This window comes from Micropterus salmoides, unplaced genomic scaffold (assembly GCF_014851395.1).
Source record: "Micropterus salmoides isolate LMB-PRFRI ecotype aquatic unplaced genomic scaffold, ASM1485139v1 Ms_hic_scaffold_16, whole genome shotgun sequence".
Lineage (NCBI taxonomy): Eukaryota > Metazoa > Chordata > Actinopteri > Centrarchiformes > Centrarchidae > Micropterus > Micropterus salmoides.
In genome coordinates this window covers 23,639,395-23,755,515 of record NW_024040707.1, presented here as the reverse complement: position 1 = coordinate 23,755,515, position 116,121 = coordinate 23,639,395, and the positions used below count along the sequence as shown (strand labels likewise).

The 116,121-nt window shown below is 41.3% G+C and overlaps 7 protein-coding genes across 11 annotated transcripts; 6 read left to right on the top strand and 1 right to left on the bottom strand.

Annotated features, from left to right (window-relative positions):
- Positions 1-4,368: 4,368 nt before the first annotated feature.
- On the top strand, positions 4,369-53,883 carry prkar2aa (protein kinase, cAMP-dependent, regulatory, type II, alpha A). 2 transcript variants are annotated; one of them, XM_038722998.1, is made up of 11 exons: positions 4,369-5,013; positions 5,908-6,187; positions 35,669-35,704; positions 44,426-44,562; positions 45,959-46,065; positions 49,572-49,713; positions 50,214-50,315; positions 50,464-50,538; positions 50,633-50,698; positions 51,170-51,308; positions 52,543-53,883. In XM_038722998.1, the coding sequence occupies exons 2-11, from the start codon at positions 5,941-5,943 to the stop codon at positions 52,665-52,667; spliced, it is 1,176 nt and encodes a 391-aa protein (XP_038578926.1). In that variant the 5' UTR covers positions 4,369-5,013; positions 5,908-5,940; the 3' UTR covers positions 52,668-53,883. The 2 variants fall into 2 exon arrangements, with proteins under 2 accessions (XP_038578926.1, XP_038578925.1); XM_038722997.1 differs by having other exon boundaries at positions 5,904-6,187.
- A 592-nt stretch (positions 53,884-54,475) lies between these two features.
- LOC119905718 (N-alpha-acetyltransferase 80) lies at positions 54,476-60,725 on the top strand. Its single transcript, XM_038723000.1, has 2 exons — positions 54,476-54,704; positions 58,675-60,725. Coding segments are annotated over exons 1-2 (978 nt in total). The 5' UTR covers positions 54,476-54,702; the 3' UTR covers positions 59,651-60,725.
- Positions 56,579-64,175, top strand: hyal3 (hyaluronidase 3). The gene is made up of 7 exons (XM_038722993.1): positions 56,579-56,771; positions 60,969-61,265; positions 61,519-61,954; positions 62,190-62,337; positions 63,267-63,393; positions 63,497-63,586; positions 63,675-64,175. Exons 2-7 carry the CDS (start codon positions 60,996-60,998, stop codon positions 63,984-63,986), a joined length of 1,383 nt encoding a protein of 460 aa, XP_038578921.1. The 5' UTR covers positions 56,579-56,771; positions 60,969-60,995; the 3' UTR covers positions 63,987-64,175.
- Positions 64,176-64,318: 143 nt separating this feature from the next.
- si:dkey-20d21.12 (uncharacterized protein LOC556245 homolog) lies at positions 64,319-68,258 on the bottom strand. Its single transcript, XM_038723001.1, has 4 exons — positions 67,889-68,258; positions 66,896-67,036; positions 65,864-66,082; positions 64,319-65,604 (listed from the first exon to the last, which is right to left on the bottom strand). Exons 1-4 carry the CDS (start codon positions 67,899-67,901, stop codon positions 65,468-65,470), a joined length of 510 nt encoding a protein of 169 aa, XP_038578929.1. The 5' UTR covers positions 67,902-68,258; the 3' UTR covers positions 64,319-65,467.
- Positions 68,259-70,428: 2,170 nt separating this feature from the next.
- Positions 70,429-80,021, top strand: amt (aminomethyltransferase). The gene is made up of 9 exons (XM_038722996.1): positions 70,429-70,696; positions 72,181-72,348; positions 72,560-72,640; positions 74,200-74,331; positions 74,422-74,500; positions 74,953-75,098; positions 76,420-76,600; positions 78,109-78,264; positions 78,452-80,021. The coding sequence occupies exons 1-9, from the start codon at positions 70,562-70,564 to the stop codon at positions 78,625-78,627; spliced, it is 1,254 nt and encodes a 417-aa protein (XP_038578924.1). The 5' UTR covers positions 70,429-70,561; the 3' UTR covers positions 78,628-80,021.
- A 517-nt stretch (positions 80,022-80,538) lies between these two features.
- Positions 80,539-94,638, top strand: ifrd2 (interferon-related developmental regulator 2). Of its 2 annotated transcripts, XM_038722994.1 has the most exons (13): positions 80,539-81,056; positions 82,087-82,143; positions 86,798-86,914; positions 87,148-87,232; positions 87,440-87,564; positions 87,853-88,010; positions 88,966-89,019; positions 89,334-89,512; positions 89,975-90,083; positions 91,150-91,284; positions 91,489-91,617; positions 92,657-92,749; positions 92,971-94,638. In XM_038722994.1, exons 1-13 carry the CDS (start codon positions 81,014-81,016, stop codon positions 93,049-93,051), a joined length of 1,365 nt encoding a protein of 454 aa, XP_038578922.1. In that variant the 5' UTR covers positions 80,539-81,013; the 3' UTR covers positions 93,052-94,638. The 2 variants fall into 2 exon arrangements, with proteins under 2 accessions (XP_038578922.1, XP_038578923.1); XM_038722995.1 differs by lacking the exon at positions 82,087-82,143 and having other exon boundaries at positions 80,540-81,056.
- Positions 94,639-95,332: 694 nt separating this feature from the next.
- Positions 95,333-109,138, top strand: zgc:136971 (S9 family peptidase). 3 transcript variants are annotated; one of them, XM_038722992.1, is made up of 22 exons: positions 95,341-95,483; positions 95,577-95,703; positions 96,776-96,911; positions 97,578-97,653; positions 97,753-97,828; positions 98,005-98,117; positions 98,237-98,371; positions 98,607-98,698; positions 99,020-99,057; positions 99,147-99,268; positions 99,356-99,416; positions 102,136-102,230; positions 102,647-102,698; positions 103,464-103,567; positions 103,689-103,821; positions 103,966-104,049; positions 104,179-104,259; positions 107,685-107,773; positions 107,933-108,126; positions 108,215-108,317; positions 108,588-108,694; positions 108,850-109,138. In XM_038722992.1, exons 2-22 carry the CDS (start codon positions 95,586-95,588, stop codon positions 108,947-108,949), a joined length of 2,109 nt encoding a protein of 702 aa, XP_038578920.1. In that variant the 5' UTR covers positions 95,341-95,483; positions 95,577-95,585; the 3' UTR covers positions 108,950-109,138. The 3 variants fall into 3 exon arrangements, with proteins under 3 accessions (XP_038578917.1, XP_038578920.1, XP_038578919.1); XM_038722991.1 differs by having other exon boundaries at positions 95,343-95,490; XM_038722989.1 differs by having other exon boundaries at positions 95,333-95,703.
- The last annotated feature ends 6,983 nt before the right edge of the window (positions 109,139-116,121 follow it).

Below are 116,121 nucleotides of genomic sequence, written 5' to 3'. Positions count from 1 at the left end.
TTATATTGTGGGAAAAATGTAAATCAAACCCTAACATGATCATGCACTGACATACAGTATGAAGTCAATTGGAGTTGGTGATTACAGGCAGCACATCGTTGACCAAATAACATTATGGTGAAACATCCCATAATTGGGTCTTCCTTGGAAAGTACATGGTTACAAGGTTGTTTACTTGTCATTTACAACACAAAGTTGTCTAACGAAAAGAAAGTTTGTTGTCCCTTCATGTTACACACAACCTAATAGATAATTAAATGTGTATTAAAAGATGGTAATAAATGAAATAAAACAATACACACAGTTATATATACACATATATAAATACATGTACACACAGAACATTCTGCAGTGCATTTTTTAAATTTGTGTCTGGGGTGAATGTAAACAGCAACAACAAGATGATAATATGGTTTAATCGTCACAAAAAAAAAGTCTGACATTTGGGAAACAGAGTCTATCTTGACTGTGTTTGAGCACCAAACATCATTGATGGAAACACAGAGCATGCCTTCTCTCATCTTGCCGGAGTCTTGCGCTGACAGCTCGGAACACGGTCCGCCCATAGAGGGCTTGATCCAGGACATTGATGGGACAGTCCTCTGTAAAGGTGTGTGCACAACAGTCTCTGATTTCCAAGGCTTGGCCAAATAAACAACCTTTAGTAGCGGCCTTAAGTCCAAACTGGGCCAACATGGCTCCCATCCCATCTCAATAGTGTTCAACAGTTGAATAAATACTGGGGTTATACTTAGTAACTAGCTAATGAAATGTATGGGGTTGATTGTTCTTATGTAGTTTGTATGCTGCTTTGGCAATATTGTTGTTACATTCATGCCAATAAAGCTAATTTGAATTGAATTGAATTGAACTAGCATGTGACAAAAAGGAGATGTTCAGCAACATGCCACTTTTGTTTTCTACATCTCCAAAGACAGTATAACCCCAGACCACTTTTAAGTGTTATGTGATGCATCATAGCCAAGTTGAGTATCAGCTTTAGACAATTTCATTAAAGTGTGACAAAATATTGTATATAGATGTATGGATGACAAATTAAAGGAAAACGCAACATAAAGCATCTTAATATGGAGTCAGGCCACCAAGAACCTCCAGAACAGCTTCAGTGCTCCAGGTCATGTCTGTGGGACTCTGTTGGGGGGGTTGAACAACATTCTACTACAATACACAACCTTTATTTAATCAGGTAATCTCTTTGAGATCAAGATCTCTTATGCAAGAGAGACCTGAGTACAGCAGATAGAAAGAAAACCAGACACAGCTAGACATAACAAAAACATATAGCATCAGAGACAGTCACACACATCACTGAATGTATTTGAAGATAAAAGTTTATATTACTTTATATTATTTGGTGTTATAGAGATGGTGGTGGAGAGCATTGTCTTATATGTCGGTCGAAAATCTTCCACAGGTGAGAAACTGAGATCTTGTCACTGTAAAGGCTGTAGCATTTGATTCGCGTCATTTTCAAACTCACCAAACCATCCTGTGATCCCTGGCGCACGGAAACATCTGCATTTAAAATGTGTTTCTCCACTTCTTCTGAAAGTCAAACTACTTGTTATTAGAATATCCATAATCTGCAGAGTAAACGACATGACTGTTTAACTGTACAGACTGACTGACTTTCACAGCTTAGAAACACAGTTGAAAAAAAGATATTAGCAACATCTGGTCTAATATTGTGTTTTTACCCAAATTCCAAGCAAATAATATACCAGCTACTGAATGATTTACCTTCCATTGCAAGGACAATGAAGTGTGAAAAGTTAATCTTTGTGCATAAATACAGTGAAGTTGGGTGTGACACAGGTCAGTATGCTTCTTGACTTGGTTTCTGTGGTGTTTTATGTGTGAAACTGAAGAATGATGAAGGATAATGCTACCCATGGTTCAAATTGTTCTAGCTGGTTGTTAGGGAGATTAAAAAGCAAAGATCAACCAGTAGGTGGAGATGCTGCATCACAAAATGCATTTAAGAATGAATGCAGTGTTAGAGCTGTGTTTCCAGATCAGTGCACTCCCACACAGGTCATGAATGAAGCAAGGATTTGGCTGAGGATTTAAAACACAGAGATTTCTATTTATTCTCACATGGTTTAATTTGGGTTTGGGACTCAAACTGTTTTCAATCTCAGAGCATGAATTTGCCCTGACTTTATCCAAACACTGAAGTCTAGTGTAATAAAATCTTCTTATACTCTCTTACAACCAGCCCGTTTTGAGCTATAGCAGTAGTTTCCAAAGCACTAAACCCACACTTAAAATCAAACACGTGCTCTAATGTGTTTATCGTTTGTGGTGTTTTCCTCCATCATCACTGATCATGTTAATCAGTCTGAACAATGCATTTTTATAACTTTCAGCTATAATCTTGAAGAATTAGACAGTAGTATTGTTTCTTGAATCATTACTGCTTTAATTTTATTTGGCTCCATACATTGGGTAGTGTGACTGCACAGATGAAACAGAGCAAGGATGAAATACAACAAGGTTTACAAGCCAGGCAACCCATATCACTGCAAGCATATGGTACACTACTCATCACCACTCTGTTTTCTCTCAGTCTCCTCCCCCTCGTCAATCCTCATGTCAACACCTGATAACAACTAAAGAGAATATTGGCTGTACGTCAGCAGCGCAAGACAGAGATGTTCGGAGGGCATATATACTAAAACTCACAAAGCATATGCACACAAACACGTACAGAACACGTTTTTCACTCTGTCTCTTTCCTTTGCTTTCGTTTTTCTCTGCCCCATTTTCACCCCCCCTCTGAAAATGTAGGCTAGCAGCTCTCCTTGAGACATTTTTGGAGTTTGCTGGAACCACATTAGCTGCAACTCCCAAAGGATGGCACTTCTAGGAAAGCGAATACCCAGCGTCACTTCCAGTCAAGGTTGTAACTGCCACTTGTTCATGTACTGTGGGACCAGTGGGAAATGCTTCCACACAAAAATGCACTCTCATTAGGGACACACAAACATGAATTTTATTGGGGATCAAGTCACATGCAGTACATAGCGTAGTGATTATTCATGACAGAACAATAAGGTTCACAGGCTGACTGATTTCAGCAGTGTAATCAACCTACATTATCTGTGAGACTGAGAAATGTCACACTGATGAGTGTTTTTTTTTAAAGAATGTTATTTCTGAAGTTTATTCTCCCAGCAGAGGGAGCCTGGAGGTCTGATTTCCCTCTGTGTTTGTTGGAAACAAAGACCAGAAGCCAATCAGAAACCAGTTCAAGGAATTAAATCCGGACTCCTTGTGGCCATGGCAACGGCTTTACCTCTGTGAGAGCTGAGGAATGGAAATGAAAGAGAGGAGATGCTACATGGACTGGGGACGGTGCTTAGCACACCTCTCAGAAAAGGTGCCTATAGATCCAACCTTAGTGACCCCGCTCCATTTTGACTGGCTCATTTCCGCAGGGGAAAACTCAAACAAAGAGCAAGGGAAGGGGGGACAAGAATCATCAGTAGTTATGCACTGGAGCTGTGTGTAAACAAAATAGAAAGAAAAACAGGCAAAGATGAATTTACTCAGATAAAATGCGATTTAGAGGATTCCATGAAGATTTGATATTCGTTCAGAGGACAAGAGCAGTGTGGTGTCTCATCTGAACAGACATATGAAAAGTCTGGAAGAAAGGAAGGAAAGAATGGCATAAGTGAGTGTGGGCAAGGAAGGGAACTCAAATAGATGAAGATATGTGAGGTTTGGAGTCTTTTTTTTTTTTTTTTTTACACTTAATACCAGAGACTTTTGTCTTTTCAAGAAAGAAAGTCTGTTGCACACTTGCAGCTGTACCAAGGTGTCTGATTGGTGTGTGATATGAGTAAGTCAAAACGCACTTATAAAAACAGAACACCACTTGTGCTGAAATGATGGGTTCCTCGGGTTAAAGTATATAACATTTAGCATTTTCCTTTTATAGGTCAGGTATATGTGATTTTATGTCTGTATGTTTTCCAAAGCACATCACAGGTAGGCTATATTTTTAAGGAGACATCCCACTGTTCCAACACAAACGCAAGTACTTTTAACATATTTTTGAAAATACACTTTCAGAAACAAAACCCAGAATAGTACACATCTTCTCACAGCCTACCATGCATGTTAGCTGGAATGTGTTCTCTCTCACCCAAATCGCCAAGGCCACTTCCGTTGGTCCAAATGTAGTTCTGCCTTTGATCCGGCCTCTACTTTTACATGACACATCCAATTGGCTATGGTATTCTGAACTTGTATTGTGATTGCCCGTGCTTTCTGTCAATCAATGTCAAACGCGTCCTGCTCACCGACTAACCACGCCTCCTCACGCTTTCTCTCTCGCCAGCGGTGCATCTGTGCGTGTAAACTGTGGAGTTCCTCGCCGGGAAGGAGGAAACGTGTTATCTGTTAATTTTTGCAGGTCTCTCATGTTGTTATTACGTTCGGAGTGACGTTTGAACGGGTTTCGTCGGTACTTCGGGTTGTTCGTAACGGCGGTGTGGCGCGACGCTGTAAACACTGGGTGTTTGTCACCTGGCTGCAGCAGCTGACTTTGAGTCCTGAGAAGAGTGGAGCCGCTAGACGCTTGTCAAAAGAAAACAGGCAGTTGCCAACAAGAAGTTAGCCAGTTAGCCTGCCTGCTAGCCACCTCTCCCTACAGCCCCTCAGCAAGCAAGTCCCACCCTCACCAAGTGCGTGGACGCCGTAAGAAGCTGCAGCGGTGAAGTCGAGTGCTTTTCCCTCTCACCGTAGCCAGCATCGCCGCAAGTTAGAGCGGGCTGGCAAGCTAAAATAGCCTTCTAAACGTTAGCTAGGTGACGCCAACGTAAAATTGTGGGCTTTAACGTTGGACAAGTCACTTCTGAGGTGGGATACGGTCGCTACACTGGCAAAGAGACCGGCAAAAAAGAAGAGGCGAAATAAGAGAGAACAAGGAAGACGCTGAGAAGGAGGGGACTGGCTAGTTTAGCCGGGGAGACAGAATCTCACGTAAGTGACACACAGTTGGTAACGAGAGGAGAAGTTAGCGTGCCAAACGGCTTACCGGTAACCTACTGTACAACTTGCTGTGCTTGCATGGCAACGTTTATCCAGGCAGCCACTTATCTGTGGCTTAGCTCCTACAGCCAGTGCGCCATACTAAGAACGTAACGTTAAGCTAACGGTTAAGGCTTCCTTGAAGGTGGCACACTAGCTAGCAAGATAGCTAAAGCCTGATCCAACCACTTAAATAGCAGCTCGACTAACGTTTGTTGAAGTCGTTCCCTGTTAGCTATGTTAGATATGTAAGTTTAGTAAGTAAGTGTACTTGGGGACCGAACAGCGCAGTAAACCAGTTGTCATGAGTATTAGCTAATTAGCTGCTTGGCTAGCTAGTTATACACGTCCACCCACCCAAGTTGACAGTTCAGTTTCTGACGATGCAAAGTAGTAATGTTAGTGAAACCCAACGAATGTGACTGGTTATCTGTTTGCCCCACAGGAAATGCTAGTCTAATATCTGTTTTGTGCAGCTGCGGGAACTGTGTGTTCCCTGGCTCAACCCTAGATAAAGTGGCCGTTCAGTGACTGTGTCACAGCAACACTTAATGTAGGCTATTGCATTGCAATTGCATTATGTTTCTTATAAATGACAATGTATTGTCTGTTCAGCTGTCAAAACGTTATGGTTATTTCTTCAGATACCCAGGCTGTCCCTGGACATCCCAGTTCATCAGCCACTTAACATTCTCAGGCCTCACACAGTGTACTGGCATAGTCAAAGTCAGCTGTTCAAATCAACAATTAGGCAATCCTTAAACACATCACAGCCCAGTAATCAAACACAATTATGACTCTGTACCAAAACAAACTCAGACTTATTTTCTCTGCTTCTGTAGATAGATAGCAAACGCCGCCACTGAGCCACGTACAGCCATGAGTATTGAGATACCAGTGGGGTTGACCGAACTGCTGCAGGGCTACACTGTGGAGGTGCTGAGACAAAGGCCGTCAGACCTGGTGGAGTTTGCAGTACAGTACTTCACCCGTTTGAGGGACAACAGAAATCAGGATGGGGCCAGTGCTGGTGGCAAGACGGGGAAAGGAGTGATGTTTGATGGGGAGCCGATGCAAACAGAGTCCAATGGCGAGGATGACGAAGATGATGATTCTGACTTTGAGCGTAAGTTAATATTTTGTTGTTATGATTGTCAGTTGTTGCGTTGAACAATGTATTTGTGAGGGAGATGGGGCAGAATGAAAGAGTGTGTGTTGCTGTGAGGTGGTTGGAAAGTGAAGATGAGGCATGCCATATTTGCACACATACACTTTCATCCTGAAAATCCCATTAAGCAGACAGTTCAGCTAGGCAGACCTCATCTGCCACTCATCTAATCTAGGACTTCTCCATTCTCATCATCTATCCAGCTGTCAGGATCTAAAAAAGTACTTTAAATGTTTTCAGTATATCAGTTTGAAGGCCTTAAAGGGTCTCATTTTGCATAGCTTTCCATTAAAATCATTTCAGAAACTGAACATTTTAAACTAATTTTAAAAGTAATTTTGACCTGACTACACAGACCTTTTATAAAAGCTTTCCACTTTAGTTACATTGAAATGATCTCGGACTACATTCTTGCAAGCAATAAAAGTAACAAAAGGCAACTTGCAGATACACTGTGAGCTATAGTCACAAGGGATTGGAAAAAAAAAAGTTGTGAAGAAACTTTTTCAGCTTTTGACTATCAGAAAAAAAAAAATGCCAGTCTTTACCACTTTAATGTAATAAGTTGATCCTTGTACCATTTTTGCCAGGATACGCTCTGAAAGTTAAATCCGTGATGTCAGAAAATTGAATAGGCCCACGCATACAACTTGACAATCAAAGTAGAGTTGGAATAAAGACAATATTTTCAGGATAAAATGCATGTCTTTTCTAAGCAACAGTGTACTTATGTACATTTAAGACTTCATGAACTATCTGACCATTGCTTTGAAGCTCTATCATGGTTTAGCAAAAGTTATGCAGTGCCTCTTTCGCATCACTCCCCTGTGTTTGACAGACTGGCAGAAGATGTAAGCTGCTCCATAGCTCAGCTCTCCTCTGTGCTGCTGAGAGCAGAGTGGCCTAGATCACATCAGTGTGCTGTGGAGCGCTGTCACCTTGTGAAGGGGGGTTTCCGCTGTGTCAATGAGTTTATCCATCATAATGATCCACTGCGGTGATCTGTGAATTTAACATAAGCGTAACTCCTGAAATTCACTGATGATCTGAAGACGTTTTTAAGCTAATGACAGAATTTCACAATGCTTTCTGTGTGTGGAAATACTAAATCAACTCAATCTAAATGTGTCTGAGGTATGATTATGGCTTGCGCAGTTTCTCTCCTGTTTGTATCATCGTCACATAGAAAAGTATTGGTGGAGTCTAGTTGTTGAGCACATTAGTTAAGTTCATTAAACTTTCTTCAACTTGGATAGTAGTTTTCGTTTTAACCTAAGTTTCAGCTTGACTCTGTTTCATTTATAGGTTAACCATATTTATCTTGCCCCAAATGCTAATGTTCATCTCTGCTGAAAGCAATGCTGGCCAGCCTCGTAGATTGGTACAAGCTGGCTCGGGGTAAAAGGGGGATTACAGTTTCTGTTTCTATGCTCGCACAAGTGGGGTTTGGCTGCTGTCAAACAGCTGCATCCTCAGCTGAGGGAGCGGTGTGTATTTGCGTGCCCAGGTGGTGTCTGTGCGTGCATGTGTATGTGGGTACTTGTGAAGGCAAGCAGATGTGTTATGACTTGATTTCACGCCCGTTCAAATTCCAGCCAGTGACGGCATGAAGCAAGTCTTCCTAGTACATTCTGATTAGCGATCAGTTGTTAAGCATCATCCAAGGTGGCAATAAAGGACAGGGATCTGATACTGTTGTACTCCTGGGAGAAGCTTTTGCCTGTATGCTGTGGGTAGATTATCCAGACCAGGCCAGTGTACACTGCTCCCAGGGGACATCGCTTCTGAGGGGAACAACACAGGCTTGTATAATGAAAGACATCATGTGCTCTTGCCTGACCACTGATTTAGCCTATAGGTATAAAGAGTGCTATAGTGGTACTAGTTCAACAGCACATGCTCCAAAACAGTTTGGTCTTGTGAAGAAAACCAAAATAACTTTTAAAACTCGGGATTACAAAGCATGGATAGATATTCTTAGTTATTTCCATAGGTGACGCATACCCAACCTGTTTAGTTTCAACCCTGATCTACAGAGAATAACACATTACAGTCATGACCACTAATGCTAGAATACAAACGGTGTACCTCTGTGCGTAACTTAAACTGAACAGTAATATAGTTTCATAGGGTGTTTCTGATGGCCTAGGATGTTTAGATGCTGACCATACAATCACAACCTCCCTGGATCGAGTCTGGTTTGGGCCCTGTGTTGGAAGTTACCACATTACTTTTTCTGCTGTCAGCTGTCTACTGTACACTATCCAGTACTTGTGGAACTTTGAGTACCCATAACTACTTAAAAATAGAACATTTTGTGTAAAATATAGTTTTACGTGTTGTGTCAGAGTTTAGTGCCAAGATGGAGCATCTTTTCTAAGGTCTGACTTTGACACACACTGTTAGAGGTTTGAAAAAGAATTCAGCTGAGAAGAAAGTAATTTTCTCACCTGTATAGCACATTAAAACATGCTTTTGTCAGGCTTTGACCCACTAGAAGTAGGCCAATCACTTATTTTGGGTTTTGATCTCTTGATTAAGAAAAATAGCTGTTTAGCTGAGCCGCACAGTGCAGCTGTCTGTATGGGAAAAGTAGTTTTATTGGACCTGAATATGTTTAAAAAGTCCAAAGTGGTGAAATGCTAGTTGTGTAACATGAACACGATATTTATCTGTTGTATTTTTCAAAAAAAAATTTTGACATCCTTTTTATTGTCTTTTATTAGGCTACTTACAGCTATGATGATTCACCAGTGTGCTCTTAACCTTTCATTCGCACAGCAGGAAATCGCTGGGTATGAGTGCTGAACAGCTAAAGGCCTAAAATGTAAATGAGTTCGATTGCTGGTTATGTATTCCCATGGATAGTACAGTATACCCATGAAACATGACGTACTATTTTACTTGCTTTGTTTTCCTAACTCTCGCTGCCTAAATCCACAGCAGGATCACGACACAGGCCTAAGCTGCTTAACAAAAGGAGTTATTGTTTTGAATACAAACTCTTGTACCTCCATCATATCTGGTGATGTTGGGCCAATGACATTTAAGTTACCCTTCCTGTGTTGAGTTTCAGTTAAGAAGTGGTATATTGATGGATTAAAGGTATTAATTCAGAGCTGCTATATTTCACTTAGAGACTAATGCATTGGCTCTGCTAGAAATGTAAGAATACATGAATAAATATCAGGATCCCCTTCTTTAAATAGACTTGCCAGGTTAATCCAGGTGAAATGTGTGATCTTTCCATTTTACTCAACAGTCACTCGAGTTACAAAGAACTGTGGTATATTAAGGAAAGTACAGGAATTATACAAAAAAAAATGCAATACAGACATGTTTTCGAATGCATGAATGTTTTTTTTTTCTTTGGAGTGTCAGTCTGGCAGTTTGAATAGGTTAAAGGCCTTACATGCTTTGAAATACAGTAAGGTCCTAAGTGAGACCCTCAGTAACTGAATTCAAGGTTTTACATTCAGTTTCTGTGGTGTGTCAGTTTTCACTCAGTTTTCTTCAGTGATTAAAAAAACAAGTACATAGAAAAAAGTTGTCGTTAAACTGTTAACCACATGCCCTCAGTCTAAACTCCCTCTGTGTGTGGGTTAATGTACCAAAGAGATCATACAGGAAACATCTGTCTCCATAACTTTACAATGAGATATTTAATACCACATTTATTTATAAAACAAATTCTGTCTCACTTCTTTCTGTCTCTCCCTCCACCCCCTGCTGTTGTGCCTTTCTCTGTTTCCCTCTTCCTTTACCTCTCCAATATAGTAATGATATGTGTTTAGTAGCTAAAGTAACTCATGACTGTTGGAACGTACATAGAAAGGGCAGAAAGAGCCCAGTGGTTTTCGTTAACGTGTACAGTTTTCTCCGTTCTCTTTGAATAATATTTTCTTCTAATTCAGGTCTTCACTCTGGACTATTTTCCTTAATCCAGTTTTACTCCGTGATGTTTTCCTTTCATTTGTGTGTGAGAAATGGACGTTATACTGAGCCCCTATAGGAGCTGGTAATTAGTGCAGCGAGCGGAGCTGAGATGTCTGTATTCATTATCCTGCAGGGACGGTGCGTGTGTGTGTTCACAGTTGTATGAGCGACTTAAAAGGGAGAGGGAGCACATGCGTGTCCCTGAGTGCCCATCACTGAGTGTGTACATTTGTATGCCTGTAAAGGTGTGCGTGTGTGGCTAGTCTCTTGTGCAACAGGTGACCTGATTAGCAGGCTGCAGTGTGCGTTCAGCCTTCAGGCAAATCTCCCGCAGCCTAGCATCCCTACAGAGAGCTGCCACAGCTAATTGGAAAAGCCCTCAGACGGCTCATGCTACTCAGTCTGGCTTTCTGACTGTTTTGTAATACCGTACCTGTGTGTGTGTGTGTGTGTGTGTGTGTGTGTGTGTGTGTGTGTGTTTTTAATTTATTTATTTTTACCACATTTGAATCTGAAATGTTTTAAACCCTCCTCTTGGCTCTCTGCCCAGGTGACTTTTACCTGCGTATGTGAACTGAACTCGCTCTCTGTCTTACGTGTGTTTCTTCTCCTTAATTTTTTCCTCTGTTTACCAAAGTACGTTTTTCGCCACCTGTTGATTGTCCTTTCCGTTCAGCAGTCGTTTTGTCTTTCTGTTTTTGCGTCATTCCTTTTGCTGGTGTGTCTACCTTCCTGCCCGCTGTCATCCACCTTTTCCTTTCTTATCTTTTTGAGACTCTTTACTTGACTTACTTACTTACAGAAATATGCTGACTTCCAGACTCTTTGGATCATTTGTTTTCTGTGCCTAGATCAATTTATAAAAATAAGAAGCATGTTGTTAAAAGTGAACAGTAACATCAAGAGAGACACTGTGTATTATTACTTAAGCCCCTTTTCCACTGCACGGTAGCAGCTCGACTCGCCATTGTGGAAATGTTGTACCTGCTTCTAGGTACTTTTTTTCGTATCACCTCCGTCAAGGTTCCAAGCGAGCTGAGGCAATACTAAATGTGACGTGAAAACACAGCAGACTGCTGTGATTGGTCAGAGAGAATTGTCACTATTAACTGCGTCATCATTGCGCACGCCAGACAGAGGCCAGTAACAGAAAGTTTTATATTTTACAGTTTTCGTATGGTATTTAATCACTAAATCCACTTCCAAGAAGTTTTGAGGTGAGAAATCAGTTGTGTAGATTTCGAATATTGACAGTTTTACGAGAAGTGATGGCAGAACAAAAATGTGTGAGTCCGGCCAGCCGTCCGCTCACAGAGCCCTCTGCTCCCGCCGTCACACAGACCGCTGCAGCAACAACGGCAGAGAAAAACACAGCTGGAAGGTTTTCATACCGCTTATCTGTCTTTACATTCTGAGGAATGTTGAAACGTTTGAACTTAAAAAAGAGAAAGCTGTGTGGATCGCCGATGTGTGTGTCACATTGAACATTACGTTGCGGAAGTTGTGTGTGGCGTTGCTATGACAACCAGCTACATCAAGGGGTACCATCTCTGGGTACTATCTGCAATGGAAAACGGAGCACGGCCAAGTCGAGTAGAGGCGAGGCGAGTTGAGCTGGTACTGGTAATGGAAAATCGCCATTAGATACTGGAGGTGAAACAACTTGAAACATTACAACACAGCATTTGAGGAAATGTAGTGGTCAACCCTGGGGTGGTGATGGTGCGAGAGGTGATGGTGTGAGAGAGCCGGGTTCAATTCCTCACTGCGACACAGCCAATGTGTCCCTGGGTAAGACACGTAATCCCTAGTTTCTCCAATGGGGGTTCGACCTCTGACATACTTAGCAATTGTAAGTCACTGTGGATAAAAGCATCAGCTAAATGAATAAATGTAATGTAATCTGGTGGAACCTTAGGCCATTGTTAGTCAAAGACACACTTTTAAATCATGTGCAAATGAGGCATTGAAAGTCTGTGTTATCCTGTAGTCGCCTTTATCTAGTCTCTGTGTAAGCTGACGTGTCTGTGCATCCTCTAGGACATATTTGTGGTTGACAAAAGGACAAAAAGCGGGCAGTGTATTTGTTGAGAGACAAAACAGGAAGTTCCGGAAAAATGAAAATACAACATCTGAAAGAACAAATAGAAGTGCACAAAGACTAACGAAAAGAAGAACGAAAAGAAGAACCCACCATGAGAAAGGAAAGAAGACAGCCGAAGCAGTGACACAGCCTGCTTTGCTTCTATTTGCTGATAGATATCATTTGATCTCTGGTACTTCCGTATTCTCTGCCCACCAGACATATTGCAGAAAAATGAGGAAATGGAGTGGTTTGGCCTTTAGCTAGTGGCTGTACATCCTCATCCACTGCCCCTGTTTGGAGTTCACACGCCAGTCCATTTAAAGCCTTCACTGACATAACCCGATGATGGACTGAATTTCAAAACCGTTATAGTAAATGAACATAACCCAGAACATTTATGTAAACGTGTTAACCTCGTACTCAGTCGTCTAGATTACAGCGGATGTGTTGCCCTTCCTTTCTCTGTTTATGTTGTTAGGGATTTACAGGCCACTACAAGTTACCACATGTCCCATTCATGGACACAAAATAATAAAATCAAAAATGTGAGGAATCAGAGAGCAAAATATTTTAGGATCCTGCTTTCAGTATTACAGTCAGATGGAGATCCGCAACTTGGTGTTAAAACAAGAGGCATCCAAGAGTTATGCATCAAAGCGGGTGATGTTTTAAAGAGGAACACTCAATGGCCGTGGACCCAAACTGACCCCTGTTCCCCTCTGCACAGAGCGAGGCAGTGGAAAAACAGGGACATTTATGGGTGGTGGGGTAAGTGGTAAGTATTGGCTGTTATCAAATTGAACTTGTGTTGTGGTCTTAGTATATATTCTGATACAAAACTAATAGAGTGCAAAGGTGGAAGATGAGAGAAGGGCGTGGGATAGGAACAAAGTTAGGGAAAGAAAGAAAGCGGTTCAGTTACAGAGGGTGTAGGAATCAGTCCTCCAGCGATCAATGTTGTGACTGGTTCCACAGTCGACTCAGTGGGCTGTAACAGGGACTTCTGGTGAGAGTTAAGGATCCTCAGTCATTCCTAAGAAGCAAACTGATGTCTTCCAGTTTTACAAATCTTTTTAATGCAGGTCATTTCAGTTGTGTTTTTATATCCACCAGCCATAACAATGTTCTAGTATTAACCCACTTAGAGCGATACTTCAGCCCAAGTTAGGAAATATTCAGTGTTGAAGAGCATTTTGTCACACATCTCGCAGTCTTAACTGTTTTACAATTCATGCCAAAGATGTTCCCTCTCAAAAACGCATCACTCTATATATCTGCCATTTTTGTCATTTACAAGCGGTCTTTGCCACTATTTATTCTCTACAAACATGCTTCCTGTGTGGCCAATTTCAAGTGCTGTGTCTTTACTTGAGGCAGTCATCTTTGAGCTCCTTCTCACAGTTGAATCTACTCATGGAGGTATGATTTATTCTATGACGCCGGAATAGGGTTTGTAGCTGAATACTGGAGGGAAAGTGAGATGTTGTAATGTGGAGATGGTGGTCTCATTCACCAGGCTATGCTATGTATCATGTAAACAGCTTACAAATAGGCCTATTTAGAAGAAGATCAATAGTTGGATCTTTGCAGACAATTCAAATATAGTCAGTGATTGGATTAACATTTATCAGGCCTATATCCTGCTTTATCAGGCCACCAGATCTTTTTAAATTAAACAATGGTTGGTTACTCAACATGCTCTCCGTAAGAGTAGATAAACTTACCACCCACAGTTCTTGTTTGTTGGCGTTTCCCAACCTAGCAATGTGAGATAAGAGTGAATTGGCCAGTGTTTTGGGACTTGTGGGTTACCTAGCATTCTTTTTATCATTTTCTACAAGAGCTTGTAAAAAGAGGTCACAGTACACATTCAGTTTGTCCTCCATTGTGGGGATGGTTGCATGAGTCTAAACCGAACGACAAAACACATCATAATTTCTTTTCTTTTTCTGTGTCACAGTCTCACACATTCCTGGTTGCTTTTTATTTGTTTTTTCAAATGGACACTTGAGACGGGTAGATCTCTGCTGTTCCATTGACAACCACATCTTTGTTTTCCATCTGTCAGTCGGCTGTCATTATTCAGCCATCACCCTCTCATCCTGTTTTCTCTAAACCTACTCGTTCAATAAAATTGAATTCTCTCAATCCCCCCCCCCCCTCGCTCTGCATGTGTTGGTCTCGATATACAGGCCCAATCTCATTAGACAAGATGGCTTAGAGAGAGGAGGGGTTTTAAGGGCGGTTTAGTAGAGCCGTCTTTGGCACGGTAAGAAAGAGAATTAACAAGGTGGGGAAGTGTATGGAAAGAAGGATGAATGAGAGAGAAACTAGTTGAGTTAGAGCCAAGATTAAATACCAAATGCAGCTGGGTTTGTCTACCCTTATAGCCACTTTGGCAAGCAAGTTCTAGATTAAGAGGTATTCTAAAAATATGTTTGTCTTCTAATCTGTGAAAAGTGGCTGTTGATTTTTGGAATCCTTTAACTGCATGGGTACCCACTCTTTTACTTCAAAGAGTGAAAGACAGACATGCAGAAAGACGGGAGAGACACAGGCCTCAGGTGGATAGAAACACAGAGAGACAGTCGGTCACTCCAGCCAGCTGGTGTTATCCACATCCCTCAATATCCCCTTCTACAAAGCAAAACATAGCCGACATTGTATTTCCATGTGAAGACAAATATGATTGCTCTATTCCAATTTAGCACCAAAGCGTTTTTTGCCAGCTGATAATGCCACCTGCTCTTCTGAAAACGCCTAGCTGGGAGCGCTGGGAGCGCTAGGGTGCGTTTTGGAGGCGCAGTGGGGGTTTTTTTCGAGACGCTGTAGTTGCTATGATACATAACTTCCGTGGAGGCGATGTGCTGCAAGTAGGGTAGCCTACTTAATTTTACTGAATGTAAAAATGTCACCACAAAGTACGTAGGCCTACTTGCTCTGGCCCTTGCTCTGCACGAAGAGAAGGCTGAAACATGAGAGCAGAGACTGTCCGTACACAGGTTCATGAGATTTTGCGGGCTAGGAAACACCTCGGCGAGTAGGCAAATTGTTTCGTGATCGGATGTGCTCGGTGCGGTGTTTGTCCCGCCCCTCCTGCACTGTGATTGGACGGCTGGGTAAAAAGTGACAGCGTTTTTTTCAACTCTCAGCGCCCAGCGCGGAAAAGACGCTCAGCACCTCGCTCCCATTGCAATGAATTGAAAAAAGACACTGGCGTCAGGAAAAAAACGCTTTGGTGGACACGGGGGCTTAGGTTTAGAGCTTTCTAGAAACCCAGTCTAGTGAAGCAGAATAAATCACAGAATGTAGAGATGGATTACATGAAGGTGACAAAAGTCTTGTTGTGGTGGGGAATGTTACGATAAACCCTTTAGAAAATGTGTTTACATATGTGTTGATGTTCGCAGGAGATCATTTTGAAAAATGGATTCCATTAAAATAACTTGTGTTGGATTTACTTGGTGTGTGTGCAGTATGTAAAAGTATGTGTTTACGTGTCTACTATCAGGGGAATGGTATTTGTTGCACTCATCCATTCAGAGTAACCTTAGACTGGGGCGATAAATGAACTTTGGTTTTCACCTGTGACTGTGTTGAGTGAACAAAAGAGTTTCCCTGCCTCCAGCTAGTGCTTTAGAAAAGGGATGATGCTTGGTTTCCTGCCAAATTGGCTGTTAGAGCAGACAGCTGAACAGACAAAGACCAGCACGTTGCTGGTGGTAGTATCGCACCCGGCCTCACATCGTTCTGACTTGTCAACTGAACAGTCCAGCTCACATGTGAAAATGGGGTTTATTTTATTAACTCTGCACTGTTGATGTAATTCCTTTGTTGCTTTTATATAACACTGCACCTAATACATATGGTTTAGGTCAGATGGTGGTTCATATTAAACCTAAATCTGTACAGGCATCCGGATCAGCCCAGAAAAACCTATTTCCTTGTTGTTTGGCCTACAGTATGGCCTTTTCCCCACTAAATGTTATCGAAATTTGTTACTAGCATTTTGACATATCTTGTTAATACACACAGACAAAAACAATAACCACCTACTCGGGGGCAAAGAGTGGTTCCTCTTCTTCTATTTTAATCTTGTATAATGTAGGTTGGGCTAGACATAGGAGAGAAAACAGTTCATTTTGAAACTGTTACAGATGGATCTCGAAACCCACTAGCCAGTGAGGAGCCTAAATAACTACTTAATAACCTACCTTTAAGAAGATTGATTTGGGGTGCATTTCATCGGCTTAACATAGTGCCCTAAACAGCCATGGCTGTTGTCACCATAGAAACCACTGACATTGAAAAAGCTCTCAGCCAATCGCTGCTGGAAGTGACTGTGATAGGCAGTGGCCTCGCTTAATCATGATTCAGATAAAGAAAGTCGGGAGTCAGTAGTTCACAGCCCTCCGTTCTTTAACAAGCATCTTTATCAGTATATTTGCGTAGCCTTGATATGACAGACTTTCACAACTCTGTCCTTGTATTGCAGTTATGATGGTGTGTGTGAGAGGGAGAGAGAGAGAGAGAGAAATAGACACAAACACATCGGAGTTTGTGTCTCTCAGCCTCACTGAGCCGCTAACTCAACACTGGTACCACACAGAAACTTTCTAGCTTCCAGGTTTACTTGTGGGCATATGCGTCCTGCTGAAAATGCACTGTACTGTTTCTCCTGCTGGCCTGCGAGTTCCCACTCCACACATAGACTTTATTTAAATCGGTTTTCTTGGCTCGAGGAAAGTTTTACAATTACAAAATCTCACTAAATAAAAGATTCATTATAGAAAGAGTCATAATTGATGATGTTTGCAGTTTGAAATGTCCTCTGTCCATTTTGAGGATGAGCGGCTGGAACAGGGGCCACTGGGGTGGTGATGGCGCAGGGGATAAGTTATGTGCCTTTGCTATGGGAGACTGGTTTGATTTCCACTGCGACACATCCACTAATGGGTCCCTGAGCCTGGTTGCTCCAGAGGCCTAAGACATATATAGCAATTGTAAGTTGCTTTGGAAAAAAGGTTCATCTAAATGAGTAAATGTAACAGTGACAAGATGTAAATCACTCGTAAAGTCATGATGGCCAAATAAACAACAGTGTGAGTACAGCATTTCTCCTCAGGCAGAGTGACAAACAAGGCAGAGCTCAGTCGGACTGGCCCTGAGGAGCACCGGGAGAAACACAGATGGGCCAGGTGCTCTGTGGGCCACTTGAATTTTGCGTGCGAGATGTGTTGTCAGTCCACTTTGACTATGCACCAGCCCACATCCCACAACTGTTTTGCAGCTGAAGCTGTAGGACAGAAGACCATAGAGATAGGTTTCATGTTTGGCTTGCTATTTAGCTGTATTTTAACTTTTGTTGAAACGTGTTCAACTTTTCATAAAGTCAGTGTTCTCCTCGTTGTCACTTTTGACTAGTCACAGACTGAATAAGGTGGGACATTTTAAAAAAAGTTGACATGGTACAGTAGACTTTTGAAATGTGGAACTCATTGTTGTCTGTGAATGATTATGATTATTGACAAGTTCAGTACTTGGCCTTTACAAATTAGAGCCTAACCACCCAGGTATAACAAAAACCCATTCCCCCGCTACTGAAAAATGTCCCAGAGGAAAACACTGACTTAACTCTAAACATAGTCTTTGAGAATTTGAAGGTTTGGAGTTCTTTTGTGACTGTAAATGGTCACGTAATGGAAGACCAGATTGGCCTTGTTTACATTACACCCCAGTGGTTTGAAGAGAGTATGTTGCGCTCTCCTACCCGCAGGCTGGCCGCAAATGCTATCCTACAGTTTGAAGTTTTACTGCCACACGGGACTTCTGGCTGCTATTATGCTTTACTTGTGTGTTAATGCCATTCATTGTGTATCTGTAAAGTTTTTCACCCTGGGAACCAAAATTAATAAGTTGAGTATCATGCTGGGGATATGGAAACACATTGCTGTACTCATTGTCATTATTAATGTCTTTCAGCTTTTCTTTGCCACATCCCGGGCTGCTGGATTTATACTGGTCCCTGTAATTTCTCCAGGGTCTCAGCTCTTAAACTGCGTGTCAGGACCCCAGAAATACACGCCCATTTCTTGTGGGTTCCCATTATGGCAAAAGAGACGATATGTTTTGGAATAAGCTTCTAGCCTATGTTCCTTAAAACCTGCAGCATCTAGATACTCTTAGTCAGTGCTAGATAAGGCCAGAGAAAAGATTCCTTTCACCCACATGTTGCAAAGTCACAGTGTACAGGTGACGGGGAACGGTCCTCAGGTTTTGCAGGTTTATAATCAGACAGGCTGATAACACGGTGGACTTTGTGAACAGAACCTGAGCACTACACATATTAGGCTCACACAGTAATGCGTTTACACATGTGGGTTATTTTCTGAAACTATAGCCTCATATTTAGAATGTGACTCGTCTTGTTCTTATGCTTCAGTAGTGGCACACATTCACATTACACTGTGCACCTGCTTTGATGTGAGCACAAAGCAGTAATCATTGATGACCAGTGCTAGTTCTCTTCACACACGTGTCGCTTCCAAATTACTTACTGCTCCCCACTGAGAAAAGAAGTCTGGTAAAAGCAACCCATAAACAGTCTGCGTAGTTCTTAGGTCATAGCTGCTACTGTTGCATCAGTTCTGAAGAAATGCCTTGCCCTTTTTCAGAAATGACAGTTTACAGGAATTTTATGAGAGCTGGTACACAGTTTTGTAGTTTTTCCTCCCCATTTGCACATAATTACACATGTTGGCTATTTAGGGCTGCAACTAATCTGTTAATTATTTATTCGATTATTCGATTAGTCGACTAGTCACGATTACTTTTGTCACCCCCTAACCCTAATTAACCCATTTAAATAATTAAATATCTTTCAAGTGAATTACTGATCTCCAACACACGGCCTAACTGGCTAACGTTACCATTAAGTCAACAAGGTTTACTATTCAGAATGAACACCAGTATCAACGCCAGGGGGAGACCAGGGAGGAAGACAAGACAGCGTAGGCTTCTCCTATAATTCACTGATTTATACAAACTGTTTAACAAAGAGTTTTGCTTTGGAACTATATAAAAGAAAAGCAAATTAAAAGCAAGTACTATAACCACAACTGTACACTAACAATTAGGGATGAAACGATTACCGGTTATTATTACCATACACATTTTAATTACCATGATAAACGGGTACGGTTAACCACGCTGTTATAATCTCACGGCAAACACTGTCCAGCATCTCCCAGAAGCAGGCCAGCATGCGCAGAATGCAATGTGGCTTTGTTTGGGTCGATGACAACACGGCGTAAGACAACGCTGAGGAGATCTTTCAGTCACTCTGAAGTCCGGTCGTATTTTAGTTTTTATGAGAGCACTGAGGGAAAGTGATTGAAGAAAACGGCCTTTTAGTGAAAGCAGGGTGAGTTAGCTTTGGTTTGTCTCTCTGACTTGCTATCAGCGTGTAAACTGAAGCTCTGTGTTGCTGCTCTTGTAAAAACGCTACACGTTGTACTGTTGCTGTGTGTGTCGTGTGTCGGCAGCGTCTGTTCGTCCACTGCACATGATAACACGTTACGCAGTTTAGTCAACCAACCAGCATATCTAGAAACGCTACAGACTCATCTGTATTTATGTCAGTTTTTGGGCTCATTGCAGTTACTATCACTCTCTTATGAAGACTTGTTGTTTTGATTTGTTTTCATATAATTGTCCACCGGGTCATTGTATTACCTATATAATATAAAGTCTAGATAATGCACGCTGATTTTCATAGGTATTTGCTTTTATTTTTTAGGCAAACAAAATGGCAATTGTATTTGTAGTTTTCAATATAAAACTTGTTGAAATGGTTTCAGTGTGTGTATCAGTACATTTTTAATATTTCTTGGCACATTTTTACAATACTGTGATAATACTGATAACCGTGCATTATTATTTTTATTATTATACACTTTAAGCCAGATTTGGAAGTTGCCAAGCCCGCTGAGTGCTGGGCTGTGATCAGCGGCAAATCAGCGATCAAAGTAATGTGTGAACTTATAAGCGTCGCCTCGCTGATGCCAGACAGATATCTAGCATGCTAAATATCTGTCGTCATCCACATCCAGCCAAGGAGAGCAGCCTTTTTTTCTCACCTCTCTCTCTGTAGTACAGACATTCCCTGCTGCCTGCGTGTGCTAATCTATTCTTTCACTCATATTCTTCATCTTTATAATATTTTTCTTTATTATAATAAACAACTCCTGTTTTACACATGATTTTATGTCATTTCTAGTGTGAACTAATGGGGTGAAATGCTTTCAACCTGACCATTCAGATAGGGCTTGGAGCATGAGAGGGCCACGTTTAAATCTGTAAATAACAAAGCTGTCTGTTTCAGTACTTTATATTCATGTATAAAAATGACAACTAGATGGTCTTCTGCGTGAGAAATAAAGAAAAAGAAATAAATTGGCGATAACAATCAACCGCTCATAGTGATCAATTTGAGGTAGACAGACATAATTACTATATGCGGTTTCCACTGTATTACTTTTATGTGGTATTTGACAATTGATCACGTGGCTAATTTCTAATGTTTATTGCCCTCTGCTTGTGACATATTGAAGCACTTACGGTGATAAACATGGGGAAGGTCAGGTCAAGTCAGACATAAAGGGGTTAATTGGCATCAGCAAACCTGGTGATGCTAGGAAGGGGTTAAATCCGATGCAGCTATAAGAAGGACATGGCTACTTCCTTTTAAGGGAAGTAGCCAAGAAGCTTAAGTCCTCTGGAGAATGTAATGTGGTGATACTGGGAAAGGCAGAGAGTCAGATATGGGGCAAAGAGAATAAGAGAGAGAACAAGGGACTGTTTTTGTGGGAGAGAAATGGACAGGGTTAGATAATGGGAGAGAGAGAGTGAGAAGGAAGATGCATGCACAATGTATCAAAAATAAAGAGTAAACAACTGAAGAGGAAAAAGAGAAGCAGCTACTGCATGAGCGACACGAAGAGAAGGAAATATGTGTAAAAGCAATATGTGGATAAAAAAGCATTGTTTGATGGGGAAAGACAGCATGATGGCAGTGAGGAACAGACAGGAGGAAAACATTAATAAAAACGTGCTCCATTAGCGTGACAAGCTATTATTATAACCTAATGGAGCCCTGCTGTACATCTGTCACAGAGGAAACCCCAAAGGTCTATCTGTGTGTATGTTTTGAGCATACCCTCTGTGTCTCTTTGTGAAGGTATATGTGAAGTGCAGATATTATTTATGTGTGTGTACACGTGTATATTTACTATGTATTATACCTCATATCTCGTTTGTTTACAACTTCTGTGTAATAAATTCAACATTCAAACAAGTTCTCACTGCCATAAATCACCGAGCTGAGAAACTCCTCATGTTCTCTCTCCATTTATCATGCTTGCCTCTGCTTACAAGTTCAGTCAAAAGTGTCTGTATGTGTGTGTCACGAGATCCCCACTCCTATTTATTTAAACGAGAGTACATGACAGGGAGTGTAAGGTATAACCTAATAACATGTTAATCTGTACCAGTTCATCTGTTGTCTTTGTCTAAAGGCCGATTAGATCACCAGAGGCCCACATTAAAACTTGACCAAGGTTTTATGTATAGTACACCACTACTTCTACCCAGTTAGTACTTCGTTGCTCCTGCTTTTCACGGCTGTTTTTTGTTATTTTACCAACACCACGATAACCCTAATAATCGTGATCATTTTGGTCACTATAATTGTGATGTGAAATTTTCATACCGTTTCATCTCTATTTTAAACCCGGAGTATTTATAAAATGAGTTTTTGTTAATGTGGGCTTTGAACATCTGATGCAAAGCTGATCAGCTCGAAAATATCTGATATGAACCAACCACTCAGTATAACCACAGTCCTTCACGGAGCTCCGCTGAACTTAGTCCCGTGCTCTAATCTGTCTCAAAGGTAGTTGCCATAATGTTCCCTGCTTGTTTAAGGTCAGAAACTTGCTTTGTAACCTCTTGTCTACTGCCACCCACATTACAATGTATTATTTCACAGTCCCCAATGATATGTCATCTATTTTCCCAGCTGACTCTCATATGATAGAAACAGCCACTGGCGTGAAACAGCCAGTACGAATGACACACATTAACTTTCTGTTAATATGATAAAGGAGAATTCCACCACAAAACATGTTCCCATTGATGTTTTCCAAAATACAGTTTTAATATCCAGTATTTTTGAGTGCGTGCTCAATCCATTTGGTAAGGACCTAATCTGCTGAAGGCAGTAATTGAAATGTTGCTTCACACTCATAATTTGGCTCTGTTATGACACACCACAGCCAGCGCATATGTCAGTAGGCTTGATACCTTCTTTACACTACATATTTTAACTAGAATGACACAAAAGATGTCACCAGGATTATTATCAACTATTTGCTTCCTCTCTTTAGGTACCAACTACAACAGAGTGGTCAATGTCGGTATATTTCATAGTGGTTAAAGTCGTGGTGAAATTGTTCGCTTCAGAATCACAGTTGACTGCAGATCCAGAAACCCTGGGAAGAAATGTACCCGATATTTCACTACTGTTTCATTCGTTCTGCTCTTTTAAAACTTTATGTTCATTTCAATGATAATTATCTTAAACTGAAAATGATGAGCCGCATAACTTACAGCAATTTATGAGGTGCACTTTAGAGGTTTCTGCTACATGCATTCACTTTAGGTAAGCTGCCACACCTAAATGTCCATACCAAAAGATGCATTTACAAGTAAAATTGGCCACAATCATTTCACAAATTCATAGAAATACATGTAAGACCTGTTTAGAGGCGGACAGCCTCTTTTAGAGAAAGCAATGTTAGATTGTTTATGAATCAGGCACTGTCTGTGCCTCCGCTTTTTATTGTGCATCTCTCTACATACACTGCAAGTTTGCAGCCTGCATGTGTAATTGTGCAATTGTGTGCAAATTTATGTAACTTATATAGCACAGACATTATGTGGGTTTTGATTAGATTGCCGCATTAGCCTGGCATTGTAGTGTAAGCTGTAGAGCCTGGAGTTAATGCTGCTTAGGTCAGCACTTCAGCAAGCAGTGACCGCTGACATACAGAGCCAGACTACATATATCTTCTCTGGGAAGGAGGACCTGCTGGGATAGGATTTATGTTTGTCCCTCTCTCTGTGGGTCTTGGGGAGAGATGAAATGGGACAGAGGGGGAAAATGAGAGAGACTTTGAAAGATATATTGATAACCTATTATGATGAAAAAGCAGTGGCTCAAAGTAGGGGGAAGGTAAGGTACTGATCAAATTGCTGTCCCTGCAAGCTCTTGGAGAGGGTCAGAAAGACTACCACAACTGCTCATTTCAACAGTCATATAGCCGTATTTGCTGTTTTGAGGGAAAATTATAAATTCTCTTCATGTTTATTTCACAGTCGGCCACATTTTTAATATGGTAGAGGAAATACTGCCACAAAATCCTCTCTCCCTCTGTACGAACAAGCTGCTTGTGTGCATTTTGAACATGGATTTTTATGTATACGTGGGTGTGCAGTAGGAGACTGGAGCTGATGATGGACTTTATTGAGTCTGCTTTCAAACTTGCCAATTGTTGTGTGTCTCCCACCGTGTGTGTGTGTCTGTACAGCATGAGGTTGCACATGTACGCAAGCACTGTTTGTGTGTGTTTGGCTCTGCCTGCCTTACTGTGTGCCCAAGTACACGATTAAGCCGCAGAGTGTGTGTGTGTGTGTGTGTGTGTGTGTGTGTGCGCGCGCGCGTGCCAGCAGAGGCCGACTGTGATGTTGCTGCAAGCTCTGGAGGAGAGGCAACACGTGAGGGAAGCTCCCTGCTCCATATCTGACCCTGCTGTTATCAATCAGGCCTTGAGAGAGGGGAAGAGGCATAAGCAGAGGGGAGAGACACTGAGAGGGATGGAGGGAAAGAGAGAGAGAGACAGTGTGGGAGGATAGAGGAGGAACAGATGGCAGGGGCTGTTGTTGAGGAAGAGGAGGGGGGGGGGGCAGATACTGTAGGTCAGGGAAAATGAGAAAAGAGGTAAGTGTGACTCTGTGTTACTCTAACTTTATTAATCATTTAGTCTTGTTGAAAGTGACATGCCAAACTACAAGTTAAAGGTCCCATATTATACAAAATCCTTTTTCTCCTGCATCTTTGAGTGAATTTGTGTGCATGCACGATGTTTGAATTTGCCTCCCTTCTTGATGTCACGAAGGGATCTGTGTAGCATAGGACCTCCTCCAGCCCTTCAGCGCAGTAGACAGCCCTACCCACTGAACTGATAAGCAAAAGTACTTCTTATACGATTACTCGATTAATTAATCTGTAGAATACTCGATTACTAAAATCATTGTTTAGCTGTAGCCCTAGTCCAAAGCTTCTGTACCAACATTACAGGTGTAAACACCAACACACAAAATCAGCAAATAGGATGGCTAGGTGCATGGCTAACTGAGCTAAGTAGCTTGCGACAGCTACTGTAAGCAGTAGTTAGCGGCTAAAGTAACTTTTAACTTACAGACTCAGTAAATCACTAAAGTTGAGGCAGAGCAGCCAGAGGATGATCCAGTTTCACCAAAACCAGTGAATAAAATTGTGGGGGGGGTGTTTTGTACAGTAATCAGTGAGGCAGAGTCTCACATAGCCAGTCATATCTCTACATCAATTCAGCGCTGTGCCAGCTAGGTCCTGCCTCTTGGAGGCTTCCAGGAAGTTCGCCAATCAGAACAAAGTGGGCTTTTAGGGAAGGGGGGCTGAAAACACAGAGTGTTCAGACAGAGGGTGAATAGAGGTGCTGAAGTAATGGACAGTATGAGAAAAACAATGTGTTTTATGAACATCAAAGCATGTCAGCCGTTTCTAGTAGAAACCCAAAATAATAGCCTGAAAATGAGCATAGTATGGGCACTTCACAGGAGACGTAAGGAATGTCTGTAATGCGCTTGCTTCATCCCAAAGAACTCCCAAAGTATTCATGAATTTTAATAATATGAAATGAAGATAAAACTTGGCTTACTTTATTTGTAAAAGTGTAACTAGCAAGTGTTTATTTTTCTTGAGAAATCACTGAAATTGTTTGGATGGTTGGAATTTGTTGGCCTGTTTGAATATTCATTTAATTAGTTAATTTGTTAGTTAATCTTTTCTATGAAACAAAGTCATGCTACCTAGACAAACTGAAAAAAGATTAAGATTAAGATTAACAAATGTGATTTTTGCAGGTCTTATTAATTGCACACACAAACCTTAGATTTCCCAGTACATAAAAGTTGCCACCGTGCCCTGAACTGTGTTTAAGAATCAGGGAAGGAAGGAAGAATAAATGACTGGAGAACTTGTCAGCTGACTCCTGATGCTCAAAATGGACACAAATTGTCCATTTAGGAGAAAGAAACGTCACTGAGTCAACTGCTGAAGCTGTGGGAGAGTTCCTCCAATCATCACAGGCTTGTGTTTATGAGATTTGCTGATGTTTAGAGTAGGCTTGGGTTGTATCATATTATTGGGGTATACCAGGGTATTTAGAAATCCCAAAAGTAGGACTTTTAATACAGTCTACAATACATGACGTATTGTAGGCGGACAACACCGGGTAAAACTGCCTTTTCATTAACTTCACAATAACCCCCTTCTCTTTTCCATTAGTTGGTAAACAACAAATGCACACGGGAGCTTTAGCTGCAGCCTTTTATTTGCTGACAAACCCGTAACCTACACTCTCCGTTTAATGCTAAACTTCACAGCTCCCTCTTTCCTCTGCTTCGCTGCATTCACCTGCCACTCGCTGTCTCTCGCTCAACCCCTGCGAGTGGTGGGAATAACGTTACTGGACTAGTAAACTGCCCCTGTTTGAGAGTGTTTTAGGAGATGTTTTGCGTTTAGTCCTGATGTTAAAGATGAGCCAGGCGACACGGACGAAGCAATGTGCGCATGAGCTGTGTTCAGCCCACTGATGTGTTGGTATCCAAGGCAACAAGTGCCATCAGGTCCTCCAGCAAGAATGTATGGAAGAGGGGCGTTTATTTCTGTTCATTATTCCATGGGCCATAAGTATTAAAACCCAGCAAGACATGTCTAAGTAGACTAATTGCATATTGGATACACGTCATTGTAGGCAACACAATGGTAGATAGCTACAATGACTTCACCAGCTGCTCAGCTACCCTTTTTTAATTTAATTTATTTACACAAATACAGTCATCTACCATATACCCTGGTGAAATGTCAGGAAGGTATAAATAAATAGTACCAGCCAAGTCTTACTGAAAGCATCCATGTGCACGTGTATTGAAATTTTAGAATTGAGAAATTACTAAACAGCTTAATCTAATGCGACAATTGAAAAGGCAGGCACCATTTATAGTATACATTTCTATTTTCAGAGATGGGCTAAAAAAACCCGCCATCAGCACACCCGTCTCCAAACATGATCCAGCTCCTGTCACTATTTTATTCTGCCAAATTCATTCTGTCAAATAGATTAAAGGCTCCAAATGGTGGTTGACACGCTGCCAGAGTGGCTAATGGAATGGACAGACATGTCCTTTTTAAAAGCCAAACTTTTCCTGCGTTTTACTGTTTCTATTCCAGGAAGAGTGGTAAAAGGGAAGCCATGAGGTGTGAGCAGCAACAGGTGGGCGGACAAATAACAGACCTGTCCAAACTCAGTTTATGCTGTCTATTTTCCTTTAACTCTCCCACTTGAAAGCAAGCCGTTGCTTCCGCAGTTTAGGTTAGGGTTCATTTAATCCTTACTAACTGTGTCGCCGGATCTGTCTTTGTCACGTGTTTTTCTTCATCTTTCCCTCTCTCTCATCCATTTTACAAGTCTAACCACTTTGTAGCCATCTTGCTAAACCAAACGGCAAAATATAGAAATTCGAAGTGTCTGAGTGGCCACATTCATGCCTTGGTCTCCCTCCAGCTAACTGATGGATCGATGTATTGACAGGTTGAGCAGACCGACGATCGCACACTGAGAATAGCTATAAAAGAAATTGATGGAAAACACCAGGTAGGGACAGATGAATTGCTCCCTTTATTCCCTTATTCACTCAGTGGGCTTTATCCCTCTTTTCCTTTGTGATTATTTCTCTCCATGTTTACTGAATCACCAGTTATCACATACTGTAGTTATCGTCCTGTCCCACTACCAAGTGTCTGACAGTGTAGCCACCTCTTTTATACATATATATATATATATATATATATATATATATATATATATATATATATATATATATATATATATATATATATATATATATATATATATATATATATATATATATACCTAATCCAATTGTCTGTCCCTTTTTCATTATCTCATTGAGTAGCTTACTACTCATCACTGCCATCATATTGGCATTTCCCCTCGTCTTTTTTTCTCTCACTTTTTTCCCTTTTTACAGTTTTTATTTAATTCTTTCAAATGACAGTAGATCTCTCTCTGTCACCTCTCCCGGTCTGTCCTTTTGTTTCTCCCCACTCTGGTTCTCCCTCTTACCTCCCCTCTCTCTTTTTCTCTTCCCCTCCATCTCTCTTCTCTCCATCTGTTAATGCCGTTATGGCAGTGAGTAGGTGTGCAGGGAGGGATGGAGAGAGATGGAAAGAGAACGTGAGAAGGGGGAGACGATCTGCCACTTGGATAGAGGAGAAGGGGGGTGGATGGTGGCCGAGAAGGGAGAGGAGGGTGAAGGGAGTAGAGTTGTTATGGTGATATGATCTTCTTTGTGTTAGGTTGCCAAGGCAACTTCAGGCGTACACTTGAACACCCCCCCACCCCACATGACTGTAGGGGGAGCACTTCACACATTGTACACTCAGACTTACGCACCCACACATCAGAACACACAAAAGCATGCGCACGAACACGCTTTTTTATTATGTCCACCTGCTCTTGACAGGATAAACTGCATTTTATGTGACTGTAGACAATACAAGACAATACATGATTTTCCAACACATGCTGTTTGAGCTAGTTTATTTCAGCTTTTAGTTTAAAATGTCAAACTCAGTAGTGCTTATCTGATTTTTGTGACTTTAATTAATTTTCCCCATGAATATGTGGCAAATGTGTCATTCAGGTGACTCACTAGTTGTATAATGTGTGCTTAGGTAGAGTCTGAGAGCTACAAACTGTAAGGTAACATGAACCTTGAGTCTAAACAGGGAAAAGTGTTGAACCCAAGCAAGAATAGCACCACAGCCACTACATACTTTAACTGTAATGTAGGGCACATAACAAGATAAAGAGTGTAAAAAAGAAGGAAAAAAAAGAGCAAAATAGCAAAAATATAACAAAGATATAAAAGTGTACAGAGAAAAATATTGACTAGACCTAAGTATAACAAATAGCAGTTAGATTTGTTTCACTGAAACCCAAAAAGTCAGTGTTACCATGCTCTGTTTGGGTCTATGTGTAGAGCTTTAATTTTGTGTGAGAATGCATTTGTGTTGGTCTTTGTGCCTCTTTGCTGCGGTACCTGCAGCGATCTGACCTGACTTGGATCAAAACAAATCATTTTAAGCAGTTTGCAATGTGTCCGTGTGCTAGGTGGTTATGTTGCATATAATATAATTTTAGAGGGGAGGGGATTGTGTTAAAGGAAACACAAAAGTGACATTATTGCAGGTATGATGATAATAAATGAGGTCACTGAAATTCTTATTTTCCCATGTGGCGTTATCATTATGCAAATACCTCTCTAACCCTCATCCCACTGCTTAGCAATTAATCACACTGACCAGCATGTTGCCTTTCGTCAGGCCCCACTATTTTGGAGCGATAATAGGAACTGAGGGAAAAAAAGACAAATGGAGAGAGATCCAATAAAGGTCCCCATCTGGAAGTCTTAACCCCCTAGGCCACCAGGGCACCCCAGGCCTCTATCTCCACATCTGAATGAGCATTCCTCTTGTACTGTTAACTTTCACTGCTAACTCCATTGCATGTGTGCATCCTCCAGTACTAATGGCTTCACCAGTTGCTTTTATTTTATTTTTTTCAGGAGGAGAAGCAGAAACTGAAAGAAAGAAAAGTTTCATTTTATTCATGTGAAAGAATACATACTGTAAATACAATTTTCAGCAGTGAAGGAGCGAGAGCGGTTTAGCTTTAAATAGGAGTCATGGGAAATAGATAACAGATGACTAATGAATGGAACGTTCAGTAATTTAAAGGATGTTGCTGTATATGTTGTAGGACACATGATTTATTTCCCACGGAAATTTCAGCCATATTTATCTGATTGTTTTGGGGGGATGGGGTTGTACTGAAATCACAGCACAAGACATGAGTGTGGCTTAAACTAGCCTCCCCCTCTTTATGTGTGCCAGGGACAGGGAAGTCAAAGGTCAGGCTCAGGTCTAGGGCTGTAATTTAGTGGATGCTGTGTCTGAATCCTATTAGAGCTGCCATGAAAATGTGTAAATATAATGTAATTTACCAGCTACAGTAGTCATAATTTTAGCACCACACAGCTCGGCTGGGCGTTAGCATAGTGAAACAGTACAGGAGACAAGAGACATGGGAGGAAAGCAGTACAAAAATATCTGATTTGATTGGTGTTTGGGAAGAAGCTTCAGTTCAGACATAAAAGCAGAGCTTCTGAAATTGGAGCTCTAGTCATTGCTTTGACATCGTTGTTCATTCATATGGACAATACAACGTTGCTGGAGAAAGTCCAGTATGATTAGCGTTTTGTAGCTGAGCATGAGGGTCTGCAGTGTTAGTGTGTTGTTTAGTAGAGTAACCAACCTTACTGTGCAGCAGCATTGAACAGGAGGCTCTGATCTGTTAACTACTGCTATTTGGATGTTTACTTTCTTCTCGGTCATAAAGAAAGGTTAAGATATCAGACTCTGATGCAAAAGAGAAGAGGGAGAGAGCGAGAGGAGTCGTGAAGCTTTGGGAGCAATACGGGGGAGGAAGGTTCATTCCTTTGACACAGCTCATATACATTAAATGACAAAGGAGGGAGATACGGAAACCGAGAATAGTGTTCAGCTCATGGGACTGTATTCCTTTTGTAGAAAGACGGTTTGAAATGACACGATAAAGGAAAGTAGACGCTGAGTGGTTCCCAACCTGGGGTCCGTGCCCCCCTTAGGGGGGCGCCAGAGATAACAGGGGGTGCCTGAAGTTTTATCTGTTTTGAGGTTGTCAAAAAAACTTTGGTTTGCACATTTTAAAAACAAATCTTGATAACACACTAGATAATTTATACAAAAGTCTGTATACATTTTTTCCTCACTGAAAATAGGCCGACTACTTTGTAGTAGGGCTGTAACGGTTTTGAAACAGAGACCAAAATCGCGGCACCAAAGTCCACAATCTGGTGTCGCGGGTCCGAGAGACAGAACCGCGACACACCCGCTCATTGGACTGTTGAGCTCTCATTAAGACAGGGCAACTGTGCCGCTGGCGGCCGGTGGAGGGTGGGCTCGATAGTGGTGTATATAGTAGGCTATTTGTATTAACAGTAGGTTATTGTAGGTCACCTTAGATTAGTTTTTATTTACTTGAATCTGCTCCTCTGCTCTTCTCCCCACACTCACACACACCTAGCCTGCACCTCTAGTCTCTCACGGAAAACACTCCGGCTAGCTCCGCCGCTTTCTCTCTCTCTCTCTCCCTGTATGTGTCTCTGCTGATTTTCTCCATCAGCAGTACGTTTCATAAATTCGCCGTGTTTAATAAACTCACCCGTGATTCAGTTTTCAAGTGCGCTGCATGTAGACCGAAACCGAAACTTAACGTTAGTGAGTGACATCTGCAGTGGTGCGTTCACTGTCGCTCCGTAATGTAACATTTCCTGCGTGTCCGTTGACATAATACCAGATGACCTCTCCCTCACCGTTTCTGCTAAATGCTAAAGTGGTTTGCCAGATATACTTTGGCAGGTGCAACTATACCTGTCCGGCCCGCCCAAGTAAAGTATATGTTGAAAACACTAAATATTACACCTTATAAACCCCTTTTCTTGATATTAAACAATACCAAGATACACAACACCAGGAGACTGTTGGTGAAGGCCAACCAAGAGCTGGCATTGATTTACACAGAGCCACAGAGGTGTCATTTGACTCCATTTGTTCACTATTAGTAAGTAATTACATTATCTTTTTCTGTGTGTGTGTTTTGTCAGCTGTTTGGGGGGGGCTCAGCTTTTCTTAGATAAAAGTAGGGGGGGCGCCAAGGAAAAAAGGTTGGGAACCACTGCTCTATATGCACAAGAAGTATAATGCTGATGAATGATTAACTCTGTATTTACAGTATGTGTGATGGTTTAGTGGCATGTGATTTTATCAACTATGCATTTTACTGTCTTTGCTATGAACAGACCACTATTTCCTCAGGGATTTGTTTTTTAATTCAGCAGCGTGGGCAGGAACGCCACTGCAAAATGCACATAATGGAAACCCTGCAGATAATAATATTTTGATATTTCAAAGAACAGTCACAAGTTTTCTGGTAGCGCTGCCACAGTCTTGTCTATGCCCTGCAAGTACTTGGATGGGGTTTAAGCAAAAGACAGACATAAAGGAAGATGGAGACTTGCAGGTCAAAGAATCAGTTTCCAGTTTTTGGCTGTGGCTAGTAGGTTTGTCTGCCAGTCTTGTTGGCAGGCAACCAAACATGGTTTGAAGATTGCAGCTTTATCCCATGTGAAAAGGCCTTCATCCGCAACCATGTGTGCTTTCACATAGTGGTCCGGCTTTACCGGAACAAGCGGCATGTCAGCTGTGGCTTTTCACAAACAGATCATTCCGTCTTTCTGTCTCATGTCTGTCACCAGCTTTCCCGACTCAGAAGGATAAAATCTGCTCCATACCTTTCAAATTTCACTCTGGCCTCTTATTTAAGTTTGTATTTGACTTAATACCTTATTATCTCAATTAAAAGGACGGAAACAAATGTAGGCCTATATGTACACAAAAGACAATTTATTGTTTTGGCTGGTAAAAAATATGTTTGGCCAGGGGATTTTTTCATCTACCAGCTACCTTGGCAGGTGAACCAAAAAGTTAATTTCCACCCCTGCTACAGATGCAAGATTCAGATAAATGGACTGGTCTGGATGAAGAGCCATTATGAGCGGAACCAGAGTCAAGCAAAGTGAAAGGAGGAACTGATAGGTCAGGACTATACTTTTTGGATTATTCACGAAGGATTGGTGTTGTGTACTTGCATCACTATTACTGAATATTTTACCTCAATTCTTTTTCTCTCTGAATATTTTAATAGGATTTTGTGTCCATTTGGTGGCCATAGTTTTTTTAGATGTTGAGTTTGGGACATGTGTCTAGGGATGAAACAGTATGAAAATTTCATATCACGATTATAGTGACCAAAATCATCATTGTTATCAGTATTCACGGTATCACGGTATTGTGAAAATGTGCCGAAAAAGATTAAAATGTACTGATACACACACTGAAACCATTTCAACAAGTTTTATATTGAAAACTACAAAAAAAAAATCCATTTTGTTTGCATAAACATTAAAATAACAGCCATCTAAGTGTGCATTACATGTCTTTAGAAGACATTTCTCCTGACACTTGAAACTAATTTGCTGGATTTGAAATGAACAAGATGTGCAGTGAACATAGTCTGCAGACCCACAACGCACGCCGAAGCAGAACAAGCATTGTAGCGTCTTTACAAGACTCAACTCAAGCGAGACAGTCGCATGATGCTGAGTTGTGATAGCCTATCAGCGTTGAGATTATCCGGACGTCACAGACGGCTTCAGAGCGTTGTGTGGAGAGGGCCAGGCAGAGCGGGGGATTGAAATGCCGCAGGCCGGCGCAGAGCTGCTGAACTTGGGGGAGAAGTTGAGGACAGAGCCGGGAGCAGCGCTGCAGCTTTTGGACAAATAAACACCCGTAGTCGGACTGTGCTCTGACAACTACGCCGTTTTCTCGCGGGAGGAGCTCGGAGTTAACTGCTTTCATTAAATTAGCTTTTTACTTTAGTTTTTGGGATAACAACATTGATTTATCTTCACTCAAGCTTCTCAGCAGCTAGCTTCCGTGCATATCCGGTTCCACTGTTGTTGTTGGCATCGGTCGGCACCCAGAGCTCTGTTGGACTACTACTTCATATTTATATTAAAAAAAACAGACAAAACTGCACAGTACTTGGAGAAAAGAAAGCAAAAAAAGTTGAACTACTTGGTGAGTTCAGAAAATATGTGTCTGTAATTTATTCCAGCTTTGCGTTATCGCGTTGTGTGTGAACACTTGGCAGTTGTCCAGCGAAAGCGTTGCGAGGATTAAATTTGTGTTTGGTCTGAATGCCGCATAATATTTGGGCAGGCAGAATCAGTTTCAGGTAGGTGAGTGTGTCGTATGTCTGTGAGAGTTAACACATTCATGCAAATGGAGATGTCACACTTGTGAATCCTGCATTTTCCCTATGTGCCGTAAAAAATCCTTTCAACCAGTTACTAGATGGTTCTATGTAATTCCCTAAAGTGTCGAGTCGAGAGTCTATGTTGGCACAACAATTGCTGAGACCATCCTGTTGCTTGAATCTGTGTTGAGTGATGGTAAAAGTAATATCCATGGAGAGAAGAATGTTCTCTGTCTGCCCAGGTGACCGGGAGAAAGTGGTGTGTATGTGTGATTTTCCCCCAGGCTCCCATCTTCACAGTCTAGATCTAATGGACTCTGACAGGATGTTAATAAGGTAGCAATGGACACACTGTTTGTGTGTTTGTGTGTGTATGTGTACGGCAGCAGAGAGCCATATCCATGCTGGCTACTAACAGCCCAGTGTTAGAAAGCAGGTGTCACACATTCACAAGGCCAGGATGCCCCTAAAGACACACACACACTCGCATCGCCCTACTTGCACTCACAAGGCCAATAAACAAAAATGTCTGTGGACACATGTACAGGCAGCCTTGTCAGTGTGGCTGCTGGGGAACAATGTTTGCGCTCCCACTTGTGAGTTTTAGGAAGGTGGTAAAGTTAGTCGCAAGGAAGTGATTATGTGAGTAACCGTCATGACTGAGATCTATTTCAGCATCAGACACTATCGATTTATTATTAATATTTTATTTTTCTGCTATCAAAGCAATCTGGCCAGATATTATTGCTGGCGGGCCGGTTCTGGCCCGCAGGCCGCCTATTGCCGACCACTGATGTAGGCCATATGCCATTCTTTCCTGGCTAATATCAGCAACTCTAAGCTATGTATCTCACACAATCAACGTAAGAGCTACTCTGGCCTGCTGTAAGAGGCATGTTCCTGTGGGCCAACACTTAAATTGATTAGTATCTCAAATAATATGTGAGTATTGATGTGAATATAAACAAATTAATTGCCCCAATGTTTGTATTCTGAACAAGTGTGATTTAGTTGCGTTCATTTGTTTGGAAAGGCATTTAATTTTTCATTCACAGGGTCCTACCTAGCAGCAGGGCTCGGTATAATGGCATGTTTTTTACAGAGAGGAATCGTGCATTAGATGATGATTTAGTTTATGAACATAATTTTTTTATTAATTGGGGGGGGGGGGGCAGATACTCAACAGCTCTCCTGGTCCTGTGTTCTGCTGAAGGAAAGACTCCAGTTGGGCAGCAGTCTTTGCATGAAAGCAGAGACACAGCAGTGTGTGTGGCTCAGGAACATTAACAGTGTCCCAGCAGCATCTGTACCTCCAAACAACAGCTTGATGTTGTCAATATTTGTGGAAAGAAATGTGTTGCTGGTTCAGACAGCCTAATGGATTATATGTAACGGGAGTTGTCAGGACACGGTGTGATGAAGCCACAGTGTAACAGATTTGATCTGAGCAATAACTGTCATTACCCTTTCATCCTTCCTCTCTTCTCATATATTATTAAAATATTTGACTTGTAAACATGCAGCTGTGAGGGCTGTTATTGAGGTATTTGTTAATCCACTCACTTTGGATTCAGGCAATCATTGTGCAATTAATGCTGCTGAGTTGGATCATGTTGTGTTTTATTAGTTTTCAATTTGCAATCATGAAAAAATGATGCTTCCATTTGTTAGAGGGCGTGTGTGTGTGTCTGTCTGATGATAATGCTGGAGGCTGTAGCTACGTCTCACAATAGCATTCAGGTGTATAAATATAAAGTATAAATACTCTTCTTTCATGTTCTCAATTCATCTCTGAACTCGCGCCTTCTTTACTGGTTACGCTCTCTCCGTGTCCTACTTGTGATCTCTTCACCTCTTGTTGTCTTTATCTGTTTGACTGGATCTTTCTGTCTAATACTGTCACTCTGACTCACTGTAGGCCCTTCGTTCACTCCAATTATTGCTATGAACACTGTCTGTTCAATCACAAAATCATATTAAATGTCATTATGTAAAAACAATTGTGATTTCACCTCTTTCTCGCTCTCTTCACAGCTCCACCACCCAGCAGATTCAACAGGAGAGTGTCAGGTAAGGTGTGTGTGTGTGTGTGTGTGTGTGTGTGTGTGTGTGTGTGTGTGTGTATATGCATGTGTTTGACGTCATGTCCTTAAATGTAATCCACACCAGGGACAACATTGCACACATCACTGCTTAAGTGGCTTGTACGTACATTGTGTGTGTCATGCATGTTGAGTCCAAATGGTAGACTTACTGATTTGTGTCTGTCTCTGTTGTTGATGTCAAACACTGTCCGGGCAGTGTTTTCATAATGAGTGTCTTTACGTATGTCATGCATGGAGAACATTGTCAAGAAGCATCACTGCGGTGTGTTTTGGGTGTTGTGTGTCTGCATTCTCTCTGCTTCTGTGGTCTTGTGTGTACGGCGCTCCTGTTTTCTCACGCTTCATCGTGCCCATCTAGTGTTTACATATGAGTAATTTAATGTCGTCAGCCGTCACCGAGAGCTGCTCTTTGATTAGGCTCTGGGTGTGCCAGCTGATGTTTATCTTTAGTGCTCTCCTCCTGTCACTGTTGACCCTGCTGTCTGTACCGCAGCGCCATAAAGGTCTGTTGAGGAATATTTGGCGGTCATTTGTGCAAGTTGTTAACTTTGTTGTACTGTTTTGTAGCCGTAACATCCAGTTGCATGTTATTATGCAGCAAACAAAGTGGTTTGAAGATTCTTTGTTGACAAAAGTGTTAATGATGGTAATGTTAGAAGACGTAATGATCCTTGTTGAGCCCGGAAGTGATGATTGGTATAGATAATTAGTAAAATGCACACGACAAGATGTCAAGATGCAATCCAAGAGAGCAAGTTCTGTAATTTAGTATATCATTTAGTAATATATTTTTTAATTATTGTTTGCCCAGTCAGAGAGGTGGTGTTTGTAGTGCTACTGTACTAGATTGCATTATATTTTAAGGTGTTTCAAAACATCTTACTGCAGTATTCTCTACAAATAAGGTTTTTTCACAGAGTTACCAGGCTGAAAGCTTGCAAGCCTCTTTCACCTCTGAGGAGAGCCAGCATCACTGATGCGTATGGCTGGGTGTTGTCAAAAATCTGTTTTGCTGCACGTGTAACCACACCCAACAGTGATGTCATAAGGTCCTGAAGAGTACACCTGTACATCACTGCAGCAAGGTGAGAGGTTAAACCTCTGGCTGTTAAACGATTTACTTTACAAACCAATAAATAAATACATTAAATGTATTTGAGTCTTTGGAAGTCTGTGAGGGGCTGAGCTGGCAGGCACGAGGAGTCACAGGTGAATTTTCAAACGGAAGGTTTGATTTTCCCAAAGCTAGAAGAAACAATTTACAAAATATGCAACAACATTCTGGGCCTATAAAGAATATCAGCTCAACAGACCAGTCTAAACAGAAAGGGGAGCAGTATTTCATGGCTGATCAGATCAATTTCTTTTTCCGTTGATTTGTATTTTAGTTACATACAGATTAAAAACACACTGCTCAAAAAATAAAGTAACACTTAATCATCACATTATTACATAAAGTCAATTAAACTTCATAAATATCAATCTAGTTAGGAAGCATAAGCGATTGTAAATCAATGTCACCTGTTTAGAACAAATGAAAGTGACAGGCGCATCAACCCAGCAGCAGGACCTGTATCTGCTCCTTTGTGTGAGGAGGAACAGGAGGAGCTCTGTCAGAGCCCTACAAACTGACTTCCAGCAGGCAACTGGTGCGCATGTTTCGGACCAAACTGTCAGAAACCAACTCCATGGGGATGGCATGAGGGCCCAACGTCCTCTACTGGGATCAGTGCTCACAGCCCAGCACCGTGCAGCTCGACTGGTTTCACCAGAGAGAGGATTTTTTTTTTTTTTTACCATTGCATAGATTAAATAGTCAAAATGTGCTTTTTACTTAGTGTTTCTCACAGGAGGAGAGACTTGGTGGTTCGAGGTCCCAGAGGGTTGGGTAAAGTAGATTACACGTGTCCAATTACTTTTAATGTACACATTTAATGTTTTATACTTTCTGTGAATATAATCCACTTGATCTTATTTCCATACTGTAATAATAATAATAATAATAATAATCCTTATTTGTAGAGCACTTTTCAAAAACAAGTTACAAAGTGCTTTAACAAGTGTAAAGAATAATACAAAAAAGATAAGAGCATGAAAATTTAATATAAAATTAGTAAAATACAATAAAATAAAAGGGATAAAATAAAGTCAAATAAGATCGGGAAAAGCTCTCCTATAAAAGTATGTTTTAAGAAGGGACTTAAAAGAGTTCACCGACTCAGCCGACCTGATTTCCTCGGGCAGGCTGTTCCAGAGCCTCAGGGCCCTGACAGAAAACGCTCTGTCCCCTTTAGTTTTCAGTCGAGACTCTGGAACAGACAACAGACCTCTGCCCGAGGATCTCAAGGTACGTGCTGGTGCGTATGGGACTAAAAGGTCAGAAATATAACAAGGTGAGAGGCCATGAAGAGCTTTAAAAGTGATCAATAGAATTTTAAAGTCAATTCTAAAACATACTGGGAGCCAGTGTAATGAAGCTAAAATAGGAGTAATGTGGTCATATTTCTTTGTTCTGGTTAAAAGCCTGGCAGCTGAGTTCTGGACAGTCTGGAGTCGATCAATAGATTTTTGGGTTAAACGGGTGAAAAGGCTGTTGCAATAATCCAGGCGTGATGAGATGAAGGCGTGTAAAATGGTCTCGGTGTCCTTAAAAGTTAACATAGATCGAATTTTAGCTATATTTCTAAGTTGATAAAAACATGATTGAACAAGCTTTGTGGTGTGCTGCTCGAAATTTAAATTACTATCAAACCAAACACCAAGGTTCTTTGCCACAGGCTTAATGTGATTTACTAGGGAAACAGCAGATGGCAGTATTTGATTTGCCATCTGCTGAGACCCGATGACCAGGATTTCTGTTTTGTCTGAGTTCAGCTGGAGGAAATTATTTGACATCCATTTTTTAACTTCACAAAGGCAGTTGTTAAGTGAACTCAGCATTCCAGGGTCTGTGGATCTGACGGGCAAGTATATTTGTGTGTCATCAGCATAAATATGAAAAGAAATGCCATGTTTATGGATAATATGTCCAAGGGGAAGCAGATACAAGGAAAACAAAATGGGTCCTAAGACCGACCCCTGAGGCACACCATATTTAACTGGACAGAATGAAGAGACATAGTTGTTTACAGACACGCAAAACTTCCTATTTGACAGGTAGGATGAAAACCATTCTAGAGCAGTACCAGAGATCCCCACCCAGTGCCTCAGTCTGTCTAACATGATGTTGTGATCAATGGTGTCAAAAGCAGCGCTAAGGTCCAGGAGTACAAGGACTGAGCACATACCTTCATCAGCAGACATTAAAAGGTCATTGGTGACTTTAAGCAGGGCAGTCTCAGTGCTGTGGTACTTCCTAAAACCAGACTGAAACTTTTCAAATAATTTGTTATTTTCCAGCACAGTGAGCAGCTGTTTGGACACAATTCTTTCTAGAATCTTTGCAATAAAAGGCAGTTTTGAAATTGGTCTAAAATTATGTGGGAGGGAGGGATCTAAACCAGGTTTCTTTAAAAGTGGGTTCACGCAAGCCGTTTTAAAATAATCAGGGACACAACCAGTAGATAGGGAGCTGTTGAAAACAGAGATCAAATGGGGCCCAACAGAATCTATTACTTTCAGTAAAAATTTTGTAGGTATTATATCAAGTGGGCCGCAGGACACTCTCATTTGTGATACTGTTTTTAAAAGCTCAGACAAGTCGATGGGATAAAACTGGTTAAAACTCTGTTGTTGCTGGTGAGGGACCTCTGAGTAAGAGTCCACGGGGGTAATAGAGGCTCTGATTGACACCACATTATTGGTAAAATAAGATAAAAACAGTTCACAGTCATCATTACTTCCAGCTGAGGCACAAGGAGGGGTTGGGTTTACCAGCTGATCCACAGTCTTAAACAGAAACCTGGGATTGTGTTTATGTGTAGTAATGAGTTCAGAAAAATAGTGTGTTCTCGCATCCTTAACCATTTTATTGTAGTTAATTAATAAATCCTTCAGACTGAGGTAATGGACTTGGAGACTGGATTTTTTCCATCTGCGCTCTGCTTTCCTGCATTCCCTTTTGAGGCTGCGAATGCTGTCATTTATCCAGGGTTGCTTACTAGCTTTAGACGTAGGCCTAACCTTTAGAGGAGCAGTAATATTTAGTGACGACAAGCAGATATGATTGAAGTGATCGACCAGATTGTTACTGTACAGACACCTTATTTTGAAAACCGGACGTTGTTGTGTATCCTTGCGCTGAATTCATCAAATCCAACCCAATTTGTTAAATAATGTTGTATGTGGTTCTCGTATCACGTAACATGAAGACTTCACAGCCTCCCTTCAGGTAGGACTCTCATACTGCAACACAAGAGAGAAAATAAAGTTGCTAACCTGCCTGTCAGCTCGTACTGGTCCGTTTCAGTTACCATAAAGGCTTTAGTACGTGTGCACTCCAAATATAGGCACGGCTAGCTCAATCGCCTTCTCACAAATGAGTGACCGAAACACTCAAAGCGGGACACTTTAAAATGCTTCCACACTGCCGACATGTCAACGTAATTGTTCGGTTTAATTTATTTGGTCTTTTGACGTATTAGGCCGAACATCCGAAAGTGCTTTTGTTGCCATTTTGGCGGTGCATCCCTAGCCAGAGAACACCAGAACTAGGGCTGAACGATTTTGGAAAATAATCTAATTGCGATTTTTGTTTTTTTGTTTTTTTTAACCAATATTGCAATGTAATATGCAAAAACATTTTAAGCTCTTTACCTTCTGTATTATTCAAAATGTACAAGCAGTAAATCAGTGTATAGTATGACCAACGTAATATTTGATAGATGGAACATACACTGTTCTTTCTTGTGGGTCAGGCCTTTGTTATGAATTATGTAGAATTTTTATTATAAGCAATAGTGGAGAAGATATATCAAATTATAATAATATGAGAAAGATAATTCGAGAGTCAAGTCATGGCATGAAATAATGATATAATATCGTCAGGTCGGCCTACCTACAGACCACAAGAAAAAACACAGTTCACCACAGTGTGTTACACAGTAAGCGCTCAATATAAAACCCACAGTTCAACCACCAATTAATGAATCCTTATCTCAGCCACAATACGCTTACCTTAATACACATATCTTTCTGTTTTTCATTTTTCCTGTCCGTCAAAGTGGCGGATGGCCCGACGATTTCACCCACCACCACCAGCACGTTACCCGCAGGTGGCGGGTGCAACTTTAATTCCCTGTGTGACACTAAAGTTTATGTAGTGTCAGCTTCTGTTAAGCGTAAGGCCATTTTACAAAAACAAGTCAAGCTACAGAGTAACGTGCAAATGCAATTAATTGTTCAGCCCTAACCAGAACAGTAACGGAAATGCAGTCCGCTAATAACAAAAATGACCTGCTCACAGCACAACACAGACTCCAACACAAACGGCATGTTAGGATAAAAACCAACAAAAAACATTTATGTCAGGCCGAACCAGACTAACGTCAACATTAGAAAGACGTTTGAGTCGCGAAGTGACCTAGACCTGCATAGTTTCATAGTTTACATCAACTTTTCTTGATAAGATCAAAAACCCCTCTGTAAATTTTCCTGCTTTTTGTCCTTGGTCAATCACGTGCCTGGACCAAACATCTTTTAATATTTTGAAAAAGTGCTGAACCATTAATTGAAATCTTATTGAATTCGCAATATGGCCTACTGCAATTTCCAACTCGCAGGAGGTGCAATATTTGTTAAAGACACAATATGTGTCAGAATACCATTTGAAATTAAATATTGCCGTGCTGCAGAGATGTCCTGGCCTGCACATTATATTTTACAGATTTAAGAAAACATCTGTTTGGCACAGACCCTTGCAAAAATCACACCATAATCATTTGAATATGTTTTTCAATGAAAATGAGAATATTTATGTAAAAGTGATCTGATGGTATCTGTTGAGGCTGACTGATTCTCATCAGTATCGCAATTTGTTTCGCAATTGCAATATCAGTCAAAATAATCGCAATTAGTTGTTTTTTTGTTTTTTTTATTCGCTCAGCCCTAATTTCAAATGGAACAGTCCTATTGTTGTATTTGGTTGTTGTCTCCTGGCATCTCACAGCAGACATGGAGCAGAGCGGACTGGAGCTAGACTGACTGACACAGACGACAAAATCAAAAGGGGGCGTTTTTGTGATCCCCTTCACATCTGATGTAAATTCAGCGTCATGAGGGCGACCGTCTGCTCTCAGAATGTGTGCCCCGCCTCTGACCTTTGAAGCTGTGCATGCACAATGAAGGCAGCTGTCTAACTATTAACTACCTGCTCATCAGCTAACTGATTTTATTGCTGTAGCGACATACACGACAACTGGCTGGCTAACAGAAAATATAAAAAGCGCCCTCAGAGAGGAGCCACATTCATTCATAGCTAGATAAGTCTTTTGTTGATTCCTTAGTCTGGAAATTAGCAAGCATTCAATAATCTTGATCAAAACAAACAATCAATATTTCATTTTTAATAATTCATTAATATGAACAGCTGGTAAAATGTCAGTACACTGATTGCTCTGGGCAGAAAGGGATTCTGTAAGCTTGCATTTATAGTAACAAGTGATGATAAAGACTGCGAGAGTCTGGACATTTTTGGTTTAGGTACCTTGAAAGTGCTTGAATTTGTCTTTTAAAAGCTGTACGAACCCTGAAAACAAGACATTTGAGGATGTGGGCTTTGGCAAACAGTGACCACGATTTTTGGTAATTTATTAACAGATTGTTGACAAATTTTGTCCACAGTACACAGAGACATGCACGGTATATTCAGGAAGTATTTTTAAGGATTAGTTTCCTCACGAGTTTTACTGAAAACTGACCTGTTGTGAATTAGGGCTTATAAAAAAAACTTGTTTTGGCCAGTGTTTTGATATTGTGTCATCCTCGAGCGATAGAGCGATGGAGATTTTGGTAGCATGGGGAAAACTCTACAATCTGATTCCTGCAACAAAAGCTAAGCATGACGGACCTGCCTGCACCCTTGGCTCTGTCTGAACAGCATTCATACCAGTCAAGGACACACAAAGCCGAATATTTATACTAACATCTGTGTCTCCATACTCCTAACACCCTTGTGTTTTGGGGTCGTACCTTGTCGTTGGTTGTCACAGTCGGGTTGGCAGATGCCCGAGGCTCACAGTTTAACTGCTTCCTATTCAGTCTGTTGTATTTACCCTCCTGATCAAGCTGAACTAAAGGAGTTAACATGTTGACACTCAAACAGGTTTGGAATGAGAGATCAGACGCTACACTCATGATTGCGCACACACACACACACGCGTGGAGACTTTTGTGATAGATGCGAGAAGTGGAGTGTGTCTCTACAGAAACGCAGAGGAGGAAACGCAGATACATAGTGACAATTTGAAATGACCTTGTCAGTGTTTGTCATCCAGTGTGCTACAACATGTCGCTGTGCGTGTGTCATTTCCTCACTTCTGGGCTCCTTCAGTGTCCTGCAGTACTGACGTCCTGTCTTCCCTTTTCCTGCAGGCCATCGCCTCATTTGGTGTTATACAATATCTTCCTCTCTGCTTGTGTTTGCTCGTAACATCTTACCTGTGTGTGTGTGATAGGCACAAAGATAAAGATGTGTGTGTTTGTGCATGTTGGAACTACAATATGATTCTTTGACTCGCCTGTACACATTTTGCATCTTGTCAAGATAGAATTTAACTGTGAAAGTGAAAGGCACCTCCACATGCATTAAAGTTGTTTGTCACCGTGATGGATGTCTATTGTGTGGAATCTGCCATGGTTGTATTTAGATCAGTTTAATATTGGTAAATCACATTGCACCTCTGCTAATATTCGTAGTATTTACAGGGTAGTAGAGAGGTTTAGATAGCAGACATGGCATGTGTGGTCACTGTTGAGACAGATGCACAATGTAAAACATAAGGAACATTTACTTTAACAAGTTCCAACCATCAATCGTTAACTGCTTATCCTGCTGGAGCCAGTCCCAGCTGACATCGGGCGAAAGGCGGGGTACACTCTGGACAGGTTGCCAGTTACTTTAACAAGTTCAGCTCTGTAATTTCAGATTTTAAAGAGCTTAATGAACTCTTAAAAGTATAAATACTTCTAGGAGAAGGAGACAGAACATATTTTGCTGCTCAATGTGTATCAACATGCCTCAACCCTGAAGGACACTGAATGATCTTATTTTTATATCAGCATTTTATTTCTACTTTGTTCTCCACCTTATTTCAGTGTTTCCTCACAAACTACTTGCTCACCTTGCTTTTCCCATCAGACACACACACCTACACCTCTCTCTCCCTGTATGTGTCTGCTCTCTTGACTTTCTTCGTCAGCAGTATGTTTTATAAAGTCGCCCTATAAAAGACACCCACAATTCCGTTTTCGCGACTGCAAGTGAGCGTCCTGTGGAGGAGGCTTGTTGTTAATGACCTATGGTTGTCTTCTTCACTCACGGCGAAGAACTTCCAATCCGACAACATGTTTTAGCATGCAATTGTGTGTAGCTGTAACAATTGTTATTACTGCAGCTTAATAAATTTCTGAACATGTCCATAGAATAGTTCCTCACCTGGACTGTTTGCTTTGTCTAATTACAGTGTAATCACACAGGACATGTTAATGCACTATGTAAGGTAAGTTTGTTTCCATGTTTTCCCTCCAGTGTGTGCGGAGGCTTTCAACCCAGACGAGGACGATGAAGACACGGAGCCCCGAGTAGTTCACCCAAAAACAGATGAACAGCGCTGCAGACTGCAGGAGGCCTGCCGAGACATCCTACTCTTCAAAACACTAGATCAGGTAAATGAAATGTACAAACCTGCACAGGAAGAAACGTGTGTGCACATACACATCAATATCACAGTACACAAAATCCTTCAAATACAGATGGGTTACAGATCCTGTCACTCTGCTGAGCTGCTGGAAAACAAAACTGTTCTGTTAACTGCTAAACAGACTGTACTAGCACACCTGGCTCACACACGAGTGCATCGGAAACGATCAGTGCACTGCGCTACTCCGCTTATCCGTGACTACTCAGCTACTTTCCGCCTGTATTTCCAATGAGCTTGGTTTTGTCCCGTATCGTGTTGACTGGAGTCAAAGTGTGCCTGCATGACAGACGGGATCTTTTTTCTGTGCCAATTCTTTCCAGTCTGCTCCCAGCTGCAGTTTCTGTAGCATTTGTCGGTTTTGTCAGTCCAAGTTAGACTGGATATGCATAATTACATCACCTACAGCAGGTAAGTTGAACAATACAGACTTGACTCGATCCCACAAGTCAATCTTTGACTGGTTGTGTTCTCGTGTCTGTAGGGTTTCATTGTTGTACTTTCAGGTACAGTACAGGAGGGAGGGAGGTTGCAACCTATGTGAAAGAATTAATTTCTCAAACTTATTGATTATTGACATTAGGTCAGGTAATAACTTGTTAACAGTTTCCCTTGCGGTAGCTCAACGTGTAACATCACTTCACTTTCCTCACAGAGAAGCATCTGCTTTTAGGGCAGGGCAGATGATACATTTGTAAAAGACAAAGACGTACTTGTCAAACATCTTTGCATGTGTACTTTGTATCATGAACCAATGATATCTCTAATCATCATAATCTGCTTTTGTTATTGGCTAGAAACCTAAAGTCCTAGAAGCCCATGTTACAGTGTTGTGATAATGTGCTTGAGTTTTGTTGCCAAAGTAAAACTACTCCTCTTACACCCTCCTATATTTGGGCATCAGCTGACCGCCTCGCTCCTTTTCAAAAAGCAGTTCTAAATATCTTATGTCTGTGTGATATCACTATACTTGATTTATCCGTGTTCATTATGGCAGAGGAGATGCACTTCAAATTTATTTTATATTTTTAAAACCTCTTTATGTTCCCATTGTGTGAACCATGGAGCACTTGACATCACCTGTGATTAATCTACGACATTATGATCGACTCGAAACAGCGCTGCTCTGAAAGTGTCACAATATCAAAAATAATGCCTCCTCTTCTCTCTGCTGTGTACTTTCTCACACAGTTCCCCTGCTGGGATAATTAAATTCCATCTTGTCTCCCTCCAGTTACAGCACTCACATGAGCTCGGTGCCATTTTCAGCTGCTAGTTGAACTCCACATACATATTTCCACTGTCGCTCCTTGTTTGTTCACCTCATCTGTGTCTGACGTCGTGCTTCTTATCCCACCATCCAGGAGCAGTTCTCAGAGGTGCTGGACGCAATGTTCGAGTTAAGGGTTCAGCCCCAGGAGCACGTCATCGACCAGGGAGCTGACGGAGATAACTTCTACGTCATAGAGAGGTAGGAGGCAGACCCCTGTTTTGGGTAATTAAATTTGGGTGTAATTTTTGTTGTAATTTGTATAACTGAATATTGACACACTGTTTTAGCAAGCTTAGATGACAGGAAGGCTAGAAACGACAATGTTTTACAGCACAGTTACTTCAAAAAAAGCCTGTGTCCACATGTTGTGTTTTTAATACGTATGTATTTATTACACTGGATGACTGGACAATATTGAATTGTGTTTTTTACTACTTGCATGTTGACTCAGCTCTGGTTTTTTTGAGGCTGTACTCTGTAGTGGGGTTGTATAAAAAGTGTAAAGATATTAAAAACAAATAAAACGCCATAAATGACAGCCTCAACAGATACCAGCCAGGTTGACCTAACAGTGTTGACAACAAGTAAAATGTTTAAGTGCCTTTCACAGAGCTGTTGTACTTCATTGCAATAAATAATAATGGAATAATAGTATAGTGTGCACCACTAAAAATCACTCTGTTGCGCTGGTCTGTACAGTTGAGCCTGTCTTTATGCTGCGCTGGTTCTGATTAAGGCGCTGTGTATGTCTGTGTCCATGTATCCAGCATCTCTGAAGGCTGCGTGTAATTGTCCTGCCATGTTGCTAATGTAAACGGTTGCTGTGTACCCAGGCCTGCACAGGTCAGGTTTTGTTGCCTGGGTTGGAATACAATGTTGGGTTGAAGATTTCCAGGTCCTGATGGTGTAAAAACATTGTAGTTTAGATTGTTGAGTTTTATTTTTAAATAATAGAGGAAACCTTGATAATCCGTGAGACTGCACTACACTGGGAGGTATTAACACGTCTTTCTTCATCAGCCAGAGTCATTCACAGTACTTTCCCAATAAATTACTTGGCATAGAAAAATTCCTCAAGATGGTTTTTAACCTCTGCCACCACACTTGACAGTGTTGAGCTGACGGCAGGTCATTGTTTATCCCACCCTGGCCTCTGTTTATTCTCGCCATGGCACTTATCAGGTCAGCACCGCGCTTTAGTTCCACTTGGTGTGTGCTGTCTTTCCACTATCATACACACTTTCTAACGCAGCGTGCTCCCCGTACAAGAGACATGCGATGACCTTTAACAGCAGCACGCCTGCCTGCTCATATACTATCCCGGGGTTTTCCCTGGCCTAAAAAGCTAATGGTACCACCAGGATGGGGTGTGAGCATGGACACACACAGAGATGGAGGGATAAACGGAAAAGAACAAAAGAAAAGAGAGAAAGAAATGAGCCATTTTTGTCCTCAGTTGTGATTGGCTGATCCAGTTTGAGGCAACTGTAACAAACCTACACAAGTTAATTTGTTTATACATTAATGTTATATAATTTAGGGTGCTTTCACACCTGGATTGATTGGAGATGTTGTTCCAAAACAAGGGGGCATTTCCCCTTTGGCTCGGTTTGTTTGGAAATATGTGAACACAACAATCGCATTCTGATCCAGAACAAAACAACCGAGCCGACATCGCCTAGAAGAGGTGGTCTCGGCTCGAATCCATACGAACCCTGAGCGGTTCGTTTGCAGTGAGAACACATCCAACCCAAGAACCGGAACAAATGAATGTGTTGCCTGGCAGCCAATGGCAAAAGATCGCTTGACAACATGGAGCTTCAGCAGCGTATTTTGTTAAGTTGTTGCGGTATCTTGTTGTGGTTGTATTATGTTGTTTTTGTGTGTGGTTTTGTTTTTTTTTTTTTGCCTTCGTGCGACACTGCTCAACGGAGCGTTCACAACCCCTTTTTCATTTTATCACTAACCATTTTGTAGACTTCAGTGTTCTTGATTTGTTGTTCAGACCAAATATCTATGAGGCATTTCAGCTCCTCGCAGCACCAAGTCAACCCGCGATTCATTTTGTGTAGTTGTCATGGAGATGTCCCACAATGTAAAGCGCAACCTGCACGCATGAGGTAGTGACATAATGACATAAGGAAAGCCCTGGAAGCGTATGCGATTTGGACCGCTTTACAATAGTGCGGTGTGAAGACAAGTGATGTATTCAAATTGATTCGGAACAAAGTATCTGTTCTGGAACAAAATAAAACGTGCTCACCAGTATCAATATTGTTTTATTATCAAATAAAAATGAACTACCTAGTTGGCTTTCTCTCTTGCAAACTTGCAGTAGTCATGGTGCGTTCCATTTGGGAACATGGGAAATTGGAATTTCTTCAAAGTGAAGAAAGTTGGAGTTCAAAGTCGGAAATTTCAAAGGAACAGCCCGGTCGGTCGGATTTCCGACTTGGAAAGTCAGGAGAACTGCACTACCCCGACTTTGTGATCCAAGATGGCTGCTCCGAGTATCAACAGTTAGTGAAAGCTGTATTTATACTGTTATTAGCGCTTCTATGTACTTGTGTCTCTTATACATTTTCATACACAAAGTGCTGTCTAGCTGTTGTCTGTGGACGTGTTGCTACATTGTTTAGTATGAATAAATACCGCACAATGCATTTTTCATCAGCCGGCGTAACAATAGCTAAACTGGCTAGTTGTAAACAACGGGTGGCCGACTCGTAACTGGAACGCGGGTGTGAAGTCATTCCCAGCTCCGACCTCCGACTTTATGCAACGCACCATCATTCTTTCACAACTTTTTAGAGGAAGCCCTCCAAATTCTGGCAACTTAAACATTGAACTTCCTCAGGGTATTTATTGATCATGGCTGAGTAGCCTGTTTTACCATCAAGTAAAAATGGTTATTAACATAATCTTGGCTCTTTCTTCTACAGCTGCCCTTCTTGTGCATAACGTTAAGTGGTTAGTGAAAAAAAGAGTTCGCAGCTCAATGTTTTAAACAGCGCGTAGATCGGCACCATTCTCCGTGCTCAGGTAGGCGACGACACAAGTGATCATCGTAATGGTAATCCAATCAAACTAAGTTGATACTCCACTAGCATAAAGGCTTTCAGCCCAACTACGCAGCCAATGGGAGGACAGGCTCTCTTACAATATGACTGGTTAATCCTGCCAAGCAACGACACTGCAAATTACCCTCCCCAGGTTTAATCCTCATACAGAGAGAGAGTGGGGGAGGGAGGGGGAGACCGAGCTGCTCTGCTGAAGTATTACAGTCTGCCAGAAATATAGAAAATATATTATTACTGTGCATTCAGATGTACAGTAGGGTTCACAGATGAGCTGAATTTCTCTCACCTTTACATATTGTCACAGTTAAGCACTTGAAAATGAATGAAACACATCTCATTGAATACATATATGCACCAAGTTATTCACACTAGTGCACCCACACAAACACAGTCAATGATTCGCTCACCAAGTGTGCCAAACTAACACAGGATCCTGTCCAGAGGATAATCTGTAATTATATCTCTGGTTAGAGTCAATAAACAAAACACTGACCGCATCTTAACTTTTGGCGCAGTGAAATAAAGCAAAGTTTTTTTTCTGTTGGATTTATGTCTCTTTTAATCTTTCCCCATTTGCTGTTTTTGTTTCTCTCTCCCTCCCCCTCCCTCCCTCCCTCCCTCCAGGGGTGTGTATGACATAGAGGTATCAGGAACATGCGTGGGTCAGTATGACAATAAGGGCAGCTTCGGGGAGCTGGCACTCATGTACAACACGCCACGCGCCGCCACCATCATCGCCACCCAGGAGGGGGCGCTATGGGGACTGGTGAGAACACACACAAAAAACCCCACCCAAACAACACCACCAGAGGCATTTGAAGATTTTAGTGGGATACGGTCTAATCTGGTGCATTCTTACAGTATTTTCTAGTCATTATGAGTTCAAGTTAAACATTCTGGAGCCATTTGTTATGAAAGTAAACAGTTGATTCATTACCTAGAGGTTTTTTCAGTGTTTTTAAGTCCTAAATGATCTAATTTGTCTTTTTTAATGTTGCTCTGGCAGTCACTTTCTAACTGCAAGTGTCACTCTTTTAATCAAAGCTCAGTTTTAAACTCTTTCTTGTTAACAGCACATTGAGCTGCTGCTCAGACTTGTTAAGAATGGACTCCTGTTCTCTATGAATGGAGCCGCCGGTCTGCTCTGATGGTTTATGCTGCTGCAGCGCCTTCCTGTGGCTGAGCAGAGAAAGACCAGTAGCAGTCAGGCAGTCTGAGACGATCTGCCTTTCAGCGTGTTTGTTTACTCGGGTTTGTTTTCCCTAGGACCGTGCCACATTTCGTAGACTCATTGTGAAGAACAATGCCAAGAAGAGGAGGATGTACGAGTGTTTCATTGAGTCCGTGCCCTTACTCAAATCACTGGAGGTGTGTTTGCTGGTTGTAAATCCTCTCACTGTCTTCAGCTGTTTTAACTCTTTCTTGTGGCCATAATCTGCATGCAAAGTCAGTGAAACTGTGCTCCCATTGTTTCTCTCATTACTTGTCTTTTCTTGACCCCCCCCCCTCTATCTAGGCAACAGAGAGGATGAAGATAGTGGACGTATTAGGAATGAAGCAGTTCTCAGACGGTGAGCGCATCATCACACAGGTAAGAAATGTTGTGGTTAGAATTTCAACATACAAATACAACACAGATGTACTTTGAAGTGTATTTATAAGATGTGTGTGTTCTTTCTCCTCAGGGAGACAAGGCTGACTGTTTCTATGTTGTAGAATCTGGGGAGGTCAAGATCATGATGAAGAGTAAAGTAAGATACTCCTTCATCTTACCATCTTCACTCCTCCATTTCACCATTCTGCATTTTAATTGAAGGATTTGGCTGTGAGGGTAAATTTATTCCACAGTGCGTCTCTCAGAGAGCCGTGTAGGAAAATACATTTCCCCTACAGTTCAGCTCTACATATTCCCAGCAGTCAATTCTGTTGGTTCAGCTGTAAGAACATGACTGAGTATTCAAGTGTTTTTATTGGTCCAGGAATATGCACAGATATTATATTCATCTACCAGGTAGTTTCTGTGCAGAACATTTTCACAATGACAAAAGTGTTTCCTGTTTTTGCATAGCAACAGTGGGAATCACGCTCATCCTCTCAGCCGCTGAGTGCTCCTCGCTGGTTTGGGGGTGGGGGGGCAAAGTGGCGCTCAATGGGGCTAACCTTTAATCCTCTTCTCTCCTCTGTTCCCCTCCCCTCTCCTCTCGTCTCCTCCCTCCCTACAGACGAAGGCGGACCATGCAGACAATGCGGAGGTGGAGATAACACGCTGTAGCAGGGGTCATTACTTTGGGGAGCTGGCCCTGGTCACCAACAAGCCCCGGGCTGCCTCCGCCTACGCAGTGGGCAGCGTCAAGTGTTTGGGTAAGACGAAATTTACTCTGACACACTCGTTAAACGCATTTGTCAGCATAGATGCTAACGCTGCTCGAGAGGAAAAACAATAATGGAGTTAGATGTGTATAGAAAGTAGGTCTGCACGAATGTCGGCAAATACAATGTGAATATTTTAATGTGGCTATAGAATTTTTCATTTAGCTGTATGCCACGAGTTTCTGTTCAGTGTTGCCAAACTAAGTTCTTACTAAAGCTATAGTTTAAAATAATCAGTAAATCCCTGGTATATACTGAAGATAAAACTTTGTGAAATTAAAAGCACTTAATAAGCGATATTTAAACCACTCAACCTTACAGCAGTGTCTGTGGTAATCATTTTCCACTCATTGAACCAGTACATGCAGGTTGTCCTGGGATTATCAAGTGGCATTTGAGTTTAGTTTAATTCATGATTGGTGTTTGGCTCTTCATCTCGTCTGTCATCACCTTGTTTTTTTTGTTGATTAAAGGCTATTTCAGTAATTATTTCTCCTTTAAAGTGGGTGCACTAATTAAGGCTCTACAGTGGACGAGCAGCTCTTCACTTTTGAAAATGAACACAGGATTTTTAACAGCTTGGCGTGTTTCGTATCACCTCTCTCCTCTCTGTTGGGAAATCTGCTTATGATTTTTTTTATAGCTCCTATTGCACAGCTTTTATTTGTTCCTTCACACAGGTTATTTTTTGATAGTGTCAGTCACTCGCACCCTATGTGCGCTCCCTTCAACATTAACCATGCACACACTGTGTGGATAACCAGTCACCTGTCTGGCTGGCTGTCAGTGGACTTTCTGTTGACTATACTAACAGTCCAACAGCTGCTGGGCTTTGTAGCAGAGAAAAGTGTCACTCAACCGTGCTGCAGCAACAGATGTGTTCTGCTTTTATCAATTCTTCCTGTTGTGTTGTGGCTGCAGAAGATGAGCAGGACTTTAAGAGTCCTCTGTGGCCCTGTAAGGACATCTAAATGCACAAATTTAAACAATCCGGTTAACTTTTTGTTGCTGCATTAAAAGCACTTCACTGTGCTTAGTGCTTTTGTCCTGATGCTCAGAGGAAAACCTGAGCTTTTATCCTGACAAACGAAGACGTGTGGGAGTGGGCCGTTATGTGTTACTTTCAGATTTCTTGACACATTTTTAAAACCGATAACAGTGAGGCCAGTGGATTATATGAGGAGCTGCACACCTAACCCCCCCCCCCCTCTCTCTCTCTCTGCAGTAATAGACGTGCAGGCCTTTGAGCGCCTGCTGGGCTCCTGTAAGGAGATCATGAAGAGGAACATCGCCCACTATGAGGAGCAACTGGTGGCCCTGTTTGGCTCCAGCATGGACCTGAGAGACTGAGCCTCCCACACCACCCTCCGTGCCTTCTATTACACACACACGCACAGACATATGTCCTCTCTCACATCATGCGGTGGCTACACAGACTCATCATAAGCTTTCCACAGGCCGTGCAAACACAGGAGAAATTGGCTCACCTGCAAGTACATGAATGCCCACACAGTATGAATGCATTCTCACTCAAACATACATGCACATTGACACCTATGTAGGCACTGAGAGACGCCCATTTCAGTTAGTCTGTTCACTCCTTCATAAACTCATTTTGTGGACGGACACACACACACACACACACACACACACACACACACACACACACACACACACACACACCTGGCATAAGGCCACAGACCTTAATGCTAGAGCCAGCTTCAACCTCTCAGTATGATTGTCTTTGCTGCAATGACCTCAATACAGGCAAAGCAGTGTAAGGACATACAGTATACACACACATATGCACACACTCCATTCACATGTTTAAAAACATTGAAAACAACATCCTCATGCTTCATATGTGCAGGCTTTGCATTCACATGAGCACTTAAACAACTCAAAGTTGTTCCAACAAGCCTCAGTAAAGGACACACACATACACACACACACACACGGGTACAAATGCAGATACTCAAAAACACATAGGTTACCACACTTGCAAAAACGGACACATTGTGGTAAAATGGAGACGAAAAACTTTAAAAATCTCTAAACAGAAAAAAGAATCAAAAATGCAAAAAAAGAGAGAAAAGTTTAAAGAAGACATAAGTTTTAGAAACGTTTTATGAAAATACAAAACAGAAGCTTTGATAAAATATTATTTAAATAAAAAAAGTGTTTCCTCTTTGGGAGGCCGGCGTGCAAAACTTTGTGGTTGCACTCCATTTCTTCCTCTACTGTTGTTGGTTGAGTTGAGTTAGTGCTGGTGATTATTCAAGTACCACAGAAGAAGCAGTGAAAACAATAACAACCCTATGTTTTCTGGGCCATTGTTATTCTACCATTGACGCCACACTTCATTGTATTGAATTAATTATTAATGTATTGTTATTATATATTCATTTATTATTTTTTGTTTTACTTTGACCAATTCTGATCAAATTCACCATCCATCTCTGACAAAATGTAAAATCAGAAAAAAATTCTAATAAAAAAAAGTAGTGCTTATTTCTCCCTGATTATCCTTGAATGAGTTGTCCTGGATTTAAAAAAAAAAAAAAAACAGAAAAAATAAAGCAAACATTTTGTTAAAAATCTCTGATGTCTTTGTGGAATTCAGCTAAAATACTTCAGTGCTGTGTGTAAAATTTGGTAAAACTGGTTTTGATGATTCAGTCATGCGCTCTACACTCATACACAAGGGATGTACACAATAAAAAAAACCTTCCAATACAACAGCCTTGCAGAAAGTACCAATGAAGCACATAAAATCCAGTATTGTACTGTCTGAGGTGATGATTGAACTCAATAATTTGTGGTGCAAGTTTGCAGTGCTATAAAACATGTATAAGTGTATTTCAGCCCGTGTTGGTGAGGCTCTATAGGAGACTACTGCACTGCTTTGTTAATGCAGTTTCCCTTTGTGTGCACGTCCTTTGCAAGCAGGTCTGTAGGTTAAATTTATAAATGCTGCTGCACATGTGAGTCATATTTAATTACAAATTGAGCAGTATGTTTCAGCTTTAACAGAAGTCTGGTGTTTATCTTGTTTTTTTAAAGTTTATACAATATATTGTATTTAGTGCAGGACTGTTGTAATTCACTCACAGTAGCAACAAGTGGGTAGATTGTTTTTTTTTTTATGTAATAACACTCCCATCCACAGGGTGGCAGATATGACCTCTTAGACAACAGCACTTCCTCCTCTCACAGAAGGAGCGGTGGTTTGAACCTGAACAAACTGACCGTGGATCAGATATCACTGACATTTATCAGCTGCTGTCCCTGAGTTGAAAGAATAAAAGCCGACCACAGATCAGCTGTTGCTCATACATGTGAGCTCTGAAGAGGACGACTATCAGCAGCGAACCGCGAGACTAAAATGTAGGTAACGTTACGGTGTGGCGAGAAACAAAACAAAAATGTAGTGTTTTGTCTAATGACAGTAACCTTGTGGTTCCTCCTAATATCCTAACAAATGTCACAGCACGGCATGCGCTACTAAATCTTAAAGTAACCAAAAGAGCTAAGTTAGCTAACAGCAGGACCGACTTCCAGCCGTCTCTTCTGCAGCCTTGTCTTACAAAGTGTGAGGGGATTTAGTAACGCTAAGTTACTGCTGTTGAACTACACGCTCCGTAAAGCGGGGGGTCTACAGTTACGTTGCAAAATATCTTAAATGCCAGATTTAGGGTGGTCTTAATCGATATTTTATACTTTGTACTGTATACTTTGTTTTGAACTTACTAGTAGCACACCAAAAAGAAGATATTTTGATATATTTACAGTCACCATAGCGTAAACATCGGTAACCCTTCAGTTGCTGCTAACAGTTGGAAGCAAGACGTTTCCTGGCAGAGTAACATTAGTCAGAAGCTAAGTTACTATTTTTAATACATGCCTTTATTTTCACTGCTCACCCACCTAGCTTATTTCTTAATATAAAAGTAAATTGGAAAACTAGCCAATGGCAAGCATTTATAAAAACAAACAAAAATAGCTTAACGTTACAGTAACGTTGATGTTATAGGTTACAAAGGATCAAAATGATGACTGATCCTCATTCATTAGAAACACGAAATAAGACCCGACAAAATAATACCATGCAGTTGGGATATGGACCAGACATTTTCATGTTTGGGTGCACAGCTAGAACGTTCAAGTTAAACTTACATTAACCACAGTGTGTAAGCTACTAAGTAGCCACTGTCTGTATATACTACGCATGAGTGAAATGGACCATATTACAAAACATAATTTTGATAAGTAAGTAAGGTTTTAAAGTTCAGACATTAGTATTTGGATCTTTCCCACTGTAGACATTTCTGGGCCTCTCAAACTGGTTCTGGGCCCTCTCCAGAGTGTACTCTGTTGTCAGCTGAATGAAGCACCCTTCATGAAAGTGTAGGGTATAAACATACCAGGACAAACTTCTCTCTCGCTGGGAGAAACAAATTGTATCTGTATCTTTCGGGAGCTGTAACTTCCCCAAAAAAGGGTATATTTGATCCTAAATTCAATGTAACTTTTAACTTCTGTATGACAATATTAAAAGTTGATGTTGAGCAGATTACATTTATATGGGTTGCTCGTGGGTAAGTCAGCATAATAACAGACTTCCACTCCCCTATAACTGGTTTGGGATGGCACTTAATGTGACAGTCCCTCTACATGGCTGCGCAAACAGAGAGGAAGTGGGTAGGCGGACGGGTCTTTAATAAAGGTCTAAGCAACACATTCTCATGAGATCTGGCAACGCATCTCTCTCGTTCAGAAGGTTTTCAGTTATAAGTGATATTAAAGTTGCACGCACAACCCTGTGTGCTTTCATCCGTCCACACGACGTTCACACTTCTAAACGAAGTGTGGGGAGAGGCGATCACGCTTGTGATGCGTTATGTTCTCTTGTACAGCTTTTCCTGCTGTGAAAAAGTGAAGTAGTGCTTTAACTTGTCTTCTCCATAGACACCAACACCTGGACCGGAGATGCAAATGTCCTGATAACACAGATCAAATTGAACCAAGATAGTGTATTTGTACTTTGTCCTACAAAAAAAAATCTATTAAGGATCATAAATGAATGCAGATCCCTACTTATTGTTATAGTTTTCTGTAGTCTTCTCTCTGTGCAGCACTCACTAAGAATACGCCACCCTATTAATGAGAAGAAGAAGATTAATTTCCTGCTTTTATTGCTGGTGTGACCAGTATATATAACGTGTCATGTTAATAGTGCTAGTCATCATTTCAAAGAAAATGCTGTGGGTGACGTTATCGCTGACTTTGACCAGTCAAGTTTTAATCTTCTATCAGTCAGCTGCCAGTTTCCTGTTGCATCTCTCTAACATCCTTTTTTTGCATGTTGTAAAGAAAGAGACATTATGTAGAGAAGGCACTACCAAGTGCATAGCTGTTTGAGAGTCAGGCGTTTGGTTTCAGCTTTTCTCTCTGGTGAGTTTTTTTTAATTTAATGGTGGTTTTTTTTTGATAGCTTTGTTTTTTTTTCTATTTGCAATACTAAAATTAATCCCAGGCTATTTGGACAATGGCAATTTGTATAAATAATTCAGATTTGCCTTGTTTCTTCTTTGAAGATTTACTGTGAAAATAAGGAGCTTTAAGATGAACTGAACTCTGTGCTTCTGCCTATTTTAAGATGATTGAAATTATACTCGTAAAGAGAGTTATTGAAGCCAAAGCGATGTTTGATAGCATTAACTTTCACAACACATGCCATATGTTGGCTCATTGTGTGCTATAAAATGCAAACTTTTAATCGACATCATGGCCTAATAACATAATGAGGCTGCAGTATGAATCCATCCAAGTTTACACTTTACACAAACTTGTATACTTTGTGGATTTAACAGGATATGTATTTCACTACTTTGCAGTTCAGCCTTCTCAGCTAACTGTGGTAAGATGTGTTAGATGAAGATCTACTTCCCCATTGAGGCAGAATGATGAAAATGTTGTATGACTCTACAACAAAGATCTGTAGGAGACATAAGTTGAACATTTTGACAATGCAACATCATATAAAAAGAAGTGAGGAATACATTATGAGTATACTTATTATTATTCATCTCTTATTCTCTCATTCAAAATCATCTCTTTAATTGTGATCGACTTCTGTAAATACAGTGTGAGTGTAGTAAATAAGTAAAATGGACTTAAAGGAGTAAAGGAATTTGAACAGGTCGCAGTATTTTAAACTCACCACTACTAATATATTAAAAGACACCCGCTTTCCATCTACAGTTAAATCCAGTTGGGTTCTGCCACAGCTAACAGCATGCAACTGTCATCGTAAAACAATACAGGAGAGTACGGTTGTTAATACTAAATATGGAAGGTTACTGTTGCAGTTACACTGGGATCCCACACGCTTGAGCAGTGTAACCAGTGAAGGATGGGTGATTTATATTTGTACTACATGAGAGATGATTATTTGCTTTCAACAAATATATTGAGACATATTTGCATTGGACTTAACTACAAGTGGTACAAACAAAAGTTTGGTCTGAGGTTGATGCCAGAGGAAAGATTAGTCAACTGACAGAAAGTTAATCTGCAACTATTTTGATAATTGATTATTCATTTAAGTTACTTCAGTCAGTCGCATGGTCATTTAAGTCAGAGTGTATTGAATATCTTTTGGATTTTGAAGTGTGGTTAGGACAAAACAAGCAATTGTGATGATAATTTTTTGGGGTAATTTGTTTCGGACAAAACCATTAAAATAATCAGCATATCAGTCAGTAATGAAATTAAATGTTTGTTGCAGCCCCACATTAGGGCTGTACTGCATGAAGTTCAGAGAAGCAGTTTTAATGGCTGAAGGTTGCTGGGTAGTCACACGAGACCTGCATGGACATGAATGACTCACTCCTGAACACTGACTCCTTTGTCTGTATCCGCCAGTAAAGTGTCCATGAGCAAGGCACACAACTCCCAACACTCTAGCAAAGCAACATTTAGATTGTGTCCACGACCACAGAGAAACTGGAGAGGCGGGAAGCAAAGGCTGCAGTGGAAGCGGAGTATAGACTGAGATCAGATGGAGCTCAACCATCATGTATCTCTTACAGCACCACTGAGCTTAGGACCTGTACACATCTTGATTTCAAGATGATGAAAGTCTGGTCTTATCTGTGGGATTTGTTACAGAAACGATCTCATCTTAGAACACATCTTTGATCAGTCAGACTTCCTGGTTCAGACTACCAGTAATATACACTGAGATGTGATCAGACTAACCACAAAATTGAGGAGGTGCATGTACAAAACATTTTCACATTTTACAGTAGGAGTTGAATGAAGACTGACTTTAGTTAAACCTTGATCACCACAGGTCTGAACCATTAACCTCAACAAACTCCAAACCGGAGAGTCAAGGGGAGCTGACCACTGATCTGCACCCCAACTCAACATTGGACTGTCAGACAAAATATGAGAGACAAGTTACAGAGAAGCTGCATGGTGACTCTGAACAATCACAGAAGATCCGTGCAGTCCCGATCCACCGGCGACCTGACCTGCTGGTTCCCTGTGCGGACCTGGTCAACTCCGAGTGGCAGAGGAGCCAGGCCGCCCGGGTTCACTCCCTCCAGAAATCCTGTCCAGAGTTCCCCATCTGCTTGGTTCTCCTGCAGGGCCACCGAGAGACAGAGCGGCTGGTCGGCCACGCACGCCTCTCCCGGGTGGTAGGTCACAACAGCAGCCTGTTCGTCGAGTCGGTGGTTGTGTCCAGGGCGGAGCGAGGGAAGGGCTATGGCCGGACTCTGATGGAAGAGGTTGAGCGCTACGCCAAAAGCAGAGCTTTCAAGCGCCTGTGCCTGACCACCCACGATAAACAGCACTTCTACGCCCACCTCGGCTATGTGCTGTCCACGCCGGTGCAGAACGCAGGCGCCATGACTGCTTTTGTTCCCATGGAGATGCTTTTGAGGTTCTCCAGAATGCCGAGTGAAGAGGCGAACACAAAGAAACAAACGGCAGCAACAAAGATGGATCCTCAAGTACCACATGGGACCAAAGACTCAAGAGGTGCTTGTGTTGTAGGGTCACCTCCACCTTCTAGTTTACCTCATCCTCCCACCATCTCTCCTCCTCTTCCTCTTCCTTCCATCCCTCCTCCACCACCTCCTCCTCCTCCTCTTCCTCTTCCTTCCATCCCTCCACCACCACCTCCTCCTTCCATCCCATCTCCACCACCTCCACCTCCTCCTCCTCAGTCTACAGGAGAGCTTGTAGTTCAGACTCTGACTGAAACTCCCTACAGAGACGCCAAAGGAGTTCCCATCTATTGGATGCACAAAGACATTTGACGAACAATCAGATGCACTTAGGAATGCGTTCATCCACATTATTGCAGACACAGCCAGTATGTTCATATGTGCACACAACAAAAGACAGGAACATATGTTCAAACATTTAAAGAGTAAACACCATTAATGGTCTCTCAGACAGAAAACAAGTAATGGTGTGTCATTCACTGCTATCATACAGTCACAACATGTCTCTGTCACGGTCTTGGGCTCAGCCACAGAGAACACTCAGACACAAACACATAAGTGCACACACGGGCTCAAACGTACAGCCAGAGCTATGCTGAAAGCTTCCAAACAAAGATCATCATTTAATACTGCCGTGAACATCATAAGACACTTAAGACCTCAACCAGTGTTTTATTTTCATCGTGTGGGCCTTCATTCTTATTGGATGACATCTGTCAAGTCTAATGAAGCAGATAAAGGAGCTGGTTGCTGGTAGTAACAGTTCACTCCACACTTGTTCTCACTTCCCAGTATCTGATTTTGATAATTAACATAAAACTGCTTGCAGTGCGTGCAGTGGAGTGCCTGTGTCTAACCCGGGCCTGGTAAATCCCTGTATGTCTGCATTGAAACGGTGAATAAATTAGAAATGGTGGCCAACACTATAAAAAATGAACCAGGTTGTACAATGAGTGGAGCTACCTAAATACTGATTATTGTTACTTCACTTGGATGTTTCTGCTTCACTGGGCAGCGTGATGCATGTTTCACATTTATTTGCTGAAAGGGGAGAAAAGTTTTGCTGTGTTCACTTTAAGCTTGACCGTGAAAGCTTAGTAGTGATACATTTTTTAGATTTAAAAAATAAATGCTTTGGCTCATCCAAACAACCAATGAAATTACTTTTACCTTCTTAGCATCTCTGCCCCTCAATAATGTTGCCAAATTCCAGTCTATATCTGCTGCTATTAAATAATATGAAGCTGTAATGTTGAACTTGAGGTCTGATTGTGCCTTTTGTTTAAGTTTGAAAGACCTGTTATGTTGATGAAAATGATGCCTTGTATTACATCTGATGTTTAAGTTATGAATAATTTGGAAATAAAGCAAATTTATTTTTAATGAATTCCTTTGACTTGTTTATTTTGCTTTATTAACTGTTAATAATGGTTTTTAGTGTCAAGTACTCATTCATATCATCAAAACAAGCGTTCAGAGTATCTGAATTATCTCAGAGTGGAAACAACCAATTAATGGCTATTTTAATTCTTGTAACTGTTCATTTCCGATGACAACGGTCAGTTCTCAATTAAGAAGTCTATTCCAATGCATCAATAAATCTTAGCGGCCCACTTCTCTCTCCTGTCAGGAAGGACACTTCAGTGGGTGAGCGGCCATGGTGCTGTCTGACCTCCCTCTCCCCTTCATCCTTCTCTTCCTCTCTCCCATCCTGTGCACATCTCTGTCACAAACCTCCACCCATGGAGTTGACCTCCCTGACAGCCCCCTGCCTGCTGTGGCTGCAGCAGGACCGATCCTGCAGGACCAGCCCTTCGTTGTGGTGTGGAACATGCCCACGGCACGGTGTCAAAAAAGCTACAACGTCCACCTGGACCTGGGAGACTTTGATATTGTGGAGAACCGACAGCAGCGCTTCCAGGGACAGGTGATTATTCCCTGTGCGTGAAGTACAGTGTAGTGTATTTTGAGTGACGTATCTCACTAATGTGTTTAATTACTTTAGATTTGTCTGAGATTTGTGTCTCTGTCCACCAATATTCTACTCTCCATTTATCATTCGACCAAAGCAAACAGAAAATGTGCCATAAAACCGAAACAACAAGCTAAAATAAGCTAAAAAGCAGAGTAGAGCTGCAGTTTGGTAACAATTTCTATGGGCAAATGTTTAAATTTTCCAGAAAATGTCCATCTTTTACCGTGACCGCTTGGGAAAATATCCATACCTCTCGAAAGACAACAGGACGGTGAATGGAGGAATACCGCAGCTTGGCGACCTCTCAGCTCACCTTTCCCTTGCAGTGACGCAGATGTCCAGCCTGCTACAGCCAGACTTCACCGGCTTAGCCGTTATCGACTGGGAAGAGTGGCACCCACTGTGGGAGAGAAACTTTGGAACCAAGATGGAGTACCGGCGGCTGTCCAAGCTGCTGGTGAGACAGGAGAGACCGGATTTGTCAGAGAGTGCCATGACATCATTGGCAAGGCAAAGGTTTGAAGAGGGCGCTCGTAAGTTCATGGAGGAGACGCTGCAGTTGGCGGTCAGAGATCATCCAAAAGGACTCTGGGGGTTTTATGGGTTTCCTGCCTGCTTTAATAAGCATAAAAGAAATACAGGTAGGACAAACATTAACTTTGTGTTGAGCAGTTTGGTTGATGGGCTCTGACCTTCATTGTATCTGCACATAGAAAGACTTGAGATAATGTAGGTATGTTGCTACAAAGCACTAGTTTAACATTAAAAAGAAAAATATATTACAGGCTATTTAAATTTTAGAACTTTTAAAAGTGTACATTTTATTACTGATGATAAAAACAGACCTGTGTCTTTTCTTGTTTCACATGTAATCAGATAAAAGCTACACAGGACGCTGCCACAGGGGGACCAAAAAGCAAAATGACCGACTGTCCTGGCTCTGGTTTCAATCCACCACTCTCTATCCTAGCATCTACCTGCCACAAAGGCTGGCAGGATCCATGGATGCAGCTCGGATGGTCAGGTAAAGATAACTGAGAAACATCAAGAAGTGTTCGCTCACAGTAAACCGCTTCAGTCATAAAACAGCCTGCCAAACCATTTTGAATCAGAGGATGCCAGGCGACAAAGCAACCTGCAAACAGCAAGTCAACCAATCTACCAGGGCACACTGTGTGTCTCTTAATGTAAACTAACATTGTAAGAAATAGGTAAGGGTTATCTTCCCATGATCAAATTGAAAAAAGAGATGGACGTTAAAATCTTTTTGAATAGTAAATGTGCGTTCAGCCACTGTGGTGATCGGTGTATAAAGTCTTGCCTGCAAATTGGTCAACATATTAGCCAAGGAAAACATACAGTAAACATTTGACCTAGAGAAAAACAATTGCTAAAAACATTTGAAAGGTCTCCCTAATGTGTCATATTAAGAGGATTTTGAGCTGGGGAACATAGGACGCTGGGAACATAGATTTTCGACAGCTCTCATTTGACCGACACCAGCTTTGCATCAAGTCATGCCCCCTACTCTGCTCTGAATGGCTAACTCTAACCCCTACCCTTAACCAACCTAACCAACAGAAGCAACAAGTAGTAGCCAATCAGAGGCAGAGCTGTCAAAAGTCTGATGGGGGGAAAAAATACAGCTGTGTTGTTGACGTTAGCAAGTTCCATGTCTAAGCTAACATTAGCGAGCGTTGCACATTGTTGGTGCTCTAAGGGAGCAGAAATGTCACATCCTCTGGATTCTCCTGTAAAAACAGTCCTTTACATAGAAATCAATGCACAGGCAGTTGTAGGCAACAGAGAAAGTCGTGGAATGTCAAATTTACCTGTGCACACATTGGCAATAAAAAGCTATTAATACATGTAAATTGCTTCATATTCTCACATATGGTACCTTTAAAGGTGTTGAAGGAGTTACTGATGGACATTTCTGTCTTCTTCACTCAGACACAGACTGCTGGAAGCTTTGAGGGTGGCGTCAGTTTGGCGCCATGCCAACAATACCAGTCATGCCACACCAGTCATTCCCTACGCCAGGCTGGCATTCACACACACTCTCACCTTTCTTAATAAGGTGGGGTTTGTTGCAGCTCATAAAAACATACACACTCATGCAAACACATACTAATTTATTAGAGACACATATGTAATTTAAAATATTGCTATTGTGTGTCCAGACGGACCTGATGCACACACTGGGAGAGAGTGCGGCACTGGGAGCTGCTGGAGTGGTGCTGTGGGGAGAGATGAAATTTGCCAAATCTAGGGTATGTAATGTTTGTGAGAAAGTTGTGGTTGTGTGTGTGTGTGTGTGTGTGTGTGTGTGTAACCCTCTCCCTTCCTCCCACCCTCTAGCATCAGTGCATCCTTCTCAGAAACTACATACACACTGTGTTGGGTCCCTTCGTCCAGTCGCTGAGGTCTGACACCCAGCGCTGCAGCCTCCAACTTTGCCAAGGCAATGGCCGCTGCACCAGGCGCAACCCTGGCTCTAGTCACATGGTCTCCTCAGCTAATGAAATCAGCAAACCTCTTCACAACCACTTCATGTGTCAGTGCTACCCAGGCTGGACTGGGCAGGAGTGTCAAGAGAAGAAGGACGAAAACAGACAAAAGAACAAGTTACCCAGCGTTCATGGAAGACCATGGACATTTTCAGGAATGTGAGTCCACGTCATTAAAGCTCCTAATGTAATGTAATGTAATGTAACTAAACAAATCAAATTTAATAAATATGTGAATTCCCCCTGGAAGCATTTTCTAAAGCATGCCCATCGCAAGAGGATCTAGTTTTAACTGGGGTGAACAGCATCTTTGTGCTAAAGGAAACATAAAATAAAATCTGTGTGGAAATCAGCTTGACCTATCTGGCCCTTTTAAAAGTCATGATTTAACCCAATGTTGGATTCTTTGGTGAAAATCAGCAAACAAAGAAAAAGATAAATACAGATTATGACATAATTACACACAGTTTATGGACTGTTAAGCTACGGATATTTATATATTCAGTATCTTATGCTAAATTTGGTGGTTGAAGTCATCAACCTTTGCTCACTATAACCTTTTATTATGAAAAAAGAACAAATCAAGAATACTAACATATACATGCTTGGAAAACAGTATCATCTTTGTTTTCACATTTAAAGGTCGGGTACGTGATTCAGGAGAAATCCAATAACATGAAAAATACCATGATATTGAGTGAGCAATGATACAGCAAGAAATAAATTTATGATAGAAAGAGAGTTATGTTTCAAGTAACTTATTATTTTGAGCAATAATGATGAATAATCAGTTTGTTAAAGACATTAAATATGTATCATGCAATGTAATATAATGCAATATTCTGCCTCCATTCATTCAATCCGTTGTGCCATCCCTCAGTGTTGGGAACGTTACTTTGGAAATGTAATCGGTACAAAGTTACCCTATTTAAAATGTAATAGTGGTGTAACTATATTAATTACTTTATCAAAGTAATGTAACTTATTAAATTTAATTACTTTTTGATTACTTTTCTAAATTTCGAGAAAGATCAGCTGAAAAAGCCAATTTAACTGGTAGACGAGTGGCACTGCAAATTTAAACACTAGAACCAATCAAAAGCATCAGAATATCATCAAACTTTACTAAACAGCTGTGGCTGGAAATGGCAAAGACATTATACACATGAAAAACATGCAAAGTAACAAAATGATTATTATACATATAGCCTAGATTTTTACAGAAGATATTCAGATGTAAACCCCAATGTAAGTAACTTTAATTTAATTACACATTTTTCCAAGTAACTGTAATGGATTATAGTTACATTTATTTTTTAATTAAATTATGTAACTCAATTACATGTAACTAGTTACTCCCCAACACTGCCATCACAGAACAAAAAGTATAGTTCAAAAGTTTTTTTCATATAGTGACCAAAGCAGAAGAGAGGGGAAAGGTATTCCGAAACCCCCCATTTCTTAATCTTATGGTTCAGTTATGTTTAATCTTGAAACACAGACAACATTTAGAGAACATTTTGACAAATGTATCTCTTCAAGGAAAACCCCACTGTAAAACACAGTTTTACTGCATTTTAAAGCATTTCACATTCATTATAAAAAGTGTATCTGCATCTGAGTAGTTTTCTGTCCATATGTTCCTCATGTCCCTCCCCTCATGGCTGTCAGGTTGTGTCTCAGTGCCTGCAGTTCTTGAATGAGCAGTGACAGCTCTATGACTGCTGCATCTTTCTGCCTCACTGCCTCAGTCAGCATACGGACTGCGCCGCCCTGCTGGACTGGAGGAGAAATAGAAACAGGGACAAACTGTCAAGTTTGTTCATCTTGGGTTACACAAAGCAACATTCTGTTACATTCACAGAGATGTTTTAAACATTTGTAATGATTACATTGCATAGCTAGAAGTAGAAATTTTAGTGGAATATCGCAAATAACATGACAAATACAAAGAAATGTGGGGAAACAAACTGGGTGAAGTGTAATCCCGAAATACACAAAATAAATCAGGGGAAACAAATAATGAATATCATATCTCACCCAAAAAGTAGAAGATGAGCAACACTGTTAGCAGAAGCAAAGTGATAATGGCACAGCCCATGGCATAGGCACGTGATGAACTGGGTGTCAACATTTCCTGTAGACGGCTCTGCCATTTGCTGCTAACTGGATGGCCTCTTTGATTGACAGCTGTCAAGTCACAAGTGTAGAGATTCCCATTCAGGGAGGGTGTGTAAGCTGGACGTGGGGGCCTCATCCCTGAAATCATACACAGCAAACTCAATCAGTGTCAATGTGTTTGTGTGTGTACTTTTGTGCTTGGGTGTGTGAGTACCTCTGTGACTGTGCTTGGAGTGTGTGTGTATACCTTTTAGGCTGCGTTATTTGAGGGCTGTGTTTGAAGAGTGTGTGTATATTTTTTTGGCTGTGTTCAGAGTGTGTATGTGTGTATACCTTTGTGACTGTGTTCGGAGAGTGTGTGTATACCTTTGCAGATGTGTTCAGAGTGTGTGTGTATGCCTTTGTGTCTGTGTTCAGGGTGTGTGTACCTTTGTGGCTGTGTTCGGGGTGTGTGTGTGTGTGTATACCTTTGTGACTGTGTTCAGAGTGTGTGTGTGTATATATCTTTGTGTCTGTGTTCAGAGTGTGTGTACCTTTGTGGTTGTGTTCAGAGTGTGTGTATGTACCTTTGTGACTGTGTTCAGAGTGTGTGTATATACCTTTGTGGCTGTGTTCAGAGTGTGTGTGTGTGTACCTTTGTGGCTGTGTTCAGGGTGTGTGTGTGTACCTTTGTGGCTGTGTTCAGAGTGTGTGTGTGTGTACATTTGTGGCTGTGTTCAGAGTGTGTGTGTGTACATTTGTGGCTGTGTTCAGAGTGTGTGTGTGTATACCTTTGTGGCTGTGTTCAGAGTGTGTATACCTTTGTGGCTGTGTTCAGAGTGTGTGTGTGTACCTTTGTCTCTGTGTTCAGAGTGTGTGTGTGTGTGTATATATACCTGTGTGGCTGTGTTCAGAGAGTGTGTGTGTGTGTGTGTGTGTGTACCTTTGTGTCTGTGTTCAGAGTGTGTATACCTTTGTGGCTGTGTTCGTGGTGTGTTCGGTGTAGGTCATTGATGGAGTCCACAGAATGGAGCTCAATCTCGGTGAGATCTCTGTCGCTGACCCTGATGAACTGAGGAGGGGTGTGGGAGGAAGGAGGCCTCGACATCTTGCCTATTCTCAATGGAAGAACAGATGATTAGACTGCTGTGGGATTCAAGATGGCACTCCAATAGTCAACGAATTCTTTGCAGTGAATATATCTGAAAGCTACTGTATATAATCTTCCTATAGCCGTGCCATGCAGCTTTCCATAGTATTAGCTTCCAAAGGCCATGGGAGTCAATAGTTTAAAAAGACTTTAAAGCTTGTGACAGTAAACAGCATATAGCATGGCCATGTTTACTAACTTGGTTGGTCTGGATGACAACTCTGGCTCTGTGAATGGATCTACAAAATATTTCCAGCAATGATTACTTATCAGCAATTCTACACATTAGTAAAGGGAATTGTTAGTTCTAATGGAATCTAGTTACATTTAATCTAAATCTCAAATATCAAGTGGGTAATTAATAGAGACTGTTGGTTGTCTCTGAAAGTGGAAGAGAAAGGAGGGAAGGAATTAGAAGATATGCTTTAGTTAAAATATAAATAGAGCAGTATGTCAGCATGTAAGGATGTATCAGGGGGGAGGGGGGGAAAGAAAACAGAACATCTTTTATTTTTTTTAGTTCTATTTGAAGACAAAACAAACATGTGAATATCACATGAACAGCTGATTTGTCCGAGCTATTTAAAGAGATGGTTGACATAAAGGTACATGGTTGCTGGAATTTTAATTGAGGGCCAAAGGACAGGACAGACTCCTGTCTAATGACTAACTGAATGAATGAATGGATGATTACCTAATTACTGCCTGACAACCTGATTCACAGACTACCTGACTGTGTTCAAGACATTGTAGCCAGACCAGATCTATTTTATTGGATAAATACATCTAAAAAATACTCCTCTCTTCCCACTTACCTTCTGTCACCATGAACAAGAGCTGTGTTGGATTTTATGTGTCTGCTTGTTTGTCCTTGTTTATCTGTCGCTCTCCTTATCTCGTCATACTCAGACAACCGACTGCCAAAATGTGTGCGAGTAGCAATGAGCTACATAAAATATCCACAGAGGTTATCCAGCAGCCACACAGTAAACCAGCCAAACTCAAATTATTCCCAACAACGACTTCCTTGATGTATGAAAACAAAAGGGAACCTCCAGGTTTTGCCACAGAGTCCTACTCCTCGTGAGCATGTGTATGTCACTAAGCAAGTACAGGACGCCCCAGTGCCACCCCCTGCTACTAAGTATGTTTGTGCATATCCATGTTCCAATTTAGCCCACCCTAGCTGCCCTGTGAGAGAGGTAGAGCCATGGAGAGAGAGAGAGAGAGAGTAAGCCTTCTCAGCCCTCCAAACATGCTCACACACACGCCTAACCCTGCAGGCCATCGAAGCCTAAAATAGCAGCAGAGACATGGGGATATTATTAGTTTCTCAGGCCAAAGGATGACTGATCTTGGGTAGAGGGCATGATGGGGTATACAGGGATACACTCATAACCACTCACATGGACAAATGCCAGTGGGCACACAGTCGGGTGGGCAACTTTCTCTGACCAAAGACTGAAAAATCAAAGCTGTTTTCTGAACAATGGACAGATGAGATTAGATTGATTTATCTCTGGATGTAAATGAGAATAGAGCAACTGGCAAAATCCAGCACTTAGACATATTGTTTCCAATTTATTAAGATCAAACCTCAAAAATGTAAATGTGTGATGGAGACTTGTGGTTTGATTCTACCTGCTTTAATATTAAACATGAAAGATTCCTGATAAAGGACATAAAAGGGCTTTAAGGCCGTCTCAGCACAGTTCAGCATGAAGAGACCACCAAAATGTGCTGTTTTCCAAAATCAATAAATTAACTAGTCCATATAGTGTGTGAGGATCTTATTGGCTCAGCGATGCCCTTTAAAAACCATGATGTTTCCTTTCACTTTTCACTTTTGAATGAAGTGTAAAAGTGCAAAATACAGACAATGGTAAATCAGGAAATTAGATGAAAAAGTAATTTGTTAGTCCACAGGTATTGTGTCCTGTTGAGCCCCATAAAGAGCCATGGCCATAAAAAGGAACAAACTGTAGAATGGGGTATAACTGAGATAGTCTGTTCTCTGCATCTCTCATTGATACATCCTGTAAGAACAATCGCACATCATTAAGAAATCTATAAAAAAAATACAGGACACTTGTGGCATGGAGACTTATTGGCCCTATTACTTATTTAATCCTCTTCATCCCCTGTGGGAAACAAGGCCCCAGTGAGCTCCCTCCATCGTTCCCTATCCTTGGCAACATGATAAGCTCCACCCCCACCCTTCCTGGCTAGCTCATCAGTCCCAGTTCTGAGCCAGGACATTTTTGGTCTGCGCTTTGGTGCAGCCTTTGGGATGCGATCTGCTTCCATGGCCCAGCCATCTGCTTCCCACCGCTGCCATATTTCCGTGATGATGTTCTTGATATTGGTTTTTCTGTTTATTTTCAAGGTTGTGATCTTGTTAGGCTAGCTGCCACATAGTCTGGGGAATGCCTCAGTCCTTTTCATATCAGCTTTGATGTTCCACCAGCTTTCACCGTACATTAGGATGGACTTGCCTTGCTGTTAAAATGACCTTTGTTTTTTGCTGTTTTTCTTTGGACTTCCAGATGCCGATGATACAAGTTCATTAAATAGGATAAACAACATACAAAACAATACAAAAAAACAAGAGACAAAGACATTGCATTAAGGAAAGGCTGTGAAAGCATCTGAAACATGAACAATATAACTCAAAAGAAGAAGGCAAACTATTTTTACCATGTGAAATGATGTTGAAGATTGTTTGGAGGTGAGTTATTCCAGACTGAAGGAGATTCAAACATAAATGCTCTCTTTCCTTTCACTTTTCTGGCTGTGGGAGTGGAGAAGAAGTATTGTGTAGAATGACTTAAATGCCTCAAATTATATGTTTAGGAATATGGTACCAAACACTGTTGTAGGTAATGAGGATAGCTGATATGTATTCATTGAAAAATTAATTGCAGCCAATGAACGCATCTTCTTCTAGTGAGTTATACATTATACAGTGATGCTGTGTTGTGCATCAATACTGTGTCCTATTATGGTCCCATTATTTGGTTCTGAATCTACATGGTCCAGACTAGGTTTGGACTAAATATGCAAACCTGGTCAATTTTTGGCTGCAGTTGACCAGGTTTGACCCTGACCCTCATAAGCCACATGAGGTGTCCCTCTGTATTACCCTAACAGCACCAAACCAACACAAAAGCAAAATGTTTGAAAATAATTATTTCAATAAAAAACTTATTAACGGTGCCATGATTATGGGAACCAATCTTACTTATTCTAAGGCTCATAGTAAATGTGTAGCCTAATCAATATGAACACACACAATGGAGCACTCATCAACTACATTTCCCACAAGTGTTTGCTCCTTCCTCCAATCACCTCTGCCTCATGTGTTTTTGCCAGGAAAGCAGAACTTCCCAAGTGTGCAGTCTGAAGAGTTTAGTAACACAGCGCAAGTGTTTGCCATCAGGAGTGTGTGTGTGTGTGTGTATGTGTATGTGTGTGACTGAGGTGGCACGATGTGGACTCGATTGCTGGTCGGGGTCGGGGGTTCGGGGCTCGGGCTGCGGGCTTCCAGGGACGGTTTGCTGCCGCTGGCTGGAGCTGGATGTGCGGGGAGGAGGCAGCAGCAGAGGCAGGCTTCATGTGCAGAGGTACGCTGAACCTGTGGCGCCACAAATGATCCAAAATGCTTTGGTTTTACTTTGGTGAAAGCACTATAATCAGTTTTCTGGCGGGAAGATAATGAAGTAAACTAATGTTCTTTAGTACAAAGTGTTTAATTTCTCGACAACATCACCCTTGAAGTGTTGATCTCTCACTTTACCAGTTTAAATATTACAATAATAGGCTATAGTGATTACAGAATGCGACTTATTTGTACTTTGTTATTGTAAAACATCAATGTGACTAATTCCTGCATCGGATTTGAAGTTTTGGATGTTTTTAGGATGCAGTAACGTTAGGTGTTTTTGGAGTCGATGTTGAGAGCTGTTTTGGCCGTCACATTTGGACTTCACTCCAAAAAAACCTCAGACTAAATCGCCTTCTCTTTGTTGCATTTGCATTTTACACTAGTAACATCAGAGTGAGACACAGCAGCAGGCAGTTCGTGCAGACATAATGTGCATCTGTCCCAGCAGACTGCCGTCCTCGCTCCACTGAGCTGCACATTGCACAAGATGATTTTATTAAAACCACGAGTGACTGACTCTACAGTTCTGTCAGCACTCTCTCAGTGTCTGCTCACTGTGAGGCTTTGAAGTGTGACCTGGTCCAGATTCCTTCATTCAGTCATTCAGCAACTGAGATTTTCTGTCCTGCGCTTTTCTGCAAAGGATTTTATGAATAAAATAATATAACAGACAGCAGCAGCAGCATCTCTAACATTTTACTCCTTTATAATGTATCAACTGAGGTTTATCTTTCAGTGTTAAAGCAAAGGGGGTAAAAAGTCTAAGAGTCCTAACCATGTGGAGTGCCCTAATCTGTAGTAGTTCATTACATGTATGCCCATGTATCAATGAACAACCACCACTCCTCTGTTCATCTGAATTAATAGTAGACTTTGGACTTGATTGGTTTTGCAAAAAGCAAGTGCAGACACTCTGTCCCATAATGCATTTCTGCTGCTGATAAGCCCCCTTCCCTGGCTGGTTCAAAGGTCAGAAGAGTTACAGAAGAAAGAGCAGAACACAGGAGCGCAGAACAAATGAGTAGAAAAGGACTGACCTGTCAATCTAAAAAAAACAGACTATAAACAGAGCTGTCTGTTTAACCAGATCATGTTATCATGACCCTCATTGCTGTGGTATTTAATAATCAAAAAACAAAATACTGCTATTGAATATCCAGTTTAGTCAATGGGGGAAAAATAAATCTGAATATACTGATTTTCCTCAGCACAAGTGCATCTTGGAACTATTACATTAAACAATAACACACAGCAGTTTAATACTAAAATAATCAAATCATTAGAAAAATCTCAATTGTAACACTGTTTTAAGATACATTATTTCAACAACCATTTAATATTATAGTAATATATTAAAAAAGATATTACTGTATTCCAGCCGTGGTTCTTATGTTCCCTGTCTTTCTATTTTTTGCACCCGCAGTCATGTTTTGTTCTCCCCAGGCTGCCTTGAAGAAGACTCCGCTGTTTGACTTCCACAGGGAGCACGGAGGAAAGATGGTGGAGTTTGCAGGCTGGAGTATGCCTGTCCAGTACAAGGACAGTCACATCGCCTCTCACATGCACACCAGAGAGCACTGCTCCATCTTTGACGTCAGCCACATGCTGCAGGTGAGACGAGTGGAAACAGAAAAACAAACGCATACAGTACACATCTGAACACAGGTAAACAAATACACATAAAAAAAACGCTCATATCACATTCACATCATCATAGTAAAATACAGCACTTTTGTGACTTAACAGGGGTTAATTTGATTAGTTTTAATCCATGAAACAACCCACCAGCTATGTTTAAATACATCCTTTTGGCTTTTTTCAGACCAAAGTCCATGGCAAAGACAGGGTGAAGTTCATGGAGTCTCTAGTAGTTGCAGATATTGCAGAACTCAAAGACAACCAGGTGAGATGATTGTTTCATGTTTTTGTTTAATTCGTGGAAAGCAAGCTATAAACACTACATTGACATATTAACCTTTTAAGTTGACATGGTGAACTTGTTAGCAAGTATTTATACATTAAAAAGATGTGAGCAACATTCACGTTCATTGTGTTTCTGTCCATTTGATGAACGTCCAGTATTCACTCTCCTTTTAGCTCTGCTTTTTGGGTTTTTGCTGAAAACAGATGCCTGCTGCTTCGTTAAAAGGATGCTGATAGAATTGGTGAGAGTAAAAAAAAAAAGTTTTAGGCCTGAAGACCAAAACAAGGAGCTGAAAGACAAAGTGCTAAATGCACTTGTAAGCCGGGGGGAACTGCAGAGTCGGATGATAATTCTCTGTGGGTCCATCAATGTGAGCGACCCCTTACACATACTAGTTGTCATGTGACCCATTGAACAACAACAGTGTGTGGTGTCCAGGGGCCACCTCCATCCAAGTCCACATTTCAAGACAAAACATGTCACAAGGGGTCAAAAACTGTTACTGTCTCCCACAGAAAACACTGCTCCTGAACTGCCTGAAAACAGCTCGTTTGTAGTCCAGCCTTTGCTTCTATAACCTATCTGCGTCACTATGTAACACGCGTCATAATGGTGGCCTACCACTGTGTAACATCGTACTCCAGTCTAGGTTGCGAAGCTGGTTCAGGTTGTTCTGCCTGTGTTTTGGGGTCAGACTCGGGCATGTACGGCTGAACTGAAGTCATGAGCTGTTTCTTAATCTGCGTTCTTGTCTGTACTTGTGTTCTTGTGGACTTGTGAAACGTCATCAGTCACAGCTCAACTTATGTTCCAATTCGAAAGCCCGCATCTAGCCAAGAAAAGTCCAAATGCCTGGATGTGTCCTCCCTATAGTTGTTTAAACTCCAAATGTTTGGTCAATTTTTTCAAGATAGAACTGATTTGAAAATTTGCTGCGAGGTTTTCGGAGATGTGAGGTCCCGCACCCTAACGGTAGCTGGCGTCATCAAGGCCATTGCTGTTCCAATTGCAGAATGATGGACTGCATGCTCCCGTTCCTGGGAGTTTGCAGTCCCAAGCCGAACTTGCCAAGTCATACCACCGTGCTTGTCAGGACCCGCCCTACTCTGTTTCTGATTTGCTAGTAGTCCTTAACTCGGTACTGCACACGTGCAGCTTCCAACAAAGATCTAATAGAAGTGAGATGCCCTTTAAACCATGTAAACCTGTTCTGGTACAACCCCTAAATAAAATTCTGACCCTGTAAATGAACATGGTGTGAACTACAGTAATGAGCATTACCACATCTGAACAGAGCCACAGCACAAGGTAACATGGCTATATACATATTATATCCTGCATTTACTCTCAAATCTTCACCTACTCATCTTTTCATTTATTCATTTAGCTGACGCTTTTATCTAAAGCGACTTACAATTGCTCAGGGACACATTGTGTCTCACAGTGGATTCGAACCTGGGTCTCTCACACCAAAGGCAAGTGTCTTAGCCACTGCACCATCACCACCATCTTTCCTCCCCCCCTCCCCCCCCCCCCAGGGTACGCTGTCCCTCTTCACCAATGAGAAAGGAGGTATTATTGATGACCTCATAGTGACAAAGACAGACCAGGGCTACCTCTATGTCGTCTCCAATGCTGGCTGCGCTGACAAGGACTCGGCTCATATGAAGGTAATGCAGACGGACAGTGTACCTGGACAGACAGGCCGGAAGTCTGTTGGACTGATGTGTCTGACGTGTGTGTGTGTATGTTGCCTGTAGGCCAGACTGGCAGAGTTCAAAGCTGCAGGTTTTGATGTGGATCTGGAGTTCCTTGATGAAGCGCTGATTGCTCTGCAGGGTAAAATACTCTTCTCTCTTACTTTTATTTCTTTCCTCCATCACCCTATTTTGTTCTTTCTCCCTTCCTTTCCTCTCATATCTCCTTTCCTTTTCCTTCTTGTCCTCCTGTATGTCAGTCCATCATTCTTTGTCTTCTGCCTTCTTTCATTCCTTCTTCCCTCATCCATCCAACCTCCTCTCTGTGTCACTTGATTTCCTCCCTCTATTTTTCTTCTATTGAATTTGTCTCTTTTCCCAGTTTATGTTCATTATCTCGTTTTCTTTTTCTTTGTTTTTCTTTTGCCCTTGCCAGTATTTCATGTTCTTGTTGCACTCTTTCTTCCATCGGTAATTTACAGTTTCTCTTTCCTCCCTGAATCCCTTGTTAATGACTATCTGATCTCCTCTGCGACAGACTCTCCATGTCTGAGTTTATGAAGATAATTTATCAGTTGTGTTGTGTGTTGTCAGGTCCATCCATGTCTCAGGTGCTCCAGGAGGGGCTGAAGGAGGACCTCAGTAAACTGACCTTCATGACCTCCATCTTGGCAACAGTGTTTGGTGTTCCTGGCTGCAGGGTCACCCGCTGTGGATACACAGGAGAAGATGGGGTGGAGGTCAGCATCTCTCTCTCTCTCTCTCTCTCTCTCTCTCTCTTCCTTTCTCCACCTTTTGGGCATTTTTCTGACAGTGAGTTTAGGCAAAGATAAAAGTTAATCTAAGTTGTTACTTTCACACATTTGTAAAAAAAATTCAGAGGCCTTACAAAACCTTCGGATGACTAGATCTGATTTATCGTGTCTTTCAGAGCATTGGTGGTTAACAGTGGTTATGCCATGGCCACAGAAAATAATAATTTGTGTTTGGGTGGCAGGTGGCCATTAAAATCATAAAAGAGGACACTTGCAAACAACAATTTGAACATGGTTTTAAATCTGTGAGCAACATATATTAAAGGAGACCTATTATGCTTTTCCACATTTTATGACTTATCTACAATGTTGGGTGTTCATGTTAAACACGGCCAAAGCTTCAAATAATGAGGTTAAAGTATTTAAAAGAAATCCCTGTGACCCAAAACCTCCTTCCTCCTGTTCTGAACACTCTGTTTTCAACAGCTTTTTCTTTTCCTAACGGCTTCGAATTACAACACACAGAGCTACACGGAGCTTGTATTTCATATATGGCCGTTTGCTCAGCACAGCTACACTCAGTCTGTCTGTACCACTCATCAGCAACAACCGGAATCACTTAACCGTATGCTTAGCGTTTCTTTGTATCTGATAGTTTACTTGTGATTTACATGGCCCCAAATTTGGTGTGTAATGTCTTTAAACACACAGACCTGAAGTCACTGAGCTGTGTTCAGTTAAGTTAAGTTAAAATTTTCCTTTTGTTGTTACTCTGATATGTCTCCTGTTAACACTGTTAAACACTCAAAAGATTCTGTTCACGATATGTTTTTTCAAGCTCTCTCTGTAGATAGCAGGAGGGATGTTGGTGAGTCTCTCTCTAACAGTGGGAATGTGGGAGTTTGCTTCTCTTCATTAGTTTTTCTTTCACAGAAGCTCATCTTTCCCTCGGTGCTTAGACTCACTTGACTCACTCTGTTTTTATCCCATGAACATATGGAGGTCTACAAAAATAAGATGCTGATTAGTTGAACCTCTTTAAATGCTGAAGCAAAGAAATAAGTTTACTAACTATGTTGAGGAAGCCTATCTAAAAATAGACTGGCTATACATTATGTAATGAACTGTGTCCATCCTCTGTTTAATACCAGTCTGTCTTTATTGGAACATTACTTTCCTCCCAACAAATCGTGTTTTCATTTAAATATTGATGAGTTAAAATATGCTGTTTCCAGTTTATCATTTCCATTAAAACTCCTTGGATGGAGACCCAGATCTACAGTCTGTTTGTGTCTCTGTGTCCCAGATCTCTGTCCCTCAGTCCAGAGTAGTGGAGCTGACAGAGAAGCTGCTTACTAACGCTGAAGTGAAGCTGGCCGGTCTGGGTGCCAGGGACAGTCTGCGGCTGGAGGCGGGACTTTGTCTCTATGGCAACGACATAGATGAGACCACCACGCCTGTGGAGGCCACCCTTGTCTGGACCATAGGTAAGATTTTAGTGTTTTTATTAAATGTTTGTTGAAGAAGGCTGTGGGTGATTTTAATTCATGTCAGTTCTTTTATTTTCAGTATATATCTGGACTGACATGTCAAATGACAGCCCCTATATGACAAGATTGATTTCACATTCATGTCTTTAAGGTAAATGTGTAGCTGGAGCTAGTAGCCGATTAGCTTAGCTTAGCATAAAGACTGGAAGTAAGGGGGAATAGCTAGCATGGGTCTGTCTTAAGGTAACAAAATCAATCTACCAGCACTGTTAGAGCTCTCTAATTAACATGTTGTATGACAAAATTAAAAAATTACAATTTTTACTGGGGCTGTGTATGTACCAGACTATTTTTTGGCTGCTACCAGTTGCCAAGCAACTAGCGGAAACCAGCCAAGAAATAGTCTAGCCTACTGTAAAACTGCAAATTGAAGTTTTTAAACTTAATTTTTGTAAGAATTCGAGAGACGAGACATCACGTTTATCATAAATGTTCAAGTTCTACACACTATCTAGCAGATTATGAACATGTCCAGTGTCTGTGCTGGCAAGCCCATTTGCTTAGAGTGGCTATAATCAATATTTTTTATAAAAACAATGTATAAAATGACGTGTGTAATGTGAGATGCGTGATAGTGATGAACCTAACCTCAGTTTATAGGAGCTTCAGCTAAGCAAGGTTCAGCCGATTATCTAGCTGTCCGGTCCGCAACTTCACTGTTTTATGTCAGTCTCAGCTCTCATAGCATTGTTTTTATCTGCAGCAGGCACAAGTGAGAAAGCTCTTAAACCCCCACTGTGCACTACCTGCTCTGCACCAAACAGCAGACAGACAGTTAAGAGACAATGATATGTCCTGTTTTGTGTTCACAACTTGTTTCTGCTGCCCCCAAGAGGACAAAATAATCAGTTATTGCAGATTTAAGGGTGAGACCGACGCCGATGTATGGGTTGCATCCTGAGAGTGATTTCTAGATTGTAAATGAGTAAATGAGTTTCAGCATGCTTTGCACCTTTACTCTCAGTTGCTTTCAGATGTAGAGATGAAGAAGGTCAAAGTGTTACTGATAAAGACCATTCTTATCAAACCTAGTTTGGCTCACAGGAAGTTGGCTGTGGGTATAAGCCTGCCATTGGCCAACTATTTCATATTCTCTCCTTCTGCTGTCTTCTGACACTATTTTGCAACAGCATCGTCCCTCCGTTCTGGGGCTGGTTTCACAAAGCTATTTTAGACTGGTCTGTAGTGTAAGACTTTGCTCATAAACTAGTCTAATGCAAGTTAGACTGTTTCACAAAAATAAAGACTGAAAATTAGACAGGCTAACTTAGCTCTAAGATTCTATGTTATTATTGTCCAAATCAAAAACCAGCCCCTGAGCTTAGCGCCAAAGATGATCGTGACTGGTTTAAAAAATTCACACAAACAAACCAGCGTCTTGCCCCCTATATAAAGTGCAGTTTGTTCTATATATTGACTCCATTTCTTTGTCTTCTCACATGCAGGAAAGCGTCGGCGTCAGACCAAGGATTTCCCCGGCGCTGACATCATTGTACCTCAGATCAAAGCCAAGACAGCCAGGAAGAGAGTTGGTCTGGTGTCCACCGGTCCCCCTGTCAGACAACACACACCCATACTCGGTCCTGATGGAAAGATCATAGGTCAGAAAGCAAACGTGGTGGGAGTGATGGACAGGACAGAGCAGTGGTACCTCTGTATTTCAATGTGGTGGAACACCAGTGGAAGAAAATGAAATAAAGATAATCTTTTTTGTCTCTATAGATGTAGTCAGAAAGGGTGCAAGACAGAGATTTCCAAGAAAAAGACATTCTTTGCTTTTTTGTTTAGGTGAGGTGACCAGCGGCTGCCCCTCTCCCTGCCTGAAAAAGAACATTGCCATGGGTTACGTGGATGCAGCATTCGCTAAGAACGGAACAGCCATCCAGGTGGAGGTCAGGAAAAAAGCAGTGCTCGCCACCGTCAGCAAGATGCCCTTCGTCCCGACCAACTACTATTCTGGATAGGAGGGACACACGCAAACATACAGTACACCCACCTATACCTACAAACATACGGTACATACACTCAGACTGGACCTCCACTCTGTTCCATATTTACCAATGCTGCGCCATTTTGTTTACCTTCACCAATGACGATAAGTCCTCCTAATCTAAAATGAGTGTGTGCAGGTGTAATGTGATCAGTCACTTTCATTATAAAGCATATTAAATACTTAAGAGTTTATATTTGAGACACTAACGCAGAGACACATTGTACAGTTCCACTGTATAAAGTGACAGGTGGTTTGAGGACAACAAGACCTCACGTGCAATGCAAAGATTTTGTGTAGGGCATTTCAGTCAACAGTCAGTATGCTGTTAAAAAAATTCAGTGTTCACTAACATGGTTTCACCTGTGGATGGGTGTGCATGAAACAAATTACAAGCAATACTAATGAGTCTGAGAATGTATGTATGTATGATGTTATGGGCCTAGATACTCTGTTAACATTGTTCAAAGACCAGAGACCAGTTCTTTTTCTATTTTGGAAGTGGACAGCAGGTTAAACTATTTATCAACTTACTGCCCTCAGTAAGAGCAAAAACAGTGAGGCTGTGCGGATCCATTAAACACAAGTATTTAATTAACTTTTTGTTGTAGAATATAGGTTTCGCTAATGAAACTTGGCAGCAGTAACTCTGTCACCGCTGGACCAAAACAAAAAGATTCCAAATGGTTCTTTTGATGTTCAATCACTACATGTCTTTTTTAAAAGGTCTTTCAAATACCACAGTTATTCATATTCTTGTTGGTTGTAAAAAGCTTAATCAAAGGAGGCCAAACACAGCCAGCTCATAATCCTTCCAATTCTTCTGAAATCTGCTAATTAACACAATAATGCCGGTTCACTTTGTTGAATTGGCATTTTTGTGTTAATTAGCAGATTTCCTCAGATCTTGTTTGGGATGATTTTGGGGGAGTTCTGGTTAGCTCTGACAATAAAGTCCATAACCTGATCTCCACATCGGATAAAAACTGACCAGATTGTTTCTCAGACTGTTAATAATATAATAATATGATAGACCTGAATGAGAAATGTACACTACAACCAAAACCTAACTTGAAAAGATGTAAATTGTCATTATGCGTGTTCTGTCTGGCAACTAATGAAATATAATTTCTGTATTAAACTAGGACATTGTCTTTGGACTTTCTGTGGAGCTCTGAATGTTTTATTTTATAAAAACAAACATAATATAGAAATAATACTACTGATTTATAGGTTGTTAGTTTTTTGTACATCACTGTGGATTTTACATTTTAACAGAATTGTATTGTAAACATTTTAAATAACATTGTTTATTTTAGAAAATATCTTCTCTTTATTAAAGACAATTTACTTTTCATTTTCCCATGACCTGCTGTTATTTTTCTCTTGAAATGGACACGGATATAAAAATAGGATTGCATAAATGTTTTCTATAGAAGACATTCCTCTTCACATTACTGTTGTCAGTCAGTCTGGCATAATTTTGGCTCCTAAAGAAGGGCCTGGCTTCTGACTTTTCCAAAAATTAAAATTGTGGCACATATGGCTTTGTCTGTTTGAACGTGTTTTAAAATATACATTTTTTAATGCTCAAAATTCAGACTGTAATGTCAGTTTTCTGATTTATATTTCAAAAACTAATGTCAAAATGTTGTTTCTGAGAATCCATTATTAGCATTTCAGCAGTCAGAGTTCTGGCTGTATTTCCACTGTTGACTTTTTTACAGACACTTATGCGACTGTCACTTATAAATGAATAAGCATAGATTAATCATAGAAATCACATAAATCTAATACCAGGCGCTTCTTCCATTCTGGGGCTGTTTTTGGCATACCGGAAACGGGGGATGCTAACGGAGCTAACCTGGCAACCCCGGCTGCCGGTCTGTTGAGAATTACTGAGGAAGATGGTGGACTTTGCGACAGCAGCGTGCTCAAAACTCCGTCCCAAACACTTAGGAAAATACTTATTATCGCAACCTGGTATTAGATATAGATTACCTGGGGACAATCACAGATAATACATTGTGAAAACCGTTGAGGAAAGTGACTTTCCGTCACCGGACAACTCTTTATTCCAAGACTGAAGAAAGCGGGGAGTTGCGGAGCGCGGCTGTTTAGGACGCTAGCCACCGTTAGCCAAAGTGTCAACAAAAGTGGGGAAGAAGGTGGAATTGTGGGAGCATTTTACCCAGCTGTCACAAACCTCAGAGATCATCCAGCCCTGTGCTGCCGCTGCCTTCACACAAACTGTGAAATCTGTGAGGAGGGCAATTGACAGTTGGACTGAAAAAAGGCTAAGATAGCTAGCTTACCTCAGCCAGACTTGTTTTGAACTGTGGATCAAAGCGCTGCTCAAAATGCCACGGAGTAAAAAGGGGAAACGTGGCTCCAGTAAGCCGGGTAAGTGGCGACAGCGGATAGTAACTCGCCGTCAAGAATCTGTCAAGAAGCCAGCTGTAAGGTTAATGACTTAATATGACAGTTGCGACGAAAATGTTAACGTAGTAACAGGCAGTTGTATCGCCACCAAGTTAGCGTAAAGCCAGACTAGCGGCAGCAGTTTGCCCAACGTTACCTTGTTGCTTCTGTAACGTGTACATTGTTTTCCAGTCTGCCATGTGGCTTCTAAGGCTAGCTAACGTTATGTGTTTGACATTTTACGTTGACGCCACCTACTTCAACGTGTTTATGTAACGTTAGTGTAAGTTTGAACCATGGAAAACATGTCCAAGAAAGTTAATGGTTATCTCTGAAGATAACTTTCAGGACCCTGACTTGCTAAAGCTACACGTGGAGGGTTAAGATTCACCGCATGTTATTTTTAGCAGCAATGCCATGACACTCGAAACAGGTAGATGAAACTGAGTTGAAGGGGAGCAACTCATGCAACAAGTGCAATATGACCTCTCAGTACATTTGCACATGAATGTACTTAATTTACGCGCAGTTCAGCTGCGGATTGGGAGCCAAAGTTATTTGTTGTTATCATTGTAACGTTACAGCAGTGGTGTGGACCATACATGTGCCTAAAGGCGTTTCAGGCCCCTCATGTTTTATGGAGTGACGTTGCCCGGGAAGCACACACGTGCCAGCGCATAAATGCACGCAAATTACATGTTACAGTTACATGTGTGTGTCTATATATATTACATATGACTTTATTTTATTTCTTTAATTAAGAAATGGACGAATAGGAGTATTAAGTCTAATGTTTCTTTTTATTTGCACATTTTTAACTTTAACTTAAGGCTTGTTATTTTGCAATGCAAAGTTCAATGAAAAGGGAAAATGGAGCTCACATCTGATGTTTTCTTACCCATCACGGTCATTCCTGGATCTTTCTATTCATTCATACACCTCTTCCTCCAATCTATACACCCTTTATTTCATCCACCCATTCATCCCTCCTCCGCCCATGCATCATCTCCAGGCTCTCTTCGTCAGGAGGTTCTTCAGCTGCAGCTGTCTGCCAAAGCCTCGCTGAAAGGTAACTCCTTGACCCCTTACCTCAGCTTGGTGTCCCACCCAAGGCTTGTCCAGAAGCTCTTGAACCTCAGTACAGTGCATGCAGTAAACTCAGCAGCCACTCACATGCTGAATTCATATTGTTGGTTTTGTCCAGCTACACTGAATAGTTTTATTTCTTCCCCCTCTAATACATTTACTGCCCAGGCTGCGTACTGGATTGACTAACTGTCTGACTTTACCACAGCCTCTTTTTTGCAGCACTGGCACCAAAAAAAACTCATGCATGTCATGGTTGAACACAATGAGATAAAGCCCAGCCTTCAAGCTGAGATAGATGGCTCATTAAAAGACGAACCTCACAGGAATATAAAGAAAGCTTATCCACATCTGACCGACCTATTCACTTACAGCTGTCTGCCAACTTCTAGTTAGTGCTGCATCACCGGTCTCCGATCATCCACCCTCTTTTTCTTACCTGCGCTGGGACCAGAAATGTTTGGATACAGACTGTCATTGCTTCATGGAGTGACCGCTTCCTCTCTCTTTTATGCATGTGTGTGTAACGTCATGTCGATGTATTGCTCTTGACACTGTGTTCACCTCACTGCGTGATATACTGAGGAGTCGGTTTAATTTGTAGTTATGTCATTACTCTGTAGTGTGTGTTTATTTAGTTTGAATACTTGCACAGGTGATGTTTTATTGATGTTAACAACTTTCCACAAATCTCTACATTACAGCAAATGTGACAGAATCTGATGTTAAATTTGTGAAGTTGTAGTGAGGCAAGAGCTTGTCTGCTGCTCAGTGTTTGTTTCTCCAGAGAAACATCCTGCCTTCCAAAGTTAGTGGTTTATTATACAGCATTTCCTCCATAATTGTTAATGGTGGAAGCATGGAAAAAAACAACAATTGGTCATGACAATAATTAATTATAATTAGAGTTTTGTTGTTACATAAGTTCCCTGACTGTGGGGGTGAAATTCCTCAGCAAAATGCTTGTAGAGGGAACACAGGATAATTAAGTATTTCATTTGAAGCTCAGGTCATGGCCAGGGGACTTAAACAAGCTCCCACCCTTTTGGCTCAGAGCTCTGATTTGTCCGTCAGCAGAGCGTCTTTCTCAGGGACTGACTGACTGACTGCTGGAACCGTGGGAGTGATTGCTATGTAAGCATAAGTAGCAAAGTGGAGATGACACGTGATTCCTGGCAGGGAGCTCGCACTTACTGCAACCAAACTGTGTGTGGGCAGGCTTGCGTGGGAAGGTGTGTGCACGTGTACGTGCATGGCAGCGGGGGAGTAGCCTGTACATTGGCTGGGGGTTCAAGGACGATGACTGGGAAATGACTGACTAGTATGGATGGGGCCTGATACAGGCTCGCAGGGTGTGTTATCTCAGCTGTGAACAGTAGCTTTGTAAGCGAGAGAGCTGCAGGCTGTTCTGTCAAAGAAGTCTGACTATTACAGGAAGCAGGATTTTCAGGGCTGTATTCAGGTTTGTCTTGTAACTGCATTCAGACCAAACGCTGATTTAATCCTCGCCGTGGCTTTATCTGTCCTAAATCAACGTTTTATTCAAGTAAAAAGTCAATTTAAGCAGTTAACTCTGACTGTGTAGTGAGAGCATAATCCAGTCCAACTGCTGGTGTTTATATGCACAAGCTGCAGTGCTGCCCCGGCTTTCTCCTCCACAGCTGCCTGTAGCTCAGCATCTGTCTGTCAGCCTACACTTTCCCTGGTCCTCTCCAAACAATGATCTGGAGCCGTCTGTGACGTTTGGACAATCTCAACGCTCATAGGCTGTCGCGACACAGCCTCCATGCAACTTTCTTGCTCCAGTTGGAAATTTTCAGTCCTTTCGGATTTGCGTCGAGCTTTTTTACTAGTATTATAGTATATAGTATTTTTTACTTGTATTATCAGCTGTTCTGCTTGTTTTGGAGAAGAGATCGACTTCGGCTGTGTGTAAAAACTTCCTGACTGGTGAAACCGTAAAAAAACAACTTCGGACCCAGTATTTAGTGTAACTCCGCTGCACGCTGGATGATATTTGCAAGCAATACTACATTTAATGTCGATGCAAGATCTCAGGCAGACTTCGGTGAGACTTGTGTGGCTATCTGACTGTTGATTGTGATCTATTGGTTTGCAAACAAAGGTGGAAAAGACGGGAGCAGTTGTAGAAAAACAGTCGACATGCTCGTTTAAAGCCAGTAGCCACTACTTGCCCATTCAGAAATTCACTTCAAGGCAAGCCCCACCCCTCCCAAAGTACCGGTATGTTATGGAAAGTACAACCCCCCCGAGCAGGGACTTTTTGGGAGGTAAAATAAAGACCCTAGAACTAAATTTAGACCCTGGTCCCTTCACTGGAAACGCAGTGAGATCCTCCAAAGGTTCCTATTTCCGGGGTGTAGTTCCTTTGGTCGGAACGCTGCTTATGTATTCGCTCCGCCCCCAACCCTCGATTTGCGTTTAGTGTGAGTGCACAGTAAGACTAGATTTTGTACGAGTTCATCACTCCGTTGATTGAATGTGTTTAACCTCTAAAAGACTGGAGTCCCTGAATTTAAGGCTAACATGTTATCACAGCAGAATCGTCTCTCGCCCCTGAGTGCTTCACGTTTGCAGTGTAAAGAAAAGGCGGGACAGCTGATCAGGCGAGGACTCTACAATTGTGTCAAATAGTTGACCTTTAGCCCAGTTTACTCAGTTTACACATTTTGAGCTCAAATGTAGTCCTGGTCCAGTTACTCATCCTCTTCTCTGGAATGTTCCTGTTACCTGAATACAGGTGAAACAGTTGAATGATATCAGAACATGTTCTACTAGAGTTGTCATATTTACTGTACGTGTGTACAGTATTAAGCTTGTACTTAAAACAGAACTAGCAGAACAGAACTAACAGAACTTGATACTGTTGCTGGTAGTCTCCAGTTGATATGAAAAAGTAAATAAATGGTTTCATTGAGAACTTAACTCATAACTATAGCTTCCATGTTGCATTGCTGCAACAATACCTGTGACCTCTGTGTTACCTTGATTGTCCTGGTTGATCTCAACACGAAGGAACCCACACACACAGTCTGACCTTTCTGGATCGTACACTGAATAAATGAATGGCCACTCTGGTCTCCAGTAATCCCACCAACAGTAGAAAGTCCTGAGCCAGCAGGAACCTGTGGGTTAGCTTAGCTTAGCCTGCCTTGCTCTTACCCCCTGAGCTGTGCTGAAACATTAAAACACTAATTACTGCCCAGTACTAATAATCAGCTCCTATGTGCATGAGACTGACAATAAAACATGACTAAGACATAAAAAATGACATGGTGAATGAAATAAATTGTATTTAAATATACTTCAGCCATCCTTGGGGCTGGGCGAGATGGCCTAAAATGTTATCACGATAAATTTCATATAACTTGAAATAGATGATTATCACGCTAAATGTCATATTATTATTTCTTTCAAGTTCAAAGGCTGATTTCTGCTCCTGGGTGAAAGTTGAAGAATCCAGATGGTTAATATGTGGTTTTGAACTACACTTTATGGTGGGAACAAGACAAAAACACGAGATGCCAAACAGCGGATCACTTTACATATCTGAGGTAGAACATTTAAAACAATTAGGATAAAATCTTTTTTCAACAAATATGCATGAGTATATTTTAGTAAAATCTTTTTTCATTCCCTTTTCCTCTCCAAAATAAATATCTTAATAGAAAAAGTAAAAGCTGATTCAATTGTATAGACTCTTTCAGTGTCTACACAGTGAAGGTGGTTCAGTACTTGGCTTGAAGCTCTGCTGAGTTGTATTAATGACAAATTTGTGCGTTGGTTTGTGTCTGTTAGTGTGTGTCTTTGTACAAGAAGAACTCTGCTGGCGTACAGTTACTGACAAAGAAAGACAGCTGAGCAGAGGAAGCATACGGTCAGCTTCCCGTAAAACTGCAATCAGTCACTGCTGGGAAATGGCTTCCAGCCAGAGTTTGGTTTATTGTGGGAGGCTTCATGTTATTTCTCTTTCACAGTTAACCAGCTGTTTTGTTTCTTGACGTTGCACTGCAAGTACATCCGATAAAACCACCCAAAATTACCATCAAATTTAATCTCTCCTCACTGAAAACTGGCCATTGTGAGTTTTGCAAATGTAATTACTGCAGGGCTCTAGTGTTAGTGCTGCTATTTTGTCCACTCCCTTGTGTTGCAGCCTGCTGAGGAAGTACACAACCAGGCAACATTGTAGCCAATAAAGGAGGAAATAACTGTTGTTGCCCAACAACATTGTGGCTTCTTGTTGGGAAACATTTAAATATATATTGTACTCTGTCACTGCCCTAATAACTGCTGATAGTGAGCTCGTCGGTCCTCCCCTGTCATGATAGAGATGCTCAGCATTGTCTAGATCAGGTGAATTCACCCAGCAGCAGCAGGATATGGCTGAGAACAGCATTCAGACTTGTTTGTTAACTTGTATAGTGATTCAGGTATGATTCATTCACATTTGCTTCCTTGACATTACTCGAAAATCTGAGTTTGTGTTAACTGAGACTCCCAAGTGTGAGCTTTCAGTTGAATTATTACTGTAAATATGAACCACCAACTCGTCTCATTTTTTAAAATTTATTATTATTTTTTTAACCCAATCTGTCTTTTTTTTCTTTCTCTAGGTGTTAAAAATGGCATGAAGGGAGAGTCAGGTGCCAGCGATGATGAGCTGTTGTCTGATGTGCTCAGCCACTACAGCAGTGCGAGTGAAAGCACCTCTGTGATGGAAGAGGGCACAGGTTTGTACATAAATACAGATACTACATACACATGCAGGCACCACTAATCACTTTCACTAAAGGAAATGACTGTAGCCAACAATTTATAGTCTATTTTGTTTATTAGCAACCTTTTTTTATGGGTGTGACGGTGAAACTCTCATGAATTACTTGATCTTTTTCCCTCTGAAACTAAAGCATTAAACTTGCATACAGTTAACAAAATCACTTGTGTGTTGACTGGCCAAACACAGGAGGGGAGCAGGTGGATGAACAGACTGCCCAGGAGGAAACGGAAGACAAACTCAAGCAGTGTATAGACAACCTGATGGATAAGAGGTGAGTTTATTATTATTATTAGTAGTAGTAGTATTATTTGCAATTATAAAACTAGAAAATGGCAGGAATGAACAGGGAGACAAATACAAAGGACACCACCAATGTGGCAGCCCAACATAGTAGTAGATGCTGCAGGAAGTGATGTTACCAAAACAACTTACCATATTCTCCTTTTCTCTCTCCTTGTGTCTGTTGTGCCTCTCTCAGCGCTAAAACGCGTCTAGCAGGACTCGAGTCGTTGCGACAGGCCTTCTCCTCTAGAGTGCTGTATGACTTCCTGACAGAGAGACGCCTCACTGTCAGCGACTGCCTGGAAAGGAGCCTTAAAAAAGGTATAAACAGATATTCCACTATGTTAGTTAAATACATCTCTCTTTATCGTGGTGTAAGTTGTTTTGCATGTTTGAATGACAGTGTACATACAGTATGACTGGCAATCTGCACACACGTAAGACATGTGTAGATTTTGTATAAATTCACACACAAATCATTAAAGTTTTGTCTTCCCTGAAGTGCTAGAGCAGAAAACATGTAATCCTCTGTTTCTCAAGGTGGAACAGAAATGCAGCCAACAATAACTGCAGTTATTGATAAACAAATAAAAACTTTGTTTCCTCCAGGCAGTGGGGAGGAGCAGGCAGCGGCAGCCACAGTCTTCACCCTGCTCTGCATTCAGCTGGGGGGTGGAGATGAGGCAGAGGAGGGGTTCAAGGTGCTTCGCCCCATCCTCACCGCCATTCTGATTGACAACAGCGCAAGCATAGCAGCCCGCCAGAGTGTGAGTAATTACATAAACCTTCTCTGATATTGTTCAAAACTTTGCATACGGAATTATCTTTCATTGACGGCAACATCTGGGAGAAAAGATGAGCAGAAAATGAAACAGCTCTGACGTATGCATGTGAAAATGCTGGACCAAAAATATGTTGTGGACTGCAGCTTAAAACTCAGCAACATGACACTGAAAGTTGCAGAGCAACACCAACCAATCGAAAAACATCTGGTTCAGCCAAGAGATCATTAAGTGCAAATTCTGCAATGCATTTCTCCCACCCAGCTGACCTCACTCTCACTTCCATTCTTGTACAATAGTTGAATAAGTCGTAGATCAGAAATTCGATTTAGAAAGTTCGTGATCTGGTTGTGGTTTTAAGCAAATTTTACTCAAGGAAAGTTTTCCAGCCTGCTGAGGTTGTAGCTTTGATGTTGAAGTGTCTTAACACGCGTGTCAACTGTTAGTTAGTTAGTTTATACTAGAATGTTTCTCTTTGGCTTAATTTTACCCTTCCACTTTATTTATTTTTTTTTTTGGGCTGTACCACCAAGTCAAATTACTGTGTACATTGTACATTTGGTGAATAAAGAGATTCTGATTTTCACCCCATTGTGTCAATTTTGGAAACAAATGGGATCCATTAAAATGCAACACTATACAGTGTTTGGAGTAGTCCCATAGTATGACATTGACAGCAGCCATTTTGGACTCTGAGTTGGGAATTCTGTCTGTAGGAACAAATATAGGTCAATAGGACAGTATGCCTTTTTTTGGTCACATCTGTGCCCAGCTGTTGTCAAACCCAGATTATTTATCACTTTTACTGCACTGTTTTTCTAAACTGACAACATTAACAGATCAGGAGAGAAGAACTTCTAAGGTTGACTAGGTTGTTTAAAAATGAAATTGCGTGTCGTTGTGTAAATGTCTGGTTATTTCAATTATCTGTCTTCATCAGTGTGCCAGAGCCTTGGGGATGTGCTGTTACGTCTCTGCTGCTGAAGAAGGAGAGGTGAGAACAGCTTCTTCTCAATGGCTGAGTCCATCATGACACTCAGAAGTCTCAAAGTCTTGTAAGGGGTTACAGGGGAATATTGGCACCTCAGGGATGAGTTTGACTGCTAGTAGTTTCAGTTTACCCGTTGGTACCTCAACAAAATATATATCAGGCAAACTATGGGTTGGTGTCTGGGATATTAAATCATATGTCAGCAGCTTAACAATAGTTGTTTTAGCAGTGTGCTGTCATCAGCTGTCTGTCTTTCTTATCCCTCATTACATTTTCTTTCTCTTTTTTGCCTCAACATCACCACCCTGCCCTCCCAGGACTTGATCAAGTCATTGGCCCTTCTGGAGAGTGTGTTCATGTCTTCCTACCCCAACAGAGAGGGAACTTTGCCCACACCCAAACCCGGCAGTCCAGGCCTTCATGGCGCTGCACTGCAGGCCTGGTCGCTGCTTGTCACCCTCTGTCCTACATCTAAACTGAGTGTGCTGCTCGACCTGTGAGTGAAGTAAACAAAACTCATCTGCCTCAGTGGGACAAGAGAGTAAAGTCTTTATAGTAATAGTCACAATGTGACTTTTTTCAGTATTTTCATTGAATTTCTAATTCCTTTTCTAGTAGACCCTGAAAAGGATGCTGAGCTTCTGCTAATGTAACTTTTCAACATTCAGTGTGTACACGTCATGTCACTGGAGGGAAATTTAAAGCTGGACAGAGTTGCAAATGTTCTCCACGAGGACACAAGTTTCAGCTCAGCATTTTAGAATGTTTTAATCACCTCCTGTGTACAAGCTTGGGATGTGAACACTGACAGATGTCACAAATAAATCTCTGCTCTGTTTAGATCTTTTGAGGTTTATGGCTGTGACATTTTCATAAATAGTTGCCAAAGTCAAAGTTCTGAACAGTGACTAGAAGTGTAACCAATAGTGATTATCTTGTTTTGTCGCCCTCCCTGTAGTCACCTCCCCAAACTCCAGGCTTGTCTGCAGAGCAGTGACGTCAACTACAGGATCACAGTGGGAGAGACCATCGCCCTGCTGGTGGAGCTGGGACGAGATATCGAAGAGGTAAACACACACACACACACACACACACACACACACACACACACACACACACACACACACACACACACACACACACACACTAACTCCTAAAATCCACTGACTCCGGCCGGCTATGGTGCGTTACGGCTGCACCGCGGTTGCCGGAGCTGATCGTGGTCATTACAGTTGATGCTTGTGAGTCCACCAGACGCAGCGCGTCCCAGAAGAAGCTCTCCGATACGCAGAGAATAGGTAGCAGGTCTATTTTTGACGCAAGCCGCTTCAAGCATCACAGAGCAGATCGAACCAGGCAGGAAGTCAGACACAGAACGGCATAAAGAATCCAGTCAATTTTCAAAATAAAACACTGTGGAGACTTCCGATTGTAAAAGAACAATAAACACTGTTAAAACAGACACAAAAAGAAATCCTTCAACTATGTTGCCTACTTAATCACAGTAGAAGCACAAAAAGCAAACACTGATTACAAAATCAACAAAATATAAACATGTCAGCAAAATCAGGCAGGCAAAATGCTCTGATTCTGAAATTCGCATTGTGGGAAACGCAGCCTGAAGGTGATGTAACGAAACCGGGTCACATAGAGCTGTGAAGAAGGTAGTAGAAGCACAAAAAGGACAAATTAATAACAAGTCCGTAACGTGGCTGCACGCTCCGCTGCTGAAACGCTTCTGAGACGCTTGCTGTGGACTTTGACGCCGAGCTATGGACGCATCAAAACCGTGACGCAGCCGTAACCGGAGTCAGTGGATTCCTGGCGTTACAAACGCACTTGAGATCCTTTGGGAGCAGGCACACACTCTTTCCTGTCCTAATAGACAGAGAGCTTTACAATTTCTGCCTTTCATTCACTCACACCTATGGTGGCAGAGCTGCTATGCAGGCGCTGGCCTGTCCATCAGGAGCAACTTGAATTGAAATGTCTTGCTCAAGGACACATGAACAGGAAGGGATCATGAAACAAATACTGTGTACACTTCTTCTATCATTGAAGCCACACCTATGGTTTAAGGATGGTTTTGGTGTCATATTTCCGTGCTACAGTTTATATCACTGGTGTGTGCAGGAATTCGAGGTGGAGGACAGTGAAAGTCTGTGTGAATGTCTGAAGAGTTTAGCCACAGACGGCAACAAGCACCGAGCCAAAAACGACAGGAGGAAACAACGCTCCATCTTCAGAGAGGTGCTACATTACATTGAGGTAGGTTTTGTATCTGCAACGAGGATATTTGTTGTTCATGATTTTACTTCTATGTTAGTAACTCACAACATTTGGTCTTTTCATTTTTGAGCTCTGCACATCTACCCTGACTTTAGCTAGTAGTGTAAACGTCACTCAGAAGAATTTACTCTTGTTTTTGCATATGTATTTGATTTTTGAGATGTTTCCTTTCTTCAACTGCAGAACGAGGACTTCACAGAGGAGAAGATCAGGTTTGGAGTGGAGGGCGTTTACATCGACAGCTGGATGAGGAGAAGAATCTATGATGCCTTCAAAGAGATCATGGAGTCCGGAGTCAGACACCATCTACAGGTCAGGAAACGCACTGAAGCCTTTAGTGTACTTCAAAACAAACAGTTTGCTGTGTTCTCACAGGATGGTTGACCTTGCAGGTAGGTATATGTGATATTATATCATGATGCACATTTGCCTCCGACTAAAGATTTCCCCAGTTGACTCAACGTTAGTTTAAGCCATTTGTTGACTAGTTGGTGCACATTTATGATCTTAATTTAATTATTTAAAGATATATTTTTGGGGCGCCAGAAAATGGTTTGAGTTCTAGGGCGGAGAAAGAAAGTTACAATTAACGTGGTTAACACTGTGCAGAGAATGTACAGAGAACTACAAAACTGTAATAATGAGCCTTAACTATACATTTTACAAGGGCACGAATACTTGATACTTTATCCCCAGCCCTTTTTTCTGCGACTAATTATCTTACTCATCTTGACTATTAGGGGGCAGCCCTACATGATACACTAATAGATCATGGGAGAATTCAGCCCTGATTTACATAGCCTGCCCAAACTATATAGTGGTGATAGGGCAAACACAGAGCTCCCGCGGTAGTGCCAGATGTCTACCAGTGGACACATTTATACCATTGCACGACAAATACCCTCATATATATACCCAATTGTGCCCCAGTAGTGCCGCATATGGTTTCATTTGCCGCAGTGTGTGTGAACAGACGAGAAGTTGTTTTTTTGTTTGTGTTTCAGGTGGGATATAATGCCTGTCAATAAACAAATGCAATACACACCCCCACACGTGCACATATCCCACCGCCTTGTTATTAGATTTATTGTGTAAAAATAAGCAAAGTGATAATGCACAGATACCCAGCATTTTAGCAAAATGTAACCAATAATGACACATTAGAAAGGAAATGCTAATTCAAGCCCCGGTCGAGTTTACATTTGAGTTAATTCAGTTAAATTATCCATATTTTAGTAGACGTTAAAGGCGAATGGTGGAATGCACACTGTTCAAGATCGGCAAATATAAACACAAAACTGCAAAATTGGTAGTTAATTTTAGTTTGTGTGTGTTTTTTCTTTTTGTGCAGTTCAACCCACTACTGAGAGACATCTTTGGGCTCGGCCCTCCCCTCATCCTGGACGCTAGTGTCAAAGGCAACAAGATCTCTCGGTTTGAGAAGGTAACAGCATCTCCTCTGTCTTTGACTCTCTTGACCTGCACACTGGAACAATCTGGCCTTGGAGTGTGTGATTGCATTTTTCTGTATTTATGTTGCATGATGTCGAACTGCTGCGGTGAAAGTTCAGCTAAAAGTGCCGCAAAATACACAAGTCATCTTGTGCGATTACAACCTGTATAAATATTGTCGCAATCATCTCTTTATCTTTTTTTCATCAACAGCACCTTTTCAACTCCGCTGCCTTCAAAGCCAGGACTAAACAGAGGAACAAAGTCAGGGACAAACGGGCTGACGTCATGTGAGAAAAGGACGGGGATGAAGTGAATGGATGAGCAAGCGAGGAACTCCTTGGGCTGTATTGAGATGGACACAAAATGATGCCTTCAAAGCTTCAGCTGTCAGGCACACAGATTCCACAAACTCTTAACAGGGATTTTTCACTTGTGCTCTTCAGCTGCAATTGAATTCTCCACATAGTAAACATTTATTCGTAGCTCCCACAGGCAAAGGCAGTCTTGCTGAGGAACATACAAAGTGGAAAAACTGTAACTGTAAAGCCATCCTAAACCTCTTTTATGTAGTATTAAAACAATTTAATTACACAGAAGAATACATTTTCTGTGCACACATGAAATGGGATTTTTAGATATCCAAAAGATCTTTTATTCATTTTATTAATAAAATACAGAGGAAGTAAAATATTGAGTCTCACTGTAAGAGTCAAACATTTTTATAGCTTTATGGTATATTTGATATCTGTGGAAGCCTTCCATGTTACACTCACTGAAAAACTCTGGTGCTAACGGATATTGTTGATACTCTGTTCAAACTGCTGCCGTTTGTCTAGACAGGTCAGTCAAGTCTTTTTAATCCAAATTTCTGAATTCAGTTTGCACATAAAGCTGCTTCTCCTGGATATAACCAGTCCTTGTCAATCTCTGAAGCTTAGTGTTCGAGCATCAATGTCCGGAACAAACGGCAAAAAAAGAGGGAAAGATTCTGGAGAAACTCTTCTCTGGGCTAATGGTTCCTAGTGGTTCCTTGTTGTTCCCTCTGTTGTTACACCCACAGTGGCTTCTTCGGCTGCCAAACCAGAAACTGACTTCACAAACAATGCAACCTAAAAGATAATGCGTGTGGTGTTTGTGTGAGAGCGTGCTTCGTTAGAATTTTATTTAACATCATGAAACACTTGAAAATATAAACAAGAAGATGCCTAATTAAAATATTAAGTCAAAGAGTCAGTATTGTCATCTTTGAATTAGTAGAGAGGAAAAATACATTTTTACCCTTCCTGGTGGATTATTGTATTTTACTTTCTAATTTATTAAGAGTACTGTGTAATTTTTAAGAAATTTTAAAAATGCAAAGAACTGACAATGAAGAGGAATTTCTAGTTTTTTTTTTTTTTTCTCATGTATATTTTTATTGGAGGTGGGTGGGTCATATAATCTATCCATGTATATGTATTGCAGATAGACTGTACATAGGGATTTATGGTATGTACTTGAATCATTATTTTGGATGATTTTCCCTCTGACAAGCAGTAAAGGCTGCACACACAGGGCCCTAACCAGAGCTGCTGATCAGAGGTTTGGTGGGGATCTTTCAAATGATTGGCATCTAAAATTCAATGTCCCACTAAATTGTGGCTGCAGTATCTAAGAGTGCTTTCGATTATATTAAAAAAATAAAAACACTTAACAGCTTCCTGGAAATGTCTGTACCTTGGTGAAAACTTGTCATCAGCTTTTACAGCTTCTGTTGTTGACCAGGTTTGACCCCCTGAATGAAGATCAGCCACAGGCCTCCCCAAACTGTCTTGTCCAGTGGCTCTGCAGCACGTGGACAGAAGGTGGATCAAATGAAATAAAGATTATTTGAGTAAATTCTGAAAGGAGGTGGTGTAGTTTCTGTCCTGAAAAGACTAGATTTGGGGAAACACAAGTGAGATAGTTACTTAGGATAGAAAGTAATAAGATTTTACCGGTGAAGGAGAGGGCAATGTTAGCCTGAGGCACAAATATGACACAATTTAGTATAGAATGTTTTTCCTTTTAAGTTATCTGGAAGATTTTGAAACTAAAAGTAGCTGTGGTTTGAAAGATGTAAGAATGATAAACATTTAAAATGTTGTAGGTGAAAGGACAAGCTCAGTATTTCGAGAGTCCTGCAGGCAGGCCAGCAAAAATAAAAATGTCAACACATTGTTGATGTGAATGTATTTTTTATAGTAAATAATCCCTTGAACACGTTGAAAACGCAGCAGCTACCACTGCCTACCATTTGTTTTTTTTAAAAACTTCAGTTAGACACATTTTAAACTTCATATTTAAATTCATATTTACAAACTAAGACTCCCTCATACTGTCTGCATAAAACGTTAATGAAATCAATAGCTAAAAAAAGAAGAACCAACTATTATTATTATTATTATTAACTAACAATTTCCTCAGCAGTAACAACTGAAATCACGAGGATCAGGAATGTGATTTTTCGTGACCCTCTGCTGCCCCCCTGCGGTCACTTCCTTCTACTACAACCCTCCAACCTGAACCAAAGTGGTATCGTCCATTCATGAATTCAACATGGAGGCGCTGGTACAGTAAAAGTCGTTGTGAAATGTTGAATCAAGTCCAGGAGAGGCGTTAGAGTCATTGACAGAGTAACGTGGATACATTCATAAACAGCACTGCAGTAAACCGAGCCTGAACTATTTTAACCCTCCGAGCAGGTTTAACGTCAGTGCTTGATGCACGAGTTTTGCTCTTGTCAGATCTGCTCGTGTTGACCGTGCCAGTGTGACAGGTCTGTGTGTGTGCGACAGCAGGCGCAGATGGACCCCGGACAAATCACCGGGGTGTATGGAGAGGTCAGCGGGCTCCCTGCACCTGTTTCTGCTCAGGTGAGTGAGGAGCAGCTCTCAGAGCTCCGGATCTACACTGTGGCCGCAGGTGAGCTGCTTGTTACCGCCTCTCTCTGCCTCTCTCTCTCTCTTACACACACACACACACACACACACACACACACACACATTATTACTGGTGATTTTGCAAACGATTTGCAAAGCAGAGGGTTTGCATTAGTGGTGCTGCCTACACTTTATCACTTTCAACAGTAAGTAACTGTGGTAATTCAAGATCTGAAGAAGGTTTCTATTTTCAGATTAGTTGCAGCTGTCATTACAGATAGTACACATTGTAGTTAGGAAAATACTTCAGTTAACTGCAGTGTAATCTCAACATATTAGTCAGAATCTGAGAGGTCAGAGAGTTGTTGGAAATCGTCCTCTGGTAAAGATGACTGTCCCAATCATCAGCCAGTAGTTGTCCAGAGATCTTGTTTTCCTCTGATAATCACATTAACCTGAATCAGAAGAAAATGAAAGATCTCCTCAAAAGCAGCCACCATGAAAACAATCCACCTGATAGCACCATGAAAACAAATGACTTCCACCTCCAGCATTTCTTTGGATTTCGTGACAGCCTGCTGGTCAAAGACACTCTGGCACTGATACTAGTGATCTTGTATTAAAGGTTTTAAAAGGTTTAGAGAGTAAACCCATCTGTTTGTCTGGAAGAAGACTATTTAACCTGGCTGTTTCTTTGTTGGACAGTGTACATTGTACAGTACACTGGATTGTGGTTTGAGGGAAGGACACTTATGTTCTCTTCATAAGACTTCCTGTCTCTGCTGATTCAAGCAAATCAGTTGTTTAAATGGCCTACACAGAACATAAATAATACAAAACATTATATAATATAACATGATTTATTTCATGAAAATGTGGATTTCATTTTTATCAGTCATTAACAACATGGACAATAAAACAAAAACATTCAGGTTAGCAAAATAGCTTTGCTTGCATCAGAACCTTTTTCTTGTTTATGCCACCACATGAATCACATTCATTTAGACTTTAGGTCCATGCCCATGATTGTATCATGCAGGTGTGGATAATTTAAATAATTGAGTGTCTCCTTATTTAACCCAAGTTGGAAAACTTCTCACTGTGTCCACATCCAGAGTGGAGTCAAAGCGACCTGGTCCGTGGCTCCAGACTTCGCTACTCGCAGCAGTGGACTCTGATAACGGACTGCAACGACCACAAGAGCATCAGGACTGTCCTCCCACCAGGGCCCTGTGTACCTGTGTCTGGAGAGTGAGTGCGTGCAAACACACACACACACACACAAAATACTGTGAGAAGGCTGATTTGTTGTTCTGCCGAATGACCCTCATACTCAACAGAATGCTCATGTATTACTGGACAAAGCCACCCCGCTGGTTTGAATGAAGAGCAGTGAAGCCAGTTTTGGACCAATAAAATACTACTACAGGGCTGCTTCCTGTCGGCACCAGCATTTACTGCGCATGATCGCGCAGCATAACTGTGGTTTAATGACGTAGAACAACGGCAGAAACGCCGCAATTCTGGTAGCTGAGCTGCGCCAAAAAAAAAGTCCCATGGCTCAGTGTGTTTGTCTGACTCGTCACTGATTAATCAGCCCACCTACGACGCTAACCTGCCAAACACCAACGCAGCGTCACTGATGGCGGAATAGTGTTTTAGATTGCCAAGAGTTTATAATCTAAGTAATACGGTTATATCTCTCATGTACGAAATGGCTTTGTTTCGCTCTCACCTTGCTGCAATGATGTAGAAGTGTGACATCAGGCCACACCCACCAGCACCCATCAGTTATGCTGAGTGTGGTCAGAGGTGCGACAGACTGTTCAACTTTGAACCAGGAAGTGCAGTGAAACGTTGCTTTTGAGCCAGGCGTTCAGTTTACTGAACTAATCAGTTTTTATTTCTGCTCTTCAGGTTACTGAGTGGACGCTCTCCCATTCAAGGCCTGAAGGCCATTGTCAGGGAAACAGGTGGCCACCAGCTCCTCGAGGTGAGAAAAACAGGCCACAGTATTCTGTGTAAGGATATCATTTGTATCAGTGTTTGAGCATTTGAAAGAAGGATGTTGTTCGTGGTTGTTGCTGTTCAGATATGGGACCGCCACGGCCTCAGGAAATGCCTGAACCTGACCGCTCTCAAGAAACATGGCACAGTGTATGATGACTGTAAGACACATGTTTCACATTTTTACACGCATTTTTTTTCTTATTTCCCTCAAAGAAAAATAAATGTCATGTATCATCACTCAGAAAATCTGACCTGAACACTTACATTTTTGTGAAATGTGGGCTATTACGCCCTGCTATCATGTGTTTATATAAACACTTATTGGTGTTTCCAGCCCAGTTTGGCTGTCTGTCATGGTCCGAGTGTGAGAACAAACTTCTGTATGTAGCTGAGAAGAGCAAGAACACATCAATAGAAACGCATGATGGGGAATCTGCATGCAGGAAGGTATTACACACACACACACACACACACACACACGCACAAAACAGAAGATTCCTGTCATTAACTACACAGCAAAGTGTTAATGTATACATGTCACTTATTTTGCTTGTGTGTGCAAACAGGACAGGAGTATGTACTGTGAAGACTGGGGCGAGGCTCTGACCAGTAAGAGCATTCCGGTGATTTGTGTGGTGAATCTGCAGAGCGGCTCTGTCAGCGTGCTGCAGGGCGTCCCGCCTGATATCTCACCTGGACAGGTGAGGACAGAGAGGCTGTCATTTACTTCAACTGACACTGCAGGATTTAGATTTTTTTGAACTGTTAGTGCATGAAGATAAAGTGTGAGTTCACTTTCCCAGTGTAAATTCCAATGAAGACAAACTAACATATGCTATTTGAAGGTTTTTTCTGTAATTAACTGTGTCTGTGTGTGTGTGTGTGTGTGTGTGTGTGTGTGTGTGTGTGTGTGTGTGTGTGTGTGTTCTCCTCCAGGCTCTGTGGGCTCCAGGCAGTCAGGCGGTGTTTTTTGTCGGTTGGTACCACGAACCGTTCAGACTCGGACTGAGGTTCTGCTCCAACCGCAGGTTGGATAACTGCTTTATTTTCATAGTTTAGATAATATCCGTCAATTACCGTTGTTGTTATTATAGTATGTTGGAGGCACGGGAGGCAACTTTCTTGTGTGAAATATGCAGTCGAAGCTAAAAAGGAAAATGGCAGCAGCCACATCTGAAAAAGCAGAAAATATTAAACATTGTTTCTGTTTGCAGTCACCAAAAAGAAAACGTAGTTCACTGAGTCATGGAAAAACACAGTTTATTTTTACAGCAGGCCTCAAACTAAACTGTGTAAATTATAGTTTGCAGTTTCCTTCAGTGTCTCTTTCTCTTAAAATTGTGTTTCAGGTCAGCGTTATTCAAGCTCGACCTGGATGGAAACTGTGGTGAGCACACTGTCTCTGTCTCTTTGTAAATGACTCAATCTCACACTCTGCTCATCTGATCCCTTCACATCCTTCTCCCTCCAAACCAGAGTGTCTGTCTGGGGACAACCTGTCAGTGTGCTGTCCCAGGCTGAGTCCAGACGGGTCCACGCTGATCTACCTGCAGGGTCAAGTGTTTGGTCCTCATAACCAATGCCTCAGTCTTCAGCAGGTACTCTGTGTGTGCATGTGTGTGTGTCTTTGTGCATGCGTGTCTGTGTTCTGCCTTCTGTAAATAGCGACTCTTAATTGTCCACAGTTGGATCTGAAGAGCGGGAAGACATCCACACTGCTGGATGTTGTCAACAGACCACAGACTGGTAGGTCACATACTGTTAACACACTTTCAGGGTCCCCAGAGGATGTGTTCTACTGACTTTGGTGATCCTCTAGCGCCACTGTGAGGTTGACTTTTGTGGTTTTGAGTGAAATGTCTCAGCATCTATTGGATGGATCCTCCCCAGGCTAAATTGTAATAACTTTGGTGACACTCTTTTCATCTTGCGCCATCATCAGGTCAAAATTTGAATTTGTCTTTAGTGCTAATTAACACAGGTTAGCGTGCTAATTAACACAGGTTAGCAGGGTGCTGTCTCATCCATGTGATTGACTATTTACATCTCACCCCTGTCCATGGGAAGTTCCCTGTTCTTCTTCTATGGTTCCTCCTCAGTCTACTGACCTGGGTATTGGCACCTCCTATTGTCCCTCCTTGTGCCTAACCCTTCACTAGTTCACCTGTCTATTCAGGATATTGTAACAAACAGGCTTGCCCGTGCTTTGCACCACTAAGCAGGTTAAGAAGAACGATCTTCACTAAATAAACTGTACCACTGTCCCTCCCCACAGCCATCACACCAGCCAGATATGTTCCATACAGTGCCTCTCTCTTAAACAGAACCTTTACCCTGAATGATTTGATCACATCTAATAATAATTAGGAGACCTGGGGACTGCTGCCATTTAGTCAACCTGTGCCCTCCAGACTACAGTTACTTGAACTCCCCGAGGTTCATGGGCCGTGCTGGGACCACTTTTTGAAAGCATCTGCTAAAAGTTTTCTGAAAATTAGCTTGCAACAAGAAACGTTAAATAACAAATAAAAATTCTATGAGAAAAGGTACAATTGGAAAACATGAAATTCAATGTAAATATAGAAGACAAAGATCTGCCTTGACCAAAAAAAGTAACTTAGGCTAAAAAAAACAAGCTGCTTGTTACTGTATTATTTTCAATAATATTTATATATTCTGAATTGTCACAGGCCACATGAATTTTGTTTCCCTTCATATAAATAAAGACATTTCCACGGTAATTTGTGCAAAAATGTTGTCCAGAATGCAGGAAATGAAGGGTCTTATTCTCATGACTCCAGTATCGTGCATTATCACGTCTCATGGACAAAGTGACGCCCTTGACAATGTCAATGATCCGTCTAACCATTTTGCCACCACATTTATAAACATTACTGACTCGTTGAACCTGATGCAGCATGTCTCTGGTTCTACTCATAACCGAGGCCACACCCATAACCTCTTATTTACTTTAGGCCTGACTATAATCTCCCTTTCACTGACAGACCTTGTCTCGGATCACAAATGTTTTAATCTCCTTCATTCAGACTTCTCCTCAAGTTCTGAGGTGACCAGTATGTTCCCCGCATTTTTAATAACCACTCTGCTCTGAAGTTCTCATCTATCTTCTCTGATTTATATAATTTCCCAATTCAACCTTCTAAAATTAAGGAACTGATCAGTAATTTCAGTAACCTGTGTTCTACAGATATAAAGAGGTCCCTCCTGTCATTGGCCCCTCTGTTGTGTCCCCGACCAATTTAAGATCTGCATCCAGCTGCTTAAAAAAACCTGGCCTATCTAAATATCCTTTAATTTCCAAAGTACTTATCAACCGACTAAATAGTTGTGCTGGTATTACAGGGAAAGCCCTAGAATGGTTTGTGACACTTTTTGGTCTCAGTGGGTAACTGTGTCTTCATCTACTCGCCTGTTATACAGGGTGCTTCAGGGGTCCTCTGGCCTATTCTTTTCTCCTTGTATATGCTTTCCTTGGGCCAGATAATCAGTCGCTTTGGTTGTATATCCTATCGTTGGTACACGGACGACACTCAACTTAATGTTTCAGTAAAACCAGATGACTTCAGCGCCCTCCCCACAACTGTTTAGCTGCTATAAAGGAATGGATGTCACTAAACTTTCTTCAGCTTAATTTGGACAAAACTGAGCTTTTCAACGTTGGCCCTGAAAATGCTGCTATTGTACAAAATGGCTTCTCTCCTGCCTACACATCCCAACTACTAAGCCCTTACACCACCTAGCACTCTCTTAGGTCATCTAACCAAAACCCGTTGGCAATACCGTGTGACAAATGTAAAACCAATAGCGATTGTTCTTTTGCTGTCCTAGCACCCAGACTCTGAGGCCATCATTAGATCAGCTGAGTCCGTTGACTGTTTCAAAAAATAAAAAAAATAAAAAAACACTTCTTGAGGTTAGATTTTCTAGAACTCCAAAGGTGGGCTATGAGTGGTGTCCAGCAAGTTTTACTTACTTACACTAAATCAAGATTGTGAATATGGTAAATGCATGCTAAACATCAGCATTTTCATAGTGAGTAAAAGGGGATGTCTAGAAATGTGGCTTTTGTACAGAGTTTTGTGTGTGTATACTGAAATACAGAAATCCCAAATGTATAAATAATACAAATGATATTTTAAAACCGTAATTTTCTTCCTATACAATATTAATGTCCCTTTCCAGCTAGCAAGGCACATTTCCAAATTGGCACCTTCTCATCATCTGCATTAATCACTTGAATGTACCGCAGGTTGGCACTATACAATAAAGACCTGTACAATATCATACATTTATATTATTATGTTTATCCAGAGTATTTTGTGCATTATTCATGAATTTCCAACAAAGCGAAGCAGGATAAAGGGGCAAATGTAGGAAGAGTCCTCATTTAAAAAAAAAAAAAAAAAGCAAACAAATTATCACAAATGATGTCTCTTTGTTTCAGGTGAGTTTGCAGGTGTGTATGAATCTTTGCCGTCTTGCTGCTGGTCCGCCGACAGTCAGAGAGTGGTGTTCAGCAGTGCCCGCAGAAACTGGAAGGTAACAACCACAAATTTAACAGTTTGACATCACTAATTAACATAGGTTACTTTATCTGTGTAGTCCGTACACAAGCTGTAGTAAAACCACAACATGTGTTGATCAGTGAGCTTTAAAGGTTCTAGGTGGACTTTGTGACCTTTGGGCAGAGCCTGGCTAGCTGTTTCTCTTGACTTCTAGTCTTTATGCTAAGCTAAGCTAATCAACTCCTGGCTCTTGCTACATAATCAATACACAGATATTAGTGTTCTCATTAAACTCGGACAGAAAGTAAATAAGGGCATTTATCATAATAAAAATACCTGAAATAGACAGGTTTTTTTTGCATTTTTGTAAATATATTTGCTTATTGTTTTGTGTTTGCCACATCATCAAAGACACTTTCCATGACTCATTTACTCTGTCTTCTCTCTCAGGATCTCTTCATGGTCGACAGAAGATCAAACAAAGTTACCTCCCTCTCTGATAGTAAGAGTCCTTCATCTCCTCCTCCTCCTCCTCTCTCTTTTCTGTCCTCATCGCCATCTCTTCTTTTCTCTCCGTTCTATCCACCACCCCTCTCTCCTCTGCCTCCTCCCTCCCCCTCTTGGCTTCCCCCTCCTCCCCCATCTCCTGCTATTCTTCCTTTTCCTCCCCCTCCTCCTGCAGTTCCTCTGTCATCTCCTCTTCCACCTACTCCCCTCTCCCCCCTTCTTCCACCCCCCCCTTCTCCTTTTCCTTCCCTTCCAGTTCCTCCTCCTCCTCCTCCTCCTCCTCCAGACCCTCTTCTTCTTAATCTTCTTCCTGATTCTCCTCCCCCCCTTCCTCCTCCACCTTCTCATCTTCATCATCAGGAGCACAAGAAAGAACAGAAAGGTACGACAAGACCAACAGCCTTAATGTTGCTACCAACAGCCTATTGTGGGAATTTCAAAATAAAAGTCAAAAGTTGCAGAAACACTGCATCAACAAACACTGTGCACCAAAGACACAACACAAAATTAAAGACAAATCGAATTACAGATTACCGCATTTCATCATAAAATCACAATTTTATTTCAAATGCATCTTCTACAAATTTAATCTCCATCTGTGATTTGTATTTACAAAGGCTGGACACAATCTCATCAAGACCTGTACCATTTAATATGAGCGCACCAATTCAAAAGCCCTGTATTTCTGCGTTTGTTTCTACTCTATCATGTCTACCATGTTCTGTCTTCCCTTCATCGCTTCTTTCTCTCTCTTCTGCAGGTCTCTCTGATGTTTCCAGAGTTTTTGGCAGTTGGAAGCTGCTAACAGTCCAGAAGGACTTGATGGTCGTCAGCTGCTCCAGCCCCAACACACCACCCACTCTGGTCAGACAGCACTATGCTAAAATACTGTTTGCTGTATTGTTAAACAAGATTAGTTGGATGAAAAATGAATTTTCATGTAATGTCTTTGTTTTTTATCGACCACGTGTGTGTGTGTTTGCAGAGGGTGGGTTTCCTCCCCTTGTCAGGTGAGGCTGTGACCTGGCAAACACTGCAGCAGCCTGTCATGACCTTTGACTTCCACTGGACGGTTCTAGATGTTACACCTCCACCAGAGGAGAACAACTCGCACTACTGTGAGCATGAGACACACACCCACATGCACAGAGTGGGTCAAAATGATCATGATCAATCACTCCTTCAATATAAAACTCACTGTGATGCCCAATTTTATTACTTTTTGTCTTTCTCTCTCATTTCATATGTCTCTCTCTCATCAGCTGGTTTAGACTTCGGGGCTGTTCTGGTTAAACCATCTTGTCCCCTCCATGAAGACAAAATACCTCTGGTTGTCTTCATCCATGGTATGTGTTTACTTCACTTATAGCTGTATTTCTGTATATGTGTTTATATGGAAACACACTGACACATTACTTAATTTTGTTAAGTGTCTTTTATATATTAGTAATTTTTTTGTTTGTTTGCTCCCGCAGGTGGCCCTCACTCCCAGTTCCCAGCAGAATGGAACAGCACCACAGCCGGACTAGCTAAACTTGGCTTTGCAGTGCTCATGGGTGAGACGCCCGTTTCTCGCTGACACACACATATACAACACTGGCGCACTTAAAGAATTTGTTTGACATTTTGGGAGAATTGATTTATGCTTTTTTCTCCTAATATGAAAACATGTTAACACCAACATACAGGCCTGAAAAATGAAAGACACCAGGAGAGCAATTAAATTTATTGTTATTATTATTTCCAAATAGGAAAGCGTAAAGAGTGGAAGCAGGGAAAAGCTAGTCTGGCTCTGTCAAACGGTAACAAAATCCACTCCCCAGTACCTCTGAAGCTCACTAGTGAACACATTATATCTTATTTATTTTGTACAAAAACCAAGGGCTCAAAACAGTATGTTGTGTTCTGTTTTTATGTGACTTCCTAGTCTTGGAGTTTTTGCTGGTTGCCTGGCAATTTCACAGTGACAGTGACAAGAGATATAGCAAGTGAGCTTGAGAGGTGTTGATAGGTGGATTTTGTTTTGTGCTTGGACAGAGCCAGGCTAGCTGTTCCCCCTTTTCCAGTCTTTGTGCAGCACAAAGCCAGAAGATTTTATGTTAGTACAAAATGAGATGAGTAACACTTTTGTTGTCTAACTCTAGGCAAAAAAACAAATATTATACTCCTTATACTACTGTATATATAAGCTAGGACTCATCACTTTTGTTTAAACATCTGTGGATCAGAGTTTATTTTTAAGCTTAAAATCCATGTAGAAATCAGATTTTGAAAATATAATTTGCTGCGAAATCACTTGTTTCACCATTTTATATTAGAAAGTGATGAGGACAAATGCTATGTCTACTCCAGGCCATCCAATCCCATGGTGTTTCCAATCGCTGTTATGCAGATGACACACAACTATATGTCCTTCTTCAATCTAGTAACTCCAGCAATATACAGTAGATAATCTCGATGCTTGCCTTAGCGATGTTACATGCTGAATATCAGAAATCTTTTAAAAACTGAATGATGACAAATCTGAGGTCATAGTCTTTGGTCCAACACTTTCTACCAGCCTGCTTCAAAGGAAGCTTGGTTCGCTAACCAAAAAATTAAACAAGGAGCCAGAAATCTTGGTGTTATTTTTGATGCAGGTCTAGTGCTGCCCTGGTTGTTTGCTTGGTGAGTATCTGAGAATTGAATGAGTGGACGGTTTGTTGAAAAGTTAAAGCCCAGGACTACTGCACATTTGGGACAGAATGCAGCAGTTTTCTTCAAAGCTGCTCTATTCACCATGGACTGTCACTGGGGTGGTGGAGGAGGTCACTGGTGAAGGCTACCGACACCACCACTGTTCCCAACCTAGGGTACGAAATAAGAGAGCCGGTGCCCTGGTGACACCTGGCATAAACACTGCTGTCTGCGGCATTTCATAATTGTCTAATGTCAGAGTCCTGGCTAACAAGTTGGATGAACTGTCCCACTTCATCATTTCCAGACAGGATGTCTCTGTCTGCTTTGTAATATGCTTCACTGAGACTTGGCTCAACGAGGGAATGCCTGACTCAACTTTACACCTAAAAGGGCTTCTTCCTTCACCGAAACGGAGGGGTGGTGGAGTCTGCTTTTATGTGAACCATAGGTAGTGCACCAACACTAAAATACTTGTGGGTCATGCATCTACCTACTGAGGGAATTCTTAATCATCCGGGAGATTCTTGTTTTTTCACAGATATTTTGCTGAGCAAAGTCCCTGCATGTTATAAATCTAATGCTTTTATCCCCGCTTCCAAGAAATCTAATGTTGAGTCTGACTGATTATAAGCCTGTCTTTGAACGACTTGTCTATAACCATTTAGACAATGTCAGCTTAAAAAGTTAAAAGAAGGCGATGCTGCACTTTTACAGGGCTACTGTGGAGAGTGTAACACCACCCAACACAACTGCCCTTCAGAGGGGACAGTTAGAAATAGTACGCATAGGGTTTAAGATTATCAGCAATGGCTTTCCTAGGGTCTCCTCCATAAGTGCCACATGTATTAGACGCAAGGAGACGCAAAGTTGATCACCGACCTCTCACAACCTGCTAGCTCCCTCTTTAAACCCACAGGAAGGAGGTTCCAGAGTTAAAAGTGCTGGACATCTCGTCTCAAGAACTGTGACAAGGTTATCAAAATCGCAATATGGCATGCTGCAATTTTCAAATAGTAGGAGGCACAATATTTAAGGCAAAATGTGTGTCAGAAAACCATTTTAAATTAAATATTGTCATGCTGCAGAGATGTCCTGGCCTACACGTCATATTCTACAGACTTAAGAAAACATCTTTGTTTGGTACAGATCCCCTTAATCACACCAGAATAATTTTTTAATGTTTTTCAATGAAAATGAAAATAATGATGTAAAAATAATCATTCCCTCTAATATCGCAAATCATATCACAATTGCAATATCAGTCAAAATAATCACAATTAGATGCTGAGGCAGTTTGATACTTGAATTTTGACACACAAGCACTTGTAGTCGTAGCGCAAGTATTAAGCCAACAAGCACTCTAAAATGTATGTAGATGCACAAAGCACTTTAGGACTTGTAAGTATGTCTGAATGTATAAATGTGATGACATGTGACATGATGCACGTTTTATCTTGTGTGTGTTTTGTCTTTGTTTTTAAGAACTGCACTGCAAATTCCCGTCAATGACGTTGATATTGTATTGTGTGTTAATAGCGTCATACAGTCATGCTTTTTTCAGCGACAATTTTGTCCTCTATGGATTTACATATGATTATCCATGTATTTATTTTTTCCTGCCTTGATGAATGCACCGTACCGATATCAGTCAGAGCTCCTTTCACCGACTCTATCTGGTCTTGCACTACTGCCCAAATTTTACCAGGCACCCAAAAATACGAGCACATTACTGTTGTATGTTAAAGCACTAAATGGCCTTGCTCCAATTTATTATATTTATTGATATTTATTGACTCCCTATGTGCCTGGTTGTTGGATGCAGCTCTGCTGGTTGGTACTAGGTCCCGGCTTGTGACCAAAAGGGATCAGGCCTTTGCTGCTAGAAACCCCAGTGTGGACCACTGCCTACCGAGATAAGACAGGCTACATCACTAGCGTCTTTTCAATCCCTTCTAAAAACTTATTCTTTTAGAAGTTATTAAGATATTTTATATTGCAGGGTTTTATCATTTCATATCATTGCCTTTCATATTTTTAAAACTGTAGTGTATCCCCTGTGTTTTATGATCCTTTCTTTTTATTTTGTCTATGTTTTTATCTTGTGTTTTTTTTTCATTTAAAATATGTGTAGAAAAGCAGTTTAATCTGTTTTTCTAAAGAAAATCTAGTTGGTTTTTTTTTGGGTGAAAACCAGTACATATCTGTAAAGTAAAACAGCAAGCCTCTTAAAATCACATTATCAAATGCTTTTCCAATTCACTTTTGATTTAGTTGTCTTCCCTCTTTTTGATTCTCTATCTAGTGAACTACCGGGGATCCACAGGGTTCGGCCAGGACAGCATTTTGTCCCTAATCGGTCAGATTGGAAACCAGGATGTAAAAGACGTGCAGGTAGTCCTAGATAGAGTGAGGTTGGCTCAGAGTAAAAAAAAATCAGTTCAGTGTTTGAAAATCTGGTGTTGCAATGATCAGGCTGACATGTATTTATCCATAAACAGCTCAGTGTCACCCCGGGACTGAAAATTATTTGACCTGAGTGTCTTTACCCAGATGGCCGTGCTTACTGCACTGCGGACGGACATCACCCTTGACCCCAAACGCTTGGCTGTGATTGGTGGTTCTCACGGGGGCTTCCTATCTTGTCATCTGATTGGTCAGTACCCAGAGTTCTACAGAGCGTGTGCGGCCAGGAACCCCGTCATTAATGCCGCTACTTTATTGGGTACAAGTGACATAGTAGACTGGTAAGTGCATACACAACAACTTATCCACACACTGCAACACATCCTAAACACAAGTTTGAATCTTCTTATCCTCTGTCTGTGTTTCCAGGCGTTACACCAGTGTGGGGTTTCAGTACTCATATGACCAGATACCCACTGCTGAAGCCCTGGGTGCTATGTTAGAGAAGTCCCCCATCACACATGCTGCTCAGGTCAGACACACACAGACTTTAATATAGTATTTATGGAATTATGGAAATCTGAACATTAGTTTTAAAGACATGGGACCTTGGGGCAGTTTTGAAATTTTAGTGGAACTAAAGCAAATGTCAGGAGTCCAGTTCATAAATAAACTGTAGTTGTGTGTGTAAATGGACCTTTTTAAGAATACAAGGACCTACAGAAACTTCAACATCTGAAGAAACTGACATGAAACGAAGTCTCTGATGGTTCAGTGCGTTCAGCTGTGTGTTTGTTTGTAGGTCAAGGCTCCAGTGCTGCTGATGCTGGGGGGCAAAGACAGGAGAGTGTCTCCTCACCAGGGTCTGGAGTTCTATAAAGCACTGAAGAGCAGAGCTTTACCTGTCAGGTACAACAGAGCATACATTAAATGCACCCAATAAACAAACCTTGACAATCTGATTCAACAGAACATATACTGGCATCCTTGTTATTAGGCTAATAATCACTAAGATTATTAAGACAGATTTTTAGCTCTGCGCATTGTTCTGTTTGTCCATCCAGATTGTTGTGGTTTCCAGAAGATGGACATTCTCTGTCCAGAGTGGACACACAGGCCGACTGTTTCCTCAACACAGTACTGTGGCTGCACCAGCATCTCTGAACACACACACACACACACACACACACAACATGATCATCCACATAAAAGAGGACAAATTATTTTACTATCACAGCAGTTGACAATCTTAAACACATTTATACCTTTTTAACGCATTCTCTATGTTACAGTGTACCTAATTTTGTAAAAGCATTTCCGTATCGAAGTAATAAAGAAATTCTTACAAACCTGTATTGATGTATGGATTTTGTCATGTTTGGTTACTCAGTGCCACATCTAAAAAGTATCCTAAACTATTAGTGTCACATTTATTATCTACACCAGGGGTATGCACACACACACACACACACACACACACACACACACACACACACACACACACACACACACACACCACACACACACACACACACACACACACACACACACACACAACATACTTTGCTATCATATTGCACATACCACCCTGCATGCTGCTACCTAAACACCTGTGTACTTATGTATTATTTTAAATACTCGTCTGTATATATTTTGCTTTCATTTTATTGCTCTTATTTGATTTTATTTGTTGAACTTTTATGCTGCACACTGCTGAAGTGCTGCTGAGCACAAATTACTATAAAGGCAGCCTGCACAATGTCCAGCAGATGGCATTCTCCCCCTGCCTTAACAGTTTTCCTTTTCTCTGATCATTTATTCCATGAAAAATGAAACCTTTTATCATACCAGGTTTATGATATGTATGTACACATAGCTACTGTATTTTAGATTTCTTAAGCAAATGTACATGTACATGGATGCATAAGTCTAAATGCATAAAATCAGCTAGGCATTAAAATCAGACACTCCGTTTCATGCAAGTATCAACACTCACTTTCGATCTTTCCTCACAAAAAAGACACAAATCAAAAGCACCCAGAGTGTTGCATGTAACATAAACAGCCACATTTCAGAATGTGACATCTGAATCCTTGTAACCACACGAAGCCACTATATAGCTGTAAACCGCCCAAACAACTCTAAACCACATCTGGAGTCTTTAATTGAGGCTCTGGACCACCTTCCTCACAAGGCTGCCCAAACAAATAATCTAGTAGTTACAAACAGGATCCAACAAAGCAATATACTGTATTTTCCTCCATTTTTGAATTTCTTGTTATGGAGATCAACTCTTGAGAAAGATATCTATCTCTCTTGCTTGCCAGATGTTTACATCTCCTCTCGCCTCGATTTGGCACAGGGCACGTCTTTTCCTCATTTCTTCTCAATCACGGGCTTCCCACAAATTCTGGGGTCAAAATTAAAGATTTAAATTCTCTAAATTCAGCGAACCAGCCCTCCATGCAAACTTAGATCTCAAAGCTTCATTTTCACATACAAACCCTGTCCTACTTTTCTTGTTAAAAAGGACAAAATGTGAAGACATCTGAGACAAGGGACAAGGATAAGAGGTGCACTGAGATGGTTGTGGAGGAAAACACAGCCTTGTGGCCTTGAACAGTCCCTCCGTTTTCATTTTCTAAACAATACAAGTGGGCATTCCTTCTTTTGATACTGGAGACAAATGAAATTCACAGATCCAAATGAAAAATTAAGTGACACATTGAGGTGGTTGATATCTTCCAGAAGTTTCCTCTCAGCCTCACCCTTGTGTCCCAGACACAGCGGCTGTGCTAATTGTCCCCTCCACCAACACGTTGCTCTGTGGCCTTGACTGCAGCTGCTGCCTGATGAAGTCACTGTAATGTGGGTGTTGGGTGAGGTCACCAATTTGAGGGATGGAAGAAGAAAAGGATGGAGATTGAGAGAGAGAGACTTTGTTGATGAGGAAGTGACAGATAAAGAAAAGAGGAGTGAGACAGAGGCAACTGGGTGTTGTAGACAATGAATGAGCTACATAGAGGGAGAAGTTCACGGCGCCCCGCCATGGTATTCTAGTGTGTGGGCTGGGGCACAGAGATGAAGCATTGTTGAAAGCTGAAGACAGGGGGAAAGACTCATGCTCATGCTGGGTGCATGTAGGAGGTAGACAGACAAAGGGAGGAAAGAGTGCAAATATGTTTTCTGACGCAAAGGGACAAAGCGCCTTTTGGAGTTGGTTTGTTCTGGTGCTTCCCCTCTCCAGCCGGCTACAAAGAAAGACAGAGAAAAGTAGAACACAGCAAAGCAGAGGAGGATGGAAAAGAGCTGAACTGGGGAGAGCCACATTACAATAAATAGACATCAGTGAGTCCAATCTTAATTCCCAAGGGAGCATGAATTTGCTCAGCAGATTTCATGGCGAATCTTCCCATTAGAAGACATTTTGACCTGAGGATGATGCTAGAGGTGCTTGAAATTTCTTTTTAATGATTAAATGTTTTTAAAGCTTTTTTCAGAATTTGAACATATATTAGAAATTTATGAACAAGAAATGAGTGTAACACAGGCAATCATACAACAATATTAAACCTCGTGCTCATCCACTGAGCATTAATGATTATATGATGCACGGAAGAAACCAGATATTCCTGCATTTATTGAACTATTATTTTCTCTGTGGATAAGCTGCTCAAAAGAAGCTATCCTAGCCAGCTCATGTCTCCATTCTTTGAAACTGACGTTGCACTATCCTGCTTACTGTTATGAGGGCTATTTCACCCAAGAACACACTTGCCAGAACAGGTAAGCCTCCATTGTTAAGATACCCAATATGCATAATACAGGACCCTCCATGAACTATGTTTCCACTATCTAACACCCTACCCACCCTGGGGATTGTCATTATTGATGTTTTCTCAGCTCCATTATAAAGCCTGGTTGACTTGAATTTGATCGCCATAACTCCTGCAAGTAGCAGGGCCAACATTTTTCTATCTACTGTTGTTATACAACTTTTTATTTGAATACACTTTCCCAAATCTTTCCTGGATTTATTCTATTTAGACACCAGCTGTTCAAAGGAGAGTAAATTTCTCCCACCAAGCAGGTCTTCCATTAAGATTATTCCTGCGCCCACCAAATTTTCCCACATGATCAATTTGTTTGGATAATTTTCAAAGACTTATTATATGAACCATGTTACAGATCTGATGAGATCTTCTACAGCTGTCTCTAGCAAATGAGGTACATCCCCTCCTGTTGTGCTTGGAAAATGTTGGCAATCGTCATCTGATTTTTTTGTACAAGTGGAAACTTTGTCCTGATGTCGGCGATAGAGGGATCACTAAAAACATCAGGATTCATCTCCACACTGTCGGTTTATGTAATGTGACAGTTTCTTGGCCGTGAAAGTGAAGGCCAGGTGCCTGAAGGCTCAAGCACTGGGTAGACAAGGCCTGGCTGTAATCCTTGACTGAGCTTCCCACTTCTGTGTGCTGTCTTGCTAGAGGAAATGGGCCTTAAAGACCTCATCATGTTATGGGGTTGAAAAGCAATGTACTGTGCTGTTGTAGTCCAATGTACTTCAAAGTTCAAAAAATAAAGAAAAAACTGCACACTGTGTTTGACAGGAATGGGTTGAAAATGGATTTGGATGTGCTTTGAGGGCGTATGATTTTTCTTCAAGCTGTTAAGGGCTGTTCAAACATCCACTTCATGGTTAACAAATGTAAAAAAATTGGTTTTCACAAGACAAATAAGTCAAATTCTCAACCATAAAGTTCCAACATCTGCATCCCTCCACTCTTCGTAATGGCAGCTTCCCCTCTTCTCAAACCCTTGAGCCATGACCTTCACCTGTGGACACTGGGTATGCACTGGACGTACAGCATGAGTGTGTGTTTTTGAAAAGTCTGAAAAATTTTCTTTTACAATGTGAATTCACACAATTCATTAAAAGTGGACCCTTAGTTCCTTGTTATATTTTATCTTTGTCCCGGTTTCCTGCCCTCCATCCTCGTTATTTTCTTTTTGTCCTTTGTTTTCACCATGAAAACAGCATGCATGTGAGTGTTCATTCACAAGCTTGTGAACACAAGCCTTAATGGGGGGAAGCAGCATTTTACCATCTCCCTGTTGTCAGAACACTAAGGGCCCCAATCAGGAAAGGACAGGAAGTTCCTTTATGTCAGCGCTACGTGTGTTGTGACCTTTCACTTTTTTCCTTGTCATTCTTTCTCTCTGATGCATTCCTTCTCTGTCCTTTGGTCTCTTCCCCTCACTCCTCTCTCTTTTTTGAGTAAATCTTCCTCTACCGTTTGCTTTGTTAAATCACAAAAGAATGGTGGGTTTCTCTTTGGGATCCACATGGTTTTACAACGCAGCTGGTTGGGACTATGATGTCTTCGGCTTAGTCGTCTATAACAGGTGGAACAATTGTCTATGTAGTGAGGGAGCTGGGGTGTGTCTGTGGTTATGAGGATGCTGTAAAGAATTTGGTGTCAGGTTTGTGTTTGCTTTTGGGTTCTGTAGAGGTGCGTGTTAGCTATTTGTTTATGTGTGCACGTGGGGGAATAAAATATTTTTGTAGAAGTGGGAAAGTCTACCAGTATAATGAAATAATGTCAACCTGTTTCCAATATAAATCAACTTTTTTTTTTATAATTTTTTCTCAATCTAGCTGTGCAATCTGCTTTTCATCAAATCATTGGGTTATATTAACAGGACAGAATCGTTTACTGCAGTGCCAGAATAATTACCTAGTTAAAAAAAATATATATCTAGGATCAAGCCAGGATTTTATGCTTTCTTATCTCTTGTCTCTCCTTCTGTTGTTTCTGCAGGAGCTGTACAGCCTTGATTCTTGATTGCAAGCCACCTTCTGTCCCCATGTTCCTGCTTCTTCTTGTTCTTCTTCTTATTGCTGTCATTATTATTACTATTACTTGACATCTCTATGTGGAACTTGCATTGTGCTACTGTACGTTCTCTTTCCTGCTGCTCTCTCTCTCTCCCCTCTCACTTTGTCTCTCAACCCAAACAGTTGAGGCAGATTAACCAGAGACCAGAGCCTGGTTGTGCTCAAGTTTCTGCCTGTTCAAAGGAAGTTTTTCCTTGCCATCGTTGCCAAGTACTTGATCAGGGTGGGACCCGTCGGGTCTCTGTAAATAATATTGTAAAGTATGTAGTCAAGTATGTCTTGAACTGCTCTATATGAAAGGTGCCCCGAGATAACTTCTGTTATGATTTGATGCTACATAAATAAAATTTAATCAAACTGAATTAAATGTGAAACCTTAAATGCGTATTAATCACTGTTGTATTCCATTGCATGTGCAGTAAATTAAGCATTATAATTAGCAAGTCCAGTAGAAAGTACACCAAGGTTGCTTATATGCCAAACAGTAGCCAGCAGACCATGGGAATATTATCTCTCTGCGCTTCTTTAGCTGTGGGAGCCATGTGAACTTCGTCACACACACAAACCTCTTTCATCTCTCCTCCTCCATCCATTTGGCTCACCTCCATCTTTCTTTTGTTACATTTATCTATGTCCCTATTCCCATGCTGCTTCCTAAGCTACTTTTGTACCAGTGCCATACAGGATAATATGGGGGGGAGACATTTCTTGGCTCCCATTTACAATTTAGGCTTTTAGCATGACACTCTTATCTGGAGATAAACTTTCACCAAAAGAAGGACAATAATAATAATAATAATAAACGTTATTTTATAGAGCGCCTATAAAAGCAGGTTCTCAAAGCCACAGAAAAATACAACAAATAAAAGTTCCAAAGTGAAGGAGCATAAACGATTTGCGGTACGTTAGTGGGACAGTTGAGAGGTTACACTGTAAGGAGCGCAGTCTGCAATTTGGGGTATAAGGGATTAATAAGCCAGATAAGCGGATTGCTTATTGCAGAGCCAAGCCATGTAATACCTTGTATGTCAACATCATGATCTTGAAATCGACACGGAACCTGACCGGCAGCCAGTGTAAGGACTTCAAAACAGGAGTAATATGGTCACATCAGGATCCGGGCGGCAGAGATCTGAACATATTGCAATTTGTTACTTGTGGTTTGAGAAACTCAGGCTAAAACGGCGTTACAGTAATCCAGCTGTGTGACAACAAATTAATTAATCAACTTTTCAGCGACAGATAAATTTAGCATTGGGCGTAGTCTGGCTATATTTCTGAGGTGAAAAAAGGATGCCTTCACAGTGCTCTGAACAAAAAAATCAAAAGTAAGGCTAGTGTCAAAAATTACACCAAGGTTCCTCATCTTACTTTGGGTTTCAAGAACAGAACCACCAACAGACAGGGACAGTGGAGCCGCTTTGCGAATTTAATCACGGGAATCTATAAGCATAACCTCAGTTTTCCTGCTGTTCAGGCACAGAAAGTTATTGTTCATTCATGCCTTTATCTCAGAAATACAACCAGAAAGATAACAAGCATCAATGTCTTCACCAGATTTAGAGTGAATGTAGATTTGGGTATCATAAAAGTGATAATGGAGGCCAAGCGATTGCAGGAGATGCCCAAGTGGAGATAAATATTGAAGAGTAGAGGGCCTGAACCCTGAGGAACACCAGTGAGCACTGAGCATGTGTCAGACCTAAAGCCACACAGATATAAAATGGAAACGGTCAGTAAAATAGGATTTAAACCAGTTTAAAACTGTCCTGGACACACCAAAAACACTTTCAAGAAGGGTAAGTAAAAGACCATGATCCACAGTATCGAAGGCGGCTCTAAGGTCAAGAAGAATAAGAAGTGAGGTAGCTCCACAATCAGAGGCCATCAACAAGTCATTGGTAACTTTGACCAACGCTGTTTCAGTGCTGTGAAATTTACAAAAACCTGACTGAAGAGGTTCAAAGAGGTTATTGATTGTAAGATGATTACAGAGTTGAGAGGCAAGTATTTTTGCCAAAAACGGAAGATTTGAGATGGGATGAAAATTGTTAAACTCATCCACAGAAACATTCTCTTTCTTTGGTACAGGCTTAACAGCAGCAGTCTTTAGTAGTACTGGAACGACCCCATTTTCCAATGATTCATTTATAATGCTGAGGATAGTAGGGCACCATACAGCGAAGCATGATTTAAATAGAATCGTAGGAATTGGATCCAGCAGGCAAGTGGTTGATTTCATTCTGGGTGCCTCCCTTGTGAGAGCCTCAGAATGAAGCAGTGAGAAATGAGTGAAAGAAACAAGACAGCTGCAAACCCCTCATCCTGGCGATATAGTGATATCTCTTGACGTCATTGTTGTCGATGTTGGTTGTTGCTGTGCTTACTAGATGATGCAAGTGTAAATGACCTGTTGGTTAGAGAATTTGTGATA

Coding starts and splice junctions, on each gene's coding strand:
- ifrd2 (XM_038722994.1), top strand. CDS start 81,014: ATGCCACGGAGTAAAAAGGGGAAACGTGGCTCCAGTAAGCCGG. Junction 81,057..82,086: donor ACGTGGCTCCAGTAAGCCGG/GTAAGTGGCGAC, acceptor CATCATCTCCAG/GCTCTCTTCGTCAGGAGGTT. Junction 87,565..87,852: donor GGAAAGGAGCCTTAAAAAAG/GTATAAACAGAT, acceptor TGTTTCCTCCAG/GCAGTGGGGAGGAGCAGGCA.
- prkar2aa (XM_038722998.1), top strand. CDS start 5,941: ATGAGTATTGAGATACCAGTGGGGTTGACCGAACTGCTGCAGGGCTAC. Junction 6,188..35,668: donor TGATGATTCTGACTTTGAGC/GTAAGTTAATAT, acceptor CTCTCTTCACAG/CTCCACCACCCAGCAGATTC. Junction 44,563..45,958: donor TCTTCAAAACACTAGATCAG/GTAAATGAAATG, acceptor CCCACCATCCAG/GAGCAGTTCTCAGAGGTGCT.
- si:dkey-20d21.12 (XM_038723001.1), bottom strand. Junction 66,083..66,895: donor CCACGAACACAGCCACAAAG/GTATACACACTC, acceptor GTATGATTTCAG/GGATGAGGCCCCCACGTCCA. Junction 65,605..65,863: donor GCTCATCTTCTACTTTTTGG/GTGAGATATGAT, acceptor TTTCTCCTCCAG/TCCAGCAGGGCGGCGCAGTC.
- amt (XM_038722996.1), top strand. CDS start 70,562: ATGTGGACTCGATTGCTGGTCGGGGTCGGGGGTTCGGGGCTCGGGCTG. Junction 74,501..74,952: donor AGCGCTGATTGCTCTGCAGG/GTAAAATACTCT, acceptor GTGTGTTGTCAG/GTCCATCCATGTCTCAGGTG. Junction 76,601..78,108: donor CACCCTTGTCTGGACCATAG/GTAAGATTTTAG, acceptor TCTCACATGCAG/GAAAGCGTCGGCGTCAGACC.
- zgc:136971 (XM_038722989.1), top strand. CDS start 95,586: ATGGACCCCGGACAAATCACCGGGGTGTATGGAGAGGTCAGCGGGCTC. Junction 99,058..99,146: donor CGACCTGGATGGAAACTGTG/GTGAGCACACTG, acceptor CCTCCAAACCAG/AGTGTCTGTCTGGGGACAAC. Junction 104,050..104,178: donor TCTGGTTGTCTTCATCCATG/GTATGTGTTTAC, acceptor TTGCTCCCGCAG/GTGGCCCTCACTCCCAGTTC.
- hyal3 (XM_038722993.1), top strand. CDS start 60,996: ATGGTGCTGTCTGACCTCCCTCTCCCCTTCATCCTTCTCTTCCTCTCT. Junction 63,394..63,496: donor CTCTCACCTTTCTTAATAAG/GTGGGGTTTGTT, acceptor TTGTGTGTCCAG/ACGGACCTGATGCACACACT. Junction 63,587..63,674: donor TGAAATTTGCCAAATCTAGG/GTATGTAATGTT, acceptor CCCACCCTCTAG/CATCAGTGCATCCTTCTCAG.